The sequence below is a fragment of the Phocoena phocoena genome, chromosome 10, assembly GCF_963924675.1.
Source record: "Phocoena phocoena chromosome 10, mPhoPho1.1, whole genome shotgun sequence".
In the NCBI taxonomy this organism is placed as follows: domain Eukaryota; kingdom Metazoa; phylum Chordata; class Mammalia; order Artiodactyla; family Phocoenidae; genus Phocoena; species Phocoena phocoena.
Window position 1 is genome coordinate 75,180,123 of NC_089228.1, and position 144,179 is coordinate 75,324,301.

At 45.3% G+C, this 144,179-nt stretch overlaps 1 protein-coding gene and 1 non-coding gene across 2 annotated transcripts; one reads left to right on the plus strand and one right to left on the minus strand.

The window, feature by feature from the left end:
- Positions 1-12,621: 12,621 nt before the first annotated feature.
- CLIC5 (chloride intracellular channel 5) lies at positions 12,622-115,284 on the minus strand. Its single transcript, XM_065884820.1, has 6 exons — positions 115,222-115,284; positions 58,917-59,026; positions 54,982-55,107; positions 47,061-47,167; positions 18,860-19,044; positions 12,622-12,789 (listed from the first exon to the last, which is right to left on the minus strand). The coding sequence occupies exons 1-6, from the start codon at positions 115,282-115,284 to the stop codon at positions 12,622-12,624; spliced, it is 759 nt and encodes a 252-aa protein (XP_065740892.1).
- Positions 115,285-118,548: 3,264 nt separating this feature from the next.
- LOC136130076 (U6 spliceosomal RNA) lies at positions 118,549-118,654 on the plus strand. The gene has a single exon (XR_010656281.1). It is a non-coding gene; the product is annotated as a U6 spliceosomal RNA (small nuclear RNA).
- Positions 118,655-144,179: the final 25,525 nt, after the last annotated feature.

Sequence of the window (144,179 nt, forward strand, 5' to 3'; positions counted from 1 at the left end):
CATGCCGCGGAGCGGATGGGCCGGTGAGCCATGGCTGCTGAGCCTGCGCGTCCGGAGCCTGTGCTCCGCAGCGGGAGAGGCCGCAGCGGTGAGAGGCCCGCGTACCGCAAAACAAAACAAAACAAAACAAAAAACTTGACGTGCAACGCTATGTGTATGTGTGTGTGTGTGTGTGTGTGTGTGTGTGTGTACACACGTGGAAAATTTCTGGAAGCAAATACGAAAACTTGCTAATGGTGGTGGCCTCTGGGAAGGGGGTGAGAGTGTGTAGGGTAGGAAAGTCACCTAATTTTCATTGTAATGACTTTTGAACTACATGCCTTTTTCTGTGTGCATTTTTTTTCGATTAAAAATATTTACAAATAAATCAACAAATAAAAGTATATCCATACAATGAAAACTGCAGCTGTAAAACCAACAACTGAGGAAGATTTTTATGTACTTATACAGAACAGTTCCCAAGATACGTTGTTAAACAATATATTTTTAAATTTTAGCTGCTTCAGGGTTTCCCATGCTATGTGTTACTTGGTTGACACTTCTACCTGGTGGTCAACCCACACCAATTTTCATTACTTGGGATATGAACATGTCACATCCCTGCCTTTCAGGTCAAGGATGACTATTTTTGTTCTGGTATGTCTTCCTCACCTCTAAGACTTGATACCAGTCTTTTGGGTTGAAATCCTAGCTCCTACTGGCTTGTGGACACAAGCACCTTAACTGCTGTGGGCCTCAGATTCCCCATCCGTCAAAAAAAAAAAAAAAAATAGAATACATTACAGGAATGATGTAAGAATTTGCAATAACTATTTAGCACATAAGGACCCAAGGGTAAGCATTTTTCAAGATGGTGGCTGTCACTATCATTAATATTCCTTGGGATGTGGCCATCGGAAGTGTAGACAGGAGGGACCACACCCTGGTTTTGCACGAGGGGAGGCAAGGCTTTGTGCGTCATCAAGGCTGTTCCAGAGGAAGCCTAGCGTTTGGCTGGTCTATTTGGCCACAGTAGCCTTGAGCCTGTGTCTCAGAGAAGCAGCTACTAATAATAGTTCAGAATTCAATATTCTCTGGGTGCAACTGGGGCTGTGTTTTGCTTATACGGTGCATTTAAAGCCCCTCTTAGGGAAGCTTATTCTCATCTTTTAAGCATGAACTGTATCTAGTGGCTCCTCCCCACTCCCGCAAGATGCCTCTCGCTGCCTTCTGTTGCCCTGGGTCCATTAGTCCTATTTGTGTTTGAGTCTCTGTTTATAGCAATGTCTTTCAGAAGAGGAAGTGAGGATGCCCATGTTGTCTTTCTTCACTTTTATAGAGTTAAAGAGAAAAAGAACTGCCTCTCCACTGTCTCTCCGTTTCATCTCCCAGGGCAGCTCTGGGTCAACTGGTCTCACTGATTATCCAGTAGGCTTTCTGCCTTGATGCATTGACCAGGGTCTTTTATTATTGACTTTGGAGCTCCTTGTAAGGTACTCCAAAAAAGCATTTTAAAATAGTGTCTAGTGGGCAGTTTACATTTTAACTGCTCCTTTCACTACCCCTCGCAACACCCTCACGTAGTTCCCTTTTCTAGAATTAAATAACCACATCATAGCTTTTGGGCTCCATGTCTCTTTTAGATGTTGAACTTGGCCCTGTTATGGTCTTTATTTATATAGTGGTTCAGTTAGGGTCTCACGCTTGTCCCCATTCCTCATCTTCCTCCTAGTGTGTGTTTTCAGGTTATATGGCATCTTGATAAATTAAGGGCCAGATAGTACTATCTGGGCTTGTTTTTCTGAGAATCCCTCTGAGAATCACTGACGCTGTGATAAGCGATTGTGCTCAAGGAGTCATGTGATCACGAGAATGTAGTGGGTGTGAAAGGAAAGACTGAAGGCCACCGTTTTCCAAAAGTCCTTTGGTTCCGGGTGAATGTCAAGTGTCTTTTCCCCATTAATTAATCTAGGATTTAAGATCGAAGATCTGTCTGTCTCTTGGGTTTTATTTTAGATGTCACAGTACTTTGGAGACCATTTACCCTAAATACAGACCTGGATTTCAGGTTCTCTCTCGTCACTTTCCTACCACACTTTTACAAATCCCAGTGGGGGACCTGCCAACTTGCCATTTTCCTTTCTCTTTCCTTTATCCACACTCATCTTCCCTAAGGGTGGGCCCAACCTTATTCTGAAGGTCAAAAGCTCAATGAATGGTGAGAATTTCTTGTGGAAATTTCTAGTAGAAAATAACACTTCACAAGCCCAATACTAATGTTTCCAAAGCTGCAAGCCAGCGAGGACCCCCTGTCTTTCCCCACCACCAACACACAAATACACCTTCCCATATTATGTTCCCAATACCCTGAAGACGATACTGGCAGGGTGTACACTTGGCTTAATCTTATGTGGCCTCAAGTAAGGATGTGTTTTTTATCTTTTAATTTTCTTTTATTTAAAGGAGGAATTCTACATTTTTTCCCCCTTCTACTTTAAAACTATACCAAGAAGTTACAAGGGGATCGGCAACTTCCTCAAGAAACAGTTTATACTCAACTCATTCCATGATGTGGCAGCCTCATGGGTATGTAGCAACTGAATTACAGAGGAAGAAATGAGCACAGTTTCTTGTGCTCTCCAAGACAGAGAAAACCTAAAGTCAGTAAAGAAAATGGAATTGTGCACTTGGGAGAGATCTTCAACAAGTAGACAAATAGATAGCAGTCAGATATATTTCACTTCTCAAATTGAGAAGAATTGAAAAATAATACAACCCGATACTGGCAATGATGTGAAAACATAAGCACTCATATTCTTCTGGTGAGAGAATAAGTTGGAACAATCTGGAGGCAAAGTTAGCAATACTATATATCAGGAGCCTTAAAATCTGCATGCCTTTTGATTTGGCAAATCACCTCCAGAAATTCCAAGGAAAAAATAGAGGTAACAGAATCTCACCAATCGGAACTTCATTATAGCATTGATTATCAGAGTAAAAAATTAGGAATACCCTAAGGACCAAGTAATAGGGAATTGGTTAAATGGATTATGATACATAAGAATGATGTCATAGATGAAAAGGGGCTTGGAAAGATGTTCTTGATATATAAGCAAGAAAAAGAAATTAGAAAAACAGTATAAAGAGTGTTAGCTGACAATTACACCCCCCCAAAAAAGAACCCCAAACCAAACTAAACCAAAACAAAACAAAAAACACACTAGAAAAACTTGATTAAGAAAAGCTACGTTTATTAGATTTATTTCAGTAAAGAAGAATACAGAGTCTTAGCAGTAGAGTAGAAAGGGGAAGCTGCAGGAGGACGATATTCACAGGGTTTTACGCCAGAGCTGAGTGATTGATTATAAGACGGGTCTTACCAGGTGGGGAACTGGTGGGGATTGAACGATTTATGACATAACAGCTTTGGATTGATGGACACAGTGAGGCACGGTCTTGAAACAAACGTTGTTGAGCAAACTGTTGATCTTGATAAGTAAGCAAGTATTTTCTGGAGCAAATAGCAGGTTATTTGTGCCTAGTCCTGGTATAGTTTGGTACAGAAACAGGAATATATGTTTTGCTCACAACTGTTTACCATAGAGACAAGAAAGTACTTTGATTTCAGTTGTCAATAATAGCTCTTTTGTTAAAAAAAATTGTCTATATTTATATTTCAATCTCACTAGATAATTATGTGTAAATTAAATGTGGTTATCTCCTGGTGGAGGGGTTACAGGTATTCTTTTAGTTTCTTCTTTCTTGCTAGTTTGTATTTTCTAAGTTTCCTCTAATGAACATATATTCAGGAAAAAAGATGCATTCGTTTAACTCATATTGAGCCAGATAATTGCAGGACTATAGCATCCATAGTCACTCTCACTTCAGAACTTCTAACCCATTTCTAAGTACACCAGATCAAGGCAGAATCTTGTGGCCTACTTGGGAAACTGGCTAGATCATTACCTAATCACAACCACGCGATTCAATGTGCATTAGACGGCTTTTCATCTGTTCAGACAGATAAGCGCTGTACAGACTGTATTAGAAGGATCCATTCTTCAGATGTATAATGAAAGCATACTTAACAAACACAGACATGCATTTCTGTCCTGGAATCATCATTCCACGTTCAGAATTACGATACAGTGGGGATCAGGGACTCCAGGCAAGTGGTGAACCAGAAGTCTCGAATACTGTCTCATGTCTCCAATCAACCACTGATAAATATTTTTGAGCATCTGATATTTGCTGAGTGCTGGACAGGTGAGGCATGGCACAAAAATTGGATAACCTACGTTCCAGTCCTTAAAGGAGCTTAGTTTTTCATTGGGGAAGGGGCTATGAGGGGTGATTGACACACAGCGAACAATTCCAAGATGGCATATAACCAAGCCACAGGTGGATCAGGTCTTGATTCTATGCTGGTCTCTGTCATGACATTTGTATTATGCATCTTGTGTGGTCTAGACTCCAAGTCCTATACAAATTCACTGGTTTGAAGGTTTGGGACATTGAGATATTCTACTTAAAGATGGGTTAAACTCAAATTTTTAAAAATGTCCTTCCTTTATATTGAAAATCTTTCCAAAACTTGAGTCTGCTTTACTTTCTGCATAAGTAACTGTAGCTCAGTGAACCTAATTGTGGGGCCCACAGTCATTCTCATTGCATCTAGATGTAGATTTCATTCAGTGTAGATGAGAAAGATAGGAGGCTGATGTGGATGTGAATTGACTCAAAAATAGCCTGAAATTTACAAGACACCCCCCCCCGACACACACACACACACACACACACACACACACACACACACACACATTCCTAGTATCCATGTGTTTTCTGGTGATCATCTCTTTCCATTAAAGACTACAGTGAGACCTTCCAACAGATTGAAGATTCCAATTGGCCAAAATGTCATTCCACTTGAAATAACCCTTTATTATTCATAAATACTCTTCATCAGGGATTTCATCATCTCATAGGCAAGAGGCCTTAATAACCCCTGGGGGAAACTGAGACTCAGAAAGGGACCTTATGCCAAGTCACATAGTAACTAAGTGATGGACCTACGATTAAAATCCTGCTCTCCTTGTTTTTAATCCTCAGCCTCCTACCTCTCTAGTCTGATACCCCATGCCTTTCCCCACAAGGCAAAACTTACTGGGGACTCTGGCGATCTTAAGCTACTAGACATAAGAGTAAAAAAGACACGGCTCACAACACCTTTGAGTATATGAGATGCTCCCATCTCCAAGTCCACCTTTTGGAAACTCCTCTGGAACAAGGCGCAGTTCTCCTCAATGCCAAGCACAGTGATTGCCACTCGCATGCCCCTTGGTTTTGTCATAGCATAGGGAAGGAAACAAGATGCAGAGAGATGAAGACCCATGTTCCCAGCCCTTGGTCAGCATGTAGAACAGACCCTCTGCATGCAAACAGTAGAAACACAGAACACCTCCTGGGTGAACAAGCTGATGATCTAACTGGCTATTAACAGCAACAACAAACTTGGCTAATATACCACTTAGGATGTTTTGGCCACTCATAATAATAAACAAAGAAGCAATAAACATCCTCAAACAGTCTAGGATGTATCACAGGACAGGAAGTGCAGAGGTAGAACCAGTCTCAAGATTCGACATTTCAGCAGCTCGGGGTCCCATCGAGGACCCAGGCTCTCTCCACTCTTGTTGCATTTTGCAGTGTATTAGTGCCTTTGCCTGAGGCTTGGCCCTCATGGTCTCCAGAGGGCGGCAGCGCTTCCAGACCTCACACCCACATTCCGAGGGAGCACCAGAGGCAGTGACTTAGGGAGTCACTTTCTGAAAAACAAGGAAATCTTTCTCAGCAGTTCCTGAACAAACCTCCCCTCACAACACTGGGTGAAACTTGGTCAAGAGTCCACTCTGAAACCAACCACAGCCAGGAGGACAGGCTCAGACCATTCATAATTCACCCCTGAACCTGGGGTTGGAACCATCCTCACCTGAGTCACAGGAGGGTGGGGAGAGAGTGGGCAGGTGGGGAGAAGGGAGGAATGGGGAAGTGGACTCCGACCCCATCAGAGATCACCAGAGGAAGATAGGGGTGGTCGGGATGGAGAGATGACCACCAACAGTATCTGCTCTGAGCTGCCGGCTGCCTCTCCCACCAGGACTTATTCCCTGAGTCAAGGGTCTGATCTCTTCCAAGGGATGAGAAGCTGTTCTGACAGAGCACGGAGAGCACAGAGGACTGCCAGGACCTTTGCACCTTTCAGCAGTGTGAATGCTCACAGAGGTCCTCCTCAGGTGCTATGCTGACTACGGGTAAATTCTTTTTTTTTATTTTATTTTAATAAATAAATTAATTTATTTTTTGGCTGCGTTGGGTCTTTGTTGCTGTGCGTGGGCTTTCTCTAGTTGCGGCAAGAGGGGGCTACTCTTCACTGTGGTGCAAGGGCTTCTCATTGTGGTGGTTTCTCTTGTTGCGGAGCACAGGCTCTAGGCACGCAGGCTTCAGTAGTTGTGGCTATTGGGCTCTAGAGCGCAGGCTCAGTAGTTGTGGCGCACGGGCTTAGTTGCTCCGTGGCATGTGGGATCTTCCCAGACCAGGGCTTGAACCCACGTCCCCTGCATTGACAGGCGGATTCTTAATCACTGAGCCACCAGGGAAGACCCTACAGGTAAATTCTTACTGAGGATTCTGGGGACCTTAATCCAGAATCAGTGACATGATGCTAAGGGTGGGAATTTCAGGCCAGGAAAGCTGATAGGGCGAGGCCACCGAGGGCCAAGAGAGAGCTTTGGGTGCAGATAGACCAGTCTTTTAAGGTGTTCCTTAAATCGCACCTACACTGTCACTGCTGGCCCACCCCCAGGTACCATACACATAGGAAATTGAAATAAGACCCACGAAGGAACATCAGTATATTTTTTTCACCTGGGCCATGTACCATGATAGACGTTTTAGCCTTGCTAAAATAAAAATCTGTTTTTGGATGGCTGAGTCACAAGCTTTTTGCTTTTCCTTCTGCTCTTCTTCCTCTTTTTTTTCTTTTCTTTCCTTTTTTTAATTGCAGTCTGGTTGATTTACAATGTCATGTTAGTTTCAGGTGTGTAGCAAAGTGCTTCAGTTTTATATATATATAAACATATATATATATATTCATTCTTTTCCAGATTCTTTGCCCTTATAGGTTACTACAAAATATTGAGTATAGTTCTCTGTGCTATACAGTAGGTCCTTGTTGGTTATCTATTTTATATACAGTAGTGTGTATCTGTTAATCCCATCCTCCTAATTTATCCCTCCCCCCTACACCTTTGGTAATCATAAATTTGTTTTCTATGTCTCTGGGGCTATTTCTGTTTTGTAAATAAGTTCATTTGTATCTTTTATTTTTCAGATTCCACATAGAAGCGACATCATGTGATATTTGTCTTTGTCCAGCTTACTTCACTCAGTATGATAATCTCTCGGTCCATCCATGTTGCTACAAATGGCATTATTTCATTCCTTTTATTACTTTTTTTTTTTTTGGCTACACCGTGGGGCTTGCGGGATCTTAGTTCCCCAACCGGGGACTGAACCCAGGGCCTCGGCAGTGAGGGCACCAAATCCTAACCACTGTACCACCAGGGAATTCCCTATTTCATTCTTTTTTATTGCTGTGTAATTTTTATTTGCTTTTGCTTTTTAAGAAGAATGAACATGTTTTCTTTTACAATGGGAAAATAAAATAACGTTTGGGGAAAAAAAAGAGGTATTTCGGGGCTTCCCTGGTGGCGCAGTGGTTGAGGGTCCGCCTGTCGATGCAGGGGACACGGGTTCGTGCCCCGGTGTGGGAAGATCCCACATGCCGCGGAGCGGCTGGGCCCGTGAGCCATGGCCGCTGAGCCTGCGCGTCCGGAGCCTGTGCTCCGCAACGGGAGAGGCCACGACAGTGAGAGGCCCGCGTAACGCATAAAAAAAAAAAAAAAAAAAAAAAAGAGGTATTTCGTACACATTTCAAACAGCATAGGAAATCCCCACCTCCAGTAAGAAGTCTGATGATCGCCTTTGTAATATTTGAAAATAAACCAACTTTATTTGAATCAGTCAATATCAATCAAGAGTGCAAAACAAATTTATAACTGGTTCAGATTCATGAGGAAGACACTCAGCAACATCTTCATTAAAAGGCATTTTACGTTATTAAGGCTTGAAAGCAAGACCTGCGATTTTATCACCACAGTTAAAGGTCCTGAGAAAATCAAGTTACCATCATTGGGAGTGTCTTTATAAAATGATATGTTTGATCTTTTATAAAAGCTACTCCAGCTTATAAAATGGGATAGGCAGGTGGTCAGGAAAGATAGACAAATTCAAACATCAGCTGGGTATTTTATATTTTAAATATATGCATAGTCAGTATTGCAAAATCTCTAATTATACACAAATACCTTAGACAACTGTATCCTTAAAATTGTATTTCGCCAAAAAAACAGATTGCTTTTAGAGAAACACAGATTAGCCCAAACCCTACAACGAGGCAACTTTACATTTTATTTTTGGTTGCAGAGGGTAGCATTGGGTCCATTTCCTTGAGTAACATTAAGTAAGATTACGTACACTTTGGATCATACCTAATTACGAAATGAAAGTATCCTGAAAGTAAACTGGGAGGAGAATACTGACAAAGGGAGAGGAGGATGCATTCATAGGAGGGCACGTGTTGTTTGGATTAAATGCCAAGAGCAGCGGATAGAAGATAATGGGCCTTTTGTGCTAGAAGGGCCCCAAAGCCAATGATGTGATCACTTCTGTCCCAACATCAGAACCAGGATGCTTCACAGGCACACTCCTTTCTCTAATGCTTTAGGTTCTTTTTAATGTTACATAAAAAATAAGAAAGTGATCCCTTGTGAATCATCGAGCATAGTTTTAACCACGAGTTACTGTTTCATCTTTCCAAGGAGGAAGACACCGGCATCTTGATTCCCTCTGCTGTTGAACTGGCTCCTGGTCAGTGGAAATAGGAGCCACAGACGTACCTACTGGACGTCTGCTGTCCCTAGACCAACTTAATTTCAGACAGACTCTCCCTGTTTCCTCCTGATGGAAAACTTGCTAGGTAGACCTGCACTTTCCTGACTCTGCCTCCCTTTTAATTCTCTTTCTCCAGACCTTGCTGACTTCTAAGACTCTTAGATCTTCAGGGTCCATTCTGGGCATGATGCATTTTGCAACAATTCTGAGATGCTTGGTCTTGTCTTTCTGCAGAGTGGCCAGTGGGCACAGGTGTTGTGAGCTTCTGTTATTTCATTCAGTGCTAGAAAATTCAGCCCAGGACACCTCACTCTTGCCACGGCCCCTTTCTAATGAAAAGATCAAACTCCTCAGTGGCCCCACCAGCACGAGAAGTGAACGCTGAAGACAGTGTCATTTCCTAGGAAGCTGAAACCGGTTTGGGATCCTGCGGTCCAATAACCCAGTGGAGTGTGGGTTTCACTTTTCAACTCACGAGCTTGGTGCCAGGTAGCTGTATCCTTGTTCAAAACGAGACAGCCACACTCATGCCTGTGATTCTGAATTGTCAGGTGATGAAGGTGTGCGATAGAAGGAACTATGCTCTGGACCAATCCAGATTTTACTGACCCAGCTCATCTTTTATAGCTATTAAAATCTTATCCCATACCCTCTTGGGGCCACCTGAGAGGCAGGCAGGACTGAGAAGATGGGTAAGTTCAACACAGTCGTTCTGAGTATGATTCTTGTTATATGCTACCCCACTATGCTACTCCACCAAAAAAGCCACGGTGATGTGAAAGTCGAAGGAGAGAATTAAATCCAGAGTAGAACAGGATCTTAACCCAAATACATCCCCTTTCAGCATCAGTGAAATGCTTTCTAAGGCATCGATATGCATTCCAGACCAATGACAAAGGTCACCTCCCGTCTTAACACTCTGGAGTTCAGGGTCAAACTGCAGACCATCAATACTCCCTGAGTTGGTTCTGGGGACACCTAAGGACCTCTCCACACTGTTGCTGGGAGATGATAAGCTGTGTACATGACAAGGTCATGGCCAAAACCCGGGGAGGCTGAAAGATCTGGAGAAAAATCTCTTTGGAAAAAAATAATCATAAGGCAATATTATTATTATTTAAAAATATTCTGATAAATCTGGTCATAGACATTAAAGCTTTTAAATCAATAGTCAGTTGCATCCCATGATAATCTCCTGTTGCAATAAAAAGATAGTCCTGGATTGAGTACCAGGAAGTGCCGTCCATCTATAACTCCTCTCCCTCTTCTAAGTGGTTACGATGGATCATATAACTGTCCCAACCTCACCCCCTTGCCTTAATATTGTTATTTATGTAAAACTAAGTCAACCACAGAAAGAACATCTAGAACTAACAATGTTGATTTGGTTTGGCTTGTTTGTTTTTAAAGGCTTGTGTTTAAAGACTCACCAATTGCTGAATTCTGAATATCAAAGCAGAGTCTTGGTGTGCAAAAACTCCTCTGGGGGAGCTACTCCACTTGAGCTCCTCCTGTTTTCTCTGTCGCTGGCTGGCTATGCTTCTCAGATGTGCTTTAAGAAAAGCGCCTCTCTGGGTCTCAGGAAAGTAAACTGCCTCTTAGATCATCACGCTTGTGCTGTGACGTTGAGGGAAGGATTTCTGGGACAACAGGATTTCACACTACTTAAAAGGCCTTTGGGATCATTCAAGCTTTCACCTCCCAGGAGGCCAGTTTGGGGCTTTTCCCTACAGTCAAAAGGACTGTCTCCTTACCAGTTCTTTTCAAACATCTCCAGGGACAAAATTACCAGGGAGTCTGTGGAAAGGTTCCCTTAGAGGTGAAAATGCATCAATCCCTTCTGCTTTTTGAAAGGTCTCAGGCTTATAGGATGTCTTGCTGAGAAACGTCGTCTTCCTCCCTGGGCTAAAGGAGACCCTCCTGCTTCTTCTCCTTGGCTCTGATCAGGGGCCCCTTTTATCTCCAGAGATCCCTGGAGGCAGGTAGGTCCGGGGATCGCTTGGGTTAGAATCTGGTGATGTTTCTACGGGAAGGCCCTGTGCCGTCCTGCCCTCACTGACCAGTGAGCCAAGTCCTGGGGCTTTCGGGCACTTGGGAGCCTCTCTCTCCACCAACAGGCAACACAGAAGGAAGGATTGTTGGAGGTGAGGGTCTGTGGCGGGTGGACTTTCTCCCAGGGTGTTCACGGGAAGAGGGAGCTGATGACTAGCTCATTTTTCTTCATTTCCTCTGCACAGGTCCCCGTGCTCAAGCAGGGTGAGCTTTTAAGGAGGTGAAATTCAAGGAGAATGACTGCAGAGCGAAATATTAGCTAAAAAACAGTTTTTTCTTTTTCATCTTGCAGTTGAGTCAGATGGTAGGAAAATTTACCCAGATGTGTATGTATTTTCTGTTCGAGTTTAAACCACATGGTTTCCCAATCAGAAAGGCCCATGGACTTTATTCCTAAGGCTCCGTGATCAAGCCACCTCCTAAATGTATCTGTCACCCATCAGAGGCTACAGTTGATTCAGACAGCACCCGGCTTAGCAGACTCACATCCAGGAATAACTCGAAGAGACCGTACAGTCATTTTTGGCCAATTCTTGGATTTTGGTGGGTAGTTACATGACATCACCAGTTCAAGACTTAGTTAGATCATAAGAGAGAAGACCTATCTAAAAGATTCCCGGCAAACCCTGAGCCTCCTAGAGACCTTCTTTTTAATCCTCACCCATCCCTCCACCCCCCACTCCCATCTGCTTTCTCAGAGACCAAAATTCACTCGTGGATAAACACAGTCAAACCCAGGCATGTAATCTCCAATGAAACCACTCCCGTAAGCAAGCAAACCCCATGGCTGGTAGACCCCTTGGGCCTTTTGGCATTGACACTGTTCCCCTCCCCTCCCCTTCCCAGTCACCCCAGCTTGCAATTACATGCCAATTTCCCTTCCTGGCAAGGCCTGGACAGATAAAAATGGACATCAGCATCAAGCCAGGTACTCGATAGCATCAGACTGCACCTGGCACTGCGGCGAACTGAGACTGTGTCTGAAATAGTTTTCCAATCTGGCCTTCAGTGCCCGAAGGGACAGGAGTGCCGGAAAGTGGTGAGTGACTGGAGGTGTGTCTGCCGGACGCCCAAATGCACACCTGCTCCATTCTTTCCATTCACTCTCTGTCTCCCCCTAACAAAGCACTGCATCTCTTTCTAATGAGAACTAAGATGGCGTTTGGCCTTGGCCTTGGAGTTACTGACAAAGAGGTGAGTGGACGAGGACAGGGTGTTGCACGCGTCTAACGCAGCCTAGGAGATATTTTGACATTGGCAAAAGGGGCCAGTGACAATCCCACAGACGGGTTCGTTCTCCCGCACCGACCCCAAATACACTGAACCCAGCCCAGGCCCGAAAGGCTGAGAGCTTGACGGTTTCTCTCATTTCTGCTTGCAGGTTCCTGCCTGATCAGATGGGGGTGGTGCCGACCTTCATCAAAGACAGCAGGCTGGGGTTCCAATGATGCCAGCAAGATGCGGCCTGATAAAAACAGAAGTTTCTGGAGGTGCCGTGGAAAAGGAGTCCGTGAAGCTGGAGTCCTTGGGGGAGATGGTGAGTCTTTCTGCAGCAGTGATGAGGCAAGACGGCCAAGTTCAGGATCGGCTGAGGCGCTTGGCCACATCCGCATAGGCCAACTCAATCTCACTGTCGGCCGCGCAGGTGTTGGTGAACTCGTCCCGGGCATAGGCGTTCTTAAGGTACCGCCACAAGCCCGTCATCTCAGCCGGGAAATCGTAGTTGCGGTATTTCTTGGCCACAGTCTACAACAGAGATGGCAGGATGGAGATGGTGTTAAAGCATGAAACAAACCACCGGGAAGGTGTTAGTGGTGTGACCGAGTGTGTGCCCAGAGGGAAGACCCTCCATGCATCCCAAGGGGCCAGCAGCAAGATGCCTGTCATACAAGATGGCAGTGCTGCCTTTTTAATGCAATTTATTTTATTTTATATTTTATTTATTTTTATTTTATTGTATTTTCTCAAGCAAATATAATTTTCCCTTTGACTTAGTAATTCTGCTTCCAGGGATTTTTTTCCTTAGGAAATACCATGGGTGTACAAGAAGATTTAGCTACACACATAGGACCGTAGGACTATTTGGAATAGCAAAACATGGAATCCGACACAAATGTCCAGCAACACGTGAATGGATAAATACGTTATCATACATATCTGGAGAGCCATGAAAAATGATGCTGCAGAGGAAATCCCAGTGACTTGGAAAACGCTTCAAGAGAGGCCGTTAAGTTTGAAGTGTAGTATAAGGCATTTGGAGAAATATGTAGGATGACTAGAAGTATATACACCAATCTATTACCAGTGGTTACGTCTGCTTGATAGAATTATGGACAACCTTTTTTTTTCTTTTTTCCCCAACCACTTTGCTTTACTAAGCATCCTTATTTACAGAAGAGAATACAAAGCATAAAACGTAAGTTAGGTATAGCAATGTATATGGAGGTTCAGGGTATGTGGGAGTGAACAGACAGTGACTTCTGTTCTCTCCTTAGTTTACCACACTCGGGGCTGTGGACTTGGGCGTTCTGGGGAAGTGGTGCTTGTGTTGAGAGACACAGTAGCATAGTGGTGAAAAGCGTGGGCTCTGGATCCCAGCTGACTGGATCTGCAATCCTGACCACACTACTTGACAGCTGTGTGACCTTGGACTAGTTACTTAACTTCTCTGAGCCCCAAATTCTTTTCCTCTAAAATGGAGGTAATAAGACGAGCTACCTTGGAGTAATAAATCAGTTAATACACATAAAATGATTGGAGGTGTGGGGGGGCTGGCTCATACTAAGTGCTCAATAAAGATGACCTGTTGTCAGAATTCACTGAGACCCACCTTTTGCCCACTGCATGCATTCCTTCCTAGGTAGGGGCTACGTGGTCTCTTTAATAAGGTCTCTCTGGCCAGGGAGGGCTTCAAAGACGTGAGACCTGTGAGTCACAGAGAGTCTCTTTTTCTCCAGTAGCAGCAGCTGAATCCAGTTTGCCATTCTGCAAACGCTCACAGGACCCGTGTCCTCACACCAGCTCAGAGAGGCCGGCACACAACAGTGAGCCCACCACTGAGCTTTGGTCCCAGCCCCACGGGCCTCTCTGAACCCAGTCCTCAGCCCCAGCTGAGCAGCACCCCACCTCGGAGGTCCAAGGTGTAGCTCTGTGGGATCCCTCCTGGAGTTCTAGGGGTTTTTTGTTTTTTATTTATTTTGTTGAAGTGTAGTTGATTTACAATGTCATGTTGATTTCTGCTGTACAGCAAAGTGACTCAGTTATACGTATGTATTACACATTCTTTTTCATATTCTTTTCCATTATGGTTTATCCCAGGATATTGAATAGAGTTCCCTGTGCTGTACAGTAGGACCTTGTTGCTTACCCAGTCTATGTACACTAGTTTGCATTTGCTCATCCCAAACTCCCAGTCTGTCCCTCCCCCACCCCTGCCCTTGGCAACCACACGTCTGTTCTCTCTGTCTGTGACTCTGTTTCGTAGATAAGTTCATTTGGGTCATATTTTAGATTCCACATATAAGGGATATCATATGGTATTTGTCTTTCTCTGTCTGACTTGCTTCACTTAGTATGATCATCTCTAGGTCCATCCATGTTGCTGCAAATGGCATTGTTTCATTCCTTTTTATGGCTCAGTAGTATTCCATTACATATACATATGTACATATACGTATACACACACACACACACATATATATATATAATATCTTCTTTATCCATTCATCTGTCAATGGACATTTAGGTTGTTTCCATGTCTTGGCTACTGTATAGTTCAAGTTTGGATCATCCCAACCTCTTCCCTCTTCCCTGCTGCCCTGAAGGAGGAACCTCAAGGGACATTTTGGCTTCCTAGTTCTTAGTACTTCTTCATATGACATTATCTCGGTTAAAATAACTGGTTTGGGGTGGTCACTACAGAAGCCACCTGGCAATGTGTGTCTAGCGTAGGTGTGGCCTGTAACACAGGTGATGGAATCAGGGTCCTTCGACAGAACCCTCTGCTCACTGCAAGACGGCAGCTCCTTGGGTTTGCTCGCGAACCCATAGAAAAGGCTGTCTTGGGTAATGAGAAAATCCATGCAGGGGTGGAGGCCCCACCAAGGGACGCAGCTGGAAATTTCCAGAGTGAATGATAAAGGCCCACACGACGCAAAGTGATGCAGCCCCTGTGGAAAACAGTATGACGTTTTCGCAAAAAACTAGAACTAGAACTACCGTATGATCCAGTAATTCCACTCCTGTTTATACCCTAAAATAACGAGAACAGTATTTCAAAAAGATACATGCACCCCAGCGTTCATAGCAGCACTATTTACAATGGCCACCCAAGTGCCCATCAACAGGTGAATGGATAAAGAAGATGTGGTCTATATACAATGGAATATTACTCAGCCTTAAAAAAGAATGAAATAATGCTATTTGCAGCAACATGGATGGCCCTGGAAGGCATTTTGCTAAATGGAAGAAGTCATACAGAGACAGACAAATCATGCATGTTATCATTTATATGTGGAATCTAAAAAAGAGAACAAACTAGTGAATCTAACAGAAACAGATTCATAGACACAGAGAATAGACTAGTGGTTACCAGAGGGAAGGAGCAAAATAGAGGCTAGGAGATCAAGAGGCACAAACTACTATGTATAAAATAGCGACAAAGATGTACAATACGGGGAATACAGCCAGTATTTTATAGTTAACTATAAGTGGAGTACAACCTTTAAAAACCATGAATCACTATGCTGTACACCTGTAACTTATATTGTACATGAACTACACTTCAATTTAAAAAATGGAAAAAAACAGAAAGAAAAAGGCCCACAATAAGGTCAAGGCATCGATCAAAAAATATTTAAAAAAAAAATATTTTTCAAAAGTATAAACTGATCCGTGGGGCAGCCTCAAGTCTCTACGTGCTGGAACGCATTTTCAAGTTTTTAAAGGATATATATAATATGAGCTTGAAAACGGCAGAGATGCACCTTATGAATATATATTTGTATTTATATATGTAGCTCCCTTCCTGTTTGCTTCAGCAGCTGAACAGGTCCCTGTGCCACGTGAGGGTCCAGGGGCCGAGGGTCCCAGGGGCAGCCACAAGAGTCCCGTGTGTCCCTCCCTGCCTGGAGGGACCATGACCTTGGCCAGAGCTGGTTCTTTCCTCACACGTTGGCTTGTGTGGGGAGATGAGAATAGAAGGCAGCCAGGCAACGAAAGTTCAAACCAGGCTGTCCGTGAGCAGTGGGGCCAGAGCAACTCAGCCTCCAAGGATGCAGACAAACTGAAGGAGAGCCAATGAAAGAGAGAGGGAGAGGACGCGCACGGCAGAAGCTCTGATGTCCGCAGGAACGTCCATGCTCATGTTCTGAATTTGCTTTCATATGAAAACAGTTAGCTCCCCCAGCCCAGATTAAGTCTTGGCGTCTGAAGCCAAAATGGAGGTCTGACTTGGCTGCCCCTTCGCGCTTTCCACACTCCAGAGGTTTGCCAGGGCTCTGGGATCTGATAAGCTGGGTCAGCAGAAATCCAAGAAGACGGGAGGTGAGGCCCAGCCTTTGTCCCCTTCGCAGGCCATCCTCCCTCTGATCCCCAGCTCCTCCAAGTAAATGACACACTGAACTTCATCCCAGGACAGGAGTGTAACTTAGTCGTCCAGGGCTGGAAGGAACTGGAGAAACCAGAGGATGAAGCACGAGGCCTGGAAGATCCATTTGTTCACCTGATCAGACACGTGATTCTTGAGTGGGTGGTCAACCCACGTGTGAGTGACAGGAGGAGGGACGGAAGTGAGGGGAAGAGGCGAGGAGGAATGTAATCCACATCTCTTCTTTTGGGCATGAGAGAAATGATTCCCCCAAAGAGTAAAAGGCCTGGCCCAACTCCTGCTGCACCCACGGGACCAGAACTTGGGTCTCCGGACTTCTAGAACAGGGCTCTTTCCATTACCTCACTCTGACAGCGTGACTGATAGAATCATATCACCCCTAATGGTGCCACTGGTTCCTCAGGAAATGAGAATAAAAGATGTTTAGGAGGTGGGGTGGGCATGCAGTAATTAATAACTTCAAAGACATAGCTTGGCTGGACTTACCAGTGACCATTGGCTTGGCCCAAACCCAAAGTGTCTTCCTATTAATAGACTGAATTTGCTCTGCCCATCAGCCCTGGCAAGCATGATTCTCTCCCAGCCTCCAGCCCTGACGTGTCCCGCAGGAGCACCGGTGTGTGCACAGCTAACATTTCAACTCAAGCTGGCGTGTGTTCTGATTGGAGGGCTCTGATTTCCAGCTCAGGACATCAGCTGAAAACCAGTAGGCAGATATCCAGCTGATAAATGATTGAATCTGGTTCTCCTTAGTGACAGGTGGAAAGAAACTGGGGATCACACGCTAGGTGATCAAATGGTCAATCAATGAGTATTTATTAAAGGGCCACCATGTACCCACCATCATGCTTGGAGAAGACCTGTCCTCACAGAGCTTTTTGTCTGAGACAATAAGATATTAACACATGTAAACGCAGAGAGCAGTCTAGCTCTACGATCACACTGTAATTTTCTCTGGTCTGGTGACAGTCAGAAAAGGATGTGATAGGAAACAAACTATGGTTACCAATGGGGATAGTTGGGGGGCGAGGGGTGGAGATAAATTAGGAGTTTGGGATTAACATATACACACTACTATATATAACATAGATAGACAACAACAGTATAGCACAGGGAACTATATTCAATATCTCGTAATAACCTATAATGGAAAAGAATCTGAAAAAGAATATATATATATAACTGGATCACTTTGTTGAACACCCGGAACTAACACAACATTGTAAATCAACTATACTCCAAGAAAGATGATTTTAAATAAATAAATATGGTTAAAAAAATAAAAATGAAAAAAAAGGATGTGAGAAGAAGTATTAGTGTAGAGAAGTGTGGGAGACACAACTGCCGTCTTCAAATGAGACGAAGAGAGCAGCCCTGTTTCGTGTTGCTCCAGAGAACCAAAGGAGCAGGGAGGCACGTTTGGGCTCCATATAAAGAAGGATGGTTTAATAACTGGAACCGTCCAAAATAGTAGGGCTGGCTCGGTAGGCAGAGGGCTCTTCATCATCAGAAACGTTCAGTCACAGCTGCACAGAAGCCTGTCACAGACACACAGGAAGGGGTCCACTTTGGGGTGGGAGATTAGGGTGACCTCAGAATCTCCCTCCTCTTTCCAATTCTCAGATCCTAAGGCTGGTATAGGAAAGGATTACACTGCAGGTTAACCGTGATCAGTAAATGCAGCGGTAGCAAGAAAATCCAGCTCTTCAACTGGTAGATGAGGGAGATGGCTGCCTGCCCCAGAGAGTGGCTACAGGGAAACAGAAGGTGCATCCGCCCACAAAGAAAACACGCATATGAGGGCACGCTTAACAGAGGTGTCGGGGTGGAGGTGTGGCCAGTGAAAACCTATGAGGAAGAGGTAAGGAAGAGGCCTGTGGAGTGACAGGACTATATATAACAGGACAATAATAGCAACTATTATCTATCGAGCCCTTACAATATGGCAGGAACGTTCAGGCCACAGTTAGTCTCCCAACAGCCCTAGTTAAACAATACACGCCTATGTTACAGGTGTAACCTGGAGCTCACAGAGGTTACACAGCCAGCATGCTGCGGAGGCAGACTTGGGGTCCCGGTTCGCGTGACTTCCGAGCTCTGACTCTCCATCAGCAGGCGGCACTGCCCTCGCCTCACCTCCACAGGTGACCCGGGCCTTTGATGGAGCTGGATCTGGGGAGCACCTGCGGATAGATAGAGCATTTTTACCTTGACCACATGGAGCTTGGGCAGCAGGTTGCAGTCGGCCAGGGTCAGCTCGTCTCCATCCAGGAACTTGCGCCGGGAGCCCTTGTCATCGTCCCCGCAAGTGCTGGAGTCGATCTCCTCCGGCAGAGGGGTGCTCAGGTAGTCATCCAGTTTCTTCAGTGCCTTGGTCAGGCCTCGCTCAAGGGCTGGCGTGGAACAGCAAAAGAAGTGTCTTTAGTCAACCTTCCTGCCGCTGGAGACAGCCACGGGGTCTTCAGAGCCAAGGAGCTTATCCGGAATCCTGTCCGCCTCATGGTACTGGCTCCCCCCATACTACAGAGCACCTGACAGCCAGGGACACGATGCCATAGAAGAGTATTAAACAGCCTGAAAGAGCAAACCTTAACCAAACAATAAACATTTGCTAATCCTTTTTTTTTTGGAAAAGATCATATAAATACAGAAATACAACCATCAGGATATCTGTCAAAGCTTGTACAGTTCCTCTCCAACAGATGAAATAATAATTGTCAGTTTTCACTTTCTTCTTTTGCTCATCTAAATCTTGCCGATATTCCGCAATCAACCCGCATAATGATTTTGTAGAAAGAAAGAACTATTGAATACGTAAACAACAACTGCATAGAGGTCCTGGGACAGAGATAGGCACCAGATCTGGGGGCAGCCTTAGTTAGCTATGGCTAACCCAACCTCAGAAGGAGAGGTGTGAAGGCTTCCAGGAAGCCATGACATACGACAGTGAGCACCCATGTCCGGGGCTGCCCCCAGGGAACCAGCGGGTATCAAGGAGGCATCCTTGAGTTTAATCTAGAGGGGTTGTTCTAAAAATCAGAGCGGTCCAAAATGGAATGGCCAACGCACCGGGCAGCAGGCTCCACCAGAAATGTGCAACCCTGCCTGCATGGAAACCTGTCACGGATACAGCTCAAAGGGTGAAAATCCGAGGGAAGACAATGTGGCAGAAGATTTTTCCTGTCTTGCCCCAGTGATTATCTAGCAAATAATTCACTTACGTATAAGAACAGAACAAAATACTCAAAAGAGCAGCTATAGAAAATCACTATCACTTAGAGTCATTCCACCCGAAATCTCACCGACCACTCCAGTCAGAGAACCCTAACCTAGAACCTGTCCACCTGAGCGCTGGAGGAGGTGGCTGGCCAGGTCATTGGCCAATGCACCTGTCATCAGCCCACCCTCCAATGACTGTTTTTTTCCAGACTCTAGTTTAGAGATTGACACCGAGACGGTGGGCATCAGGCTGGATGTTAACTTCAGCAGCTAAAAGGAGGCAGCTGCCTCTGGAGGAAGAGCCCAGAGGACTGTGCTCTCGCTCAGATTTTCCCCAAATGTGTCTTCTGTTAGCTCCTCCTCGCATAACCCGTGTTTGTCTTTTCATAGAAAGACTTTGTCTGAGACAATGGAACGACACCAGCCCAAGATACATCAACTGAACGCTTACTGGAACATGTGAAAACAGGCTGGAGGTTGGATGTGGTTTCTCAACACTTCCTTCTCCCTGGCATTTGAACTTGGACTTCATCATCTGCTTTGTGTTTCCAGTTTGGGAGAACAGAGTGAGCGGGGCTGGGAAAAATGCTTGTATTCCCCTTAGTAATTGTCTAGACTGGGATGGGACGGCAAGCCTATTCAAGCGTACCAGCAGAGGGTGCCAGCAATACTTCTTAGCACCCCAGCTCACCCCCAGTGAAGCAGCTGTGATTTATACTGGGTCTGTTTGCTTCCACAAATCCCGCTACCCCTTTCAGTTATGGAGATGATGACAAAATCTTGATTCTAACGGAGAAAGGAAAAATCAGATAGAATGCCTGCTGAAATTTGATGAGCTGATATCACCCGAGGGAAAGAGACATTGATGGGATACGAGACATTGCAGGTTCTAACTCCAAATGCCCCCAGACACCTGAGCAGGTTCCTGCCCGAGTGCCCAGTCTTGGAAACGTGAACTTTGGTAAGAGAGGCCTAGAACAGCAGCTGAAGCTCTCTGGGAGGATAGTTCTGGAGAAATTTCAACTCTCTCTCCAGCCGTCTCTTAAGGTGGAAGGGTAAAGTTTGGCAATGGGCAGGGTCATTGCCTTATGTCACAACGACGACACGCCATGTAACATATCAAGTCAGGATGTCCTGAGGACATCTTCCGAGTGTCAGCTGCATCACTCGTGTTTGTGCGTTTTTGATCAGGAACGTGAAGGCCAGAGTTGGCGATAATCACGGTAGAGAAAAGAGGAGACGAGGCAGCAGGGAAGGGCCCACGTGACAGAGCTAACCCTGTGTTTAAATTTTGGCCCCTCCCAGGGTGAATTTACTGTGATCTGCTGAGGTTTACACTCCAAGGCCTTGAACTTGACTTTTCAAATTCCCTATTTATTGTATTGGCTTCCGACTCCACAAATCCTGGAAATGACCCTGATCCTAGCACTTACGAAGTGTGACGGTGGGCAAGTTCCTCAGCCTCTCTGAGCATCGCTTTTCTCATCTCAACTGAAGGATTAAAAATCCCTAACTCCCCTAAGGCCATCGGGAGGATTAACTCAGCCAATGCGGGGAAAGCGTGTCATGCAGTGCCTGGCTCCTATTAGGACATCAGTTAATGACACTTACTGCCATTGTGTTACCAAACGTGCCAGTCACCCCTGCTCTGTCCCTCACCCCACACTCCTGGTCAGTATATTCCTCAAAAAATCCGAGCTACGGCAGAGCACGAGAGATTCTAAGCTCCGATTCTGAAGCCCAGTCCCTAGAGGAGGAAATTCAATGGCCTGCAGCTTGGCTTCTCTTACTGACTGAATGTCCAGCCACAGCCCTGTCCCTTACCCTCCCTCGGGATCCTTCTCGGTGACAAGCTGTTTTGAGAGGCAGGGCCAGACGGAGATAGACGTGCCTGTGTGCTAACACACTGCTGTGTTGTTGAATGACAAAGACCAGCGCCAATACATTCTCTGCTGGTTCTTTCCCCCCTACCTGCCAACTGATTCCTTCTGACCCCCGCTCAATCTGGCATCCATAGAATTTAATGATCTCTTTTGGCTAATGGTACCCAGGTCATGAAACCGTTGCTGTTAAACTTTCTGCTCTGGTGAGAGTGAAGGGGATGTGAAAGAAACCAGAGCGACAAGAAGATGTTAATTCCTTCTGTGTTGGCATTTGAAACCCTCCCTCCAAAAGACTTCCTCTGAGTAGCAGGACGGCGTTGGGCGGGGAGGTGGGGGGGAACCTCAGAGAGCAGCAAGCCAGCCTGAGGCCAGGGGACCCCGAGACCCGGGACCACTAACGTCCCAGGCACTTGATGGATCCCCAGTCCTTGAACTGCTTTCTTCCCCTCTCCACCCCACCCTTCCCGTAAAGATTTATTCCGTACCACACACAAACACACTGGGTAAAATATGTGATGAGGAAACAAGGGGAATAGTTCATAAATATTCTCAGCCATATGCAAACAATCTCAAATTTATTTTTCTCTTTTTTAAGGAGGAAAAAAAAAATCCACCCATTCCATGATCACTTCCAGATTCACTGAGGTTGATATTACATAAGACCCAATATTGTTTTCTCTTCGTAGAGAAATAATGACTTGGAAACGGCAATTTGAGCTAAGAAAATAATATACTCTTACCCGGGCATGGAGGCTGAATGGGGACCAGGGAGCCAAGACTCAGCCTCCAACAAGCTCTTGCAAGCAGGGCCCAGCCTGGGTTTGCTGGCATGCTTTGTGCAGCGGGGATATCAAGCAGCAAAGAGCCACGCAGACCCCGGGGGCTCAAAATTCACTTGGAGCTGAGCGATGTCACAGGTGGCCTTTGAAAGGACAGGAGCAGCCCTGTGGGCCCAGGTTGCTATGTTTTCAGTTTCTCGTGTGTTATTTTTCTCTGGCACGTGAACTTGCAGACAGGTAAGGACCAGGGGGTCCACCTCTGATCACGGTCCGCAGCCTGGACGGGGGTCTGTTCACCTCTCCCGTGGAGAAGGAGATGGTGGTCACTGGGAGCCTACCCCAGAGCGGGCACCCTGGACCCTGCTGTGTTCCTTCCCCTGCTCGAAACCTGTTCTCCAGCACCGGCACGAAATACACTCACTGATGTTCTGAAGTGGACCAGGGGTGTTTACGCCACTGATCATTTAAATACACAATGAAGCTATCGAGATGAGAGTTATTATTCATCCCCATTGAACAGATAAAGACATTGTGTCTTAGTCCCATCCAAGGCACACAGGCCTGTGCCAGCAGGCTGTCCAAACAACTCCTGGGACATACCATGAAAAACGTACCTTGTTTTGTTTGTTTGTTTGTTTGTTTTGCGGTACGTGGGCCTCTCACTGTTGTGGCCCCTCCCGCTGCGGAGCACAGGCTCCGGACGCGCAGGCTCAGCGGCCATGGCTCACGGGCCCAGCCGCTCCGCGGCATGTGGGATCTTCCTGGACCGGGGCACGAACCCATGTCCCCTACGTTGGCAGGCGGACTCTCAACCACTGCGCCACCAGGGAAGCCCCCTTGTTTTGTCTTTAACCGCTTTGCTCTTCCTGACAAGCTCCCAATGCGTGGGCCATGGGAAAACGACAACTTTAATTTAGTCCATTCTGGATTAGAATCTAGTTGATGTAATAATCTAACTAGTCCCTCTAGGGAATTCTCAGTCTCTTTTGCATAAAAATGCTCAGTTACTCAGAGAGCCTGCTCTCCCTTGCGCTTCCCTGTGGGTAAATGGGGGGTGGGTATGTGAGGAGCCTGGGACCTCCTGGCACTGGGGACATGGGAATCCTGAGGTCTGGTGGGTGGGCAGCTTGGGGAGGCTACCACAGGGGCTCTATCTCTTCTCAGTGACGCTGACCCTCCACATCCTTCCAGAGTGACCGTGGGGATGTTGACCCTTGGGTGGTGGTCAGAGGTGGGACGCTGCTTGCCTCTGTCTGAAACTTTTATTGGGAAGAATACCCAAGCAAAGCACCCCATGGGGCTCCCCAGACACGTCTCTGGTTCCCTTTCTCCCTGCCTCTCCCTCCTCCTTCATCCCCAAAACCCCTGTTTTAGTTTCCTACGTCCAAGATTCCATCAGCCACAGAGCAGCTATCCTCCCTGTGAGCTGAGTCCTCCAGGCCTGGTTCCTGACGTGATAAAATTGAGAGAAAAAGGCATCTAGGACATTTTAAGACAATAGCTTGGCTTGCAAGGCTACTGTCTTGTTGAAAATGCTATTTTGAATATCAGAAGCTAAATATTAAATTCTTTTTTCTTTCTTAGAATTCGTTCTATAGAAACCCTCATCTCTCATGGAGTTGATGGAGGCCTAGGACAGATTAGAGTTATGTACTCAGGAAAATATTTTCAAAATAGTAAACCTATCATATGAATTAAAAGCAAAACGAGGATTCAAAACCAGGGCTGCTGGATTGTAAAACTTAAACTTCTTCTACTCTGCAAGGCCATGTCTGGATGCTATGCACTGGCCCACTGCTCCTTGGGGGTCCACCCAGCCTGCCGTCTTCCTTCCATACTGCAGACCTTTCTCATGTACCCTTATCCCCTGGCAAGAGTGTGGCTGTCAGGATACCATTCCTCATGTCCTAGCTTCCAGCTTTTTTTTTTTTTTTTTTGCGGTACGCGGGCCTCTCACTGTTGTGGCCTCTCCCATTGCGGAACACAGGCTCCGGACGCGCAGCCTCAGCGGCCATGGCTCACGGGCCCAGCCGCTCCGCGGCATGTGGGATCTTCCCGGACCGGGGCACGAACCCGCGTCCCCTGCATCGGCAGGCGGACTCTCAACCACTGCGCCACCAGGGAAGCCCCAGCTTCCAGCTATTTGATAACATATTTGTACTCTACTATTAACGGGTTGATTTTAGCTATAATCCTTGGTGCTCTCAGTAACCATGATTGGCTCTAGAAGGAGTAATCTCTGAAGACAGAGCCTACCAGGGCCCTTTACATCATTCCTCAGTAACAAACAGCAACTCTGCCTGTACTCGGGCCAGTGCTGTCCCATTGCCTCAGTGACAGCAAAACATCTGGGTGAAGAAAGAAATACATTTGGGTTTTGCCTATGAAGGAAGAAATATCTAGATATTGAGAAATACCTGGCTGACTGAATGAAGTTTTTATTTTCATCTTCTCATTTGAGACCATGTCAATATAAAGGATGCAACAAAAAAAAAATTGCTGCTGTGGTTTGAGGGAGACCACAACAGAGATGTTTCTGGCCATCACTGGAGGGAAAATACAAAGATGGCCTCACCTTGTTGATATTCGATAGCTTTAAGCATGAATGAAAATGTGATGGGAAAAACAACAACAAAAAAATCAAATAGTCAGAATTTACTATCACTTCTTCCTCACCTTTTGGAGAAAGAAGGCTTTCTTTAGAAACCAAGGGAGGTCAAATTGTTCTTCCATGAGATGCCCAGGGCCAAAGATCCAGGAGACAGGAGGGGGCGGGGGCAGCAGAAAGGCCCAGGAGAGTTATGGGAGGTGGGGGAAGAGAAGCGGTGGGCCAGGTGAGCAGAAACGTAGATGCTGTCATAAAGAATACAATTTTGAGGAGAGAAAAAGATGTTCTAAGGGCATATTTAGGACTTTCAGCTTTGTGACGGGCAGTGTAATTTCCTCTCACTAAACATCTTCTGTAAAGATCTGAATTCCTCTTCCAGGTTTTGGAATTAGAGTCAGGTAGCTTTTCTCTGTTTGCAAGAGTCCTTAAAGAGAGGAAGGTGGCCCAGTTATATTTGGGTCACATGAGTATGAATGACCACATAGAGGGAAAATGATAAAGCAGGTAGAAACTGGGGGCCACACCCACTGTGATTCACAGTGACCCTTCTAGAACACAAAGCAGGTGAGGGGTGACTGATCCCCTCGGCCCCTTAACTCTTGAAGCAGTGTCTATGCCGGGTCCTTAGACCACAGTGAGGCAAAAATGGCAGCAGGGTTGTAGGAGATGGGAATGGCTTTCCTTCCGGTTTGGTGGGCCCTTCTCTGCTGTGCCTGGGTCCTCCGGCTATGTTGGCATATCACTGGTATCATCAGGGAAGGGGTGGAGAGAGCCTGGGTCGGGGTGTCAGACAGCCCTGGACCAGGCTGCCCGAGAGGGCCTGTGATAACAGGCATGATACCAGGCAAGGTGGTCCAGAGCTCCGGTGTTCAGGAGACCTGGGTTTGAATCCCGCCACTTGTTCTACAGAGTCTGGTGGGACTTAATGAAACATCATCGTTATTATAGTAATTATGATCATTATTATGGCTGTAGAATGTAAGTCTGAGGATGGAGCAAGGACAGAGCGGGTAAAAGATGAGAGCAAGAGATAAACTCAAGGCAGAAGCTGGCTGTCTGAAGTGAGGCTTATCCCATCACCCCAGAACTTCATAGGTCCAAGGAGAATCGAGGGAGCTCAGAGGGTGAAGCCCACTCCTGCATTCCCCAACATGCTCAGGACCCCAAGTCTCCTGGAATCATTTCTTTGGGTTGAGCGTTTTTCTCTCTGGGCTCTTTGGGTGCGTCAAATATTCTTGGTTTGATGGTTTGGAGAATTCACGTCCACTTTGGCATCAGACCAGGAATGGTGGACTTGGCCTCACAGAGGGGAGGATGCTGTCAAATGGGCTCTGTCTGTGACGGGCTCATATGTGGGAAGCAGTTCCCAGGCCCCCATTTCTAGGCACTGGTGAAAACAGGAAAGGCAGAAAAACAGTAGTTTATGAGAAAGCAAAAAGCAATGACAATTTCAGCAGACCCCCTAGTGTTCCCTTGTGTGGCGTCACCTGGTCTTGAGAAGAGTCTGCAGCTCATGCTGTCATGAGTATTGTTCCTCCATTCTAGAAGGGATTTTGGCCTTGAATGAGAGGGATTTTAAATGGCAAATTCTTGTGGTTCTTCCAATAAGAGGCCAGTAGATAATTCTCTACTCTCAAGGCAGGATTCAACTCTTACAACTATGGTGGATTGGGATCTAGGACATCGTTGGATGCCTCCTTAACCCCCTTTCGTGGAGCGAATCACCGAGTGAATGGGGCACTCTGACAGATTTCCAAAGAATTCCAGAGGATTTTCCTTGAGGAAGAGACAGATCCTCTGCATAGCTCCCTCCTCAAACCCTGTAGGGCATCATTGTGAATAATCATCAACTTCATATTTGCCCTTTGTTCAGAAGTATGATTCCCAACAACAACAAACAACGAAAACAAATATTTTTCTTTAAGAAAGATGAGTCTTTGGCAATCACCTGGCTGTGTTTAAAACACCAGCGTAGTAAAGAAGTTAGGACAATCCAACATGCCTTTCATAAGCTATGATTTTAAAGTATGAGGGGAGGTATGGATCACATAGACAATTCCAGATTCAGATAATTTGCTAAATCTCCTAAAAGCCACAGTAAATTTGAAGAGAAAGATTATCACTTAGCTCTTCACATGTAGGTTTCCTTTTGTGGACATAGTCTGTACCATGTAAACGCCCCAAATGTTTATTTATGAACAGGAGGAGAAAGAGAGACAGAGAGACACTGAATGCAGCCAGCCGAAGAGGAAAATGCAGAAACTCACCAGGGAGGGTAAAAACTAGCTGGAGCCGCCAGGAGGGAATGTGGTCCGCATTAGGGAGCCTGGCCCCGACTTTTGTGACGGGGAGGTGGCGCCCCCTACTGGCTGAAGGAGATTTAAAAAAAAAAAAACTCTTCTGCAACTTCCACAGCGAACACGTATGTGTGTTTTCTATTAGGCTTTCCAGAAACTCATAAATGGTTGTAAAACCCATTGTGCTAATAGGAAGAGCGACATAAATGCTGACTAAAGCTATTAATGCTGGTTGTAGTTTATGCAGCGGACTGAATCAGGCTGAAAACTGGGAGTTTTTTTTACAGTGACTTTCCAACAGGTTATTTTTAAGTATCAGGCCATAGATTAGCTGGAGTGTTGATGTTCAAACATTTGGAAGGAGCTGGTCAAGGGAGGTTCTAACTTTCTCAGTCATCTGTTCCAGCGTTTAGACCTAGAGACTTTCATTCTCAACTCTCAACCCCTCCAAACAGGCTGAAATGATTTAACCACACTCTGTCTTGCTTCATCCTCGAATGGCCACATCTTTTATGTAAGAGCTATTAACAGCTTTGAAAACGGCCACCCTGCTGTCACAGCTCTGTATTTAAATGATTACTGGTTCCAGTCGTTTTGTGATTATAAATTCCTTTCCCGTTGGTCCATTCTTTCATTTGTTAAACGGGTATCTTTGGAGCGCCCTCTATGGGCCAGGTTTGGGACTCCTAGTCCCCCCCAGATTGCTGAGTTAGGACTCTAGAGGTGAAACTGGGATGGTTGGGTATATATAGCGAAACATACATGGTAGTTATTCAATCAGTATGTGTTGTTTTATGAGTTGATTTGATCCCAGTTTCCGGAATGACCTACCTACTCTCGTTCAAAAACTCCGTACCACATGCATTTTCAATAACGAACTGTATTAAATGCATATACTGTGCCCAGATCAAGTGCACAGGCCATGGGACCAGCTGCTTGGGTTGGGATCCCAGCTCTGCCACATACTACCTTAACCTCTGGTGTCTCAGTTTCCTCATGTGCAAAACAGACATCCTAGCACAGCACACCTTATAGGGTGGCCGTGAATAATGCCTGCAGAGGGCTTGGGACAGCGCTTGGCAGGCAGTAAGTGGTCGTTATGTGTAGTGTGTGATGGTGCTGGTGTATAAGGTTCAAAGCTACAAAACAGCTAATAAGTTCTTAGAGTTGCAAGGAAAAGGAATGTTTGATAAATATTGTGCTTGACTGGTCGTCTGCCTCGAGAAAGTCACCCCGGATGAATTAGGCAGAGTCTTTTTTTCTTGTGTTCAGCTGGTCCTTTCACTCTGACTCTGCTGCCGTGACCACAGTCCCACCAGAGTGGGCCTTCTTCCTAACAGTCATGCAATGAGGCAAATTTAGAGGCTAAGATGAGCGGGGGTTGGGGGTGACCGACACTTTTGCAGAATTTTCCAGACAGGCCACAATAACACCCGCCCCCTCCCTTGTTCAGAGCAGATCTCTGGGTGCCTGCTTTTGCCCCCCCATGGATTACAGTTTGGGGGGGGGGGTGGAAACTCGCCTAAAACCTAGGTGGGGTAATGATTCACAATTGGTCAACCCCAAGGGAGAATTTGAAATAGTATGCCTTTTTTTGGCATGGCTAGCTGAGATATTTTCACCGCAGTTTTTTTAAAAAATCATACTAAATTGAAAGTGAATTATATGCAAGAATTCACTCTCACCTTCTTTGTTACCAAGAGAACCCAGATTTTTTTCAGAGTAGCAACATGCTAGGTGACAAATACTTATTTTCCCAGACTCCCGGACTAGAGGAGGCCAAATGATCAAGTCCTTGCCAATGAAATGTTAGGTGGAAATTGATGGATACGCTTCTGGGAAAGAAAAGACAAGACATAGCTGGCAGTGCCTGAACTCAGATGTAATGTCTGGAAGTGGAGCAACTATCTTGTGACATGAGAATGGGAGTCACACACTCAAGATGGAGAATCAGGTGCTCTGAGGAGCTGGATCCATGACTTCTTGAAGAACTGCAACTGCCTAGAATTCTCTCTTCTCTGGACTTCTTGTGATGTAAGAAAAGCAAACTCCTATTAAGAAGTAAACGTTTATAAAGATAAAGAATAAAATGCCTAGGAATAAACCTACCTAGGGAGACAAAAGACCTGTATGCAGAAAACTATAAGACACAGATGAAAGAAATTAAAGATGATACCAACAGATGGAGAGATATACCATGTTCTTGGATTGGAAGAATCAACATTGTGAAAATGACTATACTACCCAAAGCAATCTACAGATTCAATGCAATCCCTGTCAAATTACCAATGGCATATTTTACGGAACTAGAACAAATAATCTTAAAATTTGTATGGAGACACAAAAGACCCCGAATAGCCAAAGCAGTCTTGAGGGAAAAAAACGGAGCTGGAGGAATGAGACTCCCTGACTTCAGACTATACTACAAAGCTACAGTAATCAAGACAATATGGTACTGGCACAAAAACAGAAACATAGATCAGTGGAACAAGATAGAAAGCCCAGAGATAAACCCATGCACCTATGGTCAACTAATCTATGACAAAGGAGTCAAAGATATACAATGGAGAAAAGACAGTCTCTTCAGTAAGTGGTGCTGGGAAAACTGGACAGCTACATGTAAAAGAATGAAATGAGAACACTCTCTAACACCATACACAAAAATAAGCTCAGAATGGATTCTAGTCCTAAATGTAAGACCAGACATTATAAAACTCTTAGAGGAAAATGTAGGAAGAACACTCTTTGACATAAATCACAGCAAGATCTTTTTGATCCACCTCCTAGAGTACTGGAAATAAAAACAAAAATAAACAAATGGGACCTAATGAAACTTCAAAGCTTTTGCACAGCAAAGGAAACCATAAACAAGACAGCCCTCAGAATGGGAGAAAATATTTGCAAATGAATCAACAGACGAAGGATTATCTCCAAAATATATAAACAGCTCATGCAGCTCAATATTAAAGAAACAAACAACCCAATCCAAAACTGGGCAGAAGACCTAAACAGACATTTCTCCAAAGAAGACCTACAGATGGCCAAGAAGCACATGAAATGCTGCTCAACATCACTAATTATTAGAGAAATGCAAATCAAAACTACAATGAGGTATCACCTCACACCAGTTAGAATGGGCATCATCAGAAAATCTACAAACAACAAATGCTGGAGAGGGTGTGGAGAAAAGGGAACCCTCTTGCACTGTTGGTGGGAATGTAAATTGATACAGCCACTATGGAGAAAAGAATGGAAGTTCTATGAAAAACTAAAAATAGAATTACCATATGACCCAGCAATCCCACTACTGGGCATATACCCTGAGAAAGCCATAATTCAAAAAGACACATGCACCCCAATGTTCATTGCAGCACTATTTACAATAGCCAGGTCATGGAAGCAACCTAAATGCCCATCGACAGACGAATGGATAAAGATGTGGTATATATATATACAATGGAATATTACTCAGCCATAAAAAGGAACGAAATTGAGTCATTTGTTGAGACGTGGGTGGATCTAAAGACTGTCATACAGAGTGAAGTAAGTCAGAAAGAGAAAAATAAATATCGTATATTAACGCATGTATGTGGAACCTAGAAAAATGGTACAGATGAACCGGTTTGCAGGGCAGAAGTTGAGACACAGATATAGAGAACAAACGTAGACACCAAGCGGGGGAAACCACAGGGGGCTGGGGATGGTGGTGTGCTGAATTGGGCGATTGGGATTGACATGTATACACTGATGCGTATAAAATTGATGACTAACAAGAACCTGCTGTATAAAAAATAATAATAATAAATTTTAAAAAAGAAGTAAACATTTATAAAGAGTGCTTAGAGCAGGGCATGGCACATAGCACTGATAAAATGCTACATAGGTTTTTGCTAAGTAAAATGAAATAAATATTTGCTTTAGGTTCTGTGATCAGGTTTGTATTATATGCAGCCAAACACAACCATTGCCAGTACACATAGATATTGCCAATACTTCATTATTACATTATTACTCTAGCACCTTGGGCAGTGTCTGGTACTGCATACGTATTTGTTGAAAGACTGAGCTATTCAGTGGGGTTTGAGGAAAGATGAGAGGCCCTAAATTGTAACTCCATGTCCCCCTATGTTTATGCAACTGGCTTCCTGTCCTTAGAGGACCTAGGATGGCTCCTTCCTTTGTGTGCTGAGAGCCCTTGGTTTCTGGGGGATGGATGCAGGGATTCCATTTGCTTGGCCTGGCATGCCCTCTTGCAGGGTCATCAGAGCCAAACGAGACGCGAAGGCCATCACCAATCTGCAGCCCCTGCCAAGCGACGCAAGCAGTATGGAGGCCAGGGCCGGACCTGGGCAGAGTGTTGAGGAAGCTTGCTTTGAGATCTCCACCATGGAAACAAAACATGGGTAGCCGTCAATGCAAATGCCAGTGGGCATGTGACCATCAGAGTTAGAGCTGGGCAGGGGGGTGCTGAGAAATCATTGGGTGGGACCCTCTTCCCTGGAATATTCAGGAATGGAAGGCGTTCTGGACATGCGCACAGAGAAACGCATTTCTTACTATGATCCAGATCATTAAATGCTTCTTCAACTAGGAGTTCCTAGAAAAATAATTTGACCCCTGGCTTCTGGCTGGAAGAACACTAGAAGTTCGTCTTGGGTGCTTACTCTTCCCACTCTTGGTGATGTTTCACCTTTAACACCAAATATAACGTTCCTTGAATGTAGTTATAAAAATGAGGGTGAGAAGAAAAATACCATTTAAGCCAACACCACCACCCACACTGACAATTTTCGTGGGGGAACTGTTCAGATTTTTACACTTTCATTGATTGGTTTTTTTGTTTGTTTGTTTGTTTTTTGCGGTACGTGGGCCTCTCACTGTTGTGGCCTCTCCCGTTGCGGAGCACAGGCTCCGGACGCGCAGGCTCAGCGGCCATGGCTCACGGGCCCAGCCGCTCGCGGCATGTGGGATCTTCCTGGACCAGGGCACGAACCCGTTCCCCTGCATCGGCAGGCAGACTCTCAACCACTGCGCCACCAGGGAAGCCCTATTGATTGGTTTTAAAGGAGGTTTTTCTTTTTTTTTCCCTACCATGATACTGGATTTCATATAACAGGGGTTATAGAAGCATGACATGTTCTCAGCTGAGAGATAGTTCTAGCCATAGAGTGTCATAAAATTTAAAAGGAGACTGGGAAGTGTCAGGGGTAACAAAGAGAATGGAAGGGGCTGTACAGTGGGACAGGCTTAAAGGTGAGTGCGAGACGGGCTGGAACAGGAAGCATCCTGGAGGAAATGCTCCTGACACGGGTGAAGCAGGGTCAGCCCTTCCATCCTCTCTCAGTAAATGAGCAGAGAGGGTTGGGGCATCTCGAGGTGTTTGGGATATGGTTCGTTCATTCATTTAGCAAATGTTTATTGAGCACCTGTTCTGGGCTAGATGATGAGCTGGGCTCTGGGGATGAGGATGATGAATGAGACACAGGCAGCTTGTCTCCATGGAGACTGCTGCCTAGACCCTACTTCCCAAAGCTCCCTCCTGGACCAGCAGCATCAGGACCACCTGGGAGCCCTCAGGCCCCACCCTAGACCCACTGCATCAGTATCTGCATTGTCACAAGACCCCTGGGGGATTCGAATGTACGTTCAAGTTGGATAATGGTCTGGATCACAAGGCAAAGTGAAGTGCCACTTGAGCCTTAAGTCCTGAACTTCTGTGTCTCTGAACTTCTGTGTCTCTTTAGTTCATGAGGCTTCTCAGGCTGAACTCACCAATAGGCTGGAGGTGGGTTGGGATGCCTTCTGGAAAGACAGGTCTAGAGCAGGGTTCTAAAGAAAGCTAGAGGTTTTAAAGTCAATATTCTGTGTAGCAACTTTGTTTTTCAATAAATTATCCTCGGGACTTCCCTGGTGGTCCAGCCAGTGGTAAAGAATCTGCCTTCCACTGCAGGGGAGGCGGGTTCCATCCCTGGTAGGGAACTAAGATCCCACATGCCGCGGGGCAACTAAGCTCGCGTGCCACAACTACTGAGCTCGGGCGCCTCAACGAGAGAGCACACGTGCTGCAAAACTACAGAGCTCACGCTCTCTGGAACCCACGCGACACAACTACAGAGCCCAGACGCTCTGGAGCTCGCGTACTACAACTAGAGACAAGCCTGCACGCCACAACGAAAGATCCCTCATGCCTCAACAAAGATCCTGCGTGCCGCAACTAAGACCCGACGCAGCCAAAACGATAAAGAAAATAATAAAAAAAAGAAGGAAGAAAATAAAGTATTTTAAATAAATGAATAAATAATCCTCTCTAAGTTGCTGATAAATACCAGACTGGATTTAACCCCTGGTTTCAATTCTTATGTTTTAGTATTACTGGTTTGTAGCAAAAGAGTTTAAAAGCTGAGAAATGCCTGGTTTGCCCTACGTCCATCACTGGCTCCATCATGTCTTCTGAACAGTTTATCCACGCTTCAGCTTTTCTCACGTGAAATGGAGAGAATGTTGCCCATCCTGCCTGGATAAGATCGCGACAGGTTTGACAAGGAGGATTCATAATTGGGGTGAATTTGAAGTTTTGGCTAGAAGGTTCAACCCACTACCTGGATTTCACATCTTGTCATTTTCAGCCCCAGCTCCACCACAAATGGGGAACCCATTCTACGTGCTCATTTCCCCAGAGCCATTCTCCACCGAGAGTCAACAGAGAAGAGGGGGACTTTTCCCTCAAAGCTACTTTCTAATCACAGATGAGAGACTATGAGTGCAGTCACCGTATAAACCAACAACAGCCCTCCAGACCGGTACGCGCGCAATGACATGTAGACACCTGCACCCACACTCACCCCATGCTTTGTGGTCTGAACACCATGGGGCTTAACGGCAAAGCTACCCCATCGTGTCTTGGCACTAATACAACTTTACACGCAAGCACTTTTTTTTTTTTCAGATTAATTGATCGATGACCCTGTTTATTTGAGGAGCCATGTAATGGCCGTAGCTGGCACATAGAAATATCAGAACACACACTAGCTGTTTGTGTGTGTGTGTGTCTGCATGGAGGGGGAGAGAGAGAGAAAGGTAGAGATTGAGTTCCCACGTGCAGACTGTGTAAGAGTCTGTATCCGTTGCACAGGATAAAGTAACGGTAGCCCGAGGTGCAAGAGCACTGAACTCGTGTTCGAATTAGTCATTTAATGCTCCTTATTCCCCAGGCCTTGACCCGAGGCCAGGCCAGACCAGGCGAGCTCGTTCTGGTCAGACGGCGGGAAATTCCAGCACATGGAATGGTGTTGGTGGTCTCAGCTCTGCTGCTGGGAGCCCACACAGCTAACGGCGGCTCTCTCCACTAATGAATGCGCCCACCCATGCAGGACCCTGCTTGCCATCCCCCTTTCCCCCTCCTCCCTCCCCAGGCCTGCCGCCTTCAACAGCCCAATGCCACCAACCGCCTTCCTGAAGACTTCATTTCAGGAGCAACATCTGTGAAATTAGACATGGCCACAGCGACGGCCTTGATCATAAGCCAAATCCAAGACCCTCTGGAGGGATGCTCTGGGCAACCGCTGTAGGTGCCAAAAGGAATTGTTCGACCCTTCCCCTCCCTCCGGCTCTCAGCCTCAAGGACCCTCCGTGGGTGTGAAGACAGCCGAGCATCTCTGCAGGGCGCTCCACACCTCGGAGGTGGGTCCCACCGAGCCTAGGTGGTTTTTCCTCGTAAGACTGTTAATCAAAGCAAAACGGTAACCCAACAAACAAACGAAATACCCTAAGTTGGCCCTGGGCACTGGGCACGCAAGGGTGGCCAAGGAAGGCAGCCTGAAGGGCTCCTTTATGACCAGAGGCGTTTTTGAAATGAGACAGCAGTGGCTGCTTTGTGAGGAAGTGGGAAGACAGTCCCCCGCATTACCCTCTGCACTGTGGTAGTCCAGGGACCACCCCGGAGATGCCCTCGTGATAACAGCCTGGGCTCAGGCCTCCTTCCAGGAAACCCGTTGTCCCGAGTTGGACACAGCTATCTTCCTCCAAAAGAAAACGTTGGGGTTTCTTATAGCATAGATCTGGAAGCCCACGCCACCTCAGGACCTCTGTCTCTGAGCAGCGCAATTACAACGCACGTTCCTTCTCCTTTTGACATATCGCCTTAGCTTTCATCTCTGAGCACGAGGTTGAATAAGGGAGGGTCGTGCCCATCCCCTTGGGAAGGCCTGGCCTCCAGCCTGGGCCCACCGTGACCTGGGGCTGAGGGCAGAAGGGAGGAAGAGGTGAAGGAAGGAAGGGCCTGGGATGAAAACGGTTGGCTTGGAATAATAAATGCACACACTGGCTTCTGAACGCGGCTTGCCACATCCTGGGGAATCTGGAGAAACGCTCCACCCCTGCCCCCCACAGAAGCTGGCTTTCACGAGGCTGCAGGAAAAAGCACAGGGGCCTTTGATAGTAAGGGGCTTGTTAGTTCTGGGCTAACGGCCCTCCCAGGCCGCTCTGACTCCTTTCAAATACTTTCCTACTTTAGGTCAAGGAAGTTCATAAAAGCAAAGACTGGAGGTGATGGAGTGGGGAGAGGCAAGGGAGGAAGAAGTAGTTGATGGAGGACAGCTTATCACCAGGCAGCCAGCGACCTCTGGAGGATCCATCAGGCCTGGGACATATGCCCCACCCTGGGTGCAGGGGACAGATAAAGCAAGATGGCTTCAAGCCCCCGAAGGAGACCTGGCGTCTTCTGGAATTCCCAACTAAAGCTCAGGATAACCGAGTCCCTGAACGCAGGAGATGCTTAAAAGTCCACGGGCTTCCTTACACTAAAACATGAGGAGCTGTCCCTCGCGCTGATTCCTCCACCTGCCAGAAGAGGGCAGCACATACTTCTACATTGCCGGGAAAGCTGGACTGCCCAGTCCAAAGGGTGGGTTCCATGGGATCGGGGGAGGGTTCATGAAATGAATAGCAGAAGCAGTAGTAGCCATCACCTATTGGTGCCTACTGTCTGAAGTGCTTCAATGCATTCATTCGTTTAATTAACATGATAGTGCCAAAAAGGACACTATTATAGTCTCTATACTAGACATGAGGAGGATGAGAGGCATAGAAATTAAGAGAACTTGCTAGTGTAGCCCTGGACTGTCTAAGACAGAGCTCAGCAAATTACAGTCCAAGGGCCAAATCCAGCCTACTGCCTATTTTTGCACTGCCCCGAAGCTACGAATGTTTTTTACATTTTTGGATGGTTGAAAAAAAAGTCAAAAGAGAATAATACTTGGTGATCCCTGAAAATGTTGTGAAATTCAAATTTCAGTGCCATAAAGGAAGTTGTATCGGAGCACAGCCACGCCCATCGGTTGACGTATTGTCCGTGGCCACTTTATTCTTCCAGCAGCAGAGTCGAGCAGTGGCGACATCCTGCAGAGCCTGAAAAGTCTAAAAGTTTGCCAAACTCTGAGCTAAGAGATAAGCACTGCTTGTTTCCAGGCAGGAGAGACAAAGGGATATGGGGTTAGGACAGCCATCCCAGAGGGATCTGGAAGCAGTATTGACCTCAATTCGCTTTCCTTCCAACAGGGTAGCTCAAGGTCAAGCAGAAGGGAGGGTTTGACATTTCACGCTTAGACTCTAGGAAGTAACGGAATGTTAGATTTAAAAAGGGCTATGGGAGGGCTTCCCTGGTGGCGCAGTGGTTGAGAGTCCGCCTGCCGATGCAGGGGACACGGGTTCATGCCCCGGTCTGGGAAGATCCCACATGCCGCGGAGCAGCTGGGCCCATGAGCCATGGCCACTGAGCTTGCACGTCTGGAGCCTGTGCTCCTCAATGGGAGAGGCCACAACAGTGAGAGGCCCACGAAAAAGAGGGCTATGGGAATTGCCTTCCATATTTCATCGAGACTAAGATGCACATTTTTTCACATTTGTCATCTTCAAAATCAGACTGCGTCTTCCCATGAAAATCTTAGAGTTTAAGTGAAAGCATTTTTGTTTACTTGAAGGCACTTTTTGTTTCTTAGTGGTACTTAAAGTAAGTGTCTTATAATAGTCGACCACTTAGGTTAGGAAAAGGTCCAACCTCTGAAGGTTCAGTCTCTTTTTGTACCCTTCCGTTGACGGGACCCTCTCTTCTTTAGTTGGTGGCCCATTCTGCAGATTTAATTGTAAACTTCTTAATATTGAGCTGAAGTCTTGTGAGCCTCAATTTTCTATACATCCAATGGTGATTGTCTTGTTTAATATATGTACTTAAGGGCTCTTACAGATCTTATTAAAAGGGAGTGAGGGGGCTTCCCTGGTGGCGCAGTGGTTAAGAATCCCCCTGCCAACGCAGGAGACACAGGTTCGTGCCCCGGTCCGGGAAGATCCCACATGCCGCAGAGCGGCTAGGCCCGTGAGCCACAACTACTGAGCCTGCGCGTCTGGAGCCTGTGCTCCGCAACGGGAGAGGCCCACGCACCGCGATGAAGAGTGGCCCCTGCTCTCCGCAACTGGAGAAAGCCCTCGCACAGAAACGAAGACCCAACACAGCCAAAAATAAATGTAAAATAAATAAATTAATTTAAATAAAAAAAGGGAGTGAGGGGCATGTGCTAGGGAAGAGGCACTTTGACGCAGGGGCAAGCATGAGCAGAGCTGGACGCAGGAGGAGTCTGTGTGTTGGTCTGATGGAGCCAGGCAGGCTGTGGACAGGGGTGAGCTCATGCGGACACGAGCCTTGGAGAACGTGGCAGGGAAAGAAGATCGCCAGTGCTACAGGCAGATTCTTTTTCTACTAGCATCCACCCGGAGCATGGCCCACTTCGGGGGGCACCTCTTAGAAGAGAAGACAGGAGTGCTTTGAAGATTCGGGCCTGAATGGAGGAGGGAGACAAGGAAGGAGTAAGGAATCCAGCTGTGGCTGGTTTGCTCAAGCTGCCTTTCCTGAGGGCTCCGGGAGATGCTGGGGGCGAGAGAGGCAGGATGAGAGTAATTGATATTGTGTTGATAACCACGATGTAGGTCTTCAGTCACATGTCCATCCAGAGAGAATGACCAGCCCAATGATGAGATGAGCTCACCGAGGTTTCTAGATACCCTGAGGGTCTTCTTCAGGATACGTGGCTGTGACTATCAATTTTCTCAGAATAAACCCAGGGTGCCTGCTACCTGCTTCCAGGTCCCAGGAAGTGAAGCCGCTGACACAAGCCTCAGGAAGGGAGGAAACCTTGATCCTTATTTGGAAACAGAACCAAGACTGTTCAGAGAAGCTCATGGCTAATGGAGACTCATTTGTCTGGTCAAGGATCTGGGGCCAGGAGGTGGCAGGAAATGTGATGCACTTGCCTTCCCCCCACGCAGTGGCAGCCAGGTGTGGATTTGGACTGGGGACCAAAAAGCCAGGTGCTTTTCATTTGGAGACATATGTCCTGGATTTTCTGGGACAGTACTGATTTCTTATAATTTGATTATTTTCAATGAAGGCAATTTGTTAGACATGCGATTTTTCAGTTTGGAAAATATGGCCACTGCACTTACAACTAATAAGGTCAACAGCTAGAGAGACAACTCAGTGCAAGCATGGGACTCTAAACACATAGCACTGGGGCCAGCACACCATGGGTGTCCAAGGAAGGGGCTTTAGGACTTTATTTAGGAAGTTAGAAGTATCTTACTAGGGCAAATATTTTAGCAGGAGTATGTTAGGATATGCCAGTGTCTTCCATAGCTAGAAAGGGGGACATCTTTGCAAACACAGCACAGGGGCCCATCAGTCATAATGAAAAGAGACAGACATGATCCAGCAATTCTACTTCTGGGTATTTATCCAAAGAAACAAGAACACTAAAAATTCCACTTCTGGGTATTTATCCAAAGAAACAAAAACACTAACTTAAGAAGATATCTGCACTCCCACGTATACTGCAGCGTGATTTACAATAGCCAAGACATGGACATAACCTAGGTGTCCATCAATGGATGAATGGATGAAGAAAATGTGAGATATATATGTGTATACACACACACACACACTGGAATATTATTCAGCCATAAAAGGAGGAAATCTTGTCATGTGCAACAACATGGATGGACCTAGAGGGCATTATGCCAAGTGAAATGAGTCAGAGAAAGACAAATACTGTATGATCTCACTTATATGTGGAATCTAAAAACAAAACAAACAAAAAACAGAGCTCATAGATAATAGAGAACAGATTGGTGGTTGCCTAAAGCAGGGGTTGGGGAGCAAGCAAAATGGGTGAAGGGGTTCAAAAGCTATAAACTTCCAGTTACAAAATAAATAAGACCTGGGAATGTAATGTACAACATGGCGACTATAGTTAATAATATACCGTATTGCATATTTGAAAGTTGCTAAAAGAGTGGATCTTAAAAGTTCTCATCACGGGCTTCCCTGGTGGTGCAGTGGTTGAGAGTCCGCCTGCCGATGCAGGGGATACGGGTTCGTGCCCCGGTCCGGGAAGATTCCCACATGCCGCGGAGCGGCTGGGTCCGTGAGCCATGGCCGCTGAGCCTGCGCGTCCGGAGCCTGTGCTCCGCAACGGGAGAGGCCGCAACAGTGAGAGGCCCGCGTACCGCAAAAAAAAAAAAAAAAAGTTCTCATCACAAGAAAAAAAATTGTAACTGTGTGTGGTGATGGATGTTAACTAGACTTATTGTGGTGAACATTTTGCAATGAATACAAATATTGAATGATTACGTTGTCTACCTGAAACTAAGACAAGGTTATGTGTCAATTAATAAAAAGGGAGGGGGAGGGCTAAATTGGGAGTTCAGGATTAACAAGTACACACTGCTATATATAAAATAGATAACAAGGACCTAGAGGGAACTATATTCAACATCTTGTAATAACCTATAATGGAAAAGAATCTGAAAAAGAATAGATATATATACATAAATATATACATGAATCACTTTGCTGTACACCAGACACTAACACAACATTGTAAATCAACTATACTAAAAATAAATTAATAATTAATTAATTAGTTAATTAATTAATTAAATGCCTGTTGGATTTAGCCCCACGTGCATCACTGATGACACTTATGAAGGTTGGTCTAGGCCATCCCTGATTGGGTTGCATGGAAACTGAATAAATGGAGATACAGAGTGTAGTGTGGATTTAAGAATCTGTCTATGGGGGACTTAGCTGGTGGTCCAATGGTTAAGACTTTGCCTTCCAGTGCAGGGGGTGAGGGTTTGATCCCTGTTCGGAGAGCTAAGATCCACATGCCTCGCGGCCAAAAAACCAAAGGAATATTGTAACAAATTCAATAAAGACTTTAAAATTCATCCACATGAAAAAAAACACCAAAACTTAAAAAGAAACTTAAAAAAAAAAAGACTCTGTCTATGAAGGAGATTAAAAAAGACAGAGAGAGAAACAGGCCTAGGCAGGGAAAAGAAGAACATGGATGTCAGGTGTAGTGAGGACTGAAGAGGAGACGGGCGGGGAGGGGTGCAGCCAACGGGCGGGGTGAAGACGGAGGAGTCATACTGGCATGAAGTCAGCGGGCCTGGGCTCCAAGAGAACAGGAAGGGGAGTCACAGGAGGTAATAGACAAAGAAGATGACAATAACAGCTCCTCTATGACTACGACTCAAGCCCCAAATCGGGAATACTTGTCATTCTCCTGGGAGGCTGGTTTGCTTTCGTCTTGACCAGGGTCTCGTGGTCTGCCGTCTGCGTTCAGCACTGGGGCTCTGGGAGCTGCCTTTCCTGTCATGCTCGGCCTGAGCTCGTTTTATGACCCGCCTTGTTCTTCTTTCTCACCTCCTTCTAGGGTATGTTGCTTTGCAGAGCTTTACGTGTCCCTGTGAGTGGCTATAAAGCCGTTCGTATACATTTCAAAATTAGAAAGAAAGCCCCCAAGACGGATGCATACAGAGGCGGAAATAAGAGAGAAAGCCAGACTTGAGGGGGGATGAGATGAGGGAATTTCGAGGGAGCGTTGAAAGACCAACGGTGGGAAAAACACCACTTAGCACAGAAATAGGTGGTACAGGCAGCCTGTGTCAGATGTGTGAAAAAGGAATATGCAAATGTAGGAAGGAAAAGCCACGAGGCTGCATATGATCTATGGATTAGATACAAACAGAGGGGTTTGGGACTTTTTAGACCTCTCAGCAGGGGAAGAGAGCCCCGTGGACATGGGCTTGTGCAGAGGATAAAGGAACGGTGATGGAAAATGGGGGAAAGTACATGAGAATGAGACACAAGCCAAAAATGAGATGGTCACGTGGGCAGGGATATTAACTACATCTAGGGACACGTGATAGGGCTGGAGGAATTAAAAAAGGACTTTAAAAATAGCGAATAAGAATAGAGAACTAAAAACACACATGAGATCCATTTGTTAACTGCCTGGACCCTGCAGTATGTACAAAAAGTGAAATAAACCAGTAGAATGGACAGGACTGAAGCAGAAGAAAAAAGAGAGGTTGGGGGAAAAGAAAGTAAAATATAGTAATTTATGCCCGGATTAGAATAAACAGCTAAAATGAGCTTCTTGAAAGCCAAGGGGTTTGGCATAGGTTTTTAAGAGTCTGTTCAAACAGCAGCTTGAGCGTAAAAAGTGCAAAATACAAGATGGATATTCAGAGAGAAAAGCCCAGGTCCTCTTACAAGATGACAGAGAAGAGTGGGAGTGACAAGGTAAAGTAGGGTGTCAAAGAAACCCCTCGAGGGAAGGGATACACCAAACTGACATCCCAGCGGGCAGAGCGCTGAGCAAGTTGTGGGGTTGGGAAGCGAGGGGAGCCGGAACTGCTGAGTCTGGGGGCTGCTGCCCAGTCTTGGGTCGCCTGGGGTCTGTGTGCCACGGTGGCATCTCTGAGGAAGGTGAACGGAGAAGTGCCAGGATGGGTACTCGCAGAGAGGGAGGACATTAGAGATGGGGCCACCAGCATGGCTGAAAAGTGGCCTCTGCCAGGCAGAGGCAGGATGCAGGATGCAGGATGCAGGATGCAGGATGCAGGATGCAGGGCAGAGCTGAGCACGGCTAACTCCAGGCTTGTTACCGGACATGCCAAAGGTGGGATGGATCATGCTGGCGCCCTCCCCACCATCCTCTGCTTCAGAACTCTATAAACCTTCAAGACTCAACAAATGACAAAACCTTTCCTTGCAAGATTGAAACACGAATGTGCGGGGCCCAGGGCAGGGACTCCTGCAGCCGAATCTAAATGCAGGGCTGCTCTCTCCCATCTCCAAGACGCCCTTCCTCAGGCCACATGGTTTCTTGGTCTCTCGCTGCACCTCCGAGTTCCAAGGGAGAAGGGCCTGTGCTCCTGGGTCAGCCTGACTCTCCCGTTGAGTAGGGTCTGAGTTATGGGCTGATGCAGGTGAGAGAAGCAGTCGGAGAAGGATGCCTGAGGACAAGTCCAGAAAGCTGAACACAAAAGGCAAAGCCTCCCATGACCTGGGCAGTGTCTTATATCATAGATCAATCTTTTCTGTAAAGTTTTTCTTCCTCATCTTCACGACCCCCCAACCCCCTGCCCCCTTCCTCACTTGCTACTCCTTCTTTATCTTCCTCCCTGGCTCCGCTCCCTCAGACCCTCCTGACCCCGTAGCTGTGGGTGATCCTTGGGTGTCATCCCTAGAGCTCTTCTCACTCACGAACTCCCTCAGGTATCAAAAATCCACAGACACTCAAGTCCCTTTTATAAAGTGGCACTGGACAGTCAGCCCTCTGAATCTGCAGATTTCGCATCCATGGACCAAGGGAGCCACTGTATACTTTGGAGAGGAGGAAAATGCACCAAGAAAATGGGAACCAAAATTAAACAAGTAGAAAAGAGACTAAATGAGTGGGAGATTTGGAAGTGCTGGTTGGGGGTCAAAAAGCAGGAGCTGAAGCAGCTGTTTCCGATGCCAGTATTCGTGTTTGTCTCATTTTTGTTCTAGTGATAATCAAAGTTAACATTTAAAGAGCGCTTACGACGTGTCAGGCAGTGTGCTAAAGGATTAACTTATAAATAAATGACTCTGCATGACAAACCTTGGATATGCTATTAATGGCCTTATTTGTCAGGTTGATGAAATTGAAAGCATTATTAAGTATGTTTTACAGATGCAGAAACGGAGGCTCAGAGAGAAGTCTCTCGGGCAAAGTGGTACAGCTCTAAGTGGCAGATCTGGGACTCAAACCCAGGTCAGTAACTGCACGTTTGCATGTTTCACAGGCCCCTGTCGATGGTCAGTTTATCGAGGACAATGGTGTTGTCTCATTTGTCTTGGCAAGTCCGGAACACAACCCGGTGCCTGGCACACAAGGAGCACCCTTTAAACATTAGCTCAGACTTGGATCCACTTCGTGTAATCTGTGTTTGTTGAACGAATAAATGAATGACTGAAAGTACTAACTAACGGACAACTCCCTTGGGTGCTAGCTGTGGATGGCTCCTCCAGGATGGGGTCTTGAGTTCCAGTAGCTGGGGTCTTTTTTGAGGATTTGTGAACAACAGGGAGATTCTGAACGGTGGTTTCTGTATCCACCACGGGAGTGGAGAATTGATCCATCATGTAGAACCAGGTCACAGTGTGGGGTGTTTTCACGCTTTGTTGTTGACAGGGCAGAAAAGGACCAAGAAGACAGTCAGTGTGTTTCGGGGCTGGGTGGAGGGTGCTGGGGTATTATGTGGAGGGAGGGCTCTGCTCAAGAGAAAAAAAAAATTGAAAACACAAAAGGGACAGTCTGAAAAAAGGATGTTGGAAAAACAAACGCAGAGCTGAAGATGCAGAAGGCTGTCAGGGGAAGCCTGGGGGCTGACGTTGATGCCCTTGCAGAGACCTGTGAGTACAGAGCTAGGACAAAGCAGAGACAGGGTGTGGATGGTCTCACAGGCCAGCGGCTGGGTGGGGTGGCCGTGGTGCCAGCTGGCCGTGGTGCCAGCTCTTAGACGGGCCCACCGGAGCTCCGGGTGCTGGCTGGCTGAGCCTAAGAACTTGTGGAGCCAGCTGACCAGCTGACCGTGACTGAGGGTGTGGGCTTGGGGAAGAAAAGCGAAGGGGGCGGGAGGGGAAGCTATAGTCACACTGAAGGAAGAACTTGGTGTCTTGTTAAAAGGCAGGAGCGAACAGCACAGAGGACTGTGATCTGGGGGACAGGCAACTGGGGACAAGGGAAACACTGGCGCTTTGAAATGTGCAAATGAGTTTTCGGGGAGAAGGAGTCACAAGCGCAAAACCCATCACAGAGGAAAACAGGGTAAAACAGAAGAAGCGGAAACAATGAAAATTGGAGAGTGTTCAGTTTACGAGAGACCGATACATGATGTTCAGTGGTTGCTTTGGCTTTGGGGGCAGGAGAACTATAAATACGGCTCACATGTAAATACCACTCACAACCTGAGAAGTCTGGAAGGCTCGGCTAAGACAATCTGTCTGCTGGCGCTTCAACGGCTATGAAGGAAGATATTTGCGGCTGAAAGGACGCTGGATGTGGAATCTGAAAACTGGAATTGAGAGCCAGCTTAGGCCCTGGGGGCGAGGACAAGCCACTGCCATCCCATTGCTTCTGTGTCTGCAGCAGGGCGAGGGGGGGCGTTGCCTTTCACACGATCGATGGCTGTGAGGGCTGCATTAGCCACCTAGGGCTGCCACCACAGAGGACCACAAACCGTGTGGCTTAAAACAACAGAAATCTCTCCTCTCCCAGTTCTGGAGACCAGAAATCCAAGTCAAGATGTCACGGGGCTACGTACCCTCCCAAGGCTCTGGGGGGGATGCTTCCTTGACCCTTTGAGCTTCTGGTGGCCCCAAGCGGTCCTTGGCTTGTGGCTACAGCACTGTAAGCCCTGCTCTGTCTTCACATGCCCCCACCCCCATCTCTGTGTGTCCCCTTTTCTTCTTCTAAGGACACCAGTCATTGGATTTAGGGACCACACTAAATCAGTATCATCTCATCTCGAGACCGTTACCTAATTACATCTGCAAAGACTCTATTTCCAAATAAGGTCACATTCTGAGGTCCCAGGTGGATACAGACTGCGGGATGATACTCAACACACCACAGGCTGCAAACATCAATGAAGCAAAAGCGCTGAGTACATTTAAAAGGTTTCCCTCATGCTTCTCCTTTTTCTTGTCCCTAAAAGGCCACTCTTGCTGCAGTGCCTCTTCATGCACCTCTAATGACTGCCTTGCCCACAGGATAAAATCCAGTCCCCCCAGCTGGCACTGCAGACTCCAGATGCTTCTCTGGTCTCTGTCACTGGAGTTTTCTCACCCTCCCCACGTCTTCCATCCTATGTTCCCAGCCAACTGACTCCCCCTGGATCTTCACCACCCAGGTGAAACCCCTTCAGGAAATCTTCTCAGATGACCCAAAGGTGAATCCTTCCTACTCCTGAACCCCTTTGGCAGATACTCTCCTCCTCTCATAGGGCAGATAATCAGACTCCCTTTGATGAAGCCACCATTTACATCTTGTCTTGTTATTTTTGTGAACTTAAGCCTTTTCTTCTGTACCAGTCAGGCCTTGAAGACTGCGTGTCTTTTTCTAGTTCTTTTTCTAGAATCTAGTTCTGTGCATGGCACGATCCAGTTCCACAGCGGCTGTTAACTGGATCATTTACTTCCCACCACACCACTGTTCCTGCCAAAAGTTCATCCCGGCTGGCTTTCCTGGTCACTTTGGTCCAAAGAGATGTCTTTCTCTTCTGAGCTCCTGCAGCAGTTAGCTCCAAGGTGGTCCAAACAAATGGACCACCTTATTTCAGGAGCCACTGTGTGTTCGTCTGATATACATTCAGTTCCTTGTTCATTCATGAAGACTCAAGAAGTGCTGTCCAGCCAATCACCATTCATTCACTCACTCATTCACGAAGTTTTCGTGATGCCCTTGCTCTGCCTGGCTCAGCACTGGGCTCCATCCTCCTATTCGGACGGCAAGCAAACTTCCTCATCCTTCTTCCTTCTCCTCACAGGAGCTAACACTGTTCTAAAGTTACACATGCTCGATGTGACAGTTCTATTCAAATTGCTTCAGCTCATGCTTAAAGGACCAAGTCAAGTGACGGACTAAAAGTACTACCAGCTTAAATGAGGAGCTCGAACCCCTCTGAGAAGGCACCAGAAGAGAACCAAGTCTGAGTTCCATGGCCAATGCTAGAAATTAAGGGCCGGGTGGAGGCTGAGCCAGGCTTGGAGAAGAGGCTTCCCAGCACCTTCTGCACTTGCCGTTGGGGGGAATGGAGAGGGCCGGGCTCTGCCTTGAGCATTTACCACCACGGTGATTGCCCTGTCCCACCATGGGCTCTGGTCAACCCCCTAGAAGCCGCAATGTGTTATTCCAAACAGGACTTCCTGTGAGCGCAGCAGGGTCATGAACTGGGGACAAACAGACAGTAGTACGGCCGAGGCAGGACGCTGTGTGCGGTGTATCATGACGTGCACTATGGCAGGCTCAGAACACAAACTGCATCCCTCCTCCAGTTCCACAGTAAGGCTCACTGGCCGTTTCTCCTGCACTGGCCGGAAAGCAAGATCTACCACCCACTCTCCTGCATCAAGGGGGCCTCAGGGCGAGTGAATAAAAGCATTGATTCCAGCTGCTTCTCTGGTCTGAGCATCTGAAGATGCCCTGGGCAGGGGACAGTGCCACCAGGGTCTCTGGGTAGAAGGGAACCACTTACCAGCGTTGTTCTGCTGCTTTGTGTTTTTGATGTAGGCGGAGAACTTGGAGAAGATGTCGATGCCCGCTGTGTTGGATTCCCGGTGCTTCGCAGCCAATTTGGGGTACCTGGAATGCAAGACCAGTGTTCTAGGGTCAGTGAGAACTCAGACCCCCTTCCCATCACCTCACGATGAGTTTCTAGCGGGAAACACTCTTGTTTCTAGCAGGATCTACAAATCTTTTGGTGTTTTTCCAACCCATCCTCTAGGGAGGTGGGCACTTGCATCTCTAATGATAGAGAAAACTAGAGTCCAGTGAGGTGTGGAGAACTGCCCAGGAACGCAGCCTGTGGGCAGAAAAGCAGAGCACCACTCAGAGGGTCCAGGGTGTATTCTCTTCCTGGGACCGCCAACAAGGATGTGGCAATGCCCAGGCCTTAGTCAAAATTCTCAGTGAGTTCTCCTCTGCATCAGGTGGGGTCCCAGACTTTTCCCCAACCCGTGTTAAAATAACTATCCACTGCCAGGCCTGCGATTACAATCCTAGCTGCATGGAGCTAACTCTAGGAGCAAGGAGGTGCTAGGCACCTCGGCACTGAGGCCTCGAAATCATCTCTTGAAAGGAATGGTCCTCTTCTGAAATATTCTCATTTGTGTACAGGAATCAGATGCAGAAACTACCAGGCTACATCAGTGGGACAAGCATTTACAATTGTTTTATTTCCAGGCATGGAGATATATTTGCAATGACCCAGCGCCTCTCCCTCATGCATTCTTCCATTTTGAAGCCAGAAGAGTATAAGAGGCAAACTGGGGCTAGGGCTCTCTCCTACTGACCTTGAGACCAAATGAGGCAAACTTGCTTTGACCCCACTGGCACCATCAAAACAAGCCATTCTAATTTTCAAAAAATATTATTTCACAAACATTTTACATGGATGGCCAGGCAAGGGTGGGAGGAGACGGGGGACAACTGCTTCGTCATCATTATCACCAAGTATGTGGACCTTTGTGATCTCTGGGTGAATAGTGTGGACTGAAAACTATTTGGCTACTTTATGTTTAAAATGCAAAATCTTTTTTTTTGGTTTAATGTTTTAAATAACTTGAACCAAAATGCCTGTAACAAGTCTTTGTGTTCTTTCATTTTTTGGCTTCTCCACTGACCACTAGCTAGGACCACCCACTCCTGGGCCACATGAGGTGGCTGTCAAATTTCAGGTACTGCCATTGGACGAGTCCACGAAAAGCCACTGGGTCCAGCCCTCTGCCAAGAGTCAGATACAGAGGCATTATCGTCCTCATTTTATGGGGAAGCAACCAGAGACCAGAGACGTTAAATGGCTATTTGAGGGCTCGTGGGGAATAAATAGTGGAGGGACCCTGAGAACCCAGTTTTGGGGCGCTGAAGCAGTGACCCTCCCACTGCATCACATCACTTCTCCAATATCAGCAAAAGGTAACTTGTACTGTGTCCACTACGTGCCAGACACTGTTCGAACCCCTTCGCAGTTTCATCATTTACTCCTCACAGTTTCACTGGTATTGTCATTAGCCTCATTTCCCACAGAAGTCGAACGAGACACAGAGAAGCTAAGCACTTCGTCTAAGTTCACGTGCCCAGGTGGCAGACCCAGGAGCCCAACCCAGGCAGTTTCACTCTGGAAGCCCAGATCTTAAGTTCCATGTCTTGTGGCCTCTCACCGACTCTGCTGTTTACCCTCCAATCTCTCAAACACCCCCTGGAGCTGGGCTGAGCACCATGGAGGAACTCCCCTCAACCACCAGGAGGGGGCGCTTTGCACAGGTTCTGCACACATATTTTCCTGAATACCCTGAGAATCGTCAATTCATCTGCTCTGACTTGGGGTACAAAGCAATTGTTCCTGCAGGATGCTGGGTTAATCTTCCAAGACAAGGGAATTTAGGATCATCCATCCCTATTTTGGCTTTCTCACATAGAATTAGGCATGCTCTTAAAATGGAATGTCTTAAATTATTTTAATATATACCAAGTGCTCCTTGTTTTTGCTTGATAAGGCAATAATGTAAAGAGAGAAGGGCCTAGATAATGCATTTTTCCTTTGGGTTTGTTGGGTTTTTTTTATTTATGCCATCATTTGATCAGACTTCCACTAATCTGACTGTTTCTTCATGGCCAGTGTGGGCCAAACATGATTGGGTGGCAGCAAATCCAAGACAGGCAAAAAAAAGGGCCATGTGTTCAGGGAGACCATGCGAGTGCCGTCCTGTTTTCTAAGCACTATGATTCATCGAGATTTGACTTTACAGCCTAATGTCCCACTTGAAGACTGTCCTTGTGGGAAGTGTGTCTTCATATATTAACCTTACAGAGTTTGGTAACTAGATTTGGGGCAGCTACTGTACCAGATGTTAAGTGCTTTTATTTTAGCTCCATATTTACACTGCATTTTAAATATGCAAATAAGTGGGTTCCAGGGTACATTTTGTTTCTCTAAAAGGCTAACAAATAGTACTTCATTTATAGAAACATCTTTGAAATAAGATTGTGAAGTCATCTGGTGACAATCAAAGAGATGGGCAATTTCTCTAACTCAAGGGTGAGCAAATGATGGCCTATGGGCCAAATCCAGCTCAACATTTGTTTATGTACCTCCCATGAGCTAAGAATACTTTGTATACTTTTAAATAATTGAAAAAAAAATCAGAAGAAGTATATTATTTTGTGACATGTGAAAATAATATGAAATTCAAGTTTCAGCATTCACAAATAGAACACAGCCACATCCATTTACTTACATATTGTCTATGGCTGCTTTTACTCTACTAAGACTATATGGCCGCAAAGTCAAAAATGCTCCCTGGCTCTTTCCAGGAAAGTTGGCCAACCCCTGCTCTCAATAATGAAAATTTCTCCCCACTCTGTTTTTAAGATATCTTATTTCAAATGCATTCATTTTAGATATGCACTTAAGCTTCATTCTGGGAAGTAAAACAGTTGGCCACTCATCAAAACAATTTTTTTTTGTAAATAGTAGCAAAAAAAAATAAGATAGGATTGCAGATGGAAATGCTCTGATTGGCTTAGAGTCCCCAAAGACGTCTCACTGACTAACCATAGGCCACCACGCCCCTGAACAAAAGGACTCCATGCAACTAAACCAACATACAGTAAGCATCTACCAGGGGCCAAGCCCTGTCCCTGGCATTGGGGATACACTGGAGAAAAAGAGAAACAGTCATCTCGCCCTCATGGGGTGACCTCTGCTGATTCCAGGGGCTCTTCTGGCAGCCTGAGTGTTGACCCTCCGTTTTCAAATAAGCTGAAAAGTGGAAGGATGTCCCGTCTCTCCCTTCTCTGTTATTCCTGCTTCCTCACCTCACCAAACCCTCACTGGAGAAGCGGATTAATGCTTCTGACTTTTCTGCTCCAGAACTGTGAGCTTGCCTTGTCTTGTCCCTGCTACTTAAACAAATGATCCCTGGAGGTGGATGGGGTCTGGCTTATTCACAAAAAGACAACCCCTGGGAACTGTGGATTTAAGACCTAAGCTCACCAGTTGTTTTTATGATTACTGGGAGACGGTCACAAAAGAGGCACCGACCTCTCTAGCTCTTCAAGCTGCCATATAAGGAGCTCTGACTCTACGTCAGCCACTAGGTTTTAAGCAGTATCATCTTCAATAATAGTCTCTCGAGATCAACATGACGTCATCAGTTTATAGATGTGAGAATTGATGATCAGAGAGGGAATGAGTCATTTATCTGCAGCAGAGACCACACATGCTCATTAAATACCCATGTGCCTCTCTGCATTTCCCTGCCCCTCCCTCTCAGATAGGTTGGGGTCATGCGACTGGATCCTGACCAATAGTATGGGAGGAGAAGTGATGTAACCACTCATAACCCTGGGCTTTAAAAATATTTTGCGTCATCCTTCTCCTCCCTCTTTCCCTGCTGAAGGAGTCTTGGAAGAAATGTATTTCAACAGCTACAAAATAGAAGAGGGCCACACTACCCACTCAGACTCTGCACGAGTGAGAAATAAACCTGTATTCTGTTAAGCTACTGAGATTTTGTGGTCAATTAGTTACTTCGGTGTAGCACAACCTGGTGGTTCAGATTAGAACCCAAGGCAGTCTGACTCCAAAGCCCATACAGTAAGCCCCCTACATACGAACCTTCAAGCTGCAAGCTTTCAAAGATGCAAACGTGCATTCGCATGTCCAATCATGTAAGTTAGTTCACGTGTCTGGCGTACACTGTCACGTGCATGCATCCTCTACAAGTGGTTGTGCTTTTTGTGTACTTTACTATACTTTACTGTATAGTATTGTATAGAGTACGGTATCTTTATTGCAAGCCCCGGATGTCCGGAAGCAAGCGTAAAAGCAGCAGTGATGTAGCTGGTACCGCTAAGAAGCACAAGCTGTTGTGCTGTACTACTGCACTTTCCAAGGTACTGTACTGCAAGATTAAAAATGTTTCCTTTATTTTTTGTGTTTGTTTGTTTTTTATGTATTATTTGTGTGAAAAGTGTTATACACCTATTACAGAACAGTACTCTATAGCCGATTGTGTTAGTTGGGTACCTAGGCTAACTTTGTTGGACTTATGAACAGATTGGACCTAGGAACACACTCTCAGAACAGAACTCGTCCATATGTAGGGGACTTACCGTACTTTCAGCCACTATGCCATCCTGTGCTTGGTACTGAGGCTGCTTCTCCACCTCCCAGAGGATCAGAAGAAACTTCGTGATTTTTACTATCATGAAATATCCATAAACATTTCTTAAAATAATGAATTCAAAGTGTCTTCCAATTCTGGTATGGCTCTGAACACTGTTAGTACTTGCGTGATAGTTGACTGACTAAATGACAAGACATGTAACTAGACTTTACCCGTCCACTCCCCTGAATTTTTACCACTGTTTATTTCAAACCGCAACCAGCTCTGGGAAAGCACTTTGAAAAATTCGTGGAATCATAGAACTTCTGCTGAAAGGCATCTTAGAGACTATGTAGTTTCAGAGATGAGGGAATGGGGAGGGTCTGAGAGGGCACGAGGCTTGGCCAAGTTCATACAACAGGCGCTGTGTAGAAAGGTGGCTGGACTTTGGTCTCCTGACTCTCACTTCTGGATCCCATTAACTCGGGCCATTCCACGAGGATGAGGATGAAAGGTAAAGGCAGCATGTCAACAATAATCCCGACGCTTCCCTGTGCAGCATTAACTGGGTCAGTCTAAGGAGAAGGATGGAAGTTCGTCTCATTTGGAAACTTCTTGAGACTTCCTAGATTCCTCACTTTGACACCAAATGCTTTGGGAACCCAATGTGATCTTTTAAAAAGATTGCTGGAGTGTTTGTGTGTGGGTTTTTTCCTTTAAAAAATAGAGCTAAGGGAAAAAGGCTCCCACAATTTCTTGGCTCTCTGGCAGCTTTTACAAACAGCAGTGTGATGAGAAACACATGCTGACCAGCGTTTGTGGAACAGAAACGGGGGTTTTGCTGCCCCCTAGAGAACCAGAAGGCCAGGCTGCCCTCCTCCTGGGGCCTCTGGACATGGGCCACCTGACCGACCTCCCAGCTAGAGTTGGTGGGAAGCCAGCCAAGGTGGGTGGCTTTGCTGTGGGCAGAACAGCCGGTCTCCCTTTGCAGGGCTGAAGCACAGGTTTGCTGACATTTCCTGGGAGGTAATTATGGCACCTACCCCAGTCTGATCCATACAAAGGCATCTAAAGGACACTTCTGGGGGCTCTGAAATGGTTGATGGTCTCACCACTAGGGTCCCACCTTGGTGCCCTTCTGGAGTTGTGCATTTTCAGAGTTTTGAGGTTCTGCTACTGTGGCGTGGTGGACCGTAGGGTCACTGACACATCAGGAATGGACTTAGTAAAACCTCCTACACACATTGCAGTCCAGAGGGACCTGGACCAGATGAAGCAGAGCTCAGGACTGATGGAGAGAGAAGTGAAGAGGCGGCGTCTATGTCCTGCATAGCTTAGCCTGATAGGGATCATGGAAATTTTCCAGAATCGGATGATATGGTGATGAATCTGATCACGGCCCTTGTCTGGAAGAATCTACCTGTACACATGGCCATACAATTCCGGGGGCGGGGGATCCTCATGGGCCCCCTTGGTCCTGTTGGGGATGTAGATTAGACAGCCCTGAGTTAGAGAAACAGCCCCCCAAAGGCACCGCTGAACAGGGACTGAGGAAGCCTGGCTAAGATGGGCAAGAAGGGTCATCCTTTCACAGGGGAGGGAATGGAGGCCGAGAGCAAGAAAGAGACTGGTTCGAGGGGTCACAGTGCATCACTGGCAGATCCAGGAGTGGACCCAGGCCTCCAGGCCCAGCCCAGCCCAACCCTGCATGCCTCCACCCACCAGGCTGGCTATCCATCCTCCGCATTGTTTCAGTTTCCCATTCCCATTCCCTGGCCTTGATGGAAGCAAGGACTCCTGCGTGCGGGTATTACTTCTAGAAGGGAAAATGTTAACTTAATCGTGGACTTTCCCCTCTGGATCTCCCAGACAAAGTCCAAACCCTATTTAGTTATTGAAAACAGCATTCATTTTCTGTTGTTGGATTCCAAACCAGAGCCAGCAGTGAGGTTGAGTCCCAAGAGAGGAAGAAGGAGGCTGAGCCCCCTGGGGGTCTTTTCAGCAAAGGGGCTGGCCTGGTATTATGGGTGGGGCTGCCCAGCTGATTTAATCAATGCATTTATTGGACTTGCGGCAATTTCCCACACTCAGTATGGAGATAAACTGTCCTAATGTGGATGGCTGAGAATACATTTTTAGGAAGAATGTATAAATGGTTGAGGCTTAATTAGATCACGACTGGGAGTTCTGATTTAACAGTGATCTGCTAGATGTGTGACCTTGGGCAAGTTACTTAACCTCTCCGATCCACAGATTCCCCGGCTATCAAATTAGGATAATGATAGCACCTACCTTTAAGGGCCCACTAAGTGAGGGCTATATAAATATCAATTAAAAAATAAAACTTTAAAATAAATGCAAGATGGTCATTTTTATAGTCAATCCCACTTATTTTACCTACTAAGTATGTCCTAAAATCCTTCCTACCCCTCTCCCCCCATTTCCCTGTCACTGCCTTAGCCCAGCCCTCCAGTCTATCTTACACGGAACGTCACCAGTTGGCTCCCTCCTAGTCGATTTCTAGGAGCTTTTCCTCCTCTGCCCTCCCCATCTCCCCCCATCCCCCAAAGTAAGCCTGAAAACGGATTCTCCAACACTTTTGCTTAAAGCTTTTCAGTGACTATCCCACAGGATAAAGTCTGTGCACACCTTACTCTATATGTAATATTATTGTTCCAGTTTTTTTTTTAAAAGGTGATTGTTTGAATCCCTGATTTCAGTAGAGTACAATGAACAAGTCTAGCTTCCAGCAGCTTTTAGAATTCTCCTCTCTTCTGTTCACTCCTTTTTCCCATCAGTAGCAGCTTATCTACCGGACAAGAACCCACAGCCCTCTGGTCTCTCCTCCCCCTGAGCTTGTTTTCAGAAGAGGAACTGCCTTCAGCCTGTGATTTTCATGTTTAATTATGGGCTCCGACCTGACAGGGTCAGATTTATGACTCTTGTTCATAACTTGGTGTGGTTTTAAGTCATGGGATTACCTCTCTCCTGGCTGACTTTTCACTTCGTCGGCCTTTCAGCTCTTGTTCTGCAATGAGGGAGCCTTGGCCTTCACTCAGGCCGAGGGACCTGGCGTTAAGGGGCATCAACTCTTGGGGTTGGACTTTGTGGAGCAGGTTTGAGACTGGCATCCCTTTGGGGGTGGGGAGAGCCATGCGGGACTCTCTCTTTGCAAAGAGGGTCCTGGGCTCTGGATTGATGAGGCTCCTTTGGAAATCTCCCCCAGGATCTAGAAAAGCACAAGGACCCCCTCCCTGTCATTAGCTCCAGAAACAAGCAGCTCATTACTTTTCGGGGGTCAAAGTCTCCTCCAGGAACTCTTCGATCTTATTGACGTCCGTCTTCACGTCTCCATTGAAGGTCAGGAAGGGCGGATGGGTGCCAGGGGCGAGGTTGTGCAGGTCGGCTGGCTTTCTGTGGAGAGAGCAAGGTTCAGGGGTGGCTTACACCAGGGTGCTTCACGGACAGGGAAGCCCAGGGCGTACTGTCCATTAGACGCCCGTCGGCAAAAACAGACCCGGTGTGAGGCGTAGGGCAGAGGAGGTCGCAGAGATTCTGGAAGGATGTGGTGTGACACAGGATATCCGATCGGTGGGATTCAGTGAGAGAGGAGCAAGTCGGATGGACTTTGAAAAAGCAGTGTGATCACAGGTGAATATCTAAGCTAAAGCCAAGCTTCTGATACCCAGAGAGGAAGTTGGGCTTTGCTTTCAAAAGGTCCTTCACCCACCAGCTTTACAAAAATGCACGAGGCAGAATCCCAAACTTTAAACGTTCATGAATTCAGTCACGCTTTTACACGAAGAACGATCTTCTCTGTTCTTTAAGGTTTGCGCAATGGGAAGGGAGTGACCTTGTGTTTGCCGTGGGCCCCTATTCACGTCCAAGGCTGAGCTTCTGGGCTCCCCACAGCCGGTCAGAATGGAGGTGCAGAGATGGAGCAAAGCGAGGGGAAGAAGGGCGGGCGGACGGATGGAGGGAAGTGGGCAGGGAGAAAGCTGCACAGAGGACAGAGGGAGGAAAAGGAGAAATAATGATGGAAACTTCCCCGGGCAGGGATGGACCATCAGTCACCCCAAACGCTCTCTCTGAGAATGCCACACTCCTGTGGGAGGCAAGCGTGGAAAACATTAGATGGAGGAACCCAAAAGGAGTAAACAACAGGGAAGAGGAGTCTGTAATGAAACACATTCCTGGCATAATCAGCTCGTGAGGGGAAGAGAAGAATTTCAATTAAGGTGCCCCTCCCACATCCTCGCCCAACACGCACACTCTCCAGCTGCCTTCTATGGCACTTGGAACTCCTCAGACAACTGACACTGAGAAAAGCATTTCTAAAATCGAATTTCCTTGGTCCCTGTGTTTGCTTTGTGAGTGTTCTTTCTTTCACACATTCTTTACCTTCTCCTCCTGTTTTTGAAAGCTCACCTAAGGCAGCAATGCTTGGGTTCTCAGCAGGGAGGGAAAATCTATACTGATTTTATTTTTCAGCAATGACTTCTCTGTGGCTTAAAGATCCAGAAATTATGAAGGATGATTTTCTTTTTCTAGGACTCAAGAGAACAACGGGCTCTGGAGTCTGGCATCCTTGGGAAGTACTGCCCTGACCGCTGGAGCTCAGCTGACGTTGCCAGTGGACACTGGTCAGGGGTGGCCCCCTCTCTTTGTTGACCCTCTTCAGTAGTTATGAAATTATGTAATTAGAACTTAATTACATATTGCCAAGTCTAACTTACAGATTATTTAATGTATATCAGTTCTCCTTCCCTGCCTGGATTGCCAGCTCCCTGAGGGCAGAATGATGCTAAGAAGAGCCAGCATGTGCGGTGTTCTTGCTAGAAGCCAGCCCTACACCATGCAAGTGGTCCATGGCCTGCCTCATCAGATCCTCACAATAACTCTAGAAACAAGGCATAACTTTTATTCCCATTGTACAGGTAAGGCAACGGGCTCAGAAAAGAGAAGATTCAAGGTCACTCCACCAATTCATGGTGGTGCCAGGATAAGAAATTCGTTTTATTAGGAATTGCTAAACTTCACTGTATCATACATTTTTTAAATTCCTTAATTCATATACACATATATATATAATTTTTTTTTCAGTAAGCAATTCTCCTTATCTATAAAACTGGAGTCGTGATACCTGCCTGGCCCACCTCAAAGGGTGTTGGCAGGATCGGATGTGATGACAGCTAGGAAAGAGCCTTGCAAGGATCTAAGGAATGCTGGGATGGTTCCCTCTCCCATTCTGATCCCCAGACAAACACGAGTCTACTTTCACAGATGATACTCCAAAGGCCTCCTATTCTCCACTGGAGGAAGCCAATCTTTCCAACTGCAGGAAAGTCTGCTCTCTGTAGTTGTCACAGACAATGTCTGCATTTCGTGTGTGTTTTCATTCATTTAACAGAAATTAGTCAGGGCCCCGAACGGAGGCATTGGCTGCTGTGGCAGATACAAAGAAACTTAAAACATGATCTCGACTTGCCCTTGAGGAACTGAAGGTCTGATGAGAATGACAAGACAAACTGCATAACTGATGTGTCCTGAAGAACGTGCCATTTGAACCAAGAAGATTGGGGTTTTAGTGGCAGCCCCTCCGATTCCAGGTGGGCACCTTGGACAAGTCATTTAAATGTGTCTGTCTTGGTTTCCTCCTATAGAACGAAGAAATAAGATCTCCTTCACAGGGTTACACTTTATGTGATTTTTTTATGGGAAAGCATGCACTAGTTGTAAAGCATCGGGATTGCAGATATCGTAAATTGGTGAGATGCAAAACGGACCATAGATGCTGGGTGAGTCTGGAGGGAGGCTGAGTGATAGATTTGCCTGAGAGTGGTAGGGTGGGAGGGGGAAGCTTCCCAGGGGAGGGGGTTGCTTCTGGGGGCTGGGCACCATCTCTCCATTCAGGAAAAACAGGGAGCCTCTGTGAGACAGAGCAAGCATCCCAGGCAACGGCTGGAGGCCAGAGGGACAAGGGCAGCAGAAGGTGGTCCAGCCCGCCAGAGGCAGGTAGGTCCTGGGAGATAATGTCGGAAAGAACCAAGGCAAAGACAAAGGAGGGCTGCAGATGCATTTACGCTGCAGGCAATGGGAAACGTCAGGAGGTTTTCTGAGTAGGGAGAGCCACGTGATGAAAGGATTATTTTAGGAAGACTATCCTTATGATAATATAAAGGATGGATCAGAGAGAGACAGACAGAAACCAGAAGGATGAAGACCAGTTTGAAGAACAGAGAAACAGTCCAGCTGCCCGTGGTGGGACCCACACCATGTGTGGGCTTTGGGAATGGACAAGAGAGCCTGGAAGTAAGAGACAGCGGGGTGAGAGAATGCCCTGGGCTTGGCGACTGATGGACAATGGGGGTGGCAAGAGAAGGGAGCTGGAAACGTTTCAGTGCCTAGAAAAATGGAAGAACAAAGGAGTTCAGGAGGGGACCCCAATCCAAAGGGAGAATGAAGGTACAATTTTTGACACACTGATTTCAAAGTGATGACAGAAAATCCAAGTGGAAATATCTAGAAGAGAGCAGGGCTCTGGGTATGGAATAATTGACATCAAGGTGACAGGGAGAGTATGCTAAGCTCACTGGGGGAAAGCTGTGGCAGGTGATAAAGACCCAGGGAGGGAGCCTGAGCCAGTCCGCATTTAAAGGACAGGCGGAGGAGGGGAAAGAGAATAAAGATGGAAACGGTGTGGCTTGTGATGGTGAACAATGCCCGTATTTTCAACAGCTATTACAACTGCACTTTAAAAGCAGAACACTAGTAACTCTCCATCCCAGTCTCTAATCCAGAGCTCTCACACTAAGGAGTTCTAAAGATGGGAACATAGTGGGAGAAATAGTCTGGATCCCAGCTCCTTGGAAACTCAACCTCTCACACCTGAAGTCTGGCTGGGGTCCCCTAGGTTGGGGGCATTAGTAGGACCAGAATGGCTCCCTCCCAGATTTTTAGATGCTGCGCCCATCTCTGTGCCAGACACTCTCAGTCGAGATACCCATTGTCCATTCCCTCCTTCTTCCTTGCTAATCGGGACTTGCTCTGTTCCAAGGGTGTTGCTCGCTTTTGCAGCCTCCCTTGTAACTAGGGCTTTAGGGCTCTGGCCAGCAAGGTGTGAGCAGGAGGCTGCTGGGAGCCTCGAGGTTTTCGCCCTCCCTCGTGGAAGAGTCTCTCTTCCTGCAGAGAAGCATATTGCTCGTGAATGTGTCATCCTTTACCTTTTCAGATCCACAGTGGTGACATTGAACACAACTCCTTTCAGCCAGAGGATCATAAAGAGACGCTGAGAGAAGGGACAGTTGCCAATGCTTTCCCCATCGATTCCAGCCTAGAAAGAAGAGCACCAGAGGCCTGAGTTAGCTTGTGCCCATCAGCGAGAAGGAATATAGGACTGTAACAGCCAGACACCAGTCTGGGCAGAACCGAAAGTCCACGCCCCAGCCTTACTTTAAGTTGCCCTCTAAGATTTATCCTTGTCTTCCTAATGTTTATGCAAGGTGACACCTGGCACAGGGTAAGGGCTCGATAAACACGTGCAGAACTGAATGTGAGTTTCCAGCATGGTGATTATGGAGAGTCATAACTTTCTGAAACCATTGAATCCTTGCATCTCGGGGTAAAAGGAGACCTTCAGGGCTTCCCTGGTGGCGCAGTGGTTGAGAGTCCACCTGCTGATGCAGGGGACACGGGTTCGTGCCCCGGTCCGGGAGGATCCCACATGCCGCGGAGCGGCTGGGCCCGTGAGCCATGGCCGCTGAGCCTGCACGTCCGGAGCCTGTGCTCCGCAACGGGAGAGGCCACAACAGTGAGAGGCCCGCGTACCACAAAAAAAAAAAAAAAAAAAAAAAGAGAGAGACCTTCAGCATCACATAGTCTAACACAAATGATGTCGGACCAACTTCTATACTCTTGAGTAATCATCTTGTCTATGCTTGAATATCTCCACTCACCGGCAATGTATATCTCTCAAATCAGTCCATTCTGAGGATAGCTCTAAACCAGTTCTAACCAAAGAAATGCTTTTCTTTGGTTATACCTCACCAAAGTATGTTCCTCTGTCGTTTATCTTCTACCCTCTGGTCCTTACTCCATGAAGACGTCGTGAGTACAGACCCTCAGATTTTGACCCTATGTCTTTCTATCTTGTCAGCAGGCTCGAGACGTTACTCAATGTCCCACTAGGTTCTGACTACTACTTGACCTAGTGTCAATAAACCATTCATTTGTTAAATTATCCTTTTGCTCAACGAATACGTATTGACCATGTACAAGGCACTGGAAGAAATTACACAGGGGATTCAAAACTGCATTTACTCAGGAGCTTATGGCCTCCTGTGGGGTGGCCTGGGGGATGAGATGGGAGCACATAGGAAAGCATGACAGATAGCATTATTGAGGACCTGCACACTTCTGCTCTCCACATTTCCCCTTCTCAGTACCCTCCTCAAAACAGATTTCTTTTTTTTTTTTTTGTCTGAAAGGCAGGTCTATCTTTACCTCTGAGTAGCCTGCAGAGATGTGAATTTTATAAAGAATACACTTTCAGAAACATACGAACTAAAAGTTTGGGGAACTGATCTCTGTGTAATTTTTTTTCCAGTGAGTGGTTTATTGGCCCCAAAATGGTACTTGGAGGGAGAAATCACCCATTCATTCTAGTTTGCTGTTGGCTCCCCTGGAAATCGTGGTGGCATCAGGACCAGGCTCCACTAACAGGGAGGGTTCAAAGAGGGAAGGCCCCCCAGCCTTGTTTGCAAAGCTGCCAGCAATCCAACCAACATCCTGGAATGGGGGCTTACTAAGAGCTTCTTTTTCTGAAAGAGAAGGAGAAAAAAACTACCCTCCAAGCTCATCACATTATTTTTCCCCTCGAGGTTTGTTTGCTGTGGGGTTCGGGTGGGAAGGCAGGTTTGTGTCCTTATTTCTACCTGGCCCATCGCTCCCAGCAGAGGCTCAGGTTTATAATGGAAAACTGGCACCTTTGACGGTATTGCTTGTAGGTAATTGCTATGAAATTACAGTTATTTTACCTCTCTCTTAACTCCACCCAGAGCCCCTTCCTGATCCAGTTCTCACTTTCCTTAGTGCTGGAGACAGACCCACCCTGATTGTTTCAGACACCACAGCTAGGTTATAGAAAATCAGAAAGGTGGAGGGCAACAGGGCGGGCGCCACCCCTGCCCACAGGGCTAAAGTTACTGATAAAGCCACACTCAGACAGGCAACTATGAATTTAATAATAGCTCGTTGCAAAACTTGAGTTGATGACATCAGTTCCCTAAGACTTTCTTTCCCAAGAAGCACTCATCTGGCAGGTTCCTGGTCCTTTAAGACATCCTGACAAAGGAACTTTTCCCCAGGGCCGGTTATGGTGTAAGTGACAAGTGGAGAAATTAAAAAACAAAAACAAAAAACAAAAGCCACGGTCCACACACTCTCATCTGTTTTACCTCCGGGGGTGGAGGTGGTCATAAGGGGATTGAAGGAGGTACTATTGAATTATTGGAATTCTTATTAGCTGGACCAAAAATTCATATAATAATGTTAATAATACCAACGAATGTCTATATAGTCAGGCACTGTTCGAAGTGCTTTACGTATATTATTAACACGCCTATTGCTCATGTGAAACCTGTGTAGTGAGATAGTGTCACCATTTTACAGATGTGGAAGCTCAGTGGAAATTACAGAGAGGGGAAATCACTGGTCTGAGGGTCCCTGGAACGAACCCAGGCGATCTGGCTCCAGATCCTGAGCTCTTAACTAACATGCGCAGACTCCACCCTGAGGGCCCAGCCCAGACGGGTAGCACGTTCACCCAAGGTCGCAGAGCAGGAGGTGTGGGTGCTGGATGTGCGTGATGCATCCCCGCCTTCAGTCCATGTGCCACAGCTCTGCCGGGGTGTACAGGCTGGTGGTTGTCACAGCTCCCCACATTTCCACTATTGTCTTATATTATAATTCTAGACCCAGTAGACAAAAATTGCTGAAAGACCAAGAGAAATAGTATGCGAGGATTTTATGATTTACACCCTTACTGTCTTTGCATCTCTCTTGAAGCTTCCCCTTCCCTTCCCTTTTCTTGTGCTAGGAACATTTAACATGAGATCTACCCTCTTCAAAAATGTTTCGGTGCACAATGCGGTATTGTTGACTGTAGGTCCAGTGCTGTAAGCAGCTCTCTAGAGTTTCCTCACTTTGCTCAAATGAAACTGTATTCCCGTTACTAGTAACTCCCCACTCCCCGCTCCCCTTGCCCCTGGCAACCACCTTTCCACCCTTTGACTCTATGACTCTGGCTATTTTAGTTACTTTATGTAACTGGAATCGTGCAGTATTCCCGTTACTAGTAACTCCTCGCTCCCCCTCCCCTTGCCCCTGGCAACCACCTTTCCACGCTTTGACTCTATGACTCTGGCTATTTTAGTTACTTTATGTAACTGGAATCGTGCAGTATTTGTCTTTCTGTGATCGACTTAATTCATTCACCATAATGTCCTCGAGATTCACCCATGTTGTCGCATATTTTCGAATTCCCTTCTTTTGCAAGGCTGCATAATATTCCACTGTGTGTGTATACCACAGTTTCTTTATCCATTCATCTGTCAGTGGACATCCAGGCTGTTTCCATATCTTGGCTATTTAAATAGTGCTACAATGAACACAAGGGTGTTAAGATCTCTTCCAGATTCCAATTTCAATTATTTTAGCTAGCCACCGGGAAGTTGGATTGCTGGATCATATGGTAGCTCTATTTCTTGAGGACCCTCCATACTGTTTTCCATAGTGGATGCACCACTTTGCATTTTCACCAGCAGTGTGCAAGGGTTCTAATTTCTCCATATCCTCACCAAGACTTGTTCTCATTTGTTTTTTCCAGAAGGGCTACCTTGACAGGGGGGAGGTGAGATCTCATCATGGTTTTGATTTGCATTTCTCTCGTGATTAGTGACATTGAGAATTTTTTCATATACCGGTTGGCCATTTGTATGTCTTCTTTGGAGAAACATCTATGCAAGTCCTTAGCCATTTTTCAGTTGGGTTATTAGGGTGTTTTTTTTTTTTTTTTTTTTACTATGGAGTTGTTTAGTCTCCTCTTTTCTTCCTTCACAACTCACCAGTTGCCCATGGAAACCATTTGCTAAACTCATGGGTTAAATGTGGTGAGCTTGTGGCAACCACTTAAAACATTAACCAAGAACTTGGTGGGGCTCAATGGGACCCCAGGCCCTGAAAAGTATGAGGGAAAATCCAGATGGGCTGTGGTCCAAAGAGGCTCTGAACAATGTGGGGACAGGCAAAAACATGGTGTACTGGGTTGAATAATGTTCCCCCTAAATTCATGTCCACACAGAACCTGTGTGCGTGACCTTATTTGGAGACAGAATCTTCACAGATGAAAGCAAGTAAAGATAAGGTCACGCTGGATTTGGGTGGGCCCTAAACACAACTGGTGTCCTTATAAGGAGAAGGAAGTTTGGACACAGACATAAAGGAGAAGGTCATATGAAGAGAGATTGGAGTGATCTGTCTGCAAACCCGGGAACACTAAGGATGGCCGGCAGACCCCAGAGGCTAGAGGAGACAAAGAAAGGGTCTTCTCTAGAGATTTCAGAGAGAGCATGGCCCTCATGATAACTTGATTTCAAACTTCCAGCCTCCAGAACTGTGAGAATACATTTTTGTTGTTATAAGCCACCCAGTTTATGGTGATTTATTTTGGCAGCACTGGGAAACAAAAGCGAACAGTAGGGTCAAAGGAGAATTGTGTACAGCTACTGGCAAACTTCCCAAGTTCACAGTTCTGCTTTGCCATGGGCCTCGTGTGCACACAGCTGCCAGCCAGCTATGACCCCAAAGTACTGTCTGTTCCCTAGATATAGTAAATTTATTTACTATTAAGCATATATACTATACTATACCTTGTTATACTATACGGTATTATATACTATATTATTTAAGTTGTAATAAAACATAAAATATTATACACTGTATAATATTACATACTATAATAGTAATATACACTAACAAACGTAAGGTAGATAGCTAGTGGGAAGCAGCCGCATAGCACAGGGATATCAGCTCGGTGGTTTGTGACCACCTAGAGGGGTGGGATAGGGAGGGTGGGAGGGAGGGAGATGCAAGAGGGAAGAGATATGGGAACATATGTATATGTATAACTGATTCACTTTGTTATAAAGCAGAAACTAACACACCATTGTAAAGCAATTATACCCCAATGAAGATGTTAAAAAAAATAGTAATAGCATGATGTAATTATATAGGTTGTATGATTATACTTTATATGTTGTATGCCAGCTAAGTCATATTATATGTTCTGAAATATTGCCTTCCATATAGTCTCTCCCCCATATGGTGAGCTTGGCTGTCCCCAAAACACGACTATGTTTTATTCACGTTACCTTCAGCAGCAACAAGCACAGGTACCTGAAACTGAATTGATACTCAGTGCCTGTTAGAATGGATACATGTTGAGGGGAGGGTGATACTGCTCCACTTTTATGGCTTGAGTATCCCCAAATTTTGATGTTGGCCCTCTGAAGAGCATCCTGAGAAAGAAGCTTGGGTTGTAGAAGACATTACAGCAGGAGATCACGGTTCTAGACCCACCTCTGTCTGTAATTCACCGTGTGACCCTGAGTCTCAGTCTTTGCACTTATAGCTTCCCTCAGGGTTGTGAATTCAAGTGCCTAATGAAATTAAGCAGTTTAAGACAGCAGTTCTCAAACTCTTTGGTCTCAGAATCCTTTTATGCCTTTCATGATTGGTGAGAATCCCAAAGAGCTTTTGTTCATGTGGGTTATAGCTATCGATATTTACTGTATTATAATTAAAGCTAAAAAATATTTCAAATATTTGTTTACTCATTCATCAAAATATAATACTAATAATAAACACATTACATGTTAACATAAATAACGTTTTAATTAAAGAAACCATATATTTAAAAAAAAGAAATTTAGTAAGTAGAGTGGAATTGTGATCTTTTTACAAAATCTTTAAAGTATGACTTAACAGCAGTTGGCTTCTGCATTCAGTCTTTTGCTAGTATATGAAGAAAATCTGGCCTTACCCAGATATGTAGTTGGAAAAGGGAGGAGTAATTTAATAGCCTTTTTAGATAATTGTGGGTATTTTTCTTTTAAACCACACCTAAACTCAACAAGTGGTAGTTTCTTAAAGGTTAGTCGATAAGTGGAATTTGACACCCTATCAATGAAAGTCTTCTGTTCCACTAAAATCCATTCATCTGTCTCACACTTTGAATGGGTCTTTTACCCATGAATGATTTTGTCACGTCACAAATTCATCTTTTGGAAAATAGCATTTCACGGAATTAAACAGATCTTCCAAATGGTGATACATCTCTTTATACAGTAGCAAAATATCTCCTTCAGTAATATGACCACCAAGCTCAGCAGAAAAGTTCAAGCAAAAAGAGGCTGCCAAGATCCTGGTGGCGAATACCTGTTTTCCAATATTCTCATTTTCTCCTGAAACCTTGTCTTTTATCATTGACAATGAATACTGTCAGCTGTTAGTCTTGAAATGACAAGCTCGTTTCCTTGATTTCCCAGGAAATGTCTGGCAAATAAATACCAAGTAGTAAAAACCATAGTTTTTCTGTTGGTTGTCTTTCAGGTAAAAACTGTTCTGGGAAAGAAACTTCTGGTCACAGCTCAATCGCACAAGTGCTTCTCCTGAGACAACCATTGTGCTTGGCGATGAGGCCAAAGAGCTGGATGTGTATTTCCCATTTCATCTGCCAGAATGTTTAAAAGACATGTACTTGTGAGTTGAGATTTAATTACATTCGATAATTTTTACTGCTTCATCAAGATCATTCACAAACGAGACTGGCTTTTTTTTTTTTTCTGTCCATGCATGACTCCTCCGTTATACCACTGCCTCTATTTGCCCTAAAATGCCAGCAAATTTTACCCACAAAACAGCAACCCCAGGGAAAAATGATGACTTTGAAAATAGTTGTGACCTCTCAGCAACCCCCCCAAAGGATCTCATGGACCCAGGAGTCCATGAACAACATGTGAGATCTGTTGGGATAAGATACCCCATGAACAGACCAGGTACGTAGAGCTTCCTCTCCAGACAATAGAGTGAAGTTGATAATTGCCCCCAAATCATTTGAGGGCCCCAAGGTCCAGAAGAGGGAAGAATTATTCAGAAAGGATCCAAAAAGGAATAGCGGAATGGGGAGAGATGACATTTAAGCTTGACAGATGTCGTGTCCCTTACTAATTTATTGTTTCCCAGCTCTGAAGGCACCCTTCAATAAATGCTGGGTGAGAAACAGTGGCAATTCCTCTCGGCATTTCTAAAGTGAGCACCAAGGTAGGATTTCCCAGAAGGGAGGACTGGAGGGACCCTGCAGGAAGAAGGGGCTCTTCCGCTGCCTCTGGCGTGGGCTGGGGGGTCAGCAGCGAGCCTGCCCCCGCCCCAACCCAGAATGTGATCCCTCCGGTTCCCTGCGGGCTCATCCTGCTGCTAGCCCTCCGGACACAGAAGGCAAAGCCTCCATGTAGCCTGCGTAAGTCTGCCTGTGGCCAGGGTGTCCACACAGATCTGCCACTTACTCCGCGAGCCCCGTGTGGCCTGAAGCCCCCCATTCCCGCCGGCACCTGGACCCCAGTGCACACCTATGCCCCCACTGCTGACCGTCTGCTCCCGTCCTGAGCGCTGGAGGGTGGCTATTGCTTGCCCAGCGACTCCAAACCAGCTCTAGCCTTGCCAGACCGGTGAACGTCTATGCTTTCTGCTGGGCTGACCACACTTCCCCTGTGAGAGTTGAAACCCTTCTAAGTTTGTCATCCCTTGGCTATTCTCCTTCAACTCTAGGGTACCATGTAGTGTCCTTATATGTAATGGTTACTCTTTTATCATAGTTAACTATTGCTCTCTGTTAAACTCCTGCTAAAATCACCGTGTGGTTTCTCTCTCCTGATTGGACCCAGACTACGACAGATGCTTAGATGTCAGATATAGATGTCAGATATTTCAAAATGGAAGATTTTTAGGCTATTTGACTGATTCCTTTAAAACTCTCACACGGTTAAGTCCTAAATGAGGTACTAGAAGAAAGAAACCTGAATTTTCTCCAGAAAGTTAATTAAGTCACCATTTATGTCACATTTCAACTTTGTGTTACTTTAGTCCATGAAAATTATCCTTGAAGACTCAAGTGATTAAAATTTTTTTTCAAGTTACAGATAAAAATTCTACAACAGTTGGACTAGAACTGACCTCAAGGCTGATATGGTCCAGCTCTTTCTTTTTACTGGTAAGGAAATAGGCCCAGAAAGTTTAGACGTTTTGCCCATGGTGGCACAGCCTGGTCCCATGGCAGAATCTAGGATATAATTTTTGTTTTTAATGCCGCGCCGTGGCTTATAGGATCTCAGTTCCCCGACCAGCGATTGAACCTGGGCCATGGCAGTGAAAGCCCGGAATGCTAACCACTAGGCCACCAGGGAACTCCCAGGGATACAATTCTTGATTCCCAATTCCTAGCTTTTCTCTACGCCAGGCTGGTTTTTCTCTTATGGAAGAGTGTTGAAGCGACAAAGACCACAGGAAGAGGACCTTCTTTGGATATAAAGTGACTCATCTTTATAGCACTAAACGGATGCATATCACGTGGGAGAGAAATTTTTTCTTCATAGTAGCGATATCTGGATCTGCCCACTTTCTCTTATTCATGTAAGTCAGATAATATTCCTTCCTATGACCATTCTTTTTAATACCAAATTATCTGCCGTTCCAATAATTTGGTTGGTCAGCTTCCCATGAACAGAGATGGGATTTGGGGCGGGTTGTGGTCCGCTTGAAGATGGCGAGTTCTACCCTTGAAGAAACAACATTCTTTTTCTCAGTAGTCACATAAGGCTTAACTCACTGGGGTCACTCAGGCATTTTTCATTCAATAAGCAGTCAGGTAATAAGTATACATTTGAGGCTTCAGAGATTCTTAGCATTTATCTGAAGCTGATTATAAAGGTTGAATCAGCTCTATGCAGAAGGCTGCCTATATCATGTCATATGAGGAATTTCAGGTGTATTCGTCAGGGTTCTCCAGAGAAAGAGAACCAATAGGATTTGTGTGTGGATAGAGACAGAGATAGAGATAAATAGAGAGAGAGAGAGAGAGAGAGAGAGAGAGAAAGATATATATATATATATATATATATATATAGACAGAGCGAGAGAGAGAGAGAGAGAGAGAGAGAGAGAGGAGAGAGAGAATTGTCTCCACCCAATTGTGGAGGTTTGGTGAATCTAAAATCTCATCATCAAGTTGGAGACTCAGGGAAGAGTCGCAGTTAAAGTCCAAAGGCAACCTGCTGGCAGAATTCCCTCTTCCTCAGGCGTGGTCAGTCGTTTCTCTATTAAGGCCTTCAACTGACTGGATGGGGCTCACGCACAGGACAGAAGGTCACTTGCTTTCCTCAAAGGCTACTAATTTAAATGTGAATCTCAGCCCAATAAACATCTGCCTAGAAACAGTCAGCATAATATTTGACCAAATATCTGGGCACCACAGCCTAGCCAGGTTGACACATAAAAATTAAACATCACACCAGATGAATTTAAAAATATTACCTGAGACAGGTAACCCATCAATTTAGTATGCGTCATCAACACCTCAGCTTGCCAAATGGTTTTATAAACCACTGAACATAGTTATGTAAATATCCCCTCCCAAAGAACCTCCTAGGCTCCATGCCCAGAAGGCTACTCGGCTCAAGTGTCTGACTAAGAGAGCAGGGTCCAGGGGTACCTTGGACCCTGAGTTAGCAGCCTGGTCTGATAGTGGCTTTGGGGCCAAGGTTGCCTACAACTCAATGTGTTGCGTAATATTACTGTGCTTGAGGCCTCTTGGGAGTGACCTTCAACCTATGCTGAGCTTTATGGCTTTCTGCACTGAGTCTGTACTCACCCTCCTGTTCGTTCACACACCCTCCGGGAAAGAACTGCCCTCTCCAGCCCAACACCACACCCTAACACCATGACCCTTCTTTCCACTCCTACATGTTTTCCTTCCTATCCTTTCATGTCCAAACTATTTGAATAGGTTACTGTGTCTCTCTTAAAATTCTTGCCAGTCTTCTACCTTAACACCCTCTTCTAAAGCGATTCTCTTTCAGTCACTTTCTGGGACTAAGCAATTTCCCTTCCTTCCTTCCTTCCTTCCTTCCTTCCTTCCTTCCTTCCTTCCTCCCTCCCTCCCTCCCTCCCTCCCTCTCTCCCTCCCTTCTTTCCTCTCTGACTTACCCTTACTTAACTCTGGTAGCTAGAACTTTCGATTATCTCTTCCTCTTAAAACTCAGCCCTCTGCTACCTGCCTTGTCACCTGGTGCCTTTCCTGTGTCCGGGGCCGGCTTCACAGACGTGCCATCTGTGTGGATGCACGAGACCCTGAGCTCAGAAGGGTCTCACACTTGGCTTAATGCTCTGTTGTTGCTGTCTCGAAATTCTTAATCATTTTTGAACAAAGGATCCCTGGTTTTCATTTTGCAGTGCACCCCGCCAGCTGCAGCCAGTCCTGCATGTGACTCTCCTGTTCATTTACTGACATCCTCCCCTTCCTGACCTTTGCCCTCTCAGCTAATTGTTCTCCCCCCACCATACTTTGTACACTTTTGAGAACTCATCTACTCCTAAGAACATGATTAACCTCCCCAAGACAGCAAGAACTCTGGCTTTTAGACCCATAAACATGTTATTTACCCGGAGCTTAAAAAAAAGGAAAAGGAAAGAAAGGGAACAAAGAAAAAGAAAAATGTTGAAATGCTTCAGGGCTTGCTTGCTTTAAGTCTTCCTTGTTAGTTCCTTCTCCTTTCCTAGTGTTCTCACTCTAGTGTTATGTATTGTTCTAGGATTTGCTTCATTTCTATTAGATTGTTTTAGAATTACTAGATACGTGAGGTTTTCTTATTAGTAAGTCAGACACTATTCCGTATTATTTCTTTTTATACCAAATGATCTGTCCTTCCAACCATCTAGTTGGTAAGCCTTCCATTAGCATGGATGTGACTTGGTGACTTGTTTTATTTTGGTTCTTTATTTTATGAAACCCTAGGAACCCGGTAAGGGCTCAAGAAATGTAAATTTGATTCCCCTGATATGTCTTCCAAATGACTCCATCGTGCTTAGCAAGGCAGAATGGCTCTCATTCATACCAAAAACCTGCACCAAGGCTTAGAAGGTCCCACGGTCCAAATCCTCTGCCTCTAAGTTTGACTCTTGCTGCACTGGCCCCACATGTAACATTTAAAAACGAAATTCCATTGCACTAGAGGCAGGCTTGTGTCCTTGACTTCACAGAGTTCAGTAGTACAGTGGAAAGGGCCTGGTGTAGAGCCATGCAGACCTGGGTTCAAACTCCAGCCCTGACATCAACCAGCTGGATGTGGCAGATTTTATTTTCCCAAAGTGGCTACAGTACTATTTTCAGTCCCATATACTCTCCAGTGGAAAAGCCTATATTTTCTTTCTTGAAGTTGGGTGGACCTTTGTGGCAGCGTAGATGAATAGAAGAATGTCACAGTGTGAGATCTGAGACCAGATCATTAAAGGTGATTCAGATTCTGCCTGGACCTCTCTCTCATTTGGGATGCTTACCCTTGGAACCCAGCCACCATGTTGTGAGGAAGCCCAGAGCCCTTGAAGAGGCACTGTGTAGTGTTCTGGCTGATCCCCAGCTAAGTTCTCAGTTGACAGGTGCCCTCAACCACCACACACATGAATGAATGAGATTTCAGATGATTCTAGCCCCCAGCCTTTGAGCTGTCCCAAATGATACTTAGTGAAGTAAAATGAGTCATCCCCACTAAGCCCTGGCCAAACTGCAGGTTCATGAGCAAAATAAATGCTGTCACTGTCTAAAGCCACTAAGTTTGGGGTGGTTTCTTATCCAGCATATAACTCACATACACACTTAGCCTCAGGTTCCTTGTCTGCAAACTGGGGGCAAGAAACGTCTACCTCGCAGGGTTGTTCCACGACTAGATGATAATATGTACAAAACACATAATTTTCGCTTTATAAATTTAGAGCTATTGTCATCGCGAGCACAGAAGACAACCATTTAGGAAGAGCTAATTAAACATCCCTGTTTGTGAAATGCTATGCCTTAGTAAAGAGTCAGTAGATCTCTCTCTCTCTCTTTTTTTTTTTAACATCTTTACTGGAGTATAATTGCTTTACGATGGTGTGCTAGTTTCTGCTTTATAACAAAGTGAATCAGTTATACATATACATATAATATCCCATATATGTATAACTGATTCACTTTGATGGCACAAAAATTCAGCAATACCTCCATGTTCAGGGTTTTGTGTGTGGAGCAATACATTCAATGGAGATAGTAAACACAGGAAGAACTATGGCCACTGTCCACTGGCCGGAGGTGGGTGGTCCTAAGCTAGGGCAGAATCCCACTGACCATGAAGGGGAAAAGGGAAAGTGATTCATATTTGCTTAGCTCTTGGTACAATGATGGGCACATGCACATCTGCTCTCCACAAGGCCATTGAGTTTCTATGCAGAGTCAGGAACCAGACTCAAAGGTCTGGAATTCAAGGAAGATGGATGGGTAAAGCTAAGGGATCAGGTCTGTGACAGATTCCTGGCGGTTTTATATTGAAGCCCAGTGGAAGCCTTTGTGTCCTCTGAATATCCAGGAACCTTCGCCACAAATATTTATGGGACCGTCATGCTATTCTTTAGGCCTGATTATGGCTCTCTATGCTCAGATCAGGAGAACTGAAAGCTGGAATTCTTCCACCTCAGAAATGCACCAAAGCACAGGAAACCAAAGAACAACGCAAATCTACAGCCTCATATAAACAGAACTCCTTCCCACATGGGTTTAATTTGAAGAAGACATCTTCTTACTTAAGCCTCCCCTGGAGAATACCAGTCCCTAATGGAGGAAACATGCCTTCCACTTAATTAGGCCGCTGTCAAAAGTTTTGCTTTCCTCCCATGACATACTTTTTATTAGTCAAGATGCTATAGAAATTAGTTCCAGCTTTTGATCATGAATCCGTTCCCCCTACATTCATGGAATGAGCCTGCAATTCCTATAATCTTCACACCAAATGAGGGTATCTTGATACTGATTCTCTGACAAGGAGAATGGTGTTTGGGATCCTGTGCTAATGGAGATTCTGCAATTGTTCTTCATCCTGCCCTCTGCTCTGGATGTCTGCGTTTTTTTGAGTATCTTAATATCACAATCTGGTCTGAAAAGACTTTAGAGAAATCACAAAATCTGTCACTGGGCCTCTCAGTTGGGTTCACTAAGCTCTCATCTATCCAAACCTCTCCAATATGAGAGATTAAAAGCCTTGTGGTACTAAAATCAAATCTGAATCATGAGATTTACTAAATAGGGCGATGTAAATCCAGGACCCTACGGAACATTCTTTGCAAAATTAGTATTTTATAATATGTCAGTGAAGTAGGGCTTATAGAGCTTGAAAAGTCTATTCTAATATTCATTTAATAATGCCATGGCCAGGTCCCATGGTCAGATACTCTGATTTATTTAATCTGGGGTAGGACTCAAGTGAGTTGTTTTTTTTTTTAAACTCTTAGAGTGATTCTAATGTTCAACAACGCTTGGCCATCTCTGACCCAGTGGTGCTCAAAATTGGGGATGGACGATAGAACCCCCTAAGGAGCATGATAAAAAAGAAAAGTGACGACAGAGCTCCCAGAGCCCACTCCAGACACAGGGAGGCCAGAGTCTCAGGAGACCCTTGAGGTACCCTCCGCTCTGTTTGTTCCCTATTTCCCTATCTAACCTGGAAACTCCTTTGGATCACAGCCCCCTTCTCCCCACCGACACCACTTCTACTGCTGTTTCTCCCCACCATCAGTCCTTGCCCTGGAGGAAGTGCACCACTTTGAGTCATTCAGGCAATGGAGGACACATTTTGGATGAGAACATTGGTAGAATCTCAAGTCAACACAGCCACAACGTCAGGAGCTCCACTCACAAACTGACGTCTTTCTAGTTGCCCATCCACACAGAGCTCTGCAGGTGGGTCCTCCCTGAAGGTGACAGCACTGCGACCAGGTCCAGAAATCCTACCCACTTGGACAAACTTCTCACATGGTCAGATGTGCTCAACCACCTTCCTCTCCCCAGGCACTATCCTCTACTATCCTCTAGCCAACGGTGGGGGGAAACTTTGCTGCTTCTCCAACGCAGAATTCCATCAAGTCCTATGTTCGGCTTTCCTGGCTGTGGGGGGGCACTTAGGAGGCTTTAGCTCCACCCTCAACGATGTGTAATCACCCAGCCATTTGGGCAAGGTGGGTCCTCACAGTGAAGGGGACAAACATCTCCACTAACGGCCTCCTCGGTGCAGAGCCCAGGAGGGTGGTGCTGAATGAGACCTGGTCATAAGTGGAGTGATAGAGCCTGGGTGGGGTGGGAGCAGGAAGGAGACCCCCTGAGACCTCAGGGAAGGTTTTGGGGCAGCAGAGGCTCCTTCAAGGCTCTAGCTTCTCACAGCTTGCCTTGATATGAGACTTGAAGGGTAAGAGGATTTGTTCAAGCAAAGTGGTGGGGAAGGACATCAGAGCAAAAGTGACCAAGTAAGAATGGGTCTGGAGGCTTGATGACATGATGCCAGGTGTGTCAGGAACCATGAGCACGTGGGCTTGTTCTTCGTGCTCTATCAGGAAAGCCCACACAGGAATTCTCCAGTTCCCTTTCTTCCTCCAGCTTGAGGATGCCAGCCCAACCACACTCCAAGCCACAAAGCAGTCAAAAGCCTATCTTCTGGGAACCACCTGTACCCTGGGTCTGCTATTCCTACCCTCACTAGTCTCTAATCCCGCCAACCACCCTCGGCCAACATGGCATCTTTCCCACTTTCCTTTCTCAAAGCCAACTCTGAAAGTATTCCCACTGAAGTGTGGATTCTGGATAACGTCTCAACGTTGATCGTGGACCAGATGTAAGCAGAGGGGATTAAAGCTCCAGTGGTGGGTTTTCAGGCCTCTGGCAGGGGGGTGAGGAACCGGGAAAGGAGGAAGAAGGACTGCAGGAGCTTCCTGGAGTCTTGAAACAAGACACATGGGCTCTCACCTATCGCGTCCTGTGTGAGATCCAGTCAGTTCTTACCTCTGCAACTTACAAGGACAGCGTCTATAATGGGTGCCCAGGCCAAAGGGCAGCACTTCTTATTGCAAAGCTGCTTTCATTTCCATTCAAAATTCTCTGTTTAAAATCACTTCAGGGCTGGTTGGAAGAGTAAGACTTAAAAACAAAACTAACACATTCCTTTCTAATTAATTTGCAAGTGGGAAACTATAGGCATATTAAGTGTTGCCTTTAATATCAGTACTGTGAATTTGGGATAGTTATGTTTTCCTATACGCTGTGCAATAAGGCCTTAGTCAGAATTTTTGGAGAAGCAGGATGGTCAGGTGAACTGAATGCCTTAGGTAGCCCTTTAAGCAAAAGAGCATGTAATGAAAAGCAGAGGATCCAGAGTCCTGTGTTCTAGACCTAGTTTTGGCACAAAGAACTGTGTGATCTTGGGCAAGTAATTTCCTCCTCCCTGGGCCTTAGTTTTGTTATTTACAAAGTGGATGAATTAGAAGAGATGATGTTGAACGATACTCCAAAATATTTCTAAAGTGTGACTGGGAGAAGGTGAATATCACTGAATCGTTTATTTGCATTTAAGAATTCTGATGGTGTACACCTGAAATTAACACAACATTGTAAATCAACTACGATGGACCTGCGGGGTAGCGGCCAGCACTGTAAGTTGGAGGGCAAATGAAGACATAAAGCAAGAAGCCTCTGGGACCACCTTCAGAGGCTCCTTCGAGGCTCTGCCTTCTCACAGCTTGCCTCTAACATCTCTCCATAATATTCTCAGTACACCACCTTCAACAGCAGTTAAAGAAGCATCCCTCTGGGAAGGCTCCCCACACCCACCCTGATCCCTCAAGCTTCATCCAACTCTCTTATGTTTCAGACCCAGCCAGCTGGAGGTCCAAAGACTTTAGATGACTGTCCAAGACACCGACAGTCAGTGGGGGTGGAGTTTGCAGTAGAATGGAGATGGCTGAAGTCTCAGCTGAAGTCCTTAATGTAAGTAATTCAGCCATAACCACCAAAGCCATGAGAACGGAATCCTTTCAAAAGTCCTGCTTACCTGCCCTTTGATTCTCTTAAGAGTAAAATGGTGAAGACATGAAAAGAGAAGTTCTGATTATTGTAGGCCACAGATTCTAATCAAGGTTTATTCTGCTTTAATGTGGAGGATTCCCTCAGGGGAAAGACCAGAAGCCAGTCTCACACTGAAGTTCCTGATCCCCCAGGGGGCAGAGAGAAGAACAGCCGGGTAGCTAAATCCCTCCTCTCCAGAGTCCCTCCCCAGAGGTGATGGGGGAGATTAAGGAGATAACACAAGTAAAACGCGAGGGCAGGGGCCGGAAGAGAGCAAGCACTCAATACGTCAGCTGTCATCGTTGTCCCTCTGCTTTCTGGACCACCTCTCCTTCCTCCTTCTCACACCCCCAGGTCGCTAAAGGTCATGGGCCTGGAGGGTCTTCTCTGCCAACCATGCAAGACAGGAATATTCTACTAGCCAAGTGCCTTCCGTCCCATGAGCCCACCCTACTCATTTCTTTCAAGCTCCTGCAGAACTTACTGTAAAGTTTCATGCTGGATGATTCTATTTCCTGCTTCAGAGGGGGGCTTTTTACAAACAGCATCCCAGCTACAGACACAGAAATGGAGCCAGGTTGTGCGTCAAGGAGACCTCATTTCATTTTCTCCACCTTTAAAAACTTCAGTCTGAGCTCGCTCCTGGCTGAGTTATATATTCAAGCTCAAGCCAAAGCTATAATTGAAAAGCAGTCTGTCTTTTGTAATTCCCTAGGCCCAAAGGGAAAATGAAAAGCTTTCCCAAATGGCAGACTAAGGCAGGAAATGTTCTATTTATTGTACTCCCATAAAAAAAAAACTTTTTTTTAATGACCCCAGTAATTATGCCACACACACAGTAGTCCAGGTCTTCACCCAGGAAGCCACAACCTGAGATGGAGTCTGCGTTTCTCTCCAAAAAGGGAATCATTCCAAGACCTACCATATTTATTTATTTTTCACAAGTTCTACAGTTACAAGAGACAGATTGCCCACCCTGCTTTCTGCCTGACCAGTGGGAGTCAGAAGAATTTTCGGGCTGGTCCCAGATGTTCTGCAAGGTAAATATGTCTTTGAGAAAGCCACTGCCTCAGTGTGGTCTTGTGCCTCCTCGCCTGTAAGATGAAGGGATGACTGGACAATGTCTAGCTCTGAATTCTCTGCTTCTCTCCATGCTCACTTGTTCAGCATTATTAATTGGGCACCAAGAAGTTAGAAATAACCCTTGCTTGTGAAGAGCTATAATGCAAATTCTCCACTTAATGCCTAGGAGAAAACACTGAAAGTGGCCATCATAGAGAGAAAACTGCCCCAAATAACTCCAGAGTAAGTGAGGCGCAGAAGTTCCCTCTCCTTTCCTTTCCTTTCTTTACCTTTCCTTTGTTGCAGAAGTTCTATTCTCCTCTACCGAATCTTTTCTGTACATCTCAGAATTTGGTGTGATGCTTCTGGGTACCTCAAGTTCACAAGTACCACAAAACCCCTTGTTTGGGCTTCTGTATCCTAATACTGGGATCCACAGAGAGAATCCCTCAGATCAGCCATTTGGTAGTGCGGAAGATGTGAAGACACGTTTCCAGCTCTAACAGAGATCATCCATGGAAGTGTATGTCACTGTAGATAGTCATCAAAGCATATCATTTGTATTTCCATTTAGTATAAAGGTACCGAGTAGAATTGTTGCACCTGTGTGTTAAAAATTGCACTAATGCGGGCTTCCCTGGTGCCGCAGTGGTTGAGAGTCCGCCTGCCGATGCAGGGGACGCGGGTTTGTGACCCGGTCCGGGAAGATCCCACATGCCACAGAGCGGCTGGGCCCGTGAGCCATGGCCGCTGAGCCTGCGCGTCCGGAGCCCGTGCTCCGCAACGGGAGAGGGCACAGCAGTGAGAGGCCCGCGTACCGCAAAAAAAAAAAAAAAAAAATTGTACTAATGCCATGTCCTCCACACCCCAACCCCCATCAAACAGTATCCACCCTTATAAGCCAGGACAAACCAAAGTCACAACAGCTTCTCTTTACTTGCAAAACCTATCTAAGGAAGGAAGCCTGCTATTGGGCTATGTTTAGTCTAGATGATGCTAAGCGTCTATGGGCCGCAGGGATTAACAGCAAATAGTCTTCTAGATCGTACCTAATGTTTACGATCAACCCCTTCCAATGATCTTTTGATGGAGGCTCAGAAACGACATAGACTTTTCAACTTCGCTTCATCTCCCACCTATTGAAAGAGGCTGCTGGAAACATGATAAAGAAAATTCTGAGGTCTCAGCTAGGATCAGTGGGCAAGAATGTCAGTGCCATTTGGCGATCACATGCTTTGTTGACCATGCTAACATTAGATGGAATTCTGCAGACACTTCCACGCGTACATTTGAAGAGGTAGAAGAAACAGGGCAAGGCTAAAAGAAGAAGCAGCATCTCCCTCTGTGTTCTCCCATTTGGCTCTTATCACATCTTTCTTGAATGGAATTTCTTTCTGCTAAGTCATAAAACAGACCCTGTTTTATTTTTCTCTTTTCAGTCCCGTGATATAGTTAAGGGCCAGATATAACACTCTAGTTGTTCAACATATAGCTTACACGCAAAGACCACAGTCTTGGAGACATATGGTAGGGCTGAAGGGAAACAAGGCCTTAGGAACAATATAACGTGAGTAGAGAATATGATTATCCTGGACTTTTGCTCTGGCATATTTGCAGTTCTGGAACTAGCTTTGAGCATGGCATTTCTTCTCTCAACTGTTTCTCCCAAAGGGGAATAAAAGATGGCTTGAACTGGCCTCAGAGCTCTCTCCCTCATCTGTCACGGGGGATAAAAACAGCTGCCCGCCTGCATCAAGTTCTCTGTGAAGTTCAAATGAGATGATGTACACGCAAGTGCCCTGCAAGGAAGGGGTACAAGAATAACACTATGACCCCACATCTGGTCCTTCATCAGCAGTTACAGCTAGACTATGATGCCCAACAGCTCGACAGTAGGGGGATGAACATGCACCCAACCCTCCACCGAGTCCCAGGAAGAATGTCCAGTCTCTCCCACAGAATTCCCAGCAATGGCCCTGAAGGGAACAACTATCTTCAAAGGAGGGAATTCTAGGCTGTCTACAGCCGTGCTACTCAAAGTTAGGTCCACGGACCAGCAGCAACATCCTCCTCTAGGAGCTTGGTAGGTATGTAGATTCTCAGGCCCTACCCCAGACCAACTGAACACGAGTCTCCATTTTCAACGAGATCTCTAGGTGATTTATGCCTATTAGCGTTGGTGAAGGCTGGTCTTCAGAACCTTTGGATGACAAAGGCCTCGTAGAGCAACAATGCAAAGACGTTCACGATCTGTGCACTAGGTCAGTGATGTCCAGCTTTTCTGTTTGATCTTAAAAGGTACATTTTTGCACATCTGGATTTGACATCACTCCTGTTTGGGGGTGTGGGGGGGAAATCTCTACTCTTGTACCTAGGAATCTGGCCCTACTGGGTTCTAGAAATGTGAGTGAATCTCAGCCAAATTTCCATACCTTGCGCAGAGGAGGGGAGCCTGAATGCAAGTAGCAATGGCAGCCTGGCGCTGAAAGCGAACACTGCAGCTGAAACTGGAGCCGGGGCTAAATTATTTATTGAAATTCCATGATGTGGCTTGTCCATCAGGAGCCAGCAGAGCCTAGAGTCACTGAGCCTATCCATGCTGTGCAGGCCTCATCCCTGTGAAGCCCCCATCCCTGTGAAGCCCCCTGCCTCTTCGCCTGTGGGGACCAGTCAGATGTTGGACCCTCTCCTGAGAGGTTAAGTTATGGAAACCTGACAAGTTGTGGTTTGTGACCTGGGCTTTCTGAAGGTGTCATGTCAGCGCCCACGGCTGCGCAGTGCAGGCTTCCTGCCTGCCTGCAACCCCTGGGGCATAGAAAGCTTACACAGAGAGGGGCAGAAAAACAAGAAAGCCAGTATGTTGCAACTTACTCTTAAAAAATAAAATAAAATAAAGAATAAAAGAAAACCAGAAAAACATTCTCTGCCTCAGGGTTTCTACTTATACAATGGAGAGAAAAGGTTTCTTGGCTAACCAACGTGCCAATGTTTATAAAACAAATTAACCTCTGTCGATAACTTGTCCTTTTATAATCACGCATGTTCGATCCCCAAAAACAAAATACTGTTAACAGCATGTCTGTTGAGAGCAGAATGGTTGATTACAGGAGGAGCCAGCCGTGTTTAATGCAATAGCATATGGCCAGTAAAAGGAATGAGTTGGAGTCTTAAGTCTTATCCTGGACTATCATGGTGGGGGTAAAACACAAGTCACAAAGTATTGTGAGTAGTATGATCCCTTTTTATTTAAAAACAAAATGCTGTGTTACACATGAACACACACACCGGGCTTTGTTTTTAAGTTAAAAACGTGTGTGTATGTATGTGTGGTGTGTGTGTGTGTGTGTGTGTGTGTGAGAGAGAGAGAGACAATAGACGGAGGGGAGTGGAGGGCAGTACTTAACACCAGTAACATCAGCTTTTCTCCAGTAGGAGGCATTTGAGGGGTGGGGAAGGGAGAGTCTTCATATTTTCTTTACGTGGTTTATGTGGTTTCAGATAAGGAAATATCTGAAACCCTTGGGCCGGATATGTTGCAAAATTTTAAATATTTTGGCATGTAGAAAGGTAACAAGATGCATGTAACCTCATACCATCCTCAGCAGGCTATGGGCACCACCCTGTAATCAAGTCCATTCACATTTCTGCAGCACAAAGTGGGACACATAGAGGCAACAAACAGCCTCCAAAAATTTAGGTCAGTTTTGCCTTCAAATGAATTAGCCACAAATTTCCAAAAGAACTTTCAGGTGTCAGGGCTTTTTGAATTTCAGGATTCTGGATCCATATATCCCTTTAGGGTCTGATTTGCCACACTGATCGCGTATTTGTAATTTAAACCAATAGAATAAAATAAAAGGGAAGGGACAAAAGAGAAAGGAAAAATAAAGGGGAACTCCCTTTGATGTACCCTTGGGTACTTGCACTTGTGCCTCCAAAGGGCTCTGACTTAGAACTTGAGAGTGATCCCGTGGACGCAGGTTTGGTGAAACACGTGCAGAGAGTGGGTTTGTGCATTTGAGACATTAGCAAATTCAAGCCGGCTGGACTGCTGTGTAGCAGATACAGGAGAACACAAAAGAAGATGAAAGAAATTGTTTTAACAAAACAGAAAAAGTAACTTAGGTGCTAGGGAGTAACCAGCTCCTAAGATGTGGCTCTTGTTATTCAATGTGCAACTGAAACCAAAGCAACTGTGTCAAAGTTAAAATGCACATTGTGTGAGATCAACAGGGAGAGGCCAACATACGTATCCATGGCAGCCCCAGTGCACCATCAACTTGTTCAGTGATGATCTCAGATTCTCACTGGGGCAGGTGAGCTTTTGCTTTTTGTGGGTCTCCATCAATCTAGACACTTCTTTTAAAAATATAAATAGTTATGCTGTTGATCTTTAAAATATCTTCAAAGGTGCCAAGTGTCCAATTATACCAAATCACAAAGAACAAGACAGTATTTTAACTGTCAGTCTCCAAGCTGTAAGTCCTGGATAACCTAAGCCAGGGCAATTGGAGCCTTTGTTCCTCTTACTGTGAAATGGGGGGTTAGTACCATTCACCACCCTCACCTGGAAGGTAATCAGTAAAATTGAAAGGTGTTTAAAAGCCTTTGGATTAATACATGTTGTTAGCTATAAATGACCTATTTCTCTACATTATGGAGGTGAAGGATCAGGGCCTGAATGTCACAAAGGGAATACAAATGATCAGTGGTGGTGAAATCACTGGACCAGGAATCAGAGATCCTAGGTCTGGTCGAGATGCTCCCCTAAAAGTGGGAGCTGCTTTCATACCTGGGTCTCTGACACCTGCCCTGTCCATCTTTCAGAGTGACAACAAAGGTCAAATGAGACCATGCAAATGGGAAAGGGCTCTGATCACTGGAAGTGGTTCCAGCTTCCAGCTACCTATAAAAAGATGAATATAATAATAATAATAAAGTTATATATAAGGCAGAATGGAATAAATGGTAAATACAGTCCCACCAATGTGTTCTACGTATCCGGGGAGCAGTGTTCACTTCTGGGTGGGAGATTAGGAAAGTGTCCTTTCATTTTCACCATCTCCTACGGATTTATTTTTTTGTCTGCTTGCTTGTTAAATGTGTAGGGTGACCAGCCATCCCAGCTTGCCTGAGACACAGGGGATTTCAGAGCCTTCAGGGCTTAAAACTGGGAAAGTCCCCGGCAAACTGGAATGAGTTGCTAACACTATATATGCACATTTCTACTTTCAAAATAGGATTTAAAGGGACATTTAAACATAGATGCTCAATTTAAGAAACTCATTCATACAAAGCCTACTTGTAGACAGAGTTCATTCACTTCAAAGCAGCTTAGAAATTTCAAATAATTGTTTCTTAGCACTTTTGGTCTATCATCCTGCAATTTTATCCTTCATAGGATCAAATCTAGTGATTCTCAGTATTAAGATTGGGAGTTTGGGATTGACACGTACACACTGCTATTTTTAAAATAGATAAACAACAAGGACCTACTGTATAGCACAGGGAACTCTGCTCCATATTCTAATAACCTAAATGGAAAAAGAACTTGAAAAAGAATAGATACATGTATATGTATAAGTGAACCACTTTGCTAAACACCTGAAACTAACACAACATTGTCAATCAACTATGCTCCAATATAAAATAAAAATTAAAAAGTAAAAGATTAAAAAAAAAATCATTCCAGACTTTGTTTAAGTGGGTGATGGACATTGTAGTGGCTCAGACCTATGAGTGTTCCTAAAATAACTAGAAGAGATAAAAGACAGCTAGTCAGAAAAACAACAATAGCAGATGGGTATTGCTGATTCTGTCGAGAGGTGGAGTTTTTGAGTGTGCCATGTGTATGTGAGGTGCGTACTGTACTGCCGTATTCGCTTGACTTTTGACTGAATGGGCAGTGTAGTTCAAACAGATCTGCCCACATATCAAAAGAGGAAGTTAGTTCCTTTCAGAGCTTTCTGCTTTGCAAGGAAGCTGTGTTTAAGCTATGTGATGATTGATAATAAATATTTGTAATAAACATTTATTTTAAATAAATAGATTGGGTACTTGCTCTTATTCTACCCTTGAATAACTGGGATTATAGCAACGTCTCCATTCTTCATTTTTGACCCTGTGGCCTTTTGGATTTTGCATCCCTCTTTTCTATGACAGCCCTTCAGGCTTCAGAAAAACCTCATTTTTATCAAATGCCACTGCAAGCTTTACAGACAGGCATACTGTAATTGTTAGCACTTCATGCAAACGACAATGAATCAAAATGGCTATGGGACTCTTTTGGAAAGATTATCTTTTTGCTGTCATGCCAGCAAACTCTCCCAGATCTGTAGTCCAGCTGACTTTCCTCTGCCGTCTGTAAAATTAAAAATAACAGACATATATACTAGAATGTTCCAAGTTGTTTCCTTGGCCCTTTGGAGCCCATATTCAGAACCCTCCAATGACCTCTCACTGATAACAGGATAAAGTCCAGCTCTGTGGGCTGCCTCTCAGGGGGTCCCACTCTCTCTTCCCAGTTTTAGCAATAGTCCCCTTTCAGGACCCCTTCCCTTACCTCCTCACTCCTCCAGGCAAACCGCTTGCCCACCACCTCTGTTGGAACTTGATTTGCTATAGTTGTACTGTTATCCGTACCCTTTCTCTCTTCTGGATTGCATTTTCCCTACGTTTCCATTTTCAAATACCAGCCCCGACCCGACCCTCCCTGGAAGGCTTTTTATGCCCACTCCTAATAGGATTATTTTGTGAACAGTTCATTTCATTCATTCACTAGACACATATTAGGTATCAACAATGTATTATGTACTGTTCTAGGGACAAGGGATGCCCAGTAAGTCTCCACTCAGCATCTCTCCCTATGACTCGCTACAGCGCTGATGTTCTCTGGAAGATGCAGAACATGAGAAGGCAAAATACAACAGTATGTAAGCTCCTGAGCTTTGGAATCTTACTGGGCTTTGCCACTTACTAACTTTGTAATCTTGGGCAAGTTTCCTGGCCTTGGTTTGTTCATCTGTAAACTGGGAATGCAATGTGGTACACACCTCATAAAGTTGTAGTGAGGATTCAATGAGATAGTTCATGTAAAGCATTTAGGGATAGTTTGCGGTACAAACTAAGAGCTCAATAAACGTTATTTACATTACGTTCTTCTGGCTGGTCTGATTCGCCCATCCATATCGTCTGTGTCTGTGATGCCTTCTTTTCTCTCTGTACCTTTCACACAGAGAAACAGGGCTGGGCCCCGTCTTCACTGTATGATAAAATACTCCTCTCTCCCACTGGGGATTGGTTAATAAGGGGTCATTGGAAGTTTTCAAATAAAAATATAAATAGGAGTTCTTAAATACTTTAAACATGTTAATGAAAGACTATTATTTAAACATGTTGAAAGGAATTCTAGAAAGTATTTATTCAACAATATTTATTGAAAACTTTTAGAACAGTGGTCCTCAAACTTTAGCATACCTCAGAGTTATCGAGAAGGCCTGTTAAAACACAGTAGATTTGGGGTGGAGCCCAAGAATTTGCATTTCTAACAAATGCCCAGGGGATGCTTCTGGTATAAGATCCACACTTTGAGAACCTCTGTGCTGGTGCCAGAGAGAGAAAACAATTCAGCCTTCCGAAAAAGTCACCAGCCAAGGTCTAAGGAAAACGCACAGCAGAGTGGGACAAACCCTGGACTCAGACAACCCAAAGTCCAGCTCTGGTTCCATCCTTCACTGGAATATGACCTTGGACGAGTCATTTACCTCCTCTGAGCCTTGGTTTCCTTACTCGTAAGGTTAGGATAAGAATATTCCCTTTATACCTCACAGTGCTGTCAGGATCTGGGACAAATGTAAAGTATTATATGTATGGACTGGAGATCAACTTAAGAGTCATGGGAAAAACAACACATGTTGGCAAGGACGTGGAGAAAAGGGAAGCCTTGTGAACTGTTGGTGGGAATGTAAATTAGTGCAGCCACTATGGAAAACAGGATGGAGTTTCCTCAAAAAACGAAAACTAGAATTACCATGTGATCCAGCAACCCCATTCCTGGGAAAAAATAAAAACACTAATTTGAAAAGATACATGCACCTCAATGTTCATAGCAGCATTACTTACAATCGCCAAGATACAGAAGCAACCTAAGTGTCCATCAAAAGATGAATGGATGGGCTTCCCTGGTGGCGCAGTGGTTGAGAGTCCACCTGCTGATGCAGGGAACACAGGTTCGTGCCCCGGTCTGGGAAGATCCCACATGCCGCAGAGCGGTTGGGCCCATGAGCCACGGCCACTGAGCCTGCGCGTCCGGAGCCTGTGCTCCGCAATGGGAGAGGCCACAACAGTAAGAGGCCCACATACCACCAAAAAAAAAAAAAAAAAAAGATGAATGGATAAAGAAGATGTGGTATATATATATACAATGGAATACTATTGAGACATAAAAAAGCATGAAATTTTGCCATTTGCTAAAACATGGATGGACTTGGAGGGCATTATGCTAAGTGAAATAGGTCAGACAGAGAAAGACAAATACTGGATGACATCCCTTATATGTGGAATCTAAAAAATACAACAAACTAGTGAATATAACGAAAAAGAAGCCGACTCAAAGATATACAAGACAAACTAATGGTTACCAGTGCGGAGAGGGAAAGCGGGGAGGGGCGACGTAGGGGTGGGGCAGTGGGAGGTACAAACTACTGGGTATAAGATAGGCTACAAGGATGTACTTACTGTACAACATGGGAAATATAGCCAATATTTTGAGGGGCCATATCTTTCCCCTTTCCCAGTCCAAAATGACCCCTTGAGTGGAAGAGATACCCTCTAAGCAGGTTGCATTCTTTCCCAGTTCACTGAAGTATTATTTAGTATCTTAAAGACCCAACTCCCTGAATAGATTCCCCAGTAACTCAAAACCTTAAAGCAGCTTTGAATCAAGAGCCCCTCTGGAAAGGGACATTTAGGGAAGGTATGCCCAGGGCTACAAGCAATCCGTCTACCCCTCCGGCCTTCTGCCTCGTCTGGAATCACCGTGCACTGCCAATAGTTAATTAAACACTTCTACCGCATAAGATTAGCACCTGTGAAAATCACCCTCACTAAATTACATTTTAATGTCATGGCCTCAGCCTTTGCCAGCTGTCACTAGAAGAAATCACCATACAAAGCTTTCTACTGCATTTATTGTTTTTAAAAAGTTGATGACATTATTAAATTCTTCAGTGTTTCCCCACACACAACACATAAAACATCATTTGAGAAGTGACCTTAAGACCCAGTGCCACATATAAAAAGACACTTAATGTTCAGGGGAAATGCAAGTGATATAATGCTGTGAATAAAGCATCCTGCTAAATGTATAGGCTATACGATCCCAATATTAAAAAAAAAAAAAAAAGACTGAAAGAAAGAAACCAAAATGCTATCAGAAATTATCTTTGGGTGGTAGATTGTGAGAGGTGGTCTATATATTTATCTGTTCCCAATTTTCTTCAAGGAGCATGAATTACTTTTATAAATAGAAAAAAATTATTTTTCGAGGTAATGCAGTGGTAGGGAATTTTATTTAGATGGCTTCTTCCACTCTCAAAAAGAGAATTCTATAACTGATTTTGTTTTCTTTCCTCCCCTTGCCTTCCAAGAAGCTCAAAATCATATTTGAAACACACTCTCAATAGCTATGCTCACTTTGATCGTAGGTTCTTAGCGTCCTTATTTTCATTTTCTTGCAATTTCCTACTTTAAGCTTTTACTTATTAGACAAGTAGAACCTTCTTGTCCTACATAATTTCTGAAATTTCTAAACACTTTGGAGTGGAAAAAAATGCAATAGGGAGCCACATCAAGTGAAACATTTAATTCAACAAGTTAAATAATGCAGCTTCTAAACACCTGTTCCTTAAAGGCTTATGTTTACAACAAGGGAGAATTTGAGGCAGTGGGCAGATCTGAGTCAATGTTTTTGATTGTCAGAGGCCACAAAGTGTATAACATCCATCTTCTGTACGCGGGTGATACTCAGAGGGGGTACAATGGGGGCTCCTCTGACCATGGACTCTGCGGGGCTGCACCTCGCTATGGCTGTTCAGTGTTGACGGCGTAAGCCAAGAGGACCACTCTGAAGGAAGACCTGCTGTCTGATGGAACACAGAGAGCAGTCAAGGGTGACCCTGAGACTTTGCTCTGGGAACCTGGGGGATGGCAAAGCCAACATGAGGGAGCCTGGCTTTGGGGCAAAGTTCAGATGTGAGAGGAGGTGGCCACACAACAAGCAGTTCGGAACAATGAACAAACAGCGGACCACGAACCCAGCGGGGGCTCCTGTGCTTGTGCCAGCCCCACCCTATCCATTTGGGTGGCTTGGGAGAAGTCCCTCCTGCCCGCGCCTGGGACTCAGTTTCCTTATGAGTTGAACTAGTTCGTCTCTAAGGCTTTTCCGGTTCTTTTGGTGGATGAGTCTATGACATTATATCCATATAAGCTCACGAGAGACTGCGCACGTGGAGATGCAGACTTGGATCCACTCTGTTTGTCTCAGATTGCCTGGCTGCGTAGATGAGTGGTTTTAATAAGAGACATTTAAGAAGGTAATGATTAGCGTTCAGCGCTGACTGGCATTTTTCTCTCTCATTTATCTCAGTCTAAATGACAAGCTATTGGAGTTGGGAAGAACTGAAAAGAATAACGATATATCCAGAAACGGAACAGCCTTGGTAAAAGATGAGAAACAATTCGAGGATAAGGTGAATAACTGAGGCTGGTTGGCTAATTTTATGGGCTGTCCAGGGAAAAGCCTGCACATTGTAGGACAGGGAGAAACATGGAAAAGCAATAAAAGACAGGAGCTGAGCATCCTTATGGCATATATTCGGTGACAGCCCACAATTCTCAATAAATCTGCTAAAGCCTCAGACCTCTACCCAGGGACTCTCTCACAGCCTGATCGCACCTGATGGAAAGTTCCTGAAGCAGCGCAGAAAGGGAGGAGCAAAGGGAATCACTGGGTAAGGCTTTACCGGCACTCTTACTGGGAAGCTGTAAAAAGCCAGACCGTAGGGAAGGGGTGTGGGCAGTCATGCACCGAGCCACCCAAGTGTCACTGAAAGAGTAATGTCCCTCCTACCCTCCTGAGTGGGGGTTGGACTGGCGCATGAGGTCAAGACAGGAAACGTTCTCGCACAGCACGTGGTCCTGTTGCTTTCATCACAGCCTGCTGGGCAGGTGACAGTGGCATCGCCCAGAGCCCAGCTGGGGTCACACTGCTCCCCTACTCAGCTCTCCACAGGGAGTTATGGGATTACGGGGCAGAGGGAGGGTGAAGAGCCACATGGAAGAGTTAGGTATGGACCAGCTGGGACCAAAAGGCAACAGGTAGGTCAAGGTGGGTTGAGGGCACGTCTGATTTAAAAGAGGATACGAATAACCATTCACTCACTCATTCATTCATTTTAATTTATGCATACATGCATTCATTCACCAAACATCTCCTCAGCCCCTAATAAGGGCTAAGCCCTGAGTTCGGGGCTAAAATATAGTCGTTCCCAGATAGCTCTGTACCTTCCTCCCCTCTTCCAAATTAGCCCCTGCTTATTTCCTTCATAGCACCTTATATATATGCTTTTAAACATTTTTTATTGAAGTATAGTTGATGTATATAACATCATGTAAATTACAGGTGTACAATATAGTGATGCACGAGTGTAAAGGTCGTGCTCTATTCACAGGAGGGAGGGGGGAGAGGGAAATATAAGGGTGGGGGATTGAGAGGTACAAACTATTAGGTATAAAATAAGCTACAAGGATATTTTGTACAACAGGGGGAATATAGCAAATATTTTACAATAACTATAAATGGAGTATAACTTTTTATTTCTTTATGTCCTGTCTCATCCACTAGAATATAAGCCTCATGAAGGCCAGCACCCTGTCTACTTTGTTCACTGCTGTACTCTGGCACCTAGAACAGTGCCAGGCTCATAGCAGGCCCTCAAAAAACTGCTTTTTGAAGGAATGACTCACAGAGATGAACAGACCTTGGTCCTTTGAGAAGAGATTCTAAGAGAGTGTAGAAAAGCATGTAGTGAGGCAGAAAACGAAAGGGAAAACCAGCACAGAAACTGAATTCCACCACCCTCCCCAAATTTAAAAAGGTACTTGGCATCAAAAAACAAAGCATCAGAGGAATCATCAATGCCTTGGTTCCTTGTGTTTGAGATGCAAGGGTTGAGCAGAATTAAGTCTGCAGTAATTTCCAGGCCTCCTGGTCTGTGATTCTACTGTCTTCATCTAGATGATGCCAACACTCTTTCACGTGGCCCGGGCCATCCTTAGACCCACTGTGCTCGAGCGGAAAGGACACTGGCAGAAATCAGAAGGCCTCTATCAATAAAATGGGGATGATGACATTTGGACTAAGTGCCCCCCCTCCAACAGTTTTGTTTTGAAGGACACATTAGATCATGTAGTGCCTGTGCTCCATAAACTGTGACATCACGTGTAGACAATCACGATTTGACTGTCACCAAGATGCCTTCCCCTGGGACTCACTGCAGGCAGAGGTCTTTGCTAGGGCTGGTTACTCACAAAATGGGGTTCTAAGCGTGGACTTTTAAGGAAAAAAGTCATGAGGAGCTGAGTGCCTTTGTTTACAGCCATCGCTCAAAACCACTCATGAAGAATGCACTGCGTTTCCCATGATACTTTGTTTTCAAGGGTGAGAAGACCAGGATGCAGGAAATCCTTTCTGTCCGCAAACATTGAGCAGCTCTGGGTCAGGCACTGTCCTAATACAAGGGCAATAAGGTTAATAATCACCATCCTTGACCCCACGACTGCCTCAAGGGCAGACACAGAACATTCAGTCTTTGGTACCATTGAACAAAGCCACCCAAAGGATGAAGAGCACCGGCTGGGAGTCAGGAAACCCAGCTTCCAGTCTCATCTTGGCCCATGAGTAGCTGTGTGACCTCAGGCAAGTACAAATCCTGCTCAGCATCAATTTTGGTGAAAGGACTTTGTTGCCTTAGAGGGCAGTGGTATCTGCAATTGGAAAGGGTAGGCATGAATTGAAGGTTTTGGACCATGTGGTCTCTGGAGTTCCAGTGTTCCGTGGAGGTGCCTCAGGGCCCCTTGGGGTCGGGGGCGGGAGAAGGGGAGTCAGAGCTCCCCTCCTTTTATCTTTTTTATATATGAGGTTCCATATATGATTTAGTGAACTCCAAAAAAGTGGAATCCAAAAAAGAATTCCTTGCCACCAGGACATACTTGAAAAATACTTGAAGCTGCGAGGTCCTTTCTGATTTTTAGAGCTGAGATTTCCCCTCTGCTCATTCATTGGGTAGAGAACCTCATAAGGATGCGCTCTCCTCTCAATCCACAGGTACTGTGGCCAGTGGCTCAAGCATGGATGGCATCACTTAACTGCTTAGATTACAAAGAGACAGTAACTGTGACCTTGACCAACATAAGGAGGCTTGTGCAGGGACAGACGACCTGGAGCCATACTGTTTGTGCACAATTTCAGAACAGCATTAACGTGAGTCATTTTCCATGAACTACTCATACGTATCAGTGGCAGTTGTGTCTCACTTGAAAGTCAGTGTGGCTCCAGTGATGCCATGAAACTGGAGACCTGATACTCTTCCACTGGCAGCCAGTGGAAGATGCTGAGAATAGCAACATGAGTGGTACTGTGGACTTCACCCAAGCATTTGACCCCATTAACCTAGCTGGTATGTGGGAAGCTCTGCAAAAAGTTTGCTTCCTAAAGACATTTACTAGCATCGCTTCTCACTCTACAAAACCTGACCTGACAATGCCCCTGCCAGACATATCCTTCTCAGTTCAACATTTAGCACGATCTTCTGCTGTCCTTTGAAGTTAGATACCTGTGGGTGTCCGTATCCACATTTACCTCTTCTGCTGAACTGCAGTCTCCATTGGAGAAAGGAACATGATGTATACATCTCTATATTCTCTGCAGTGTTTATTGTTTATTGATTTTAGCTGATGGTAAAAGTTGGTCAGAGAGGGACTTACAGAATGCATTTTTTTTTGTTTTTTGATAATCACAACACTTATTCTGCTTGGGCTGCTATACAAAAGACCATAGACTGAGTGGCTTAAACAACAGAAACTTGTTTCTCATAGTTCTGGAGGTTGAGAAGCCCAAGATTAAGATGCCAGCTCATATGGTTCCTGGTGAGGGCTTTTTTCTTGGCTTGTAGATGGCCGTCTTCTGACTGTGTCCTTACACAGTGGAGAGATCTCTCTCTTTCTCATTTTGTAAGGCGACAGGTCCTATTGGACCTGGGACCCACCCTTATGACCTCACTTCACCATAATTACCTCCTAACAGCCCTATCTCCAAATACAGTCACGTTGTGGGGTTAGGGCTTCAACGTATGAATTGAGGGGGGGCACAATTCAGTTCACAGCATTCCACTCCTAGCCCCCCCGAAATACATGTCCTTCTCACATGCGAAATACATTCATTCCACCCCAATGGTTCCAAAAGTCTTAACTCTTTGCAGCATCAACTCTGAAGTCTAAAGTCCAAAGTCTCATCTAAATATTATCTAAATCAGATACGGGTGAGACTCCAGGTATGATTCATCCTAAGGCAAAATTTCTCTTCAGCTGTGAATCTGTGAAACCAGACAAGTTATGTGCTTTCAAAACACAATAGTGGGACAGGCATAGGATAGACATTCCCATTCCAAAAAGGGAGAAATACAAAAGAAGAAAGGATGATGGGTCCCAAGCAAGTCCCAAACCTAGCAAAGCAAATTCAGCTAGATCTCAAGTCTCAAGAGTAAACCTCTTTAGCTCGATGTCTTGCCTTTCAAACCACACAGTCTTGCCCCCACGGCTCTGGGAAGCCTCCCTCCCAAGGCTCTGCAGGGCGATTTCACCACAGCAGCTCTGGTTGGAGGCTGTCTGACCTGCGATGACTCGGGGAGAAAGCTTAAAGACCAGTCTCAGTCCATAGGGCCCTGGCTGTGAGTTCAGAGGTAGCAGCATGAATCTGCTACCCACCTGGGTAGAGCTGCTTTGCAGTCTGGAGGTGCTGATGTGCACGGGGGACTTGGTCTGCCTTCCTAGGCCGCACTTGACATCCATTTGAATTTGTTTCATTCCATCAAAATGTCGGGAGGAAGAGGGTATATAAGTATGATTGGCTTTAACTCTGAATACTCTCCCTGCCCCCACGGATGTTTTCCAGGTGTCATTTTACATGAACTGTGTCCCCACTCCTGACTTTCATCATAAGACCTCAGAGACCCCCTTCCAGGTTTTCCTACACGTAGCCCCCATCATCCTGCTAAAGCTGTATTGTTCTGTAAGTATCCTAATTCCCAATACTACCTCTGTAAAGAAGGAATAATTTTGGCTGACAAAAGTCAGGGCTACTTTGAAATTTTGGAAAAAAGTATTAAGGGAAATACCCCGATTAAGATGTAGATCAATGGAAGTAGTTTTCTAGAGTCACCCTTTTTCTGTGCCTAACATCACTGCTGGACCAGTATCTCGGGCGCTGCCTTCACAACATCACATTCACAAAGTCAATAAACATGTAAATCAGGTATATAGTATAACCTGAATGGGAAAATGAGAAAGGCCCATCTTTCTCTCTACAAGGATTCTCAGCTTTGGCTCTGTTTTGTAAATGAGGGATATTAAAATACACGAAAAATTAGCTTGAGCAAGCTAGGCATCCCATTAAAAGTACCCAAATCCCCCAAGGATCCCCCAGGGCAAGTCACACTGGCCTCCAGGATGGGAACCAGTGGCACAGTACCAGACCTGGGCTAGTGTTTTGAGGAGTTTCACCAACAGGATGATGGCTGAATTCTGGGGTCAACTCTTGGGTGTTTCTGTGGATCCAGGATGGGATTTATTTCACATCCGTAAGCTTTCTTCAATGACATCTCCCCCCATATATCCATCTGTGCTCATGAGAGGGGAGTGGATGGGGAACTTGGCAGTAAATGCCTAGGCAGGAGACCCGACTCTTCCTCGTACACACTGTGTGACCTTGGCCAAGACACAGAGTCTCTCCCTGAAACCTTCCCCCATCTGCAAATTAGGGACGTGGAAACAGAGCTGTTAGGACAATTCCATGACATAATTATGCAAATATTCTTTATAGGCTGCAGTCTGTTTTACAAACAAAAGGGATGATGAAGATAAGCGAAACCAGGTAGATTCTTTGCACTCCTCTAAAAACCTCACCCTCTCTGTCACTGCAGGTGGCAATGACAGATCAGTGCTGACCAGTGTTGGACCATTATTTTTTAAAGTGGTTTCCATTCATGCTTAAGTTACCAGTTTCCATTCCAGCAAATGGGTCAGTGAGTTACAGAGTTGGCTAAAAATATAACTGTCTAAAGCAAACAAAAAGAAACCTCCATCTTGACTGTTGTTTCCATTTGAGCTGGCCCATAAGTGTCCGATGGAATGAAGTGTGATAGACAGATGGTGGGTTTAACATCTCTCTCCCAACAACTGTACGTGGAATGTCACAGAACCTCCCTGAGCCTGCGGGGGAGTTTCCTGGTAGAGAAAATTTGGATAACAACATTTACACTGCAGAATGTTTATAAGCGAATATATGCAAAAAAAAAAAAATGCTGTCACATAGTAAGGGTTTCCTTCCTCTCTCAGAAAACAGAATCATGCCAACTCCAAGGTCTTAGATGTGAGCTCATCTAAGCTTGGGAAGAAATATAAATAAAGTTGGTGAGCATCTAGCAAGGTCAAAGTAAAACCCGAGTTTCCAATGCAATAGTGTCCTCTGAGTACCTAAGACTGTCAACTCCCTTAAGAGGCTCATAAGTTTTTGGGTGATTGGCTTGATGTACGACACACCTAAATTCAAGACCAGGTTCTGCTCCTTAGAGCTGTGTGACTTTGGGAAAGGGACTGGATCTCTAAACCTCAGTTTCCTTTCCTATGAAATGGGCCCATATCAATTCCTTCCTCATGCAGCTGTGTCGATATGAGAAGATGGTGTATATGAAGTGCTGGGCTGTATTATTATTGGTAGAGGAAAGTAAGTTCAACCTACTTGTGACAGACCCTAAGGTAACAGCCCCATGACCCCTGTCTCCTGGCACCTATGCTCTTGTATAATCCCCTCCCTTGAGTGTGGATGGGATCTAGGACGTGTTTCTAGCTAACAGAATACACTAAAGGTGAAAGGATTTTGCAGGTGTAATCAAGGCTCCAAATCCGTCGAACATAAGTTAATCAAAAGAGACTCCTAAGCAGACCTCACTTAATCAGGAGAAAGCTCATGAAAGAGAGGCTCTCCTGCTGGCCTTGGAGAAGCAGCCTGCTGTGATGTGAACCGCCCATGTGGAGGCCATGTGGTAGGGAACCGTGAGGAGCCTCAAGGGGCTGGGGGCTTCAGTCCTATTTCTGTCAACCCCCCGTAAAGGCTTGGGAAGGACTCTGAGCTCCAAGTGAGATGCAGAGAAGAGGACCCAGCAAAGCAGTCAGACTCCTGGTCCACAGAAACTCTGATATAAGAAATGTATTGGTTTAAGGAAGATGTGGTACATATATTCAATGGAATATTACTCAGCCATAAAAAGGACAGTAATCTGTAGAGACGTGGATGGCCTAGAGACTGCCATACAGAGTGAAGTAAGTCAGAAAGAGAAAAACAAATATCATATATTAACGCATATATGTGGAATCTAGAAAAATGGTACAGATGAACCAATTTGCACGGCAGAAATAGAGACACAGATGTAGAGAACAAATGTACGGACGCCAAGGGGGAAAAGCAGGGGAGCGGGGTGGGATGAATTGGGAGATTGGGATTGACATGTATACATAATATGTATAAAATAGATAACTAATAAGAACCTGCTGTATAAAAAAATAAAATAAAATTCAAAAAAAAAAGAAATGTATTGGTTTAAATCACTATGTTTCTGGTAAATTGTTACATGGCAATAGAAAACAAATACACCATTGCTTCTGGAAATCACTTCTAGAGACAGGCTTGGATGGAAGGAGGACAGGGTTTTACTTTTATCCATCTACAGAACTGTTGGGTATAGGGATGAAGGAAAGGAAAGGAAGCTTCCCCAGACACATCGGTCCCTTTTTCAAGGACTGTGCCTGGTGTGGCCGCTGGGAAGACTTCAGCACTCTGGAACCTCACCTGGCCCTTGCCACCCCAGTCATGCCCAGGTCTCCATGAGGCTGCCCAGTGGCCACCTGGTGCTGGTTTGCTGACCTGCCCTATAAAGTTGGGTTAGTCTCTTAGTCTCAGCTGTGTGTGTGGGGGGGGGGGGTTGCCTTAGTTTCCACGTCTGCAAAATGGGTATAATTATATGAATTTTGCTCAGTTCAGAAGGATGTTGTAAGGATAACATAATCACAGTGGAAATAGATTTTGTAAAATTAAAATAAAAAAGAGTGGCAGCAATCATTCTTCTGACGAGTGGAGGGGGCAATCTCTGGCCCCTTAAAGGGCGGGCTTCTAATGGAACCTGGAAACAGCCACTGCTCTCACCCACAGGGGAGAGTCAGGGTCAATAGCTCTGAGGTCTCAGTAACTCAAAGCTAAGTAGAGACAGTAGCTGTAAATTGTTCAGGAAATTTTTAAAAATTAGTCTTTAATTTCATGTTATTGATTTTATATATTCCACCAAGTCCCCCCAAAAGTTATGAGGGCACTCAAAATCAAAACAAGCTATGATCATAACAAAAATCATTAACAAAAATAATAGTTCCAAACTCCTCTTCCTTATAGTCAGGAACCATCATGACTTGGTCACAAACAGAGCAGATATTCAGGCCAGTTGTTCAAGGACTGAAGTAACTGCACTGGTTGGTCAGCCACTGCTGTAGGGCACCTCCCCACCCCCCACCCCGTTCAGGATCCCCCTGATTCCCCAGCATCCAGCACAAATGGATTAATGGCAGACATGGCATGGGGCAACCCAGACCTTGCCCCAGCGCTGTAACTGACGCTAAACGTTAGAGCATCTATTATCTAGACAACCAAGCTTTCTAAGTGTAGCTCTTACTCATCCCCTGGGCATAACCAAATGGGTTTCTCACTGGAGGCCCCCACACCCACCCCGTGCCCTACACTCTCATGCCCTGTCATATTTCCGCTGCTGCCTCTGCCTGGAATGTCTTCTCTACTCCCCACTGCTCTCTGCAGACCATATAGGAATATGGCTCTGAGGTACCGAGTGCTGGCAGCCACCTCGCTAAGCCTCAGTGTCCCCACCGTAAAGTGGGACTTCTCAGAGGACCTACAGTGCAGGTGGTGCCTGAGCACACTTCTAGGTGCAAAGAGGTAGAGCGCGGCCTGTTCGTATCACCAGCCCTGCTCTTCCCAAGGCTTCTCCTCTAATGCAGGCATCCATGCAGCCTTCCCCCGGCCCCTCAGCCTCAAGTGGCAGCTCCCTGCTCTGAACTCTACAACCGTCTCCATCGGCCTTCCACCTGGCTCCGGCTCCTTCCATCTCCCAGCGTCAGGCAGGTGTGGAAGTGGTCTCCCCCTCCAGTCTGATCAAGAACAGACACCCTGATTCATTTTGTCATTGCTAAGCCCGGCGTGGTGACCACCTGGGATGCTGAAAGCCTCAGTGAAGCTTTGCTGACATAAGATGAAATGCCGGGATAAGTGCCTGTTGAAGGAGTAAAGGCCAGAAAGCTTTCAGTAAGAAATGCCATGGAGCTTTGTAGACAGGAGAGCAGCACAGGGTCATGGACAGTCCAGCTCTACTGAGCACTTACTAAGAGGCAGACACTGTCTGAAGCACTTGGCATACTTGAACTCACGTAATCCTCCCAACCGCCCTGTGAAGGAGGTCCTGAAATTGCGGATCATATGCTGCATACCTCACAGGAAGCGAGCTCACTGTAGGCGGGGGCCGTGCCCTTCATCACCCGCCCTGTCTCCACACGGAGCGGCGGCTCACCAGCCAAAGGCAGGCGTGTTCCCTTCCACCATCCTGGGCGCCTCCCTTCCCCCCCGCCCCGCCCCCCGCGCCCGCTTCAGGGTCCTGTCTCATGATGCACCTCCCCCACCCGTACCCCACATCTGACTTCGGATGCTTCACTCACACTAAAGTACGATAACCGTTGAAGTCTCCAAGGGGAGGCGGCGCCATTTGGGAAAATGCAAGAGTTTTTCTTCGTGTCCCTGAAATCACACCTGTTTTAATCATACGTAAAGCTAGTACTGCAAATCCATATTCTATTAACTAAGAAGGAGGGTGCAAGGAGCCAGAGGGATGCAGGAGAGTCTGTGTGAATCAGAAGGGGGTTTCTTTAAAGCAACACAATCCTGAGCCGGTTTCTAAGAAGGTAAAGGGGAGAGAAGAAGGAGAAGAGCATTCTAAGCAAAGGACAGGGTGCATCGGAAGCCAAGGCTGTCATGCGAAAGTCTGGCATTAAGGCAACAGTAAATACAGATTTGTTCCCATACCAGAGTTCCTGGGTGGAGCATAGGGGCTTGTATTTTTCAGAAGCTCCCTGAAACGTTCCGATGTGCAGTCATTTGAGGACTTAACGGATTAAACCAGGGATGCCCAGCTCTGGTTGCATTTGGAACCCCCCGGGGAGCTTGTAAGAAATGCTGAAGCTCGGGCCCCAGCCACAGAAATTCTGATTTAATTGGTCCAGAGCGGGGCCAGTCATTGACATTTGTTGAGGCCTCCCAGGTGCTTTCTAAGGAGGGTTGGGAATACAGCATCAAGGTAACAGGCAGGGATGAGTACAAACAGAGGGTCAGGATAATGGCAAAGGAGCTTAATGAGATAGAGTGTGAGGGATTCAACATGGACACTTGACAGCCTGGTCAAATACGGGTATTAATTGAAACTGTTTTTAATAAGACCTTTAAAATTTTGACTTTTATGGATTTTGCATATACCATCTATTTCCCAAAAGGTATGATCATAGCAAAAAATAATTAACAAGAGGCCTCAGAATAAGGTGGATAAAGGGTAGCGATGCAAGAGAAAACTGGATAAAGAGTTCCAGAGGATGTGAGGTAAGCCCCTTCCCCTGTCTCGGGCTATTCAAGTCATCAACCATCCTTCGGCAGCATCTAGGGTGCTCACACCTGTAAGTTCCATCCCTCACCCTCACCCTGCCTTGGGTCCCTGACCCAGCGCCCTTGTCCTCCATCTTTTCACGTGCCATGGGAGACACTGCAACTCCACCCACTGAGGAGGTGCTTGGCAGGTGACGGGTGAAATGAATTGCTGACCCAGCTCATTTTTAACAGGCAGCCTTTCCAGAGGATGACAGGAATATGGATTATAACATGGATTATCTGCGTTTGGAGACTGTAAGCCAGGTTAACTGAAGTGTTTCCAATTTAAAATGAGAACGACAGTTCACGAAAAATCATGGAAGTGAACGCAGATCCTTAGTTGCAGAAAGTGTCAGAAAGAACGCGGAATTCAGTCCTGCCCCTGCCACCAATTCAAATTTCTAGGTGAATCTGTTACAGCATGTGTTATCCCTGATAGGCACACATGTATGCATGGTATACATATGGATGCCCACATCCATGTGTATCTATGTGTCAGTCCATCTGCTGTATATCAGTGTTTCTCACCTCTTTTTTTTCATTATCACCTCTTCTAAGGAGACTTTTCACACCTTTTTTTCCCTCATTAACCCCCCATGAAAAGTTAATACCACAGATATACTGTCTACCTGTTGATGTGCTGTGTGTGTATTTGTGCTTTATATATAAGCAGAGTAAGATTTTTCACCCCTCAAGAACCAATTTTATCCCCCTTGGGGAGATATTGCCCCCGTTGAGAATGCGTGGCCTATACATTCATCTGTGCACACATGCAAACACACACACACACACACGCATGCACACCACTAGCCAGCTAGCTAGACGGCTCCTGGGAGAGAGACCCGCAAAGCATGTTGAGCTCTTAGAGGGGAGGCTCCCCACTAATCACAGCCAAACCAGAGAGCAGCCCTGGTCCAGTGGTTCTTGTAGGAAACACACACCAGCAATTAGAAAACCGGGGAACTCTAGCCAGTTCTGAAGCTCACTGGGCATGACCTGGTTTCCGGATCTTCAGAGTTGGGAGAGATTTTATAGGCCACACAAGCAGAAGACATTTAATTGTTTATGAAAAGAAAATACCAAAATTCTAATTTTTGCATTGCCCTTGCAAACTACTATGCTCAAATGCCTATTTTAAAGTAAGTGAACAAAACACATTTTGGGCAAAAAGAACCATCGGCGTATTTATCATTTTATAGAGCTGGTCATCAGGGTAGGCAAGATTTTACTGAACAGTCAACCAGTGAATCCCTGAAAAACTCATTAAGTATCTGTCAAATGTTTAGTTCTGTGCAAAGACTTGCAGGGGCTGTGGAAGTAAAGGTCAATGTCTTCAAATGTCTTATAGCCCAGTTTTGTTGTAACTTAAACCAGGTATAATATCTGAGGGGCAAGGAGGCTCTCGGGAATTATTGTAACCTGTTTCCACCCAGTGAAAAGGCTTTACTTTGGTGGTACTAAAGGGGGTGAGGAGGGAGGAGAAAAAACTCACAATGTGATCTGCTTGACCCCAGTCTTTCCCCCAGTGAGTCAGGTGCTCCACATTCATAGCAAGAACTACATAGGAACCTGGATCTATGTTTCCGTCAGTCTCCAATAAAATCACCCCGAAGAATTTACTGAAGTCGTAAAAGAAATATTTGGTGTTAAATATCCTAATAGGACAGTCTAAGCACTCAAACTAGGTATTATAATTAATATCGTAGGATCAGTAAGACTTCAAAGAAGATTCTGTTGCACAATTCTTTCTAAGGAAATACTGAGAAGGTAGCAAACCACAGGATTCACTGTAGCTAATTTAAGCAGAAAAGGAAATGGGCTGGAAAGTCCACTTCTGGCTTCTGCCTTGAAGAAGCAGGGCCCAGAAGAAGGATGTTCAGATGGCGCTGGGTCGCCACAAAGTAGGACAAATGTCCCCTATATGCGTCAATATTGAAATCAGTTGAAAATACTCTCCAAAATATAAACATGTGAATAGTGAGCAAAAGTTCCCTTTATTATTACTTTGTTGGCGTTCAAAAGAACCAGTTTCCTGCCAGATCACTGTATCTGAGACTGCTGAAAAGAAAAGACCTTGAATTTGAGGAAACAAGGCATACACAGACATACACACACAGATGCACGGACACACACACACAGACACACAGATGCAGACACAGACACATGAAGACGCACCTTCAGACACATACAGATACACACAGAGACATACACAGACACACACACAAACACACATAATGAAACTTGCCAATGCAAAAGTTAATCAAAATAAGTCAACAGTAGCCAGAGACCGTAAGTGGATTCCATGAATTTATATAATTTGAATTGAGGCCAGGATCTAACAGGCCCAGGAATGTAGTTCCATCTATTTCGTAGTTGAAGAATTCCCCAGAGAGGCCAAGTGTCTTGGTCAAGGGCCCAGGGGAGTCAAGGACATAAACCACTCCAAGTGTTTACTGTTAGGAATGTTTGCCTTATAAGACAACATTCTCCTTTCTCAGAAAATCTACCTCTTGCGGCAGATGTATGAGGCCTCACAGATTGGCTTGCCTGTTTGAATCGCTTACCTATCTCATGTGGGTACAAAACTGGTTGGGAAATGCAGTCATTATTGTATTTTTACCCAGTGACGTTCCTGGACAGACCCCCTAGCGGCTCCCCATTGCCAGGTGGCTGTGTCCCAGCACACAGATGTCAGGGCACTGCCCAGAGAAGCAGCATTGTGTCAGCAGCACAGGGCTTGGTGGAAGGCAGGCCAAGCAGAAAACGTCAAGGGGATCATTTGACAGAACGACACCCCGAGTGCAGGGCATGAGAGAAAAATCATGCTGCCAGGAGCGGGGAATGAGTTCTGTTCACACACTGCTCTCCCACACAAGGACTTGAGTCCACAGCCACAGAAACCTTTTCCTGGGTCTGGTAACAAAGTCTAGAGCCTCAGTTTCCGTGAACATTTCATCCCGGGCAGAACAGGAATATTACTAATTTGGATTCACCCAGGAACATTCTCTAAGAAATTCAGAATGCTTCATCTTACAGCTCCACTCTGGGGTGGCCAGATCTCAGTGCTTAGTGGCAAGGACAGTGACAGGTGAGTATAGGCACCTCCACAGACGGCAGCCCCTCCAACCTCAGCACATGACAGCAAAGGCTAAGACCTTTGCTCTGGGTAACACACCACTGTCAGTTCATTTCCTTGTCAGCTGGGCCCCTTGGTCAGGGGTCAGCCCAACACCTGCTTTTGTAAATAAAGTTTTATTAGGACACAAGCATGCCCATCATCTATGTATTGTCTACGGCTGCTTTCTTGCTACAGCAGCAGAGTTTGGTAGCTGTGACAGAGACTGTGTGGACTTCAAGGCCGAAAATATTTACTATGTGACCCTTTATAGAAAAAGTTTGCTGACCTCAATCTAGGTTATGGGAGCATGAAGACCCCTCACCAAGTAGATAGTAAACTGCTTGAGAGGGTCCTTTTGAAATCTCCCACCAGGCCTCCCACAATGCTCAGTGCACAGTAGAATCCATCTGAGAATCAACTTGTGAGCTGAAAGGGACCTCAGATATCATTTCATCCAATCCTCTTACTTTAGAGATGAAGAAACTCAAACGACCAGTCCAAAATCCTAGAGTGGCAGGAAGCAGTAGCAAACAGCAACTTTCCTGAATTCCACTGTATTGCTATGTTCCCCAGTAAATACTCATTAAATAGGGAATAAATGCAAAGATACATATGGACCTATATAGCAATACCATTAGTTGAGCATATGGTATATGCCAAACACCATATGAATATAGGCATTTCCGTCTTGGACCTCAAACCTTGGGAGAAGAGTGTATACATAAAAAGTTTACATGTATATTATATATTATGTATAATATAAATATGATGTGTGTGTGTGTGTGTGTGTAAAGCAATACTAAAATGACGGTACACATGCTCCCTTGTAGGAAACAGCCAGCCATGAGGAAAGGCTCCATCTGATCTGTGACGTCAAAGTAACCGTGTCAGTTGGATACTGTCCTCCTTGCTTGAACCCAGCAAAAGGAAATCAGCACGAGCCCAGGGGGCAGAACCATGGCACAAGCTGACAGTTGTCTTCCATCCCTGGGCTCTTTTCCCAGATCCTCGTAGACCATCCTCCCCCCACATTACAAGTCCTTCGTCATCGAGGGGCATCTGATAACCGCTCCTTTGCCCTCCTTGGCTGATGTCGGATCACACATCGGGAGGTACTCCTTCACCCCAAAGTGTTAACCCGCCAGACCTTCCCTCCAAGGACCCTTTATCTCCACTCAGGAATGAAAGGTGTCTCACCCTTGATAATGTGGTTCTTGGCACACAAGTCGAAAAAATGTTTTCTGAAGAGCATCAGGCCTAGATAGGCTCCAATTGCCCTTTACGATGACCTAAAGTGGGAGCGGGGCCAGAGGGATAGGCCTTGGGCTTTCTCCAGTGGTGCCCTTGCTCTCCTGGTCAAGAGCAGCGCCCGGGGTCCTGATGGAGAACAGAAGGCCCTTCACCACCTGCTCCTCCAGAACCTGCCCTGGCAGCAGGTCTGTTGCGGGGAGAGGTGGACGGCCTCATCCCCCTTCTTTGCCTCAGCTTAGCCAGGAGTATCCCCTCACACCCTGCCCCTGAACTGAACCCCAAACCCTTATCTGCCTATGTCACAAAGCTCAGCTCAGTGCCTTCCTAATACCAGGTGCCCTCGCTTCCAGCCTTGTATGTGCCCTTGGGTCCCAGTCCTCCTGCATACCCAGTGGCTGCCCTGCCCACCCCTCCACCCCAGACTGCAAGTTCTGCCCAGGCCCGACTGTGTCTGCCTTGTGTACCTTATTCCCTTCCAGACCAGGGGCTGGGCACCTGGTCGACCTCACGCAACAGCTACCACGTGTTAGAGTGCGTTGCAAGCACGTTTGTCTTGAATTTTGTTATTTTTCATTACTAACATATGTTACAAGATGTGGTTTTGTAGTCAGTCAGACCTAGCTTTGAATCCTAACTCTACTACTTTCCATGGGACCCCAAGTTAAGCTATAACTTTTCCAAGCCCTAGGTTTCCCATCTGTAAATCAGTCACAAGGTACCCACCCCATGGCATGTCTGCCTCAGGGATACTGAATTAAATGGGGTGGCAAGCACAACGTCTAGTGCATAGGAGATGATCAAAAAACTGAATTTATTATAAAAGCCTCCCACCGCTTTGCTACCTTTGACTATGCCATGTGTCTCAGAATGATTCAGAAAGGGCCTAGCATCTGTAAGGCTGGGCCCCCATAAAGTGAACCACAGCCAATAGCTCTATTCTCCCTGCTGACTTCAGTCTGCTGTGTGTGGCAATATAATAGCCTACCCTCTCTGGGCCTCAACGTCCTCTGAACAAAAGCACCACCAGGCTCCTCAGAAGCTGCTGGAATCCCGTGAGAACTCAATGGAATCCACTGAATTCCAGAAGTAACACTGTTAAATTTATTTTGATGTATTATTTTTCATCTTTAGAGGGCCCCGGCAAGTTGTAATTATTTTTATTGTAGGACTCTATCGTACCTCTTTAAATGAGTCTAGTTCTTAGTAATGGAGTAGGGGCAGAGTAACTGGAATAAACACAGGTTTCCTTCAAGCCAAGGGTTCCATCCTTGCAAAGATGAGTTTCAAAGCTTACCCTAGAAGCCTGAGGCACTTTGGCCAATGGCCATCTCTTGGCAAGGGGATGGGGTCCGCTTTGGGTAGCTACCCCCAGGTCGCACAGCAAGCATGACCTCTACTCCTGGCCTGAAAGATAGCAAGCTCAGTACACAAGCTGCTCTCCTCGTCTCTCTCTGCCCCTCCTTCGGATCCTCTTCCGCCTGCATCCTGACCTGATAAAGCAATCCCAGCCAATGAACGTGGAAGCAGGGGCTACAGTGTCCAGGTATAGCCCATCCTGGGTAACACTCACATTTTAAAAAGGACCTCTGGGGGACAGGCCTTAAAGCAAAGAGGCTGAGCAAAGGGTGGGAACTGATTGACATCAAAGTGTGGGAATTGATTGACAGTGGTAGAGAAATAGGAAGAAGACTTGAGAACAGGTGGGTCTCTAGGCGGCTCTACCTTCCATGTCTGGTCATCGCCTGGTTTGCCTAAGTGTAGAGATCTGACTTGGCCTTGGACTATTTGTTGTCACCTATGGAGAACTAAGGAAAGGCGAAGGCTTGGGCACCCCACTCTAGCTGGCCATTTAAAAAAATGTCTCTTGACTCAGCGCGAGCACTTCCTCTTCACGCAGCTCGGGGGGTCTGGGTGCGATGAGAAAGCAGAGAGCACAGATCCCACTGCCTGGGGACGGGGGCCAAAGCCTGGTCCTACCGTGTCCTAGCTCTGTGGCCTTGGACAGTGGACTCGGTCTCTCTGAGCTTCACTTTCCTCATCTGTAACTTGGGAGTAATAATAGGACCCACACATAGAATTCAAGGAGCTAAATAAGCAAGGCATTCAGACCAGCACAGGGCCATGGCTATGGTTATTCAGTTTCCAAACGTATTCTCTGACTTCTGAAAGTGCAGAGACACTCATGGGACCAAAGAGGACTGGGGAATGAGGGTTGATTTTTCTACTTCATAAGTCAGGTCAGCTCCCCTCTGTTTATCTCACGTTATTTCCCCTGACATCCCCCCCACCCATCAATTCCCGACATTTTCCACCGCATTATATTCCGGGAATAGGGGTGAACAGCTGTGCAGAAAACACAAGCCCATGACTGTTTTTTAACTCCAAAGGCCATGGAGCAGGTTCTAAAGTCAAGGGTCAATATTTAAGATGATTGGAATATAACGTACATTGAGGTGACCCGGGAGCAGCTGGAAGACCCGCTGCCCCTCAGATTTCTCTCCAGTGCGTGTCACGGTCCTTCACATTCCCACTGTCAGACTCACTTCTCTGGGTTCAGGGTATCCACATGGGCCCTTGTTAAGTCATGGGCAGTGTTCCCATAATGCACTGTGCATCAGAATCCCTGGGACACTAGTTAATTACAGATGCCCGGGACCTCCTCCCCACAAGACTCTGATTCCTAAGTGTGTGCCAGAATTTGTAAAGCGTCCCAGGTAGATCATGTGATCGTGCGAGGCTGGGACACCCTGTGCTGGTTGAGATCACTCAAGTCTGGGGTCAGGATCTCCAGGTTTCTCCCTCAGCTTGTGCAGAAGAAACCAGAGAACAGGCCCCAGAAAGTCATCTTGTCTGTCATGAGGATTAAACCTCTTCCTTCCTCCAAGGGACTGTGTGAGGATAAAATCAGATGAGACTCGAAAATGCTTCCGAAACTGTACGGACACATAAGGAACCGTTTTAAGGGAGTATAGGAAATCAGGCTGGGAAAGGGAATGCAGGCCTGGTTAGAGTGTCCTCAATGTCAGGTAGAAGCAGGGGAACTCGATCTAGCAGGTAGAGGAGTGGCTATGACAAAGAGAGTATTCCAGGAAGGTTAAGCTCATGGTATCAAACATGGCAAACAGGAGAAGAGAGAGGCTGTCGGCAGGATGCCGTCCTAGGGAGTGATGAGATGACATAGTGGTAGGAAACAAGGAAATAAATCATTTCTACGGTAGAGACTGGTGTGTTGTTTGTGAAACCTGCTTCCGCTTTTCCTGAAAACACAGCTCAATGACACTTGAGTTCTGGACTATGGAAAGAGGCTGGAAGTGACTTGGCTGCTTCCAGGCAGGGACCATGCACACTTTCCATGTAGTCCTCCGCCTCTTCCCCATGACGCTCCATCCTTCCCCCTGTGCTGGTCGAATGCAGAGTCCAGCAGGGGAGTTGGCAGCCTTAGGGAGTGGCAGGACCACAGGGCAGATGGAGCCAGAAGAAGGAAGATCGTTCACCAAACCCTCCACTGAGCTATTGTGGGAACAAGGTGATGGGTGCATACTGACCAATACAGTGCCCTACACTTAAACAATGAAAACTCTAGTTTACAAAAGGAGTTCATGTTTCTGATTTTATTTGACCCTTATAATAATCCGACCGGACAGATAACACCTCTGACGTACTCCTAAAGTACTCCAAGGAGGAGAGGTCACGTAACCTTCCCCACGTGGCATCCTTCTCTCCCAAAAGCCCTGTGGTCCAGCCCTGCTCAGAACCCTTTTATCTCCACAGGAAAAATCTGAGGCATTTGTGATAAAGGACCACAGACATATGGCTCCTTTGGTTTCCAAGGCGAAAAAACAAAGACAGAGTGGATGCTAGATTTTATGATATGTCTACAAAACGCCACAGAATCCAAATGTGAAAATGAATAAAAGGCAGGTGAGATTGCCCCTCCCTGCAACCACCCACCTGCTGTGTTTCCGGGGTCTCTGCTCCCCGTCAGCTTTGGGAAACACAGGTGGGCAGTGAGGGGAGAAGAGCCTTGGGCTGAGTCAAGAAGTCTTTATCTGCTGTCATGCCAACCTCCCAAACTGAGTTTTTAAGCAACAGTAACTGGGACGTGGTTTTCACTTCCTCTGCGTTCTAGGTAATGGGTTCGCAGTTGGCGTCCATTCACTACACACCCTACCCTCCTTCACCTTTTGTGTTATCTCCAGTCTGATACTTGAGTCTTCCCCGCTTAGCCTAGAATAATGATAAACTGAAGTGGAAAGCATCGCCTTGAGCTCCATAGAGGCTGGTATAGGGTATAGGGTAACCAGCACCAAACTTCCACACGCCACAGCCTGGGGGTCACCGAGACACAGTGTGACGAACTCCACTTCAGGATACCTCTCCTCAGATACAAAGGGGCCAGGCACGCCACGTTCAGATTATTAAGCACTTTCCTCGCTTTTAAAATATAATTGCCCCACAAGCAGGAGGTAACACATGCGATCTTCTGCATTTTAAATAAAAGCCCAAATCGCTCAGTTTGCCTCACGATCCGACCCAAACTTATATATCTGTCTGCCTTCCCCACATCCCTTCACACGCTTTGCCAAAGAACAGTAGAATGCCTAGTTCTTCTAGACGCTTCCTGACACTCCTTGCCTCTACAAGCCATCGTCCATACGATGGTTTCCTCCGTCTGGGACATCATGTTTATTTCCTACCGCTCTGCTTCTTCATCACCTTTGCTAAATCCTGCTGGGCCTCATTCCTCCCTCTCAAATGGACATTTCCTAAAGCACAGTCCTTACCTCTTTACCCCTTCTCCAAGCTCCCTTGTCCGAACCCATGCCTTCAAAGGTGGTAGGAAGGAAACACAAGTTCAGATCCACGCCCCTAGCCTGACTTTTCTCTCTGTGTTAGCTCTGGTTTTCCAGCAGCCCCGTGGCCATCTGCCCTCCACTAGCGGGCCATCACCTCAAACAGAACAGTTCTAAAACCAGAAGGTGAGTCTCATTACCAGCAACTCCCTTCCTCGCGGCTCTATTTCTATCCTAGATCCGTAGGGTTTCCAGGTTTAAAAGGGACCATAAAGCTGAAATCAGTTCGTTCATCTGCACTCCGTTCACAACAGCTTGGACAACAGTGGTCAGGCCCACCGATAGCATCACCATTCCAGACCTGGAAACCAGTCTCTCCAGAGGTGAACTGACCATGAACCTAAACTCGGGCCTCCCTCCTGTGTTTGCACAGGCTTCTTCCAAGGCCTGTGCTCGTTCTGTACCCACATCACTCCTCCCCAGCAGGCTCCTCCTTTCAGCCCCAGTTTGGGCTCATGGTGGCCTCCCCGCAGCAAACACTGGAGGAGCCTCCTCCCCGGCCTCTGCTGCAAGGCTCTCCTTCTTCATAATCACCGCGAACACAGTCATAAGAGCAAAGGCAAAAACAGCAGCAGCTCACGCGTCATCTCGCTTCTCTTCCTTAAACCCATAGAGCAGGTAACCGGAAATGTGAGACTGTGAATTTATCTGACAAGAGGGGGTCAGACCAGAAAAAAAAGAAAGAAAGAAAGGAAAAAAGAAGCCATGGAGGGCTTCCCTGGTGGCGCAGCGGTTGAGAGACCGCCTGCCGATGCGGGGGAAGCGGGTTCGTGCCCCGGTCCAGGAAGATCCCACATGCCGCGGAGCGGCTGGGCCCGTGAGCCATGGCCGCTGAGCCTGCGCGTCCGGAGCCTGTGCTCCGCAACAGGAGAGGCCACAACAGGGAGAGGCCGTGTACCCCCCCCCAAAAAAAAAAGAAAGAAAGAAAAAAAAGAGGGGGTCAGACCAGATGACTTCTAAGAGGCTTTTCCCAATCAGAAATTCTATGATTTTATGACTGTGGAGCCCATCTTACAGAAGAGGAAGCTTGGCCTTAAAGAAAGCCACACAACCAATATGTAGCAAAGCCAGACCTGGAATCCAGGTTTTCTTACTTTTAATTCATTAATCTTCCCACCACATCGTGCAAAATAGCATAGCAACCATTCTAACGAAGCAGGGACCAAATCAAGCTCCTACCCTGGGCAGAACCCTCTGGTAACTCCCCATTACTTACCAGGGGACAAAAACCACTTACCTGCCATTCAAAACCCCTTCCCACTGCTGTGTTTCTATCTTATTTCCAACTGTGGCCCTCCATATACCACTCCCTTCAGCCAACCTCGTATACCCACTGGGCCCAGCACATCCTCATCTCCATACTGTTTCTGGACCTGACATGCTTGCCCGCTCCTAGTAACTCAGTGACTCTCGTCACTCTCCAGAGCACAACTCAGGCCCCAGCTCCCCGCAGACTAGACCTGGAGACCTCATTTGAGCCACATGGGTCCCGTCACCGGCTCCCCTCATTTCATTTCCTACCACTCACGGGGCATTATGTTGGCATTTTTACCCCTCAGCTGCAAGTTCATGGGCTGCTGAGACCCCATCTTCTTTGATCTCCCCTCCCTGATTTCAGCTTTCACTGAGCCTGGCACAGAGTAGGTGGCTCCATAAACATGTTTGTTAGTTGGTTAATTGATTGATGGATTGTTTTTAATCTCTTAACTCCCTACATTTCTTATCTTACTAATATTTCCTTCGTGCCCAGCTTTTTAAATTACTTGTCACACCTATATCATAAAAAAATTACAAAGGAAGAAAAGCAAGTGTAAAAGAAAGGTCAAAAGCATTCCTGGGCTTCCCTGGTGGCACAGTGGTTGAGAGTCCACCTGCCGATGCAGGGAACATGGGTTAGTGCCCTGGTCCGGGAAGATTCCACAAGCCGCAGAGCGGCTGGGCCCATGAGCCATGGCCGCTGAGCCTGCGCGTCCAGAGCCTGTGCTCCGCAAGGGGAGAGGCCACAACAGTGAGAGGCCCACGTACTGCCAAAAAAAAAAAAAAAAAAGCATTCCTTTCTTCCCTTTTCTGGTTTATTTAGGGTCAATCTGGGGTGATTCATGCTAATAAGCATATCTGCCTCAGCCTCCTCCATCCCAGGAAATGCACGCTTCCAGTGGGGAGTCGACTTTCTCTTGCCCTTTGGATCCTCCACTGGGTAGGTTCAACCCTATTTACCCATGATCTAGGCCAGTGGTTCTCAATCTTTGATGAATCCCAGGATCACCCAGGGGTAGATGCCTGGGACTCAACCCCGCCTCCTGAATGTGAATCTCTGGGGACAGGGCTGGGCAAGTCCACATGAAAAAGCCTTGCAGTGACTTTTTCATGCCCCAAAGGTTGTGCGCCAGTGGCCTAGCCATTGTTCACCATAAGCGCTGCAATAAACATAACTCAAAGAAACTTCCCGTGCTAACAGAGCTAGAGGGGACTTTGTTTTAGAGGTTAAAAACTCCATTTCTTTTTACCAGAAAGAATTCATTTTAGTTCTGACAGCAGATTATCTATCTTATTTATCCTTAATGCACTTCACATCTCAGAACTAAGATACTCCTTGAATAAATATATGAGTGTGCAAAGTAGATTCTCACTCAGGGAGCTGGCAGAGACACTTCCTTGGTAGTTGGAGCTGACCCCTCACAAGCAGCGTCAGATCTAAGATGCCCCGGGGTGGAGACACACCTTCAGGAAGCCCATGCTTTAAACACTTCGCCTCTTCACTATTTCTGGTCTTCCAGCTTCGATGAAAAAGACAACTGAGAATGTCTCCCGGGTAACAGTTTTGAAAGGTACCAGATATTGAGAGTCTATTATGTTTTTCCTATAGTCCAGATAGATAATACATGTAAATGTGTGTGTGTGTTTTCTAGGAGAGTAACCATGGCTAGGCAGAGCTTGAAGTTTGCAAGCAAGTGAGAAAATCTACCAGGGGTCCTCTTGGAACTAAAGGACCTGGACTCCAGAGCCTTCTCCGTATTGAAGGGTCAAAGTTGTAGCACCTACAGGTGAGCCTGGGAGGCCCCACCTGGCATCCAGTGACAAGAAGGGGATAAAACCCCGGAAGTATCATCCCCATGGAGCTGAAAGGGGAGGGGCACCCCCAGTGGTTTGATGCATCCTGGTCCAGCCCCTCGAGCTATTTGGGAGCAACTACAGGAGGAATCAACATCCCTTGAGTTGGAAGAACCCACCCATTGGTCAGAGATCTACACTCTCCCTGTGGTTACATTACTTCAGACAGTGGCCTGTGGGGGACTCCAGCTCCTGAAGCAGCAGCCCTGTGGGAGGCTATCAGATCCAGAGACAGCTGCCCTGTGCTCGGGCTCCCAGCGGCCTTTGTCCCGGCTCCAGCAACGAGGCAGCAGAACATAGGACTGAGTGTCTGAGTTCTGGGACACATCAAGGAAGGGACAAGCAAAGGCTTGGCTTCTCACTTTTTGGGCTATACTGGGCCTGCAGAGGAAGCTTTACTTAGACCCCAGATTCATACACAGCTCATTCAGTGCTCACACCCACCCCAGGAAATAGGTATTGCCATTATCAGTACTGCAGTGGTAAGAAAACTGTGGCCCAGAGAGGTCAAGCAGCCTGTCCTAGCTCACACAGCAGACGACCCTCAGTCTGACACCGAAAACTGCACTTTTCTACTACACCTCCTGTCGCCACTCACATGGGCCCAGCATCTGGAATCTCAAAAGGAACGAAGAATGGAAAGCTTTTGACCTGACTGTCTAAATTGATGGGCTCTTTGCCCTGGGTGGAGAGAGCCACCAAACACCCAGAGAAACAGTACAAGTCGGCAGGGAGGCAGGACCTGACACCACTGGCTTGTGGGCTTTAGCATCTTGAGACCCTCAGTCCTCACTCCCACCACCTGCCAGGGAACCTGGGACGTGTATGAGTCACCCTTTGACACTAGCACTCCCATGGGTGTGTTACAGGTAAGGATGCACTCGCTGACACAGCAGGGCAGATGAATTGGTGTATTGGATTATTGACCGAAGATCAAAACCAGGAGGTAGTGGGAAAGAAAAACAGTGGCATAATGTGATAAAAGGAGCTTCAAAACCTGATAAACCCATGCTTGGGCAGGTGACCAGGCAGCCAGTGGGCAGCTGGGGTCTGAGAGGCAGCACAAGAAGATTTGATCCTGCCTGTTCTGGAAGTCAGATGACCACACCACGGGTCACCACGTCTTGACTGGTGCTCTGCACCACTGTCAGAGCCTTTCGGATCACTCAGTAAATGAAAAGACTAGTCATTTCCATCAGACAAACAGCAGGACTCCGTTCTGTTTCCCCCAGGCTGAACTGATGATCATTTACTAGACGGACCCCATGCACGGATTGTTCTGGAGTCCTGCAGATAGGGCTTTATAGTCCGTCAGCATCTGTTCACGGAGCACCGGTTGGCTGCAAGCTCTCTATCAACAATGCTCCTGATGGGGATGAACACGATGCCCAGAGGCTGTTAGAAGTTCTAGACATTCATCTGCACTAACAAGGCCGCCTAGTTCAGCTGTGGCAAAGCTGACTGCCTCGGGACCCGCCTCTGATGAGGACCCAGTGGCTCTCCACCAGAGCTGCACGCGGAAGTCACCTGGGGGTGTGGAAAAAAAATACCACTTCTGGGTCCCACCCACAGAAACTCTGATGTAATTGACCTGGGGAGCAGCCTGGCATCAGGAGTTTTAAAATCTCCCCCAAGTGATTTGAATATGTAGCCAAAGTTGAGAACCACTGGTTTCTGTTGAAACTCACACCCTTGGCCCCAAGAGACACTTGTTGCCAACTGGTACACCATCATCACTTCACTTTGGTGGCTTTCTACCTCCGGGGTCTAGGGGTGGCACCGGGGGTGAGGGAGTCGACACAGATGGAGATCTAACTATGCAGTACATCCTGTATTTGTCTTCCCAAATCACTTTCTGTTTTGCTTTTATTTCCGTGCTCTTTTTTCTTTCAATAAACCACACTCACTGCCACTATCAACTCTAACCTGTTGTCCTCCCTTTGTGATCAAAGTCCCAGCTGCGTATGATCTCATTTATTCTCAAAATAGCCCTGCGAGTGAGGAATCAGCCAGGCCATTGTTCTCTAAGGCAAATCAGGGACCTGCAGATCAAGTAAGGTTCTATCTGCCATGGAACTCATATCCTTATCGAAGTCAATGTGTTCATGGCAATTTCCAATTTACAAAATGCTTTCCTCTATTTGTTCCTGTGGCATCCTCACAGCCAGTCTGTGGGGGAGGTATTTTCATAACCAGGGTGGCCACACGTCCTGCACAACATCGGTGACACCTGTTCCTAACCATTGGTAGCACCTCCTTTCTCTCTCAGAAGTGTCTTGGTTTGGACAGTTCAAGATACGGGCACCTTATTTGTAACCATCCTCTTGTTTTAAGAGGGGTGTACTGAGACTCATACACTTGTTCATACACTCTGAACTTGTTCAGAGTCACTCGACAAATGAGAGGCAGAGACAAGATCTGAACCCAGGTCTCTGTCTCCTCTTCCCCATCCACATTAGTTGGGAAATGAGAATCAGAGCTGACCTCCTCAAACCTCTGTGATCTCTTAAACATCCCCATTAGAAAGTTCCCTGGACGGGAGAGACTTGGAGTACAGAGCAGGGCTGGGCAGGAGCTTTGACAGCGTTTTATGACCACATTAGAATGGACTAGTAAGTTGCCAGGAAGTGTCCTCTTGGAAACACTTGAAAGCCTGACTTGGCAAAAGAAGGTGCAAGACCTGACATATGGGTGTTTGGAAAAGAGTAAGAAATTTAGAGTCTAAACTGCTAGCTGAGGACTGCTCTTCACTGCCATCTACTTCTGGGCATTTCTCATACGCTCCCTGAGCACCTGAGTTCTTCAACCATAAAACGGGACAAATCATCATCCTTCGTTCCTGAGGTTGTTACAGGGAGAGCAAACGGCCGCTTGCCAAGTGCTCTGACAGCATCACGTCTCAGGAGGTCCCTGGGAGCCACATTTATTTGCTTACATCACTTTTCCTGAGTGAACCAAGGCTCACGAACAAGGATGCTGGGGACCTGATGAGATAAGGTATTTGAATGCGCTCCCTGAGTCCTAAAACGCTGCCGTTTACTATTATTATTAGCAGCGGCGGTAGTAACGGATGATTATCAATTGATGTGGCACAGAATCGTATGTCCTTGAAACTCTCTGGATTATGGAGGCTTTGAATGACACACCCAGGGGACAGGCCACGTTCGGGGGGAAGCGTGTCCCCTTCTGTTGAAGATGACCACGTCACAACTCTTAACTGGGTGAGGCAAGCCTGCCTGGGAGGCTTCCTAGAAACCAACCCGCTGGGCCTGCAGAGATCACCTCGGATACCTGACCCCTTCAACAAGAAGGACTTTCTTGGGCTTCCCTGGTGGCGCAGTGGTTGAGACTCCGCCTGCTAATGCAGGGGACACGGGTTCGAGCCCTGGTCTGGGAGGATCCCACATGCCGCGGAGCCACAACTACTGAGCCTGCGAATCCGGAGCCTGTGCTCCGCAACAAGAGAGGCCGCCATAGTGAGAGGCCCGCGCACCACGACGAAGGGTGGCCCCCGCTTGCCACAACTAGAGAAAGCCCTCACACAGAAACGAAGACCCAACACAGCCAAAAATAAATTAATTAATTAATAAACTCCTACCCCCAACATCTTCTTTAAAAAACAAAAAAGAAGGACCTTCTTCTGACGGGAATCATACAGCTAAGAGACACGGCAAACTATGGAAATGCCTGATTCTATAAATCAGGACATTGCTTCCCTAACAGGAAACCGTTCAAAACCTGGGCAGTGTCTTTATTTTCACAATTTTTTTTTCAGCCTTTACTTGTCCCTGTAAATGATAACTACTGACCAGAAGCTCAAAAGGGGGGTGGGGGAATCAAAAGAGCTTTCCTATCTGATTTTTTTGTTCCCTCATCAATCTGGTTTCTGCGCTGACCAAGAAGGCCTGCCTGGCTCTCATGGGTTCCTTTCCTTTAGGGAAAAAAAAGCAAATGACAACACGGGTACTTTAGAATTCTTGCGGGCACTGGGGGCTGCGAAGTGAGCTTTCTATACAAATGGAGAAACCCTCCAAGCTGCCAACATGAAATTCAGAAGGTGCAGGTAGAATGGTCTTCTCACCTAGGAGCGGGGCAAAGGGCTCCTTTGGCTCTAAAAGAGTCAATTTGTGTTTCAAATATCTTTCAGGAACTTGACACCGTGAAACTACCTGCTCCCAAGGAATCTGAGAAAGTCCTAGAATAGCTTTCCTCAAGAAGAACAGCAAGACTCCTTGCTCTGTAAAAGCTCTCCGTATTCACTCCCTAGATCGCAGGCTTGGACGCTGGGGGTCAGGGCAGACCTGCCGGGCCCTGGGTCCAACACTGCCCAGCCTGGGAGGACATGACCTCTTTCATTACCTGGTCTGCCAGAGAGCCTAGAAATCCTCCCAGAGGGGTCCCAGAAACCAAATGAGGGAAACAGAAGCCTCATCTGGGGGGAGAGAAACACGTTGAGGAAAGTAAGTCTCACTAAAAAACAAATGTAGTATCTATGGATAATTTTGAAAAATAACTCTCCAAAATGAAAAAATCCAGCCGAAAAAATTTAACAAAGCTTCGTGGTAGGCTGGACCAAACTGAGACAGAGCAATTTCCAAGTGTAAGATAAGTCACAACTGCTTTATTATTTTGTAGGTGACAAAAGGTACCAAAAACCAAAAGGTCATATAGATCTTATACTTTCTTTGAAACTCTATTTGTTTAATTAGTTTGTATTAGATAAGGATCCTTTGGTCAAAACAAATTTAAACGATGTGTATATTCCCCATCCCTGGGGAATATATATGCCTTTTAAATTCAGCCAGGAGGCCCCGGACAGGCACCAAGCTCTCTTCCCTTCTCAGTTACCTGTGTATGTCTAGGGAAACTGCATTCTGCGGGTTTTTCCCTTTTGTGAAAGGTCTCTGAGCTCAGGCAGCCAGCCGACGCCCCCTCCCCCAAGTTCTGGCGACTCTGCACCGCCCCGGAGGCAACTTCCCTGCGCCTCAGGTTTCCCCGCTTCTGCTGCACGAAGACCTATCAAATGTTTCTTTCTTATTACGCTCGAGGACCGGGAGACGCTGCCTCGGCCTCCATCCTTCCCCCTCCAGGTTGCAAAGGAAGTGCAGCAGGTTTGGATGTTAGCCCGTCTCTGCCCAGGGAGCAAGGCAACTTAATTTAATTTTTTCCCCTGTGCCCCTTCCTCCCAGTCTGCCCCAGGTTACCCTTAGCCTTTCCTGCTACAACCCCGCGGAAGCATAATTATGACAATTACAATAATGTGGGCGAGTGGAGTGTTTGGTTTCTGCTTTGCCGGTCACAGAGCAGGAAAACGTCTTTGTTTCCTTTTGCTTTTCTTTTAATAGCACTGAGTAAAAGAGAAAAGGGGGATTTTAAGAAATGTTATTTTTGCTTTGCCAAAGGTCATATTATCAGTAATGCTTTCTTTTCTCCCTCTTCCTTCCCCTCACCCCGCAACTTTAGAAGAAAGCTTCAGGGGTCCAGCCAGGTTCCTGCCATCTCCCTGCACCTGGAGATGCCCTTCAGGGCAGGCCAAAATCGCGCCGGGGTAGGGTGACGGCTGGTCCTGCGGCGGGTTTGACAAACTGCCTAGCAGACTCTCCGAGAAGACAGCCACCTGCCAGACTGCACCTGACTCCATCCCTCCCGGGAGCCCCGAAGCAACAGAAAGGCTACCCAAGGGACCGTCAGGGCTGGGCTGCGCTCCCTGGGGAAGGTCCGCGTCCCAGAGCGCTCCGCGCCCGGGCACGTGAGCCGCGAGCCTGGCTGGTGGCGCGGCAGGTGCTGCGGCGCCGGGACGCCGACCTACCTTCACGAAGAGTTCGATCTCGGGGTCCCTGTCGTCCCCGTTAGCCGTCGCCGCGTCCGTCATGCCGTCGGCGCCCGGGGCCAGCGTCCCGGGCCGGGGAGGCGCCACCTCTGCGGCGCCCGGGCCAGCGCTCCAGCTCCTGCCGCTGCTGCTGCCCGGCTGGGCCCCCTGCGGAGGGAGTTTATTTCCTTTAATCTATTTCTCCAGCCGGTGACAGCGGTGCCTGAGAGATCGGTGTCCCGGGCGATCGCACGGAAAGGAGAGAAGCCAGGAGGGGACAGGGGGCGGCGAGGGAGAAAGGTGGGCTCAGGGATGGCCGGCAGGTCCTGAGAGCAACAAGTGCCGCGCGCTGAGAGGTGTCACCGGATCCGCGCCCGGCAGCGATCCCGCGGTCGCCGCCCGCGCCCAAAATAGCCGGCGCCGCGGGGCGGGGTCAGCCCCGGCGGGCGGGAGGGGCTCCCCGCGAGCGCGGCCCCCGCCCCGCACCCCAGGCCCTGCGGGGCGCGTGCAGACCGGCCGGGCGGCACCGCCACTGGGGTAGGAGGATGCCCTGAGAAAGGTAAAGGGGGATGGGAGTGGGGGGATGGAGAGGATGAGAGAAGAGAAGAGAACAGAACAGAAGAGAGAGAAAGGGAAGATGGCTTTAAGCTTTACGTTCATTAACGAAGCATCAGTTCCTCCAAGTTACTCTCTTAGCAGCTTTACCCACGAGGAAAGCCCCTTCTTGCCTTAGGGATGCTCAGAGTGGGGAGGGGCTGCGGGTAGCGCGGAAGAGAACGGAAGGACCCTGAAAACCATGCATTCGCCATCCTCGTGCTGGATCAATAGAGTAGGGCTGGGGGCAGGGGGAGGCAGGGATGGGCAGGGGGTGATGTGTAACCTTCTGGGCTGGTTTTCTTTTCCTTTCATTTTGTCTTTTGCGTTCTCTTCTTTTTTCTTTCTTTTCTATTCTTATTTTACTTATTTTCTCTCTTTTTTGTTTGTTTTTTTGTTTGTTTGTTTGCTTAGTGAAGGATAATACACGCATGGGGCAAAAAATGCACATATTATAAGTGGACAGTTAAATAAGTTTTCACAAGCTGAACCCATCCATGAAACCAGCACCAGATGAAGAGGTAAAATGTTAGCTACCCGCCCAAAAGCTCATTCTGATCTCTCCTCTCTGGCTCTCCTCCCTCTCCAAGGCTCTCACCCACCTGGGGTGAGACTTGTAACAGCACAGGGTAGTTTTGCCTGGAATCTTATAATAAACGTAGTATATTCTCCTCCGTGTCTGGCTTCCTTTGCTCACTAGTACGTTGGTGAGATTCATCCATTCTGCTGTGTGTAGTTGGAAACCACCCATTTTTATTGCCGTAATTTATTTATTGATTCTTCTGTTGATGGACATCTGCATAGTTTCCAGTTAATGACTACCCTGGGGCTGCTATGAACATTCTATAAAAATCCTTTCACGATACGTGGACACTTTTCTGTTGCCTATATACTCAGGAATGGAATTGCTTGGTTCTAGACTATTAGAATGTTCTTGAATAAACATTGCTATGGGGCTTCCCTGGTGGAGCAGTGGCTGAGAGTCCGCCTGCCGATGCAGGGGACATGGGTTCGTGCCCCGGTCCGGGAAGATCCCACATGCCGCGGAGCGGCTGCGCCCGTGAGCCGTGGCCACTGGGCCTGCGCGTCCGGAGCCTGTGCTCCGCAACGGGAGAGGCCACAACAGTGCGAGTCCCGCGTACCGCAAAGAAAAAAAAAAAAATTGCCAGACAGTTTTCCAAAGTGGCTGTACCAGTTTACATTCCCAAACTCCATTTCTTTTAAAAAAGGTGCTAAGTCTTTCGCCTCTGGTACCTGGTCAACTTCTATTTGTGTTCTTTGCCTTCTCTTTAGCTGCGCTTGTCTGTGCTCTTTCTTGCCTTACTTACAAATATATATTTGTTCCACAGCTTTCTAAAAAAATGCTAAGCACTCTGCATGTCTTAACTTATTTAATCTTTACAGATAGTGTTAGTATCCCAATTTTACAAGTGGGGAAAGTGAGGCATAGAGTTATTTAAGTAACTTGCCCCTAGTCATGCAGCTAGGAAATGGTGGAATCAGGATTTGAACTCAGACAGACTAAACCCATGCTTTTAACGACTCTACTAACTGCCTCTCTCAAACTTCAGGCACTTTGGGGAAACAAAGGCACTGCCCTGGTCTTAATGTAGATTAAAATCTATTTCAGGAGAATAGTCCCGTGAGAGGAAGACTAGGGCTGCCACACATGGCACATGGAGGGGCTACATAAGTCAGCACCTAGAGAGATTATTCACCACAGTTGGAGTGGCCGGAAAGAAAGACCTCCTAGAGCAGAAGGCACTACAGCTGAACCTTCCTGAATAGTCAGGCATCTGATAGGCAGAGAAAATGGCAAGGTATCCTGACCGCCCTTTATGGCAGGCTGTTTCCCCATAAACTCCAAGTGCAAATGTCTCCTATTCACTGAAGAAAACAGTCACCAAGCCTAACTTGCAACCCTCATGGTACGCTATAGCTTCATCAAGGTGAGGCTTAACTTCTCTCCTCCTCTTTGGTTTCTGGCTTACATCACTAAAGCCTTTAGAGAAGCAGTCACCTTCATAGCTGTACATTCCAAGCCAATGACCGCATACTCCGGGAAGGACAAGGTTACAGAGGGAGACTGCTACGTTCGCTGCATGCCGCACAGACTCATCACTTTCCTGCTCTGGACAGTGGACAATATTCACAATAGCAATGTGAAAGAGGTAAATAAAATTAGATGCCAAAGTGCCTTTGAGGGTTTTTGTTTTTTGAATGAATGAAAGATGCTTTACACATGTGATTATTTTCTTGGCTATGAGCTAAACAACGTGTGGTATGACCTCTACTTTCCCTAATCCCAAACCTAGCAGAGTTAGCTTTTATTTCATCTTCTTCAAAGATCTACCACTTACTGAAAAAAGGAACAGTTCCCTTTTAATTTCTAGATAATACCTCCCATTTGGACATCTCTGCAGATGACTGATAGTTTTGATATTATAAACTTTCATTTTGCAAAAAAAAAAATATTTCTTCTTTGGTTATAAAATATTTCTGTGCATATTTCTAGTTTTTATTTCCACATTCTGTTTTAGTTCATGATAAAAAAAAAGACCTTATTTTGTACCCTTTCATGTCAAAGCATAATTGGTCAAGCAATTCGAGCTTTCTTCAGAGAAAAACACTTCCCTGATCATATAGACTGTACTTCTAATAATCATAGTTTCACAAACTTGTTGCAAGTTTTGGATAAATCCTTATTAGGAAAGCACTTCAAAAACATATTCAGTGCTCACTTTAGCAGCACATATACTAAAATTAGAACAATACAGCAAAGATTAGAATGGCCCCAATGAAAGGATGACGTGCGCATCTTTGCAACACCCATATTTTTGTACGATCGTTGAAATAAGAAATTATAACATATGTGATTGGATTTTCAATATATTCAGATTTAATGATATGACATAAAGGGTGAAGGCAAAGGAATTTATATAGGTGTCATGTTTCTATACTTGAAGTGGTGACCTATGAACTCTAAGCAGATTGAGAAAAGTTAGGTATGTATCTGGTAACCACTCCTAAACAACAGCTATAAAAGTTACACAAGGAGATACAGTTTAAAAAAACCAATATGTAAATTAAAAGGTAATGACAAGAAATAGTCAAATAATCTAAAAGGGGGAAAAAGAGAGCAAACAGAAAACTAATACATGGCACATTACAGAATCTCACTTCCAACATAATGATATAGATAAAGTAAAAAGATGAGGAAAAATGCCATGCAAATGCTAATCAAAAGAAAGTTAGTCACCATATTAACACCAAACAAAACAGACTCCAGAAAAAGGAAATCATCACGAATAAAGAGACGGGTATTACATAATGTTAAAAGAGCCAACTCATCAAGAAGCTATAACAACCCCAAATGTGTATGTACCTAATAACAGAGCTACAACGTACATGAAGCAAAAGCGATAGAACGGAAAGAAGAAAAAGACAAATATGCAATTACATTTGGAGACTACAGCACTCCTTTGTTAGAAATTGATAGCACAAGAAGACAAAAAAATCAGCAAGAGTATAGAAGACATAAGTAATACTATCAAACAATTTGATCTAATAAACATTTATACAATATCCCACCCAAACAACAGAATACACACTATTTGCAAGTACACACAGAACATTCACCAAAATAGACAAAAATAGACCATATTCTGGGTTACACAATAAACCTTATTATTTTTAAAAGAATGAAATCATACAACATATATTCTCTGACTATAACAGAATCCATTAGACCAATAATAAAGATAGATGGAAAACCCCTAAATGTTTGGCAATTAAGCAATACAGTTTAAGAAATTCACTTGTTAACAAAGAGGTCTCAAGGATACTTAGAAAATAGTTTGAACTAAATACAAATGAACAGAGAACATACCAAAATTTGTGAGATGCAGCTAACGCAGCACCTAGGAAGAAATTTATAAGTAAGTTCTTTTGAGAAAAGAATAAAGGTCTCAAATCAATAACCTAAGCTTCCACCTTAAAAAAATTAGAAAAAGAAGAGCCAGCTAAACACAAAGCAAGAAGGAGTAAAATAATAAATAGCAGCACAGAAATTAATGAAATTGAAAAAAAGATAAAACAATGGAGAAAATCAATGAAAGCAGAAACTGGTTCTTGTAAAACATCGATAAAATTAATAAACTTCTCGCTATATTTACGAGAGAAAAAGAATATATCATCATGAAACAATGATGATCCTTATAAGGAAGTTTTCCAAAAATGTTCACCTTACACAGTACCAGAGTATATCATTTAGTTATAGGCTCTAACTTTTATGTACCTAATGGTATTTAGTTGAATCCGCTCATTCTGCCCAAGGTAGCTATGTATATAGGAGTCAGGTTGTTCAACCCTTACATTCTCTGCGGAGGATCTCTTGGACAAGCTCGAGGGCTTCAGGTTCAAGCTGAGGAGACTGGCAGGTTTTGCTGACGGCTGCAGAAGCACCAGTCGTATTGTGTCTTTGAAGGAGGATCAAGGGAGGGTAGACACAGAGACATGAGGGCTTCCACCCGCATGAGGTCACAGGTCGGGCCCTGAGGAGGACGGGGTGGGTTGCTAATTCTATTCCTTCATAAACTAACGTGCTCTTGGGCGTGCTCAACATCGCCAGTGATCTCTGTCCTAGCAGCAACCTGCCTACTTGTTCTCAGCAAAGGGAGAGGCCAGGGAGTAGGCTGGACTGAAGCCAGGGGTCCTTGTCAACAACTGTCACTCATCCCACTGATTCACTCATTACTCCACTAGAGTTCTGGGGGTGCCACGCTCTTTCTAGAACCCTCTGAGAACATGCAGTGTGCATATCACTTCCTGACAATGAGCAGATTTAGCTCCTGCATTATTTCTTCATGGAATTCCTTCAAGGGTTGAGTCATGTCTTTCTCACAAGAGTGAAAGCTCCTTGAGGAGAGGAATCCAGTTTTATGTCTCTTCTGCACAACCCACAGAATGTAATGGCCCCCGGCTATAAACCTGCAAACAAACTGATAATATTCCCAGCACAGTGTACATGCTCACTGAATAAAGGTTGACGGAATCAGTGAATAGATAACTGGCACCTATTTTATTCACAGCCTCTTCTTCCTCTTGGACTTCTGTACTCATATCTCTCAAAGGCTGATATTAGTGAAATGGACATTACAGTGTGAAGTCTTTATAAGTATTCTAGCTTTGAACTGAAACACAGGAAAGGGTTCTGCAACAAAAATAATAGTTCACATTTACTAAGAGGCCACCATGTGTGGGAACTCTGAATCTCTTATTAGTTTGCTTCATCTTCATAATAACCCAAGGCAGGTGCTATTAGTCTCATTTTGCAAATGAGGAAGCTAAGACTTAAAGAGGTTAAGTAACTTGCCCAAGGTCACATAGATAATTATAAACAACACAGCTGGTATTCTGACCCAAGTCTCTCCATCATTAAAGCCTATTTTCGTAACCACCAGGATTTACTGTGTATGTGAAGTAGGATGTGGCTGGACGAGGTTGAGATGCTGACAGAGACTTAGAAATTGCTTATTGAATTGGTAGGATCAGTGAATGGCTGGTCTTAGATTAAGGAGTGACTGGATTTGGGGACTCTGGAACCCTAAGAGACAGCCAGAGATACGCTGAAAAAAGAAATCGGGACCAAGAAGTAGCACATCAAAAATAAAAAATACCCAGCCCCGGGCTTCCCTGGTGGCACAGTGGTTGAGAGTCCGCCTGCCGATGCAGGGGACACGGGTTCGTGTCCCGGTCCGGGAAGATCCCACATGCCGTGGAGCGGCTGGGCCCGTGAGCCATGGCCGCTGGGCCTGCGCGTCCGGAGCCTGTGCTCCACACCTGGGGAGGGCACAACAGTGAGAGGCCCGCGTACCCCCCCCCCAAAAAAGAAAATACCCAGTCCCTGGAGAATGGAAAACCACAGGAGACAAAAGCCTAGAGAAAAGTGATCTCAGGTCATGTTCTGTTGCATCACCATGCATTTTTGACAGAGTTTACTACTCTGGTGACTGTCCTCACTTAATGGCAAAGCTCATACTTCAGTCACAGCAAGATCACATAAAAACACAGCTATTACACAAATGCACTTAAAAAACCTTGGTCCAAGGTAAATACATATAACAAAATTCCAGAGCAACTGTTGACCCATATTACTCTTACCCACACATCTGATTTTATTTTGGCCAACAGGTTCATTTTGCCAATTGACCAGAGACAGCCTTTAATAACTCAAAAAACGGTGTGCTGTTAAAGAGAGTGAGGGTTGGAGAAGAAGCAAGGTGAGGGACACTGGGGATGGAAAGTCAGCATCTATACAAGTGGGAGCAGAATATAGAATGTTCTAAGGGAAGTGGGCAAATGTCCATTACCAAACAGATTACAGTTCTGAAAGGAAAAGTTAGGTGTTATTATAATGATTGACAACTAGAATCCATTCTTTTTGTTAAAGGGGCCCCTAATTTTCCTTAGGATTCTACACCTCCTCCATTCACAGCCTGTTAGCTTCAAGTGGAGTTTCAGGGGAGGGTAGATGACTCGTGTTGGCCAATGGGAGCCTCTGAATCCCTCTGAGCACAGTGACTGGTTCAAAATGGACACACGATCAACTTGGATCCAATGAGATCCAATTCTGGGACTTCTGTCAGAAAAGAGACAATTTTTCCTTCTGCTGGACTTATGGAGAAACTCGGATATGATCCTGGAGCTGCTTGCGCTATCTTGCCACCGCTAAGATGGAGTCTCACTGAGAGTAAAGCCAACAGAGAGAAAACAAGGGCCAAGAGATGGAGAGAGGAGGACCATGTTCTGTGAGGGACTGGACCTCTTTGTGCCTAGAATTTCCTGTCCTGATGGTCAGTAAAATCTCTTTTTGGCTCAGACCATCTTCAGCTGGGTTTTCTGATGTTTGCAACTAGAGATTTATATCCACAGCAGTTAGAACCTGCATAAACTAAAGAGGGCCATGGGCAAGAGATGGTCCATATGACAGAAATAAGATCTCAGCAACAGAATGATGCACTTTAAAAAGGAGGCCACATCCTGAGATGAATTAAAAGTATTATTTTTAAAGGTCTAGTCCTCATAAAAACACTATGTAGTCTTCTCAGGCTCATAAGCTAAGATATAAGATGAAAATAAAAATATGTTCAGAAATTGACAAAAATACAGAGAAAAGTCCTATGTGTAGATTGAAGGTGATCATAGATAGCTACACAATAAAATGACAAAATCATAAAACAATGTCTCCAGGAATTGATTTTTTTTGAATGTCTTACAATACAGTGAAAAGAGCACCGGGCTTAGATCCTGAAGTTCCAAATTGAAGACTTGGCTCCTGCCATTTTCTAGCCTTGTAACCTGGTCATCCAACTCCTCTAAGTCTCAGTTTCTTTACGTGTAAAATGGGGATAACTGTATCTTGCCTCAAGTTTATGTAAAGTTTAAATAATTCTATTTATGAATATCCATAATGCAGCCAACATACTGACTGACCCATAAACAAAGGACAAAAGAGCTCTTTTCCCCCAAATGTATATCATTTCACAGGCAGTTTCTCACTTAATCCCTCACTTCAACCCCACACACAAGGTAGCTACTATCATTACTCTATTTCGCAGATGAGGAAACTGATACACACGAATTAGTCAGTAAGCATAACTGACCACAGAGCTCTAGAGCTGGGGTTTGAATCGGGTCTGTTTGACTCCCTAGTGTCTACTTTTAATGATCTCAATAAATAAGCACTATTTAATATTATATTATTATATTTAAATGCATAGAAAAGTGAGAGAAAGAGAGAGACAGAGAAAGGAAGTAAACACCCGGTTTGGAAGTGAAAGCTGAAGATCAGCTACTGGAACATTCAAAAAGCAATGCTCCCAGGTGAAGAGTGGAATTTGTACCCTGTAATTACCCTGACCACGCTTGATGGCCTTCATCCTTTATCTTTATCTGACTGTCTGCCTGCCATCGTATCAGCTCTTCAAGCTACATAAGGAATTATTTCCTGACAGGCATAGTATATTATTTAGAAAATTACAAGTTCCTTCTTGGAAATGGGCAGAATTGATCTAACTGAATTGTTATTATTATTTTTAAAATAATCTATCCTAAAAGTGGGAGCAGCAGTATAAGTCTGTTCCTCTCCGAGAATTCTAGGAACATATCTGTGTTTCAGTCTTTCTTCCTTTCCGTATACTTCCTTGTATCTCTCTCTCTCTCTACTTTAGGAACCCAGAGAAACAGAACATAACATTTCTGTGCTTTATTACCTGGTCATAGCTAGGCCGATACAGAGAAATTTATTTCTGCAGCACAGTAATAAGTGGTTCTCTTTAATCTATAGTCAGGGAGGAAGATTTGATTCTATTTTTGTCATATATTTTCGCCAACCGTGCAATCTTTTACAAGCTGCCAGGAAGACTAACCCTACTCCCACAAAGCTTGGACAGAAAAATCAGAGAATATTACCTTGAATTGCTTCAGTTTTCTTCTTCCAGGGAGAAGGCAGAAAGCACTTCAAATATCTCACTTTGGTTAAATTCAGCAAACATGGTCGGCTGTTCTGGGCCAGGCACTATGCTCAATGCTAGGGATAAATTTATGAATAAAACCCAGCCGCTCGCTGTCCCACGGAACTCACAGTGCCTAAAACAAGTGTGTGTGTGTGTGTGTGTGCGCGTGCGTGCGTGCCTGTGCGCGCGCACGTGCGTGCGCGTGCGTGAGTGCGTGCGCGTGCGTGCTGCGTGCGTGCGTGCGTGCGTGTGTGCGTGTGTGTATGGTAGCGGGGGTGCTCCCATTCCTCAGCCCGGCTAGTTCAGTAGATACAATGTGTTTTTAGGAACACAGAATCAAAATAGATCTGATAGTATTGAGAAAAGATGCTCATTACCTACATTTCTGTAACCAGATAGCACTTGAATCTATACCAGCTGCCTCATGAATGAGTCCTCTTCCACTAAGACTTCCATGGCCGGGGTTACTTTCACATTCCTTTATCTATTGAGTACCTATTATATGCCAAATACTCTTAGAAACACTGGATGTACCTTGGGGGAAAAAACCATTGTGCATGGCCCTTGCCTGGTGGGTCTTGCAATTCATTGTGGGAGATAGAACAAACATGTAAACAAATAGATAGATGTATAGTTATAAAATTGCTCAATATTATCTGGGAATCTGGGTTACAGTGCTAAAGAGTCACAGTGAGGAATGAGGGGACCTCCTTCGTAGGGTGTTCCTGAGGAAGGCCTCTCAGGGGAGGTGACATTTAAGCCCAGCTCTGAATGATAAAAAGGGGCTGGTCACTTGAAGACTGAAGGGAAGAGAGAAAGGAACAGCATGTGTGAGGGCCCCTGAGGTAGATAGAACAAAGCATTTTACGTTGAAGAAATGAAAGTCTAGCTTGAAATCCTCCATGATACCCCTATGTGACTTTGCGGGGTCACATTTTCACCTTTTCTTATTTAGTTACATTATACAACCTTTGTAATTTCAATACATTATTGGAATTGTTGGAGAAAATCTGCCTGGAGGTTTTCATTCAGTGAAAAAGTTCCAGCCTGAAGAAATAATGACAGCTCCACTGAATGTATATTGAGTTTGCAGCCGATACACTTTCTGTATTGCTCTGTAATGATGCGTAATTTCCTCAGTTAAATACACTTTGGAAAGGTTTGCAATGTACCCCCATACAAAAGGTAGACATTAGTCTAAGACTCCTTTGCAGTATCTGTTTTTCACCTCAAGATCTCTCCCACTTGCTTTGGCTCATTGGCTGCATCTAGACCAGGCTAGGACATTGACGGGGCTGGGGGGGTATGGGGGGGATGGCAAACCCACTTCCAAAGGCTGATATTTTATCTAAGTGATTTTATGTTTAAAAAGTGCATTGAAATTCATTCAATTACAGTGGAACTAATTCTTTTTCACCTTGCTCTTTAGGAATCTTGTAAACCCAACCGTTGTCACTTTTCCTCAGTCATAAAATTAAGCCCCCGAACGAATAGAGCTGAATATGGAGTCAGTCACCGATCTTCCGTCCACATAGCACAGGGTAATTGCATCACTAGACACCAGACTTAATGCCCTTAATGGAGCCTCCCAAAGTTTAAGGCCCAAAGGGACAAACGCTGACCTAAGCTCTGCCTTTCTCTCCACACTCGGCTCCCCATGGGAAGTCATCAAATTAAAGGGCAGAGGGATGCAAAACAGCCACGCCAAAGTGGTCTGGCTGAGTTCATCAGTCAAGGCCAACTCCTCTGTTCCTTCCCTCTGGTTGTAGGGCTGCTGTGCACCCAGCCTAGTGGATGCTCTCCACTCAGCACCCCTCACCCCTGTCTCGGAAGGCCACAGGCATTTTGAAGCTGCTCGCCCTGCAGTAAATAAGGCTGAAGGGGGTCTTGCCTGAATGATAAATAGTACTGACCCTCTACATGCACCTGTCACGAATGAAGACAAAATACCAGAACAACAAAAAGGGAAGGCGCTTGCTTGCGCTGTATGCACGCAGGACTTACTCCCGTTTATCGACGTCTGAAGATCTGTTTATGTTCCTCTCTCCTCTAGTAAGCTGTAGGGGCCTAAAAGGCATACAGCATCCATTCTCTCTCTCTCTCTCTCTCTCTCTCTCTCTCTCTCTCTCTCTCTCTCTCTGTCTCTAGGTTTACTAAAAAACTGAGCAGTAAGTACAGAGTTTCCATGAACCCCCTGTCCCCACTCTTGCACAGCTTCCCCACTATCGGCGTCCTGCACCAGATCGGTGCATTTGTTACCATCAGAGACGCTACACTGACCGTCATTATCACCCAAAGCCCACACTGACATTAGGGTGCAGTCCTGGGGTTATATAGTCCATTGGTTTTGACCAGTGTATGATGACATGCGTCCACCATTGCAGTATCTTACAGAGTCGTCTCACTGCCCTAAACACCCTCCGTGCTCCACCGATTCATCCCTCTCTCCCCCTAGCCTCTGGGAACCACTGATCTTTTCACTGTCTCCATCGTTTTGCATTTTCCAGAATGTCCTATAGTTGGTATCGTGCAATATGTAGCCTTTGCAGACGGGCTTCTTCACTGAGCGTTGTGCATTTAAGGCTCCTCCATGTCTTTGCATGGCGTTCATTCTCTTTGTCACTAGCAGTGAGCGCAGAGCCTCACACAGAGGAGGCACTCAACTGGCATCTGTCGAGTAAATGGGTTGATAAAGGAGCAAACGAATGAGCATAGTTCTTGGAGTTCCTTTGATGACTGCTGACGGAGGCCTGGTCAGTGCGGGCTCTCTGCCGGGCATCTTCAGACAGTAAGAACGTTTGCATGGGCCCTCCAAAAATATTTCTCATTTTATCATACCAGCAGTCATGAAGAGTAGGAGAACAGGTATTTTTCTTATTATCCCCATTTTAACGAGATCAGAAAACTCAGATTCAGAGAGGTAAAATAACTCATCCAAATTCCCTGTGCTGGAGAGCAGCAGAGCCACCACTGGCCTCTGGAACTCTCTGATGTACTCTGATGTCTTTATCCTATACAGAGTCTCCCCTGAAGCCAGGCTCTTGGTCATTCAAACTAGCGGAATAGTAAACAAGAAACTAATTCATGCTGAGATAGTGACAGGTGAGGGCCACCCAATCCCAATCTTGTTATTCAGGGGAGCGCATCTTCTCACAAAACAAGAGAACCCCAATTTTCCTTTCACCACAAGCAAACTATTGTTGGGCTGTGGAATTGAGCTCTGGGGAAGGAAACTTGAGCAAGGATCTATGAGCAGCTCATACCCATTCAACAGCAAAGAATGCACTGCTGGGCTTCCTCTGCTGTGTTAGAGATCAAAAAGCTTCAAGAATCTAGGCCCAAATTCATTTCAGATCTGCAGTGTGATGGGCCATCAGGGGACAATGAACTTCTGGGAGTGATGCCTGGTTATGAGTGAGTTATGAATGAGGCTTATGCCGCGAAATCCAAGACCATCTGGAGTTCCTTCATTCATTCCCAGATCTTAGATGTTAGCCTTTATCTCGTCCCTGATATTAGCCTCATGCTAATATATAACTGTGCCGTGTAAATCCCGTGGGTATCCCAGTTTCCTCAAAGTCAACATTTCCAAAATACCACACAAATAATCCTCTCCTTATCCTGTATTTTCTTTCCCGGCCAGTGACATCATCATCTATCCAGTCACCCAAACCAGAAACCAAGCCCATATTTTTGTTTGATTCCTCCGTCATCCCAAATCCAATTAGTCACCAAGTCCCTACTCTCAAATCTCCCCACTTTCCATTTGCACTGCCGCGGCTGCATTGCCTCCTGCCTAAACGGTCATAGAACATTCCTAACTGCCCTCCACCTCAGCCACTCACCTTGCCCTTAAGTCCATCCTCCACCCAGTGGCCAGAGTAAGCCATCTACAAACCTAAATGTCCATCAACAGAGGAATGGAGGAAGAAGATGTGGTACACAGATACAACGGAATACTACTCAGCCATAAAAAAGAGTGAAATAACACCATTTGCAGCAACGTGGATGGACCTAGAGATTATCATACTAAGCGAAGTAAGTCAGACAAAGACAAATATTATATGATATCACTTATATGTGGAATCTAAAAAAATGATAAAAATGAACTTATTTACAAAGTAGAAACAGACTCAGAAAACAAACTTAAGGTTACCAAAGGGGAAAGGTGGGGGAGGGTTAAATTAGGAGGTTGGCATTAACCCCTTATAACTACATATACAATCGATGATCAACAAGGACTTACTGTAAAGCATAGAGAACTCTACTCAGTACTCTGTAATAACCTATGAGAAAAGAAACTGTAAAAGAATAGATATATGTATAACTAAACCACCTTGCTATACACCTGAAACTAACATAACACTGTAAATCAAATATACTCCAATATAAATAACAATTTTAAAAAAAAGCACATTGGGTCACACCAGCCCTTGCTCAAAACTCTTCAGTGGCTCAGTGTGGACCATGATGTGACAGGTTGTGACATGCTGGCTTCAGGCCCTAAAGATTCCGGGAAGCCTATGACGGTTGATTTCCTATATACACACCCTGCTGTTTCCTATCTCTGTGTCTTTGCTCCCTTTCCTTGAGATACTTTTGCACGTTTCCTCACCCAGCAAACTCTTTCTCATCCTTAAACTCATGCTTCCATAACCCATTACACAAATCTCTCTTCTTGTTCTACTACATTGAAATTATTTATGTATCTGTTGCCCTCTAGAGCTAAGATCTTCGAGTACAGGAGGCATCTACTCATCCCTTTACTTTAACCACCTTTTGTATTGTACTCATCACTTTACACAGCGACAGCCCCAACAAATTCTCAAGCTTTGAGAAAGCAGGGTGATGTTTCTTATCTTTGTTTCCCCTCATGCCCAACACATGGTATACGTTTAGCTCTATCTGTCCACATCTACTCATTTGTTCAACAAATCCTTATTAAGGTCCTATTTTCTTCCTGTTCTTTGCAGAATATAAGGTGTTGCTCCAGTTCTTAAAGGTCTTACACACTAAATAATATAGGCAGCGCTTTTTAATACTGAGTTGGTGGTTCTGATACCTTGATTAATTGGGAAATGGCTCCCTTGCCCCTCACCCTCTCCATGGCATTTACTCTTTCCAACACAAGACTATTCACTCTTTGCCAGCAGATGCCATAGTGAAAATAAGAAAACACGATGTGTGAAAACACAAAGGTGAGCCTTGACTCTGGGTAAAAGATATGAACAGTTAGTTCACAAAAACAGGAAGTTGGGGACTAATTAATATTAGTCATGTTAATGAAAAGGCATGCCATTTAGCTAAGAAACTGAAATTGCACCAATAAACAATTTTTCTCACTTATTTAGTTCGTAAAAATTTTTAAAGATTCATGATAAAAATTGCGGGTAAATATGCAATATGGGTAGGGAGTGTAAATTGGTATATCTTTTCGGAGGGCCTGTTATCCATCAAATTTGAAGACAAATTTGGGTCATATGAAGACCCAACAGGTCCACTGATAGGAAATTCTTACGTGAGCAAAGAGTGTAGATTCAAAGATGTTCACTGCATCATTGTTTGAAATAAGGAAAAATTGGAAGTGAACTAAATGTCCACCAGAAAGAGACTGGGTACATTTTGGTGCATCCACATAATGAAGGCTATCACAGGAAAGACATAGATTGTGTGACATGGAAAGATGTCCAGGATATATTGTTAAATAAAAAAAGATAACAAATTGTGGAAAAGTGCATGCATTTATTTGGTTTTTGTAAAATATATGTCATTCTACACAATTACACGTATTGTTTGGAAGGCTATACACAAAACTCTAGTGATTATTTCAGAACAGTGGGATGAGGGAGGGAGAAATTTTTTATTTTCACTTTTCACAATTTTTGCTTTGTATGTTGCTGGAAATTTTTTTTCAGGCAGGTCAGGAGACTGTCAGAGCTCCCTCGGGCGATGTGGGTCCCTCACTGCTGCAAAGTCAATCACGTTTGTCTTTGGGAAGCCAATTCCCTCTTCTACAGAGTTGCCCTGGATTCAGGACCCTCGTCCCCCACAGACATCCGCACACGCGAAGATCCTACTTTCCTCTGGAGACCCTCCCACTGCCCTTGTTTGTACATCTGCAGGCAGCACAGAGGAAATTAGCCAATGGCTCAGTCCCGTCACATCTGCATTTACAAAGGACAATGCAGGTTGATGGCCATAAATAGCACAAAAGTCAGCCTTTCAAGAAGGGTGTGGGGCCAGCAGAGTTTCCTAGGACAGTCCGTTCCTGAATCACTCAGGGAGCATCTTAAAAATGGGCTCCTCTGAGCCCCTCCCACAAACACTGAATCGGAGGGTGGGGTCTGGAAATCTGCATTTTATAAGTTCCCCCCACCTCCCCTTGTGAGTCTCTTGCCCACTGAAGCTCTGTAGCCCCGCAGCAGAGGCGGAGAGGAGGGGAGGGGAGGGTGTGGCGGCCCGACACTTTCCCGTGCCCCTCCACAGCTTCTACCTTTATTCTGTACACACAGGAAGACCCACCCTGTTTCCTGATAATATCAGCCCAGGAAGCTTTAAGTCTTGACTTTGAGAGTCCCACAAAGACCCTGTATAGAGAAGAGAGAAGAAATGCCAAAGGGTGGGAAACTAGCATCACTTTGTAACAAATAAACTTCTATCCATAGATTCATTTATCTGTAGATTTATCTATATCTGGGGAGCATCTTTACGGCATGGTCCTCTCTGCACTGACTTCCATCACGATAGCCAGAACGGCTGATCACCACCAATTATCTATTTAATAGGAGTAAAATTTAAAAACAATCAACATTTGATACTTAAATGGCATCTGAAGAGCCAGCTTTGACAATAACCCCGGTGGATGGCCATCAAATGCTAAGTTAACACAAGAGGCTCTTAGTGATTTTGTTTGTTTGTTTGTTTGTTGTTTTTTTTTTTTTTTTTGCAGTATGCGGGCCTCTCACTGTTGCGGCCTCTCCCGTTGCGGAGCACAGGCTCCGGACGCGCAGGCTCAGCGGCCATGGCTCACGGGCCCAGCCGCTCCGCGGCATGTGGGATCTTCCCGGACCGGGGCACGAACCCGTGTCCCCTGCATCGGCAGGCAGACTCGCAACCACTGCGCCACCAGGGAAGCTGAGGCTTTTAGTTTTTTAAGGCAACAATGGCATCTTAGAGTAAGAAGACTAAGGGTAGAGCCCTGGGACTGCTACTCTCCACTTGCTAACATATCAGAAACAAACAAACAACAAACAAACAAAGCTACTAATGGAGATGGTGCCAGAGTAGCTTCTCCCTGTTTCTGGAGAGTCTGGATCGTAAAATACTGGAAGCTCAGATTTGCCCTTGGGGAGAGCCTTCCTTTGTTCTCTAGGTCAGTGGTTCTGAAAATTGGCTGCATTCGGGGCCTATCAAAATATTTATTCCCATCTTCCATCACCAGAGACTCTAATGTCCTTGGTCTGGGGGTGTGGTCTGGGCACTGGGATTATTTTTAAAGCTCCCCAGCTGATGCAGTGTAGCCAAAGTTGAGCCAACTGCTTTTAAGAGAGTCTTTTAGGTCCACAGAAGGAAGGCAAGATGTCCCCTCCAGGTAGCCCTGAGCCAGGGGATAATTCTAACACAGTTGCTTCAGGCTGAGCCGGTGAACATATCGCAGCCCATGCTGGGGGCACTCCATGTCACATGCCAGGAGCCCACCCCCTTTTTCTGCTGTAGCTTCATCCGGTGGTTCAGTGTGAACTTGACACTCCCACCTCAAGGAGGACTACACTCTTTCAACGTTCTGTCTCAGACCTTCTCGGAGCAAAAGCGGCACCCAGCTGATGGAGGAGAGAGCAGGCATGCAGTGCGCCGGCTCAAACTGTGTCCTTTGGACAATAAAGGGAAGAGTGACTCCTAAGGTTCGGAGAACTGGGGTTGCAATGGCTGTGTGGCTTTTCACAAATCAGTTAACCTCTCCAATTCGTAGTCTCCTTAACTGTGAGTAGGGCTAATCATATTTAATATGGACTCTTGTCTTCATCATTAAACGACATAAAGAATGTGAAAGTACTTGGTTAAAAGGAGGTGCTCAAAACATTAAAAATTTTTACCTTACCTCCAACCCAAATAACCCTGTAAGATGATTAAGGCAGTCCATGTTTTCGTCATCTTGTGGGGCTAAAGCAAATCTAGAGCGTTTAAGTGACAGATCTCAAATTTCAAATGGTATCAATGGCAGAACCAGGTCAGGAACTCAGATCTCTTGGCTACTACCAGTCACTGCCTTTTCCCTATTTTGTATTGTGCTGGGATCTTTTCCTCAAAAGACAGTAGGAATTTTCAACTTATTGACTAATGTTAGAAGAAGAAAAAACAAAAAAAAAGCTAATGGAACAGAAAATATTTCCCTTCAAGTAAAAGGCACTTTGACTCAGTGACAAGTAGTCTTTTGGTTTAGGATATGTTATTTAAACAAACCTGCTGCTTAATATTACCTGGCAATTGCCCGATGCTTCAATTCCTTTTAAATGATATAACCCGGCCTCAACTCCCCTCATAATGCCTCCATCTCTACAGTTCTCTGGGTCTGTTTGCCTCTGGACGTTGAATCTCTCCGAATTGTGTTTGAAAAACTAGCACTGACTTACATCAAGCCTGGGCACTCTCTGTATCTACCCCAGGCTCTCACTTGGGGCCTTTGGGCTGATGTACCTGGTCAGTTTGCACAATTAGTCAAGTCACTCTAAGGGCCACTTGTCTGATGGGGGCACCAGCCGACCCGGTGGCTGCATCACAGCCAGACTTGGCTCTTAATAAGCCCTCTCCACTCAAACAGCCTGATCTATGTCCTCCTTGTGTTCAAATGCTCAAGTCTCACCTCTCCAGAAAGGGTCTCCTATCCCTTCAGCCTGCAGTGATTTTTGCCTTTTGAAACTCAGAGTCACTTTTATTGTTTCATTTGGCATTTATTTAGCATTTGGCGATTTATTTATTTTTACCCTTATTGTTTAATCCTAAACTGTGTTCTATTATTAGTTTTCCTTTCGCTCTGTAAATCTTGTCTCCCTGATGAGACTGCAGTGTTTTTGAGCTTAGAATAATGTCTTACAGTTCTTTTCATTTCCCCACAGAGCACCCACAGTGCTAGAATCGTGCTCAGGAAGTACTTGTTGAATAAATGAACAGATGGTGACTTAATTCGGTGGCATTGCAGAATAGCAAGTATTTTATTAGAGGATTCCCAAGGGTTCAAGGTTTATAAACTTTGTGTGTTTTGCAGTATAAGAGTGATGATAGCTTGTTTTGAAAAGAATATGGGAAGTTTCTCCTTGGAAATCACTGCCCTCCAAATTCTGTCTACCATCTTACTCCAAAATTAAAAATAAAATAACATAAAGTCTCCATAGTATATTCTATAAAAGCTGAAAAACTGATTATAAGATTCCTGCAGAAAAAGAAGCATGGAAAAAAATACCCCCCCCAAATTTTTTTTCCACTCTTAGTTTAACAATTCTTATTTAACCTCAGGTCTTAACATTTAAAAAATTATTGAGATATAACTGACACAACATTATGTCATCTTAATTTCAGGTGTACAACATAATATTTCAATATTTGTCTATATCAAGAAGGTCTTAATATTTTTGCACGTACTGTATTTTATCTCCTTTGCTTCCCTTATGAGAATTCAAGGGACCCTCCCTCCCATAAGAAGAACATCCCTGTGATTCTGGTTGGCGACTGACTATTAATTATTCCTCCCACCCCTTACTCAGAACAGTGCTAAGAAGTTCTTTTGTAAATGAATACCCAAACCTCGGTCTGGTTCAAAAATCAAAAGCACAAGCTTTTGATCACAGTTTATCAACTGAATGACATGCCTTGGCCAGTTTGAAAGAACAAATTACTTCAGTTGTGATATTGGGCAGAAAGGCCTGAGGGTGTGGGCACATGGGTTGTGCTCACTAAGAAATTAATGAAAGCACAAGGACTAAATAAGTAAGTGGATGGACCATCTGCAAAATGGTCAGAGAGCTCCCCCGGTTTGCTGAACGGTGCTTGCCCATCTTGGGTGTGTACCAGAGATGTAGTCATTGCTGGGTGGCTGAAAGCACAGGGGAGCATATAACTGGAGAATCACAGCAAGGATTGGTATTGGGTTACAGACAGGGATTCACCCAGAGGAAGATTGCTGAGTCGGTAGAAGTTACTGAAATTGTATTGAGAAGATTAAGCCAGTGACAATGAACCTCAGCATTAGAGGCTGGGTCTCAGCCCGAGCCCGGGACTTACTGCACTCAGAGGGCCCACTTACCAAGACTAGCTTTTTATTTGGCAGGACGCACTGGCCAGCCCCTCGGGCAGCCATTCTGTGATATCAGACATACTAACGCTAAAGTGAAGGGGATCCAGGAGCTCACCCGGTCCAATGCCTTCGTTTCCCCCCTTTCACTTTTATCGATGAAAAAAAAAAAAAAATCAAAGCCAGGTCCATAGTTAGTGGCTTGTGAGACTCAATAATATTTGTTGAATAAATGAAAGGAAGTTGGACTCATCTACTTTTGCTGTGACTGCAAATCTAGTCTCCAAACTTAAAGACCTTGCCTGTCAGAGAAGTACTGCCCACCCAGGTGGGACCCCATACCCCCAGGATCTCATTAGGACCCAGGGGCAGGGCTCCATCTTTGGGAGAAAGCGGGTAGACAAGGGTGGAGTGGGTTGACTTCTCAGAAGCCCTTCTCTGGAACCATTTTTCCAGCTTACACCCCAGTCTTGACTGTTACTCTCTGCCAAAGTCAGAACATAGGAGCCCCAGATGAGGGAAAAGGAGGGAACTGGGAGAAAGGGAAGTTTAGTGGCATCAAAATCCCACTTCACATCACAGTGTTGTAAAAACTCAGCCCTAGTGGGCTCAGCTATTTACATTAGTGAGTATCCATGTGCCAGGAATCTCTCCCCCCCACCCCACCTCCTCCCACTGTACTCTCTCTCCCAGAATGGCTCATCTGGGGGCTTGCCTTTCTGAACTCTTTTGGCTTTAAAGAAGATGTCATTGTTTTTATTAATTTGAGTGTTGTTTTTCAAGAAACACAGAAAATTGTTACAGCATCTGAACCATTTATCTTTCTAGATTTTGTAGTTACAGCAAAAGTTGATGAGTTGGGAACAGATTAATTCACTAAAATTAGTTGTTTCCGGATACTTAGGTGATGAATAACTTAATAATGCTATAAAATCTGTGTACTGTGGTGATAAAAATACCATTAAATGCTCAGATAATAATTTAGCTCCAAATGAGAAAATTATTTTGAAAGGAAAAAATCTTATAAGAGAAAAAGAATACTATGAATAAATGAGAAATGAAAGCTTATTCATGGATGGAAAGCCAAGTATCCTTAAGATAACAAAACTCTATTCGTATGATAACAATTTAAGTCTTCATAGTATTTTTTTTTTTTTTTTTTTGCGGTACGCGGCCCTCTCACTGTTGTGGCCTCTCCCGTTGCGGAGCACAGGCTCCGGACGCGCAGGCTCAGCAGCCATGGCTCACAGGCCTAGCCGCTCCGCGGCATGTGGGATCCTCCCGGACCGGGGCACGAACCCGTGTCCCCTGCATCGGCAGGCGGACTCCCAACCACTGCGCCACCAGGGAAGCCCCATAGTATTTTTTGATTTTATGTTTTAGATTTTATAAAATTTGAAACACTGGTTTTAAGATTCCTCCAGAAGAACAAGCAGGACAAATATCCAAACTGTTTTTTCCCAAAAGGATTGATAAAGGATTTAGTGTTTGGGTTTTAAAACAAGTGACAATTACCAAAACTATATGATACTGGGTTAAAAGCAAGAAAAAATATGGTATAGAATAGATATTTCAACGGTAAATAAAATTATTATAAGAACTTATTAATACATGAACAAAAGAATATACAAATGCAAGAAATAATTATTATTTAATACATGAGGCAATCAAGTCACAGTAAGGAGAATATATTAGATTCACACCTCATGTTGTATACTATAATACATTTTGGTCAAAGTAAAATGATGAACATATAAAGAAAGCTAGAAGAAAATAAGCATATTCTTTCCAATTAAGAAAGGAATACTTTTGATTCCTAATATATAATTAGATGTAAAATAGTTAGAATACAAAAGGGCTTAAAAGATAAAATATGAGTGAGAAAATTATATGTTATAAATGTTAAAAGAAAAGCTTTACAATAGAAAATGGAGAATTCATCTAATTATTTAAGATCAATATTCAGCTTTCATTCAAAATGAGGTCACAGGAAATAAATGGAGAGTTTACACCCGAGGAAATGCAGACAATAAATCACCACATGGAAAAATGTTCAGTCTCCAAAGAAACTAAAGAAATGCAAACAAAAGAACTTTGCAACACCACGGTACATCGATTAAAGGAAGCAGAGACATTGGCTGTTCAGAGGATGGGCTGTGGAGTAGACAGATATAGACATGGATCCTGGCCTTGACACTTTTCAGCTGTGTCTTTGATTAAGGGTCCTAAACTCTCAACATCAGTTTTCTAATCAGTAACAGGAGGCTATTATATACTTACAAGAGTTACTGTGGGGACAAAGTCATTAACGTCAATGACTACAGTACTTGGCACATATTGAATATTTCCATTAATAGTAACAGCAGTGATGGAATATAGTAATGGTGGTATTGGTGCTGGTGCTGGTGAGGTGTTGATGGTGTTGGTAGTGAAGATGATAGTAATTGTAGTGTGGATGACCATCTTGGTGTTGATGCTCTTGGTGAAATTCATGGGTGGTAGTGCTGGTTTTGGTGGTGGTGGTGTTGATGGTGATGATAGCTGATCATGGTGATGGTGCTGGTGTTGGTGGTGAAGGTGAAGGTGGTAGTGGTGGATGAGGACTAGTGCTGTTAAAGATGGTGGTGATGGTAGCAGATCATGGTAGCAGATCATGGTGATGGTGGTGGTGGTGCTTGTGTTGGTGGATTTGATGATGGTGATGGTAATGAATGATGGTGATGGTGGTGGTTGTTTTACTGATGAAGGTGATTGTGATGATGGTGACATTGGTGCCATGGTGGTCGTTGATAAGGTGATGGTGATGGTGATGGTGGTGGTGGATAAGGATGCTGGTGGTGGTATTGATGGTGATGGTAGCTGATGATATTAATGGTTCTGTTTTTGCTTGTGTTGATTAAGGTGATGATGATGGTAGTGGTCGTGACGTTGGGGGCAGTGGTCGTGACGTTGGGGGCACTGGTCGTGATGGTGGTGTGGTCAAAAAAATGTTAAAATAACTACAATTCTTGGTGGATAAATCAGAAAAACGAAGTGTTAAAAATTCAGTGCTATTGGCCTCATAATTTATTCTGTAGTCTTTCTGGAAAGCAATCTAGAAATATATAGAAAAAGATATAATATATTGTACACTTTGATATAGAAATTAAATGCTTGGGAATATACATCAGAAAAATATCTCCCAGATTAAAAATGGTCTGGAAATGGGATAGCAGTGCTCTTTATAACTGGGAACAATCCAAAGCCTCAACAACAGGGAAATGACTAAGCAAATCATGATACATCAAGATGATGGAATAATATCGTGCAATTATTTAAAGTGAAACATGAGGAAATATGCATATAAAAAACGGCATTAGACCAACACAAAACCATGTGTTTAGTCAGTGTGCTTTTACCAAGGAACAGAAGAAAATATAAATACATGTGCTTAGAGCTCAATAAAGGTTTATGAATTCAGTTTTTCCCTTTTAAAATTCTTGCTCCATAGACTCAATTTAGGAAAGGTCATGATTAAACTCAGGCTATACCTCACTCCAAACAACTGGTCGCTAACTGACTGGTTCTGGAGTCCATTTACCACCTGTCTTCTAGCCCCCATCCCAACTCTCATTTTATCCTCACAATGGTTAGAAAGAGCTTTCAAAACCTAACAATTTTTTTGTTTCAAAGCCCCACCCCCAAAAAAGAGGTCAGAAAAGAACCTAGAGGTAGGTATGTATGTATCAATAAGTCTGTATCAATTAATTTGAATGTGAGTTAGGTTTGTGGTTGAATATAAAAATCCCACAGGTATTGCTAAGTTGTGAAATTGGGAGTACTTACTTGACTTCTCTGTGTCTCCATTTCCCCAGCTGTAAAACGGTAACGACAATAGTAGCAAATTCATTGAGCTGTTGCGAGGGTTAAGTGAGGGGCTCCATGTAAAACATGGCAGAGTGCCTGGCACAGAGTAAGGTAATGTCCATTATTATTTGTATTGAATACAATCATTGCTATTATTATATGTACTCTTCCAGAAAGTACCAAGAGCTCTAGACCAGAAACAAAAGCATTGAGTTTCCAACTAATTTATACAATGGGAGGGTTAGTTCAGGTGATTTTGTGACATTCTGTGTCTAGGAAAGAATAAAGTTTTCTTCCTTTTTGCTTCATGTCAAGAAGAATAATAAACTCAAGAAACAGAAACTAAAATGGACTTCCTCCAAAACTCTTATTTTTAAAAAATTAAATATTGCATTAATAAAATACTAAAGTTTACCTCGCTTAAATATTCTGAACATTTTCTTTACTCTCTTAATGGAAGCGCCAAAAAGACTGTATTTCTTCTTCAAATGTTACTTATCATTGAAATAAATAATAGCTAATTTCTCTAAGTTGGACTTAATAAATTTTTTTCAATAATTTCCTCCTTGACTTGAGTTTCTGTATCTTCAATTTTTCACTAGGGTTTTTGTTTTTTCTGGAGTTTTTAAATTTTTCAAAACAAATTCAATTTCAATTCCCATCAAGATAGAAAAAAGGATGCAAGGACAGCTTAAGAAGCAGGCAGGTAACGTACGCCCTAGGAAGTACGGCGCCCCCAGGTGTTCACCCAGGCGTTTTTCATACTCTTACGTCCTCAATAGAGACATGCCTCTGAAAACCCCTAGAGGGCGCTGTTTTCCGACTTGTTTTCACCTCCCCCTTGTTTTCTCAATTGGGAAAGACAAGGAAGAGTGAAGTAAACGAAACACAGAGACTGTGCACGCCCAAGGGGAACGAGAGTATGGACGCTAAGTTTCTGTTTCCCCGGTGAGGATGCAGAAGCCCAGAGAAGTGCGGTGCTTGGCCAAGGTCACTCTGCTATTCATTAGAAGTAGACAGAAAGCTAGGATCCAGACCTCAGACCCAGACCTTCTCTCCTCCACCACTTGCCCATTTCAATGGGTAAAACACAATATCCATCAGGCGGGAACCTTGAACACACACTTTGGGTGCACATTCTCCCTTGCTTTATAGTTTTTGTTTCCAAGGAGCACTGTCGATGACTGACAAGCAGGGATATATTTAAAAGTGTATAATTCACCGGGATTTTCTACCTTGCGACTCTACCCAGCCTGCTCATAAATCACACCTAATGATTTTGCCTCATTAGCACCAACAGAGTTGGTTGCTGCTACTGGATGGGATGGTGATGATGAGACCATTGATGATAATGATGATGCTGATAGCTAATGTTTACTGAGCACCTTCCGTATGCCAGGTACTGGGCTAGGTGCTTTACATACCTCTCTAGAAATATACATAAATTTGGAAGTTTCATGCTGTGATTCTGAATCCTTTTGCTTTCGTTACTGTTATGAACTTTCAGGGCACAGGTAAAATGTAAATGGAGACTTGCCGCCCACCTGGAGAACTGGGAATCTAGATTCCTTCGGGTTACCTGAACGAGGATGTTTTGGGGAACTGGATTCTCTCATTAAACAGTCATAGATTTCACAGGGTTTGTCTTTGGGGGACCATAGAGGTGTAAAGGTGTAAAAATGCATCTCCAGTAATTCATAGGGTTACAACACAATGAATAAAAGCTACAATCTACGTTTTATCCTAGTGAAGCCAAAGAAAGTGAGAAATTCTCAGCTTGAATTTGAAACGGATCTGGAAAAATCATCCAACAATGAAAATCAAATGCAAAACTCTCTCCTAAATCATCAAGGCTGTGGGAATTCATTTGCTGTGTTTGAAGACTTCATTCTTGGGCACTCAGCTTCCCCAGAACCCCGCTGGCACCTAGCACACTTTCCATAAATAAATAATTCTGAGTTTGCTGACCTGGAGCAGTGAGGAGGCAGCTGCCCCTTCTCCACCCTGCTCTCCTCCGAGAGTAAAACGCCCTCTTACATTTTTAATGCCGCTCCCAAGACTCTGTGTCAAGTTTCCACAAAGTTTGCCAGAGTAATTAGCTGCCTCTTTTTAATAGGCAGTTCCAAGTGTTCAGAAAATAAACAAATTTGACAACAATCTTTTTTTAATTAAAAAAAAAATCATGACTCAACACAGTTGATTTTACACTTTCAGAAAGATTGGCTTCTATAATTTTACCACCTGGCCTGACACACTGAAATTTACTTTATTTAATACAATAACAACCAAGTTATTATTATTTTTCTTACTTCCTTCTCTTCCTTCCGCTCACTGATATGGGAAGCATGACTCACCCTAGACTGGCTCAGAGAGAGTGTGACCTCATAAAGCACGCACAGAGTCGGGGTCTCAGGGGCTCCATTCTCCATGATGCTGGGTACCAAGAAACCACTGGCCTTCTGGGCAACAAGATAGTGTTATGTGTAAATTTGGGGATCTTATGTGTAAATTTACTTAATGCCATTGGGTCCATGGTTCCTGGTATATCAAACAAGATAACCAAAATCAGAAGCACTAAGCCAGATAAAATGAATTTCGTTATTATTCAAATTCAAGGTAATTTTATTTTATTTTTAAAAAAATATATCTAATTTTAAAAATGTAGTAAGTAATCTATAAATTGTGAATAATCTAAAAATTATAGAGAGATACAAAGAGGAAAAAAATGGCAAGGGCTAACTATGCAAATATAACCCCTGTTAACAATTCTCTCTCTCTGTGTTCTACACAAGATTTTTTATTTTTTTACAGCTGCAAAATTGAAATCATACTGTATTACCAGTTGGTATGTATCAAGATCCCACTATCTTCCACATCTTCTTCTTTCTTATTAAATAGTATCCATAAAATTTCTACCAGCCCTAGACATTGGAAGCCCTGAATAATTGTGCGATGAATATAAATATTTCATTATTATTTCATTATTAATATTTCATTATTATTATTTCATTATTACCTTCAAATACAAATTTCACAATCACCTTAACTGTGTACAGACAGGTGCAGACACTTTGGGGTAGGTAGGTGGGAGCAGGGGTAGGGGGATAGGGCTGAGAAGAACGATGCCTGAATTACCCCCTTAGTTTCCTGAATTATCTTCTCTACAAAGACTCTGAGTGAATGCCAGTTTGCGTTGAAGGTGAACAAAGTGGACTTGATTTCCAGAGAGGACTCTTGCCTCACTTCCCAATAAGTGTGCCAATTTCCTTAACTCTGACTTGTAATTTTGCCTGTGGGACTTTGGTTCCCTCCACTGTGCCATGAAGAATATCTCCAAGGCTCCTTTCTCCTCTGACAGTCTGCTGCCATCTGGTCTGCCTCACTTAAAGACCTTCCTGGTCAAAGTAAAGTTATCAGCAAGACAGGCTCATGAATTCTATCTTAATGGAAACAAAAGAAACATGATTAAGGATTACAGTGTCCTCAAAACAACCTGTGACCCTTTTCTAACAGTGCCAAGAGGGTGGAAAGTCAAAAGCCTCTTTACTGTCTGACCACCTGGGAAGTGACTGCCTGTCCTGGGATTAGACATTTTACATCAGCCCGTGTGGTCACCAGAGACCCCACTGCTCACCTGAAAACTGTGTTTTTTACGTTTAGTTGGGTGGATTCCCCAGGCAAAGCGCTTTGAAGCAGAATCCATTTAAAGTAGTTTTAATGTCCTTCTTTTAATAACAGTGATTTTCTATATGGAAGCAACTGGCAGTGAGATCTCTCACACAGGAGGCATTTATTCCTAACAGGCAGCACGGATTGGGCGGGAGGCACCTGTCTTTACAGCGTGCCTGGTGCAAGTGTGGAGTCCGCGATGGCCCAGCCTTCACGTATGTGATCAGGACAGAGACAATCTGGGTCTATATACTGGGTCGGTATAGGAAGATGCTTAGCCACCTGTGACCTAACCCAAGCAGTTTTTATTGTGACACTAATAAAACTCAAAATCCTTGACACCCTGCCCCCACCACCTCTTGCATTCATCTCTTCCAAGGCTCAGAAAGGACCTACCATAGTGTTCACGTGATCTTGTTTTTTAAAATTTGCAAACATAAGATATTTGCGCTGCAATTGGGTGAGACCGGTGTTTTTCCATTACAGCTTCACCTCTGTTACATTTTGTCTAGTATCAGGTGATACTGAAGTGGCCATGGTCATTTTGGGGACTTCACTTCATTTTGGGGATATATTTAGTTTGGGTTTAGTGGGAGATATTTGTGTGGTCCTAAGTCATTTCTGTTAATATTATTGTTAGCTCTCCTCATGAAGGACTGGCTTCTAGTAAGACTCTTGCAGTCCAGTATGCTGACTTACCCAGGTCATGACACAAAGGTGCAAGGTCAGAGGTCATATTGCGATATAAATGTGTGCTAAGGCACCAGGCATCAGAGGTACGCGGGTGATAGAGGAAAATCAAGGTTTGAAATACACAGAGTCACAAGGTAGTCTCTGGTAAGTTCCCCCATTTATCAGATGCGTAAAATTGCAAGCAGAGGACTTTGTTCTCACCAATGCCTGGTCAAACAGAAGTTCTCGCCCATCAGGAATATACTCAATAATGCAGCATATACAATAATAAATTCACTATACACTTTTAAGGGGAAGTAGCCAAAACAGACTTTATGTATTCATAGCATGTAAACCTGTAGTCGTTCTATAACTAGTTGCATCTTTGCATCCCAACCATCAATACTAAAACTCATATATTGATCGATTGTTCTAGTGGAGGAATTAGACTTTCTTTCATTTCTCCCATAAAAAAAGGTACATTTACAAAGTCCTTGTCAAACGAGGAAGCAATCAAAATGTGGGCAGTCAAAAAAACCCAGGGAGAAAAGTATCGCAGGTGTGTGTTGGGGACCTAATAAAACATGGTTACTTTTCTGAATTTTTGGATATCTGTGGTATTTGACAGCTTTTTTGTAAGTTTCTCAGTTGTTTGATTTCTTTTCTTATTATAAATAAATATTCACTTCTGTGTCTAGTTTTATATTTGTAAGTTTGGATCCGTTTGTTGAGGACGGTTCCCTGATTAGACAAGCTTCAGGCCTCACGAGTCCAGGATCTGTCCTTGTTCCTAACCTAACCCTTGATGTGGGAATATTTTCAAGCTCAGCCTCTTCTCCATCCTCCCAATTTCAAATGCTCTTTCTACCTGCTCCCTGGCTTCCTGTCCAGCTTACATCCCTCTCCTCCCAGCCTCTTTGCCTCCTTATTCCAAATTTCACTTTTGCTGCCTGCATTACACCACCCAGCAGGGACCCCTGCCCCATGCTCTTCCCCAGCTCTGTGGTTCCAGTCCAGCTCCTGGAACCCAAACCCCGGTCAGGGTCTTGGACTCCCTCCTTGCGTGGGAGAGGAGTTCAGGCTGGCAGAGGGGACAGTTCAGGAGAGTTAGCCAATGAGAAGTTGACAGCTTGGTCAGGGGCCACTTGTCTCCAGGGAGAAGAAAGGGCTGAGAGCCTGAAACATCATCTCAGTAGGTCATGCCATGGTGGCTTAGCCGTCAGAATTCATGGTCCAGACGATGGCAATAGCAAGGACAATGGACGCTTCTTGGTTGCAAATGATGCTAAAAGTCATACAAAACTTAATTTGAGAATTCAAATTTGAAAATTTAAAAACCACAGTGGTCAGAGGCAAGGGAGGAAAACAAAGGAGCT

What these genes read in the sequence shown, in the direction of transcription:
- CLIC5 (XM_065884820.1), bottom strand. Translation starts at nt 115,284, where the DNA reads ATGACGGACGCGGCGACGGCTAACGGGGACGACAGGGACCCCGAGATC. An exon ending in GAGACTTTGACCCCCGAAAA is followed by an intron (nt 47,168 to 54,981) that starts GTAATGAGCTGC and finishes CTTGCATTCCAG; the next exon opens with GTACCCCAAATTGGCTGCGA. An exon ending in CCAAGCTCCATGTGGTCAAG is followed by an intron (nt 12,790 to 18,859) that starts GTAAAAATGCTC and finishes TCTCTGTTGTAG; the next exon opens with ACTGTGGCCAAGAAATACCG.